This window comes from Melospiza melodia, chromosome 3, assembly GCF_035770615.1.
Source record: "Melospiza melodia melodia isolate bMelMel2 chromosome 3, bMelMel2.pri, whole genome shotgun sequence".
Taxonomy (NCBI): Eukaryota; Metazoa; Chordata; class Aves; order Passeriformes; family Passerellidae; genus Melospiza; species Melospiza melodia.
Window position 1 is genome coordinate 747,609 of NC_086196.1, and position 104,749 is coordinate 852,357.

Here is a 104,749-nt window from a genome sequence, read left to right on the forward strand (position 1 = left end):
ATTTCCAGGATTCTAAAATTGCAGGGAAATCAATCCTAGACAGAAAGTACTATAATTTGGGTGGACAGAACAGTGTAACCCTTCTAAAAATTACATTTTTCTTCACTGAATGTATATGTGCAAGACATATCTATCAAGACATAATATTGCCTCTTAGTAATCATCAAGAATGTAATCTGTCAAGTTATGTTTTAGAACAGAAAACAACTCCCTTGGGAGCCACAAGATGCACTTTTTTGAGATAACTGAAAATCCTGGAGAAACCAGGTAGGCTTAAGTGTACATGGACACAAGTATTACCTGTCCTCCAGCAACATGGGTAAAGAGTTGCTCACGAGAAATAGGTTTTCTTGGTATGTCAGACTAAAGAGCGTGCAGAGTGTTAGAGAATTATACACACACACACATTAGTTTTGCAATTGCTACTTACAATCCTAAAAAATAGCTGAGCATTTAAATAGAAAAATCTGTTTACTGTCACTATGTAATCTTCGTATGTTATTTTGAAAAAAAACAGTATTTTTTTGTATGGTCTCTGTTAATCAATGGGAATCAACTCTCTTGTCTGTACAAGGACTATGGTAACAAGGTGTTTTCATCTGCATGTTTTAGATTTTAAAATATAAAGTTCAAAAGAGAAAAAAAATTATCCAAATAAGTAGCTTCACATAATTTCACGTAAGTTTAGGAATAATGCTTAAAAACTGTCCATGCACGAGCCCAGATGCACTGCTGGGTGATGTGTGTACAAGTGGAATTGATGGACCTTTTGTGTCAATTCAGAAATAGGTTGAGTGTGTTGAATGCTGCCTTGCCTCTCTCCCTGCCTGGGCCTCGACCGTGCCTTAGAGAATAAAACATTTCAGCCGTCCTGCAGGGGTCACAGGCAGTCAAACGTTTTGAGAGAGAAGCACATTTCAGTACAATTTGCCTTGGAGCCAGAGGTTCTTTAGGCAAATTCTACCACTCAAACCTTGAAGTAAACTAAAAGAGGCAAGCAGCTGGATTGCCATCAAGACCATTTCTGAAATGAGAGTGATGGTAAAATAATTCAGGCACAACAGCGCAAACTTTCACAAAGAGATCTGCAATACCTGGGACCCAGGCAGCAAGGAAGAGTCACCAGCTACCTGCAATCTGAAACGTATTTAAGTATCTATACTTATTTGTATATTTATATAAATAAATAAATAAATTTATAAATTGTTATATTCAAAATCAGGAGGGCTCACGTGCCACAAAACACAGAGCTGGGAAAGCTCAGTGTGTCTGCTCACCCCCGAGCAGCAGGGATGATAGAAAGGTGCTGTCACGATGGGATGGAGGTGAGCTGGGAAGTGGGGATTTCCATGCACTGCTGGAAACCTCTCTTCTCAAGCACAAAGAGGAAGACGTGCTCCATCTCCCAAAGGCATGTCCACAGAAACAGATCCCAAACCAAAATCTCAAAGTGGCTGTGAACTTTTGTGCAAAGGCAGATTCAAAGACGCTCTATTACCTAAGCCAGAATTTGTAAAGTAAAACAATCTTATTTATGCAGTATGCTGATCTCAGTGTTACTATTGCCCCCCTTCCCCTTCTTCCTTTGTTAAAAACTTAGGTTTTCCATGTTTCAAAGAGAATGTATCTATTTTCTGTCTTGATGCTTTTCAAAACAAGTTCAATCCTTCTCTTTTAGTTGGCTGGAGAAAGCGTGGGATTACTATAGAAAGGAAGAATCACTAAAAACCCCCTTGACTGATCAACTCAGACTGGCAGGGTGTAATTACAGACACATTGTAGACACATAAGGCATAATCTTAAAATTAACTTCAGAATTTAACCTGTCCTACGCTTGCATCTCAGTAACATTTTAAAAAACCCTTTTTATTTATATGCTGACACACTCAGAGTATGAAAGTTGCCTTTCAAAGCTTGGAGCCATGTATTGTTCTTGCATACAAAATCTATTTGCTGACATTTAGCACCCACACTGCAGGCCCGCAGCAGCTTACAAGGCCGAGGGCACAGAGCTGCCCCCTCCCCGGGATCCCTCCATACCCACAATATTTCAGTGCCCACCCCCTTCCTTAGAGACAGCCTGCAGCCCCGAGAGCGAGAACACACCATTCATCCCCCAGACCGTTCCCTGATGCATCCATCTTCTCCTTCCCCTCCTCAGGGCAATACTGTCCCTCTCCCACACAGCCTCTCTCCAGACTTGGAAAGGCAAAAGCACAGACAAGGACCATGGCAAGGGGATGTTCTTGGGAGGGCAGGGGAGGATCCTGCCCTACGTCACCAGATCCCACCAGTCCCTGTACTTTCCTGGAAAACAACTTACCTGTCTCCAGCTACCACTTTAACTCTGAAAGATGGGCTCAGATTGCGCAGGATGTGCCCCCATGGGTGCACTTGGTGGTAGGAAATCTCTGCTTCCAACAGAGTGGGACAGTGCTCTGGCAGGACCTGCAGGACCTCTTAAAAAGGATGATTACTTTATAATTTTATTATATTGAGGTAAATGGAGAAATCTCTTCTGTCGTTGCAATGGGCCACAACTGGGTAATAATTGACATAGACTCTCAAGACATTTACAGAAGGCTGATCATTTTCATTAAGAAACCCATACTTTTATACCCTAGTTTGCTACAGGTGGACCTAACTGGTCCTCCAATCAAAACACCATCACCATTGGCTAATTAAGAAACCAAACCACCTTTGGTAAACAAATCTCCATAACACATTCCACATGTTCCCAATACCAGGTGCAGCAAGTTAAGAATTGTTTCTCATTCTTTTCTCTGATCTTCTCACAGCCTTTCCCAGAATGATGCCTGGGAAAGCTGTCTGTTTCTCTCTGTGGCCAGAGAGCTGCTGCCACACTCTTCCATCATAATAAACTATATTATGAAAATATGGCTCAAACTTGGCCACGTTTCCACCATGAGCATTTTAATGCAGGTGCTTTACAGTGCAGAGTGGGCATTCACCAACCCTTCCAGGTTCTCCAACACCATCAGACTACAGGTTTGCTCTCTTTAGTCCTTGCAGTGGATAGCACTTTTCTTCACTTGTTTCTGTTTCTGGTCTACTGCCTTTGCTAAGCCTCAAAGGCTATTCTTACAGCTCTAATTGCATGTCTTGGGCAATGAAGCAAGCATTGGAATTCTGCTGCCCATATCACTTGCAGAGTTTAATTAAGGGAAGAGGTGGTGAAGCTTTAGAATCCAAGATCTGGAGCAGAAAAAACAGCAGTGCTGTCTGCTTTTAAGTATGTATAGCCTCTCTCCTTCTGTAGTCCCATCTCTGAAATTCTTATTTCAGCCCTTCATTACCACTCCAGTGTCTGCCACTTCCCACACTGCTCACAGCGCTAGCAGTATATAACACATGGAAAAAAGATTTTCTATTTTAATAAAATTTCTGATATATTTCAGGTCCTGGAAGGTCTGAATCACTAACTCAGTGTATTATCTTTATGTTACTGACACTACTCCTACCAAAACAAGTTTCAAGGCATTAAGAATTATTGGGATGTTTTTCCTTCCCCATGCAGAGGAGGTTATCTGAGCATGCAGCTCTTATTCTGGGATGAGAGATGGGGAAGGAGGGGCAGGAGCAGATGTTCGTGTCACAAAGACAAAACAATGTCAGCCATGGCCACCAGACATTTCATGAGCCAGGTGCTGTCTGCCCCCAGCAAGTAGTACCCCCTAATATCAAAGCAAATCGGGAGCAAATCTTCCTTTCCCTCTCTTTTACCCCCAGCCCAGAACAGCTTTTGCTCTTGACTTTCCTGCTTGTTTTTAGGGCAAGTCACTAGCCTTTGCAGCTGCCTTACTAAATCTTAAGAATGGAAGTTCAGGTAGCAGGCTGACTGTGCAACCAGCGTGAAAGGCTAAGGTGGCCCCCAGGATCTTAGAAGACAACTTGGAGGTTTAGTTCTCACCATCCAAGCTTTCATCCGTGGAAACACCAGCATCAATCCAGAAGCCATCAACTCAAGCTAGAGTATATTTACAGCTAAAATTTTCAAATAAAGACAATTAAAATTAATGAACAAATGAACAAAGGAGTGGAGTAGGAGGCAATGCTAACTCCAAACATTAAAAAAAAAAAAAAAAAAAAGTCCATTCTCCAGAATGAGTTGGATTTTTTTCAAACCTCTGCAATAAGCTGAATTCAGGTTCTCCAGGTGTTTACCACTCCTTAAGGCACTCACAGCTTAAGGAGGAGCTACAAAAGCCACATGTGGCCAGAGGTGCCAGCTTTTCAAGAAGTCAGCACACAGGTCAATAAGAACTTGGATAAGGGACATATCAGCTGTCTGAAATCTGTCCTCCTCTCATGAAAAATGCAGGGGAAGGAGACAGTTTCTTCTTTCTGCAGATGGGAGCACTCCTTTCCACCCACTCTTCCCTACAGCTTGTATTGAAAAGTGGTTAGTCATAGCAGGACACAGACACGTTCGTGCCTGGATGAGGAAACTCAGATGATAACAAGAACATATTCTTGTCTGCAGGCCAGGAGACAACCACGTGGTTGCCTTGCAAGCCAGATTTTATAATTCCTTTGTGCTAGGGAGAGCAAGTCACTTGTTTAGCCTTAGTCAGCACCTGGGGAAATACACTGGTTTTACTTCCCAGAGTGAACAAACTTGCGCATGCTTTTCCCCCAAGCTTCCTTTTTGTCCAGACTTCTATTTACTCACACGATAACAAATCACACACACATACAGAGCTGTTGGCCATGACATCTACAGAAAACTAATCAAAATCAGGACAAGGGGTGTGGGCATGGATGAAGCTAATGCAGAAAGCCAATTATTCTCTGGTAGGAGCATGTACCTGGCAAGGAGAAAACCCTCACCCCGAGGTCTGGCCCCTTGAAACATGGGATGTTGTAAACATTCATTTGCAATTCAGTGAGTAGCAGCTCATCATCTCAATTTCAGTAAGACACTAATGAGCTGATCTAAATATATTTACTTGTTTGGTTATGATTCTCCTCTGAAAATGCTGTCCTTGAGAAGACATGCAAAACACAGTGGTAAGAAGTCAAGCATTCTCTGCATTTGGCAAGACACAGCACGCAGGCAGGGTAGGAAAAACCATGGTGAGCCTTTCTGGGGGTGCAGTTACTGACCCTGTCCAGGTCCTCATGCTCAAATAGTGAGGAAACACAGCAATTTGCTGAGAATTACCCATTTTTAATCCAGAAATCTGGGATGCAACTGAGAGCTCATCATAAGGGTGAGATATAAAACTGATGCCCCCTTTGTCCTGCCCTGGGGCATTGCAAATCCTGCAGTGCCAGGTGATGGCACCGTGACAAGAGGTTTCTGGGCTGCCCCAAGTGCAGCCCTGTCCCCCACCCAAAACCCTTCCAAGGAAGGCCTTTGTGGTCCTGGGCAGTCTCTGAGCCCAGGAGGCTCGGGGGGCTGCTCCTACCCATGGCTGCCATACGCTGGGCACAGCTGAAAACAGCTGGGAATGGTAAAGAGATGAAATCACTGATGGGGTCTATTCAGATACATAAAAGAAACTATTAAAAAAATCCTCTAGCACACCCTTGGTATTTAATTGGTTACAAAACTGGCACAACAAGGGCAGAAAGCTGTGAATGTGGCACTTAGGGACATGGATGGGCAGTGGGGGTGGCAGTGTTAGGTCAAGAGTTGGACTCTATGATCTTAGATGTCTTTTCCAATCTAAATCATTCTATGATTCTATAAAAATCATTCCCATAAGCAGCAGACTCATCAGTCAGTGTCAGGACCTGAACACATTTTTCCCCTCTCAGACAATATTATTGTGCTCAACATCTTAATGAGTATGAAACTGGCAACAAGATATTTACTTTGATCAAGGTGTTTATTGCATCTCAGAGGGCACACATGCACTGGGGTTTTTTGTTTTTGGGTTTTTTTTTTGTTTGGGATTTTTTTTAAACTGAAATACAAAGAAAAGCCATTTTGAAATTAACTTTTTATAGAACTTTCCCATTACAGTGTATGTTATCCCCACAGCAAATTCAGATACAACCACTTTTAATGGTACCATACATTGATTAAATAGTTCATTTGAAAGACTTTAGGTGAATATCTTTCCAACCCAATATGCTTTTACAGAGAACTGCCAAGCCACTTGTAACACTGATCAACAGTGACCTCATTGAAGAGTCAAGATCTTACACCAAGCCATCAGCAGAAACAGTATGAGAACAAATAAAAATCAAAGGAACACAGTATGTACAGTAAAGGGCATGGATCTCCGGATCAGAATTAAATCTAATCACCAATAGTACAAAAGCTACTCACAGCGCATTCGGGGCAATGAGAAAACACTATCCTAAGGCATACACAGGTAAGCACTAAATTAAGAGATGTACAGAAGAACTGAACAGAGATGAGTAACATCACTTGCAATGTTTTGACTACAGATATACCAAAAAAGTGCTCTCGTATTTGAAATCCCTTACTGCCAGCACAACTAGGGTTTTTCCCAACTACGTGGAGAGAAACTGACCCTTTACTTATTTTCAGTAGGTTTAGCAAGAACTGATAAATATGCCAATTATAAATGCAAAAACTTAAAGAATTAAAATAGATTTAAAATTAAAAACAGCAATAAATATGGTATTCTTTCAGATATGGTTTTTTCATTCTTGGTAAATCATTGAAAAAGTATTTTTTATGGAAGTTTTCCTTTATATTACTTTAAATTATTTTAACATATACAGTGCCACAAAAATAAAACATTTTTTTCACGACAATTGAGATTCCTGTGACTGGAAAAAAAAGGTATTTTGCACAATTTTGTAATTATTTTCTTTAATATCTGATATTATCACACTATGTTTTTTAACAGATATAGGAGAAATTGAGTCCTAGGGAAACTTTGGGTGTCCTCAAAAAGTTATATACATTGAAACCTTCAAAAACCACAGACATTGCTCCAAATGGCTCACCAAACAACAGCTGCATAATCTGCCCCTGTGGGATAGGTTCAGAAAAGCACTAGAAGGCATCAGAAACATACATCCATTGTTTAAATTGTAAAACACAAATAACCCAAGTACACAAATTTCGAGAGAGTAGGGATAACAGCTAAGGTAGTACACATTCCTAATGTTCACTTTCACAGCTGTGCTACACGTTTCAGGAGGAAGAGAAAGTCTGAGTAAGCACTGGGTTTGGTACTGGTGGCTCACTGACAAACTCTGAGCGTCCATTTGTAGTCTCCAAACTCAGTTTTTAGCATCCAGTCAGAAAAAACGCAGCTGTGAATACAGAAAAGCATTAGATGAAAACTGATATAATGAGTTAGTGAAGCATGTTCTACAAAGAGCATGAAATCTGCTCATCTCTCCACATCTCAAAGGGTTTACCATCAGAAGCAGAAGTCTTCCCACAGCCAGTTATGGATCTCCCTATTATAAATACAAGCTGAGAGCATGAGTCCCAGCAGTGGTGCATCTCCACGCCTGGCTGTCTCTGCCAAGGGCCAGGTACACCTCTCTGGGGCTGGAATTTGGAGAAGGGTGAAGTGGAACTGGGAGATGCCTGCCAAGGCAGAATCACTGCTGCCAGCTCCAGTGCAGAGTGGGCTCAGAACAAATTTTAGAATTAAGCTCTAGGAAGGGAGAGAAGTGACTCATGAAGAAGGCTTTAAAGTTATGTAATGATTGTCCTCTCCTCACCTTATTCTAGACACATTTTTCTAGACTTAATTAGAAAATGCATACCTTATTTCTACATTATTATTTTTTAATTGGCTTAAGCCTTAATTCGATTTTATATTCCTACCTGGCCCTCCAGAACCATCAGAATAATGTTTTGGCCTTTATTTCATTCCATTATGCAGTACTGTTTTTTGCTTCTCTTCCATTTTTCTTTGCATTTACTCTGTTCCTCCCCATTACTGCTCAGGACCTCAGAGCCTTACCATTCAGAAAAGCCTTGAAAAATTGTATGGCAGGATAGGACATTAGCTGGCAGCAGTGAAGAGCTGCAAACAACTTCCCTTGGTGACAAGAATATGTAAGTTTTTCCCCTTTTGACACCTTCACACCTATGATACCAAATCTGTTGCAAAACCCACAAGAGTGGAAAAAGCCTCTTCCACACCATCTGCCCCTCAGTAGTATTTGTACATTGCTATCATTCTGTGTGTTTCAGTAATAACTTCAAGAAAATACCTAAACGTGAATGCTCAGACTGAATGGAAACAAGGAAAAAATGGAAATTATGCATTGAAGATACTTTTTTTTTTTTTGCCAAAAGCAACCGTCAGAAAAAGTTTATCTGTGAGTCAAGATTTCAGGCTAAAGTTAAGAGTGTGGACAGAGAATTTGGTTTTCCATACAGTGCATGTTTCTAGCTCTGCAGCTGCGATTTTATCTGTCACATTCAACCTAAGCATCATCTGTGTGCCAGACATGTACCGGAGAGTGACATGCTGGAGCAGGCAGCCACAGAATACCTTATCGTTTACAAGAAATCCTTGATGTTAAGATCCGCTAATGGGTCCTTTGTTGGAGGTTTCTTGGGGCTCTGAGTAGCAGGAGTTGGGCTTGGAGAAAGCTGACAGACGCCAGCCAGGAAGGCAGGAGAAAAACAAAGCAGACAAGAATACACAAGCGTTAGATAGACACAGGCAGTTCTCACACAAGCACACTGCAAGCATAAAAAGTTCTCATTTGTCTGCAAGTCCAGCCGTTTTGCTCAAGCATTGCTTGGATTCCATCCTCACTACAGGGTTAACGATGTTTGGCAGGTTTAGTGGCTAGGGCTATAAATACTGCAGATTCTAATTAGCATAGCTTGAGATCTCTCCCTCCCTGTAAAACAGGGAGGCGTTAGAACCTTCAACCCAGACAGAAGAGACAATTGTTAGATGTTAAAAACCAAGGTTCAGAGCAAGCAGAGTGCACCCTTCAGGGTACTGAAATTCCCTGTTACTGGCAGTTAAGTACAAATTATTTGACATTGGTAATGTAAATAAGAGTCCAAAACAAACTGGAAATATGACTAGATCATACTGGGTTCCTCGTTTGGCAGGTATAAAAATGGTCATTCAATAGAAAACATCAGTTTTGAATTTCCATGCAAAACTTCTGATCATGGTGGTCAAATGATTCTCCCACTCTGTCCTTACTCCTCCCCACTCCTACCTCAGCTCAGGGCACAAGAGGTATTTTGTATGTAGCCCTGGCACCTTGATGACCCCTTTTTCAGAAAAAAAATTCTGTTTCCCATCATGGTATTCTTGGTAAGCACAGAGATAGTTTAAAGTGGGAGGAAAAGCAAGACTAACTATATTCTTACTTACAGCAGTTTCAAGTTCTGTTTTTTCTATTTTTACATAGAAAACCTTGACAAGCTTCATTGGGAATGTAGTTCCCTACATAAAAATGGTGGTTTGCTATATGTTGATTGCTTAGTATTTGCAAAACAAGGGCAGCCTGGTTTCCAGGGTTACCAATGAGATTTTACAGCTGCAGCATCAACTTCCATCTCCCTCCTTACTTGAAAGGCAAGATGGACTTCTGACTCACAAAAAGAAAAATACTACAGCTAAATAATTTCCTGCATCGACTATGGAAAGGTTTTTTCTTTTCAGTATTATTACAAACCAAACTCTATTTGAAGTAATAGTCTGGGACAGGTGTTACAGCTTATGCTGCATCACCTGCTGAGTGTAGCTCTAGTAAATTTTGGTAGGCTGTGAACAGAATAGCAGTGCCTGAGAGTTCCACTTGCAGCTTTATTCAAATATCCTCCAAAACCACATCTTGGATGCAGTTATCTGTAGGAGACTTTTCAAACCCGTTCCACTGGTCTCACACAAGGCAACTGCAAAAGCCTTCCAGGCGGTTCATGTGACTTGCTGCAAGGCAGGCAGCTGATCCTCGGCGCAGCGCCGGGCTGGGCTGAGCTAACGCACACACACACGAGCTGCTCTCCAGGGGCACGGGGAGCACGGAGCGCTGCGGCAGAGCGATGCTCACCTGTACGCCAGGGCCGGCGGCGGCTCCAAACGGGGGCCTCATCATGGGCTGCCCGTACATCACCGGCTGCTGCGGCATCATGGGCACCCCTGCACCTGCCGGGGGCTGCAAACCAACACCGAGTCAGCAGGGGCTGGGCGAGGGAGGGACAGCGGGGGAGCAGGGGACACTCACCATCCCAAAGGCTGCTCCTGGCTGCGGCACAGGCGGAGTACCTCCTGCTGCAGGAACAGCACTCGCTGGAGGCACAGCTCCCGCCTAAAAAATAAAAAAAAAGGGCAAAAAAGCACAAAAACCTAACAGCAACCATCTGGAAATCACACAGAGTCTCCAGCATTCTCAAAGCTGCTCTGGAAAGTAGGACTGTTATGCAGCACATATGCAGCCTCAAAACCACAATGCTTCAAGGAATGAGAGAGCTGAATGAGTCCTTATGCTCAGCTTCTTCCTTCATGAGAAAGCAATGGTGACACACTCCATTCTCTTCATGAACAGAGCCCATTTACTGACTACAACTCAAAACAGGCCCAAGAAAACACAGTTTCCTTCTCCTTATAGTGTAAGAAAGCACCCCAATTTCATAACAGGTAACACACTATGACACTTACTGTAGCAGTATATTTTAGTAAAAGCTTAAGCAGACTATAAAGCTAAAGGAAATAGCTGCTATAATTAGTTTACAGTGAAGAAAAAATAATTATGCACCAAGATTCATTGAAGTTAAAGCATATGTTCACACACTTAAACCACAATCAGAACCATTACTAAGGACAGTTTAGTTTGTCTTGCTATGATTTTCATTCAAATAATAAAAGGCAAAAACAAAAGTTATCTTCCACTACAATTCAGGGAGAACTGTTAGTTTAGTAGTCTGACTGGATATACAGCACAAGAGCACCTTTAAAGAGGCCACCCCACCTCACTTATTTAGCACAGCCTACACATCATCCCTTTTGGCTGCCTTCTGTGTAACTCCCATGCAGTGTCTCCTTATAGCCTTGAAGGCATCTAAACCTTTCCTTTTCACAGATATATACAATCCAAATTATCAACAGCTCTGAGGAGAGGCAGAAAGTACTCAAGGAAGGGACGAAAAAAGGGCAGTAGGATTTCATTACTGCTCTTGTATGGCCTAAGCACACTGACACCATTTCTGGGGCTGTTACAGGAGCTGTGTGGTCGTGTCTGTGCCTCCACATCCTTACCACCCACCTCGAGTCAGTAACATCCCACAGCACTTGGAGAGCAGCTAGCACACTTACAGTTCAAAGGAGAGTGTGTCTCTGGAGATATGCTGGCACTGTCCAGTCCACTTCTGAGAATGCTGCATTTTAGTGCCTTGGTTGATCCTTGCCTCCAGACTAAAACATGCCAGTTTCTTAAGAAGCTGGAGACAAGTCAAGATAACCTGTCCCAGACTTATTTATCCAAACTACTACATTTTCTGGCTAAGAATTTATGAACTCTATTCTAGTCTGAAAGTTTCAGGGGAGCATTTCAGTTAAAAATTGTACTGTGCTAGCAGAGTCTCCAAACTAAAACCAATATCTGGACAGTCAGGTATGTAAAGCAAGACACTAAACCACACAGGTTAATGATATCAGATGCAGTTGGATCACTTTTACAGGAACACACTGTAGCTCAACAGCCAGTCAGGCAGATGCCAAGAAAATGGCCATACAAACTGAATCTGCTCCTGCCTCTAAGCACAAGGTCACTTGAGGGGATGGGGTTTGATGTAATTCTGCTGATTTTAATCCTGGAATTGAAAGTTCACAAGAAAGGGAAGAAGTGACCAAAACTTAAGTGGTTCAATAGTGACACGAATAAAAGCTTCATTTTTTTCGTTCATATTTATTTTGCCTGCAGACCCAGGTTTCTTTGCTTTCAAAAAGCACCTAAGTGCATGATTCTGAAGAAATATATACAACACAAATGTTTCATGAAATGCTACCAAAACTACCCAGCTTCCCAGAAAGACCAATTACTTCTCAGATGGTAAAATCATTACAAGTTCAGACTGATGCTGCAGAAGCTCGAAATTTCAGGCAGTACAAGTCATCATCAGGTAGTTCACATCAAAGTAAAGCAGTAAAGAGATCATTTTCAAGCTTACAGCACAGAAATGGTTAATCACTACTGCCGTAATCATCCCACTGGCTGAGAATTGTCTCTTGGACAGACAGCCCAAGAGGAGCCGTGTTAGAAGCTTCTAGCTAGTTTTAAGCCAGCAGTAGTAACTGCAGTGCAGGTGAGTGCTGTTAGTATCTTCATGTTTAGTAAGTGCAGTAAGAGGTCAAAAAGAATTCACTTACACTGTACAGTATTGCCCAGCCTTTCTATCAAGAAAAAAAGTTGGTGTTACAACTAACACATTAAGTGAAGTACAGAGAATTCTTGTGTCTTCCATAACATTATGGAATGTGCTCAGAGTCATGTCAACACCTGGCTTTGGCAGCAAGGAACTGAACTGGTCATGGTCCCCATTCAGAGTTCTTCTTTCCTTTGCCAACCCAACCTTGTTCAAATGGAGGCTGTTTTAAGCCTTGTGAGACATTTGATGAGGTTGATGAGATATTATTCCTCTTCAGAATACTTTTGTAGCTCACTCATTATCAAGTTGCTCTTGTTCCAAGTTTAGATTTTTAGCTCAATTTGACCCTCTTCTCTCAAAATTAGTGCCTTCTGATACTTTTTACAGGGTAATCTTACCTTTTCCAACTGTTTTACTCTGCTAAATAAGCTACCCACTCCTGATCTAACATCAGGTACTTGATCAGTATGAATACTGTATAGTCTTTTGATCTACTTCATCCAGTAAAACTCGAGGAAAACTTAGGTACTTTCTCTCCTTATAGTACATCAGCTTTGGATCAATAGTGTTTTATTTTGGGCACTTGACCTGGGCCTGATCCTGGCCAGATCTACATGGCTAATCACACACTTGGAAATGCCCACAGGTATTAAATGTACAGGTAGAGCAATACCTTGATACACAAGCTAGTGTATTTTTCATTTACTACTCAATGGTTTATTTATACCCACTGTAAATGGGTTCTTAAAAATGTGACTTGAAATACTCACATAATTTACACAAACTGTTTAGCCTCAGTAAGTGGAGCAGTCCCTACAGGTATGCTTGCACAGCCTCATCAAATATTGGAAGCCCAAAACCAGTGCTGTCTATGGATTAACCACCTACCAAAGGACCACCTGGGACACCACCAGTTGCCCATGTTGCAGGTGCTACTTTTGGCTGCCAGTTGGCTCCTCCTGTTAACTTTTTCTCTCCAGCATTCCACTGCAGGTCTCCCCTAACAGAGAGGGAGAGAGGCAGGCTATTATTTGCACACTTCCACAGTGAAAATGAAAAGCAGTTACAGCATACATTAGCATTAGACGTGCAGCTACATTAGCTTATGGTGTATGCAGTTATTAACAGAAAGATTTACTTTTAGTGACACTCAGTTTCAAGGGTTGTTAGCAGTAGACACCAGAACACTCTAAGCTGAAGTCAGTTACATGGTTATGGCCTTTGTGGTGAGAATTAAAGAGAAGTTTTACTTAGTATTGACTGAAGGTAACATATCACATATACCCTTGCAAAGTAGGAAGAGGGACTGCTACTGCCTATTCTACTGGGGCCAGGCAGGAGAGCTGCCTGCTAGATGTCTTTGAAAGGCCATTTCAGTGCTGGAAATCTTGCTCAGACAGCTGAAGAAGGAAAGCATTCAGTTCTGCAAAAAGTTGATAGATACAAGAGAAACAAATCATTCATAGAATAAAAGGGCTGTCGAAAAAACAGGTTTTGTTACAGACTGCCCTACCAGAATAAAATACACCATTTGAACAAAGTAGATTGAAGGAAGCTGCATTTTGAGGCTAAACCTCATGATAAGTTTGTGCACATCGCTCCTGTCATCTCCACAGAGACACAAAACATTTTGAAGTCTTGCATACAGAGGAAGGCTCAAGCAAGCAGTTAGATTAGGAAGATAAAAACATAAACACAATGCTGTAAGTATTTCCTTTTGCAAAAAAAAAGTTATCACTGCATGGAATGAACCTCTCTTCTATTCTGGAAGTATTTCAATGCCTACACAATAAGTACATCCAGCATCTGTAAAAATATAACACAACTATTTCATATTAGCATAGATTACTGAGGGGAGCTATAAAAATATATATTATCTGGACTATTTGTTCATTATAAGCTGTTTGGAAATCAGCTATCCAACATGAAAGCAGTAATTTACAGGAAAAAATATTTCTAACACTCAGATTCAAGACAGCGGTTTTATAAGCTATATCACGAACACTGAGTACCTTAATTATTCAGTGAACCTGCACAGAATAGAATACTTTCTTCAGAATTTCTCTGGAGTGGGAGGTCAGAGCATATAACCAATTCACTGCTACTTAATAAACACTGAAATAGATGTAGTGCTTTACACCAGAGTAGAAATCTTCCTTTTATCTTTAAGCAAAGTTGAACTTACTTTTTAGAAGTAGAACCAGAAATTCCAAGATCTGAAAATTGTAAGGAAAAAAGGAAATAAAAAAGAAACCACACATTTAGAAAATTGGAGCCTGTCAAAGCAACAGCTTACATTTCATTGCACTGGGGCCTACCAAGAGCAAAAAAGTTTTGGCTGTCTTCATTTAGACAGCATCAGAGGACTGGCCACATCTACCTATTCTTCAGGACAAACATCTGAGAAACCCTGCAGTTGTCTTGCACTTGAGAAAGTAATTTTTGCTTCAACAGCAAATAAAAGTAACTATATTTAGGCCCACAAAATGCCAAGTTATTTGAGAGCACCGAACTATTTACCACAAATGGTAACACTAGTTTCTGTTCCTCATCACACATTCAGAAAAAAAAAGCTGTATTCTACATACACTAAATGTGGACATTGCCTATAAGTTTTCCCCTGCTTTATCTGCTTGTTCACACATGGGAACTCCAAATAGTTTCTTTAATTACCCTTTGGAAGAAGTCTTAAGATAAATTTTAAAGAGTTCTCTTCTAGCCGGACCATTATAACTCCTGTAATTCATAAACTGCTGTTTGATTTTCTCCTCCAAATTTGGATATAGCAGGTGATTTGCAGAAGACATTTCAAGGGATTAAGACTCTTGCTGACTTCCAAGCACAGTATTTTCCTCCACACCTAATAGCCATGTCTGCACCATAAGATCAGTTATACCTTTGCAGTGGTGTGTTTACATATACTAAGGGAGTATTAATTTTATACAACTTCAGCAGGATTACACCTCAGCCTAGGTGGGCTTCTGATAGGTTTTTTGGAGGGATTGCAGCTACTGATCTCTAATTACAAAGGGTCTAGCCCTTTTTCCTACTACAGGAAAGTACATATTTAAGTTCAGCATTTTAAGAACATATTTGTAAGTTCTCTGCCCCTGCCTTCTCGAGGGCACTCATCACCCCACTGCTACTCTTTGTCTCATTTAACATGAAGTCAGCTATTTGTTTCCACCAGCTTTGCTGCTTAAACTGCCATCAGACACTTTGGACAATTTTCACCTTTCCATCTATTACAGAGGGGCACATCCATTAAGAGTCTGATGGGCCTCTGAAATGTAGCTGGGATGATCAGACATTACAAATCACACCCACCAAACAAATGCCAGTATTTGACTCAGATCCTGGGCTCCAAGAAGGATAAACCCAGACTAAGTGAGTCAGCTATCTGAACCAAGCCTTATTCCTGCTGATAGCTTCCCCAGTTTCCACAGCAGAACAGGAGGATACTGAAGCAAGCTAAAATGGACATTTTCCATTTGCTCCATGGAAAAGCAGCATGCATGCCACACCACTCAAAACTAAAATTTGTACTTACTGCCGACTAAGTTTGCGAGAGACGAATCAAGATCGCTGCCGAGGCCTTTGCTTGCTGCTGCAGCAGGGACTGTTGCTGTAGCTGCAGGTGCTACAGGCTGACCAGAAGGAACCATAGTTGGCATAAGAAGATCACCTAAGCCATCAAACACTGGAAGTGAAAGGAAAGTGAGTTAGAACAGCAGCTGTGATCAAAAATGCACTGCCTGCCACTCTGCTGTTGCTCAACGAACACAGCACAGACGACCACACCACAGATCTTACCCAAACACCATTTGACATTGAAAGTAATGCCAACAAGGGCATGCATGTCATTTTACCAGACACTGAATGTACAGTAATCCTCAAAAAACTATACCAATGAAAACTAACATGAGAAGACATGCCTAAAAAAGGGATTTAATTGGAGCATTGAATCTACATAGATACAGCACTTCCACATGACACTGTTTTTCTTACAACCATCCTTACAGAGATGTCAGATGCACACACATTTGTCAGGAGATATTCATTTAAAGGTTTTTAAAATGAACATCGTGCTGCAAACACCAGTCAGAATTACTGTGGCAAAGGCAGTCTTATACCTTGACATCTCACAGCAACAGGATTGGCAGTCTCAAGATGTTACTATTCACTTGCAAGCAGCAGGGAATCGGGAAAACCCACTAACATCTTATGAGATCAGAAGGAACCAGAACCATCCACACAGACAGTGCTATTCTCCTTAGTCCAGTCATCTAACTCAGAAGTTCATTTTTTTAGATCCCTTGAAGTCAAACTGCTTGGTACATCTCTTGGTACATGCCTGAGTTCTATCTTCTGATCTGTATTTGAGGTACATGCTAATGTTAAGTCAACAGGGAGGGGTAGCATGTGCACTGGCAAGCAACCAAATAACCAAGCAGCAGTATTATTTCCATCGTTTTTTCTTGTACGGTTGTAGAACTCACCAATTTTAAGTTTGTAGCAAGGACCCAGCATGAAAAATATAGAATGGAAGAGATGCAAACAAAATGATAGCAGTGATAAAAGTTTAAGCTTATAGTCAGGCAAAGAACTCTAGGGCAGTTTCTGTTGTGTGTACCCTTGTGTGTGCCATGCAGGCTCCTGAGCACCATCAGAAGCTGTGGCAACAGGACTTGCCTCTACACTTGATTTACAGAGTAGAGTTTTCCTTGTTTGTGTAATTCCTGATTCATGCTATCAAGCACATGCAAGGATGACGTATACACTAGTTTGTCTTTTACTGACATGGCAGAATAAAAAATGAGTTCAGAGAGCTCTTGGGCACACACCAGCCTTATCACCACCCTGAGTTTCTTCCAGTAAGAAAGAAAAAGGAGGTCACTGATATTGCTTGTACTCAGAGCCTAAATATGGTGTCATTAACTCATCTACAACACAAAATGTATTAGAAAATTCACAGGAAGAAACCCTGTAGCTCACCTGATGCATCAAATGAACTGCCAGCTGTTGGAGCTGCTGTCCCAAAAGCTGCATCAAAGTTGGGCTGTAGTAATCCAGTTTGAGCTGGAGTGACTGGGGATGGTGATGGAGAGGGAGCAATAAAGGAACCTCCAAAGCCTTTAAAAAACACATAAGAGAGGTGAGGACGTTAGAGCCAGCCTTGTTAGACTGTTTACCAACTCCTCAGTCTATAAAGGGTGGAAAGACAAAGACAATTCTTACTAGGCCATTTTAAAATAAAGAACATTTCAGCAGCCTATGCGAGTTTCCCTATGTTTATTAGGCTTACTTCAGTATAATGGAACCAAGAGGCCCTCATAACCCAAATCCTAGCCCACAGCAAGTCTCATGCTCACAGTAGCTAACCCTGAATATGGAAGAACGCACTGGCATCAGAGATCTGCCCTCATCTCTTCACAGTCTGTTCTAGACATGAGTTTGTCATGGAATAATGTAGCTTGGAAGGGATCTCTGGAAGTCAGCCAGCCACACATCTTGTTTAAAGTCAGTCTAACCAAATCAAGTTGCCCACACATTTGCCTTAGCACCTTCAAGAGGAGCTCTTACTGACTCTCTGGGTGGCCTGTTGTCATATCAGACCATTACAGTATTTAATGAGTTTCCCACACACATTTCCTTTTTTTACTGTCTTTGTGCACCTCCAAGAAGAACCTCCTCTGCATGCTCCTGTGAGTTTTGACATCTATAAGCATCTTTTTAAGGCTGAATGAGCCTAGGTCAGTCTCTCTGCATATGTCACAAGCACAAGTCACCCTCTCTGTGGCTCTCCCCTGAACTCACTCTGGTATGCTCCACATTAAGGGATTCTCCAATGCATTCCACACTACCCATGCCCAGCTGCATTCCCCATCTCCCTTCCAGCACGTGCTATGGTGGTTCCAGCTGCCCTAGTGCCAAAGCTTGTATCAGTGATGCTTTCTCAGGCTGCCTAAAAGAGGCTTCCTCTATGAGCCTCTTCTTGAGGAGGGGGTCTGCAGCAGATCCCAGCTAAAACACTAGATCATCACCTGCCCACCTGCCCAAGGCAAAGCTCAGTGCTTTAAAATATCTGCACAAAAGCACAGATCTCCACAGAACCAGACCAGAAGCAGGCTGACCAAATCCAGGGATGACAAAGGCAGTTCACTGCAGCGATTCCTAAAGCACAGGAGCCACCTAAAGAGCCTGTCTTTCCACTTCCTGAGGGAGAACAAGGAACCTGGCAGAAAGTTATGAGCCAATATCCATTAATAAGGTTCTGTTTAGAAAGTTCTGTAAGCTTCTGCAAAGTCCAGAAAGTGTCTATTTTTCCAGCTACAGAACAGAGGACTCCCCAGCTTCTGGTGATGACTTGTATGATGACTGGTCTTAATCTGATGGCTTTTCACCTTACACAGTTAAAGAGGAATACCAGGCCCAGAAGCCATAAAATTCTTTAATGAATCAATTTCCTAGCTGTCAAGAAATTGCGCAAGACCCCAGGAAAGGCTGCAGAAACAGCACCAACTGAGTTAGATGTGTTGTGTGGACACTCCCAACTGCCTGATTTGGAGGTTGCTTTTACACAGTCAACTAAGATTTCATATAAGAACATGTTCTTTGTATACATACTAGGAAATAGAAGCACATAGTTTAATTGGATAGAAAGATCTAGAAGGGAAAATGGCTAGACTGTTTTATTTATCAGCAAAGCTCTGGTTTTGTCTGCTGAAAGGCTTAGAGTAGGAAAACATTTCTTCCAAAATTCCTAAGCAAGCCAAGAAGGGGCAGGAACTCATCTGACAGCAGAACACATAAAGCAATTATGAACAGTAAGCATACTCATAACATTATGCATATAAACACTTAGTACAACCAAACACTCATAAACCATGAAGGACATGCCTTCAGCCATGATATGAACTCCAGACACTCTTAAATTTAAAACTGGATTACACTGCAGGCTATACATCTGCCATTATCTAGAGTGAACAAATGCTTAGCAATATGCTGCAATGTTTATAGACTCCCTCTGTCTGCCAAAAAAATAAAATCAAATCTACTTGGAGCCCTTTGGAATGTATATTCAAAACATAAATAAAATAAATTTTAAAAAATCATCAATTCATCCCAACTGTTTCAGGTCTGCTTGAGTATTTAGACTTAGAACATCCCTTTTATAATTTAGGTTTTGATTTATTGCAACTCATCAGATTCAGAGTGCACATTGCTGAAGTTTTAAGCCATCTGGAGCACAATTCCTACTTGCATTTAAGGTTAGCTATGGATAATGACATAAAATATTTTGTACTGTAATGTTTGCATAAGCGGAATTAGAATTCTGTCCAACAACCTTGTTGCACCCAGTCTCTTGATAGCACATGTAACTGCAAAAGATTTTTCATGTTCCAGAATCTATTAGTTAAAATTTGATCTATGGCCTTAAGCCATCTATAAACTACTACAAAAATCTATCAAAGAAATATGAAAAAAAAAGTAGTCTTCCACCCTAAAATCTGAAGCAGTCTGTCCTAAAGATTTAGCATGCATTTACACATTATGTCCCAATTTAAGAATCTGGCTTGCTGATTGAGAATGGATGTATGCCTTATTATTATCTAGACAACTTCCTTCATTCCTGTAGCACAACTAGACAATGTCCACACTTTGAGAAGATACTTGAAAATGTAGTGATAACCTACACATCAATTCTACAAAATTGTGCTGGTTTTGGCTGGGGTAGCAATTATTTAAATCATGACACAAATTCCCCTTTCAGAAACATGGGAGAATTTAAGACAAGTCTTCAAACCAGAAGTGCATGTGTTGGGATTTTGCTCTTTACAAACTTCAAATTGGGATGGGGAGGAGTCACAGCTGTTTAGCTCAGCCACTACAATACATGGTATAGCACGAATTTTGGAGAGTAGTACACAAAGAACTCAGCTGAAGCTGCTTATCTGTAGGTTGCAGACTATAATAATACAGTTATCCAAACTCTGATATAGGGTGTGACAGTGGTGAGAGACCTCATCTGACCCAGTGTAAGGAGAGGGTCTCTGTCACTTCTCTGTCCTTGTGCTCAGAAAACCATCCTCACATCAACCCACTCACCTTGGCTAAATGCAAGACTGCTACCAAGTCAGTCATTCAAGCTACTAACATTTAAGTGCTCAACCAAATTAAAGAAAACCAAATTGAATGAACTCAAAGTTTAATTAGCAGTAAGGAACAAGAAGCATAGCCTGAAATCTTGCTTAACTTTAGTACTGCTACAGACTGCCAAATAAACTTCATGGAGACACTCATACTCAGTGAACAGAACAGAAAAATAAGGCTGTGTGGGAGGTAGGAAAACAAAGAACATGGAAAGAAGATAATCTAGGAAGTTAGCTTGTACTTCAGTATACTGCCTCCATTATAAGTCACTCTAGTTTTAATTAAAATATCTGAAGTACTAAGAAATCTTGTGCATAAGTATTTTATTTCACTATCTACACCCAAAGAACATAAAAGATTTCAAACACCATTTCTTAGTATTGCTCTAAAGTAAGAAGTTTTTAGAAGTTCTTTATTACCAGCAAGTAGGTCTGCAGAAGCTGAGGAACTAGAAGCAGCCTGGGTAGTGGGCTGGGGTTCAGAAGCACTACTTCCAAAAGCATCTAAAGGGAATTCCAGAAAGCATCGAGAAAATGTGAGACATTCAATATTAAATACATCAATTCATCATTTATCAAAAGATGACAAAAGAAAGTCACTTCATACATCAGAAGAAGAAAATTAAACTGCTTGGCCATCCTTATTGCAGAGCAGTACCATGGATGCAAAGTTCAGGTGGAAAAAGGGATGTACAACAAACCAGCACCTGAAAGAAATCTCTTCTTTATTTGGACCTCTTCTCAGATACAAATCACAGCATTCAGGACAACAGGACTTTGGAGATTAGTGCACTGGCTGAAAGTTTGGAGTCATTGCAGCCAGAAGCCACTAGCTCACATGAAATCTTCTTAGAGGAATGTTTGGAATTCACTGCTTCTAAGCACCACTTCTGGTCTTCAACATGCCTAGAGTTGGTTGTGTCCATCCGAATTTCCACCTTGTCAAAACCCATGATTCAGATATACCCAGTTTGAGACAAAAGTTCAGCTGCTTTGAGAAACGGAACTGAGAGGAAACGGCATGACCATGGAGATTAACAAAGAAGAAAAAGGACAGAGCAGAATTTCACTGGACATCTGAGGAAGAGCCACACATGCACTGACTGGGGACAGAATGGCAAGTGTCTTGACAACAGGAAAACCAGACAGCTTATTTGCAGTTCGTTATGGTGCAAGTTTAAGAACCAGACGTGCCAGACTCAGCCCTAAGGCCACACAGAAAAGTTGAGAAGGGAAAACTCGCAGCTTTAGCAAAGCGCAAAGGTAATCGAAATGAAGTGATTCAACTCTGAAGTGGTGAGGAAACAAAAATACCCACCACCAAATAGGTCAATCACACCTGAAGAATCCACCTTTGCTGGAGAGGCAGCGGGTAGAGGAGAGGGGGCTGCAAATGCATCCACTGCAGTAAGCATAGGATAAATCATATTTAGTATCAGCAAGGCAACAGTGATAGCTAAATATTTCAAAGCCACATGGGCTCCAACAGTTAGTACCAGAGGTTTGGTAAATTCGGGTAATAGTCTCCAGAACTGCAAACAGAAAGTGTTACATTTCTCACACAGCAACTGAAAAACCACAGTACTTTAAAGAAAACATTGTTTATTTAGCATTTTCTTATGCTTAGAGGAGGATTTGCTCTCCCAACAACCATATCACTTACTTACTGAACTTCAGTGTCAGCCACTTCATCATTTGCATCTTCAGCAAGTGCACATCTTGAGACCAAAGCAGCAAACCCAAAACTTAATGTGTCTTGATACTTCAGTTTAAAGATGTAAATTGGCAGTAAGTTGATTTTTTTTTTTTAAACTTTTGGAAAAAAAATCCAAACCCAGGAAGTCTGTGGAATGGCCTGTGAAAACAAGCACTCACCAGATAAGAGATCACCAGTGAGAGAACTCTCAGGCACAGGAGAAGCTCCAGGTTGTGGAGATGAAAATGTATCTTCCAGGAAGGAAAGAAAGAACAAGAAGTAAGTATCACTCAAATCAAGTTTACACCATTACACAGGCTCAAAGCAGCAGAGTATCAGAAGAATTCTCTCTTTACCTGTACCAAAGAGATCTATGCTAGGAGTAGCATCAGGTTTAGGTGCTGCAGGTGCATCAGGAGCAGACTCAAATAAATCTAAGGCCAAGAACACAACACATCTTTAACTCATTTTTGAAAGGCAGGACTGAAAACAGAAGTTTCCAATTTTGCACATCATATTTGAAATTAACAGGCTCTCTGCTTTGAAAGCCTAGCACACAACACGCATGCAACAACGAATCGTTCATTTGGTACTCCTGACAGATCAATCCACCAGAATCAAAGAGTTAAAAACAAAATTACCACCAAATATATCTAGAGCAGGAGGAGCGGAGGTGGTGGCGGTAGCAGAAGTGGTGGCAGTAGTGGTGGTAGTGGCAGTAGCTGTAGTAGCAGTAGCAGCAGCAGCAACAGCAGCAGCTGGAGAAGGAGTTGTTGCAGGAACTGGAGTGGCTGCACTAGTTGTAGGGGTAACTACAGGAACAGCAGTCTCTGTTGGCTTCATAGCAAAGAGGTCCAGCTCAGGAGCAGCCTCTGCACTACCTTCGGATGGGGCAAAGGGGTCTTGTAAAAAGGAGAGGGGAAATATATGTGTATGCATACTTAGGATCAGTGAGGGAGGAAGTCAAGAACAAAGCAACTACAGGCAATGCACATACTGCAAATACACGCACGCACACAGAGGAGGCTGCTCTAACATCTAGCTTACTTATCCAGACATGTTACTTAAGTTTTTCTAAAATAAAGACTGTCTAAAAGGCTGAGCAGCCTAGTTACTAGAGGAGAGAAGTTTCAAAGGTTCTTTGACGAGGCCAAAAAACCAAATATGACAAAGGACTATCCAGGCTACTGCTAAAACTCAGCACTGACAGAACTGTTCATTAGCACTACCAAATAAATACAAAGTCACTGGGACTTGGAAATAGGCAAATTTGTTAAGCATGCTCTTCAGTCTAAGGTTTGTTTTTACCAATTGCAAACAGTATGAAATTTTCAGAAAAACACACTGCCATGTAGTTTAAACCAAAAAAAACAAACAAACCAAAAACCAGCAAAACAAGAGACTATCTAATAACATAAAACCCACCATTTCCTGAACATGCATCAAGAGCTGCTGCTACAGGGGTTGGGGTAGCTGGTGCTGCTGCCCCTTCAGCTGCTGCAGGGGCTTCCCCAGGAGAAGCTGCAAAGGCATCTTGGGTGCAGTTTAAAAACAGAAATTGAAAAAACAAAAAGGAATAAAGAGAAGAAAAATATAGTAAAAGAACCAAGTTAAATTGCACAGGTAGATCCCCTTATACAACACGAATGCAATTACTCCAACAGCAAGACAACTCATGCAGCGCAAAACGCTTTGTCTCTCCCCCAACCCCACACAAGCAGGTTCTAGACAGGGTTTGCAGATGGAGCTTCTTGGGTTGCCCACAATAAGCACAGTGAGTGCAAAAGAAGGCATTATTCTCATTGTATAAGGGTTCAGAGCAGCATGCTCATGTACTACCCAAAATCAGCTAATTAACAAAATTAACTAAAGAGGCTATTAACAACTTGCATGCTCAAAGCCTGTATTACATGTGATTAATCTGCAACTGTGAGTTTACTAGCATAGTGCCTTGCACTGTTACAAATAACAATCCAATTACTCTGGTAGATATCTGCAACTACCATTTCTAGTCTTTGAGCCAAGTCAGTCATGCAACATCTAAAAAATTGAACTTACTTGTTTCTTAACAGTATTCCAACTGTATCTTTCTGAAGCCATAACGTGATGCATAGGTTATATTTACTCAGCTTGCTTCAAACAGATCAAGATTGTTCATCTTAACCAATGGCTGGCCAGCCATAACCTGTCTGTCCTTTTAGGATCACTTCTAGGCCAACCAGCCAAGTTAGAGAAAGTGACTAGTTTGGGGTTTTGGAATGACTTGCTCATTAGGATTTTGAAGGTTTTTTTGGTTTGCCACTTGCTCTTTGACTCTTTTATTTTTTCTTTTTGTTTGCCAGTTCCTAAATGGCATGCTTAAATTTCAAGCTATGAACAGCATTATTTCTAGGCTTAAACCAGCATTTGTGGCCTTAATTCTATGAAATAGTCCTAATGGACAGTGCCATTTGGACTATCCTCATAGGCAAGCATTTTCTCCACAAAAAAGGACTGCACAATGAGGATTAAAGACTTCAAGATGCTTGTAAAGGATATTTTTCTACTGCTACAAAAATTAGCAAGTTAAAATAATCTTTTGGGGAATACTACAAGTGCACTGTCAAATTAGCACAGGAAAAAGCTTAACATGCTTTAACTTGAATGTCAATTTTAAAATGAAAACAACCATTTTAAAAACAAATTCGTGCCAGGTAATCTAAAAAGCTCAAAAGAACATGCATCGAAACTTCAACAGAAGAGAAGAAAGCCCACTAGTCTTGTACAATAGAATTAAAATGAATTAGTAGCAAAAAATGCCTGCTAATAAGCCATTTCAAATATAATTCTATTTTTCAAGTAACAGGGTTGTTCAACAACAAAACTGGATGGCAGTTGTCCAAGTAAAAACATCAGAACGAGTCAAGCATCTCAGTGCTGTGTGTGTACCAGACACTGGCATGCTCTGTGTGGAAGGAATTCAGCACAGAGCTGAACTGAAGGGTTTTGCATCATCCTGCTTGAGAAGGTGTTCTGTGTAACATCATGTGTGATCAGTTTTGCACTACAGGGCCAGCTTTCAGATGAAGGGGCACCCTGGGCTCTTGCAAGGAAATGTTATTTGTGCCCACACAAGCTTGTAGGCCAGCACAGACATTGGTCAACCCTACTTACAATTACCTCCCAGAATGAAAGGGTAGACTCAAGATAACATTTAAGGCACAAATTCAGAATGTATAGAGCTAGCCACTAGTTCTATGTTGGGATCATTTCGGCCTCAGAGAGATACCTGTTCCTGTCCAGATTTTAGGCTATTGAAGTTCCACATATAACAGATAATAATATAATAGATATTAAGGTGGGCACAAGTTCCTTCCAGCCCACAGATGCAAGGAAACAGTTTGGCACCAGCTTTATTTTTTTATTTTTTATTGACACTTCTGTTTAAGGTTCTTGTCAAGCGCTGTAATTTTTTTAGCATCAGACTTGGGTTAAATGGCAGGTGGGATAAAAACTTCAGTTCGTACTGGAATCTAAATGAAAAATATCATTGTAAAATCTCCTAATATTAGTTACTCTGATTAGTTCAAACCTATACAAATATAGAGACACACCAACCTGAACAGGTGACCCTACAACTCACAGCCTAAACCAAGGGTTTGCCATTGGGTTTAAGGTAGTGCTTAAGTTCTTATCAAAAGGCTCTGCTGCTCCTGCACAATTTCTCTCTGCTAAAATCTAGCCTAACATGCAAAAATGGATACAATTACATCTGCATATTTTATTACTAATAAAGACAGTTTATTTTCTTTTTTGTTCCTTCATATTGTTGTAGTAACGCTACATTTGCACATTCAGCAGCGCAAGAGATTTTATCCCTTTAAAGCAGTCACTGTATTCTTTATATTTTTGCAACTCCTGTCTAAAAAATGAATTTAGCTTTTGACTTCTAGAATCAAGTAACATATGGTCCTCACTTGATTTTCTTGACATCCTGAAAACTTAACAAGATGTTGCTGAAACCTCTTTAAGTTCACACTGCATGGAACACCTGCCAGGAGTGACAGGTATGTATTATGTACTGCATTACACTTGAATTCATAAATATAGTTCTTACTGAAATAACATGCAACAAGGGGCTTTCAAAGTTGTTAAACACTGAAGCAGTGCTTCAATACATCTTGTCTGCAGAAAAATAAGTGTTCCTGCTGAGTGATCTCTTTCGTCTCATAAATTCAGGCTTTCTTTGATGCCATAGCATCAATACATGACAAATTTAATCACGCAAATGATACAACTGACTTATAATCATTAATGTATTATGAAACATGTGAAACAATCCTGTGGAAGTCACAAGTAGAGGAAAGATTATAGAACTGAAGCGTACACAGGAAACTGTTTCCAGAGTTTTTTCCCTCTTCAGTCACCCTTCATTACTATCTGACATAGAACACCTGACCTGAGTTATAAAGAAATATTTCACTATGCTCAGAGATAGGAAATAATAATAATTATGCAAAGTATTTGTTGTCTGTTTGGTATTTATTAACTAAGTGCTAACTTGCTATACCAGCATGTACCAGCATAAGGGACATTCCTTAGCCCTTAACTGCCAAAAGTCTTCAGTACTTTGCCTGCAGTTTCTTTGCAGGAAGACCATAGTTGTGCCTATTTACAATTCAATTACCTTAATCCCTAATAACTGACATTTGCACAGTGTTTGCCATGACTTGTTACTTGCACTGATTACAGAGTAATCCCACAACAAATTGTAACTCAAGTGCACAATACACATATCCAAAAATACTGTTCTCAAATTTTATTACTGAATGGCATATCAAGGTATTTTGCCTTTCTTCTACCTTTGCATTTCTCTTTCACAGGAAGGATTCCAGCTGCTCTTTGAAAACAGCCTCCCCTCTTTTGTTTGTCTGTGAAACACGATTAGGACTTTCTCAAGTTGGCCCAGGTCACTGGAAGTTGGCCTCTTAATGAGGTGGAGTTCTTTAAAAAAGCTATGCTGGATCAATCCTGCATTTCTCATCTGCTTTCCAGTGCCACGCTGGCAATGAACACATAACGCAGATCTTATCTCTCAAAGACAAAGCCCGGCCCGAGGCAGCATGCAGACTCCTATCAGCCATACAGTGCAGTCAACAGTTATTCCAAAGCCTCCTCTGCTGCTCCTTCCTTCAGCCTGGCTACCTTCCCCCAGCAGCTTTCAGCTTCTTTCCCTACACAGACACGCCCTGAAGACTCTTTACATTCTTTCTCCTGAGATCACTGCTCCTGTACCTTCTGCTACCACACCTGGCCACGAGAAATTGTGTGAAGCAACAAAGCCCTGGCAAGCTGCAAGAAGTTAAGGTGACCTTGAGGACCCTATCTCCAGTAGACCTCAAAGGTGAAATACCTACTTAATAGGATTAAGTGAAGCATGTCTAGCAACACAAACACTAGAGAGTAGCAGTGTCTGCCCAAAAACGACCACTTCTAGCACTGGACACAGTCTTAAATTAACAAGGAATGTTAGCATATGATGCTAGAATATACTTAAGAGCACAGCCTTCAGGAAAAAAAAAAAAAAACCAAAAAATTCAAACCACGGACAGAGAGATGGAAGTTCAACACAGACTCACAGATCTTAAAAGGGTCTGTCCACTGGATGTCTTGAAGGCACTGCAAAAGTATCTTTACTGCTGAGTGTGTTTAGAGATTTTTCTTATTGCGAACAAGAGGTTTTCCACTATCATAAATAATAGAACCTCGCTTCATTCTGAAGCGTTCCAGGGGAAAAAAAATCAGTATGCATCTAATATATAATCCACTGGAGATTTATTGCATTTGAGTGACAAAATACATTCTCTTTAAAGAAAGAGATCAAGTCACACAAGTCTGCATACCGCAAGAGTGAAATTCTTTCCGCACTGAAAGGTGAAGCTCCACTTCTTAACACGCGTCACTAAGTTATCTAATGATCAGTTAAATCTCTAGAAACTAAACACATCCTGGTCTTTGCCTGACAAGCCTGGAAGCAGGCACATGATCTGGCAGTAGCTGTTTTTCCAGGCACTGAGTAGTGGAAAAGGTAGGAAAAAAACCTGCATCTTGTTGCTGTAGTACTGGAAGAACAAGCACAGGTAGTTGTTTTTCTAATCCTGTTTCAAGTTTTCCGTGATTTCTATCAATTTAACTATCCTTCCATTTTTTTCAAAAAGTCATATATCTATTACTAAATTAATTAATTACTAAATAAATTACTAAATTACCAAGTTAATAAATTAATAATGTAATTTGAAGTTGTAATGTAATTTCTGACATGCTCTTGGGAAGCCTCCTGCTCCACAGGAGTACCAAGAGAAATGACAACATACAGTGGGAAATGCATTCTTACTCAAGTGGATAGCAGATAACATTAGAAACTGAATGAGCACAAGTAAACTCTAAGATTATTTTTCCTTTTTTTCCTTTACATATTATCGTTTGCATAGTTGACATTTAGTTCAAGTTCATAACCCCTTCAATTTTCTGCAAATACTTGTGAAATAAAACCCAAATTCCAGATTGCTGAAATGCAGTAATTTCAGCTGGCTCCATACTCTATTTGCAGGAAATACCCAAAACAAACACAACACAGCACAAGCGTGACACGTAACAAAGGGGAGGACACTGCCACATCCATCCCTTCAACTACAAAAGCACAGCTGGTTTTCTCAGAAATTGTAGTAGAGTGCATAGTTATTGAATAATGTGGAAACAATTCCTGCTTACCCCCATGTGGACCTGAGACATAAGGTTACCCAGTGTTAAGGTTTACAGTTTTCCATGTATTTTTCCATATATCTGCAGCTGGTTAAACAAGAGGCCGTATTATGCAGCTGAGCTCAGTATTGCTTGCCTGCATCACGAACTGGTGTGGAGCACTACAGCAAGCAAACTAACCTCCAAAGAGATCCACCTCAGCAGGGGCAGCAGGGACAGGGGCGGCTGTCGTGGCAGCAGCTGCAGTGGTCGCAGTGTCAGTAGCTGGAGCAGCAGCTGCAGAAGGCTCTGGGGCAAACGGATCCGAAATCTGTGGCTCCGAGGTCACACCAGAAAGTGCAGCCAGATTATCTATATGCAACCATGTAATGAAGAGCAAACAGGAAAGGTAAGGGGAAAGGCAAAGACCACACTGCTCAGCTCCAGAAAGATGGAGCTTTTAGTGAGGAGTCTTAACATACAGAGGTCTTAGAAATCGAAAATACTACTCACCCTCTCCCAAGAGGTCTAGTGATTGTCCATTAAAATGACAGCAGAATAAAAAAACAGAGTAATTAGTAGAACTGCCAAATTGAAGATGTTCATTAGCCAAATGTTCATGCTAAATCACATATCTAGGTTATGCCTAGAAACATAATTTCTACACTTGCTTTTCTAATATTCAGGAAGTTATTCTGACAGGACAAAGCTCATTCTGTTTAATTACTCTTCAAAGCAGGACCAGTACGTCCCCAGAACTCTTCACAGATCAGGCACTAAAGCAAGGATACTTTAGAAGTGAGCAGCTTGCAAATAGTGTTGTTACTTCAGGATGTGATACATGGCATCCCTAGTCCCCAAATACATTCTGAGAGACAAACAGGTGGTGGTTCTTGGACTTGGGACAACTGCCAAGTGCTAAATAAATAAATAAATCAATAGAGCAGGTCCTCTTCAAAAGCCTTTTCTGCATCTATGATAGAGCAAACATGCTCTGCAGGAACAACTAACTCTGTTAACACTTGCTATGAGGAGTATGAATGTTGACAGCACAAGCATAAGCAGACTGGCGCTGCTCCAAGTTTGGCTCCTTAGTCAACTGCTTCTGAAAGCCAATGAAGCATCTTTAATGACAGACTTTCCTACACTTTTATGTCCTCTAAGATCACTCAGATTGAGCTCAAACACAGAGTTCTGTTTTGCCTACATAAAAATCAGCTACGAGATATAAAAACATGCAATAACTAATGAGTCTGTCCTACTAAATTTTTATTCTGTAGTTAGGATAGCCTGAGCTCAGCAGCTCCCTGTTTACTAACCAGTATCTCAGTGCTGCTCCTAGATTCTTTGTACCCTTAACAGGGTTATGGGTTCATCTTACCCACACTGAACAGCAAGCAGAGTCCTGATGCTCTACTGTGGATCAGCATTTGGAAGCAAAATTATTTGAGCAGGAGCCGCCCTGCCTTCACAAATTTGTCTTTATTTTAAACCACTTATAAAAAAGGCAGCAAAACCCTACATTTTAGGTTGTTTACAATTTTCATAATTGGTTCCTTGGGTGAGCTCTACTTGAGACTGACGGCACAAGCTGAACTAAACCAAAATACCATTCTAAAAGAGCAGAACGGTACATTAAAAATGCAGCACTCTGGTATCCCATTACTGCACTCCAGGTGAATGTCAACAGCTAGACTTGAAATAAACAACTGTTGGCAAACTTTTAAGTTCTATTAGCTCAGTCTTCAATGCCTTTTTATTATTATGTTATAGAACTCAATATAGTGAAGTGACAATTATCCAGCACAGCAATCTATGCTTAGTCTTAATATGGGAATTATTAAAAACAATGGGTTTTTGTACAGTAATATTAAAGTAATAATACTGTTAGCAAATCCATGTTCTAAGGCACACTGTAAGGTAGTTCAGAGCAGAAATTCAAGTCAGTCTGCTTTTATATCCAAGAGTAAAAGCTCACAAAGAGGCAGACTTTGACCTACTGTATGTTTTGTAATACTATAGTCTACTCTACCTGCTAAATGGCTATCTATTCTCCTTGCAGTATGCTGCAAGGCACCAAATTATCCTATCTTGGTGGTCTCCTGATACCATAGAAGTGTATATTTTCAGAAGTTATAGTTCACTTGGTAGATGACATATTATGTATTCAGAAATACAGTAGTATACAACAAAATATACAGTGTACTGTACGTAACCCCAAATATAATCCAAATATACTGAATATGCCATAATACATAGAATCTACACTGCCAGCAAGACTGAGAAAAGCAGGACTGTTTATTGTTGATATGTCTTAATGCTGCAACGTGAAGTATTTGATATTCACCTTTGCCTAGCTATTCTGAACCTGTAATAACTTCAGCGCTTCTTCCAGCTTCCTCCCTCTAGTACTATTTTCTCATGAGTTCCCACATTCACTTGCTGTAGCCCAGAAGAGTAAGCAGCTCAAGTGGCAGGGATGCATGGTTACACAGCCTCCCAAAATTCCTGGGTGGAAGGAAGGTCATTTTGTCCACCCTTCTGCTCAGAACAACAGTGCTCCCAACACCAGAACAGGTCACTCATGGCTCAGACCACTCAGGTCTTGAAAAATCTCCAGGAATGGAGAGCTCACTAGCTCACATCAGGGATCTGCCTCAGTACTGCCCTATCTTCCAGGTGAAACATTTTTATTCTGTCAGAGAGTTCAAACAAAACCAAATGAAACAAAACAAAAGCCCAACAAAACCAAAACAAAACAAAACCAACAATAACAAAAAGCAAGATTCCAGTGCAGTAACAGGTCATCATACCTGGACTGCAGCCAGCAGTAAAGCAGACAAAGCTAAGCTTACTAAGTTACCAAAATGCTATTCTGAAAGACAAGACTGAAGTGTACTTAATGAGAGTTGCAACAACTCCAGCTATAGGAAAATAATTAGCTGTCCTTTTCTGTCATGGAGTAAGACTAAGGACATTACCAGACAATTTAAAAGTTTTTAAACTTTAATTCAGAAAAATAAAAACACCTAAGTTTCAAACTATGGATGTTTTGTCCAAAAAGAAAAAATTTAACCAAATCAGCTTTCAATTTCTATGCAAATCAATACTTAACAATATTACTGGCTATTTATTTGTATTTCTATTATTGCAGGAATGAGCAACTGCTTAAAAAAGTTAGCTCTTTCAAACATCTCGAAGTTTGTATTTCAGTGCTTGGCAATGACAAAGTAAGACAAATAGGACACAATCAAAATACTGCAGAATAATTAGTCCCAGGCATCCTAGAATAGACAACTCTCTGGTCTTGCTGTCTGGATAAGATTATCTTACTGTTAATAAAATTGACATTTGCAAGGATAAAAAAAGAAATTAATTCAACAGATTAAACTGGAATATGCAATACAGTGTCTACATGACAGCCCTAGCTATCCTCTCTTAATGAAGTGGCTGAAATACAATGTCATCTTTAATGAACTACAACTAAGAACAGAAACAGGGACTGCAGAAGGCACCAGTGGCAGTATGAGCCCTGACAGCAGTCAGCATGACTCAGTGTTGCATTCCTGCTGGGAGCAGGCTGGTGAGTTCATTAAGCTGCCACACAGGATCCCTTAAGATTACACCACAATTGGTTTACAACTGTATAAATTAAATCACATTTACTGGCCTAATTCCTTGTTTTAACAGAACAAGAGTGAGCACTGCCTACATTTACTGTGGTCCTCCAGATCACCAGCTGTGCTGCCTGGAACAACAGGGTCAGATTTCAGAGAGCTGGTTAGTTATTCCATTTTGAAAGCAGCTAGCCCTCTACTTCTATTTCCATATTAGTATTTTAAGCACACACAGCAGACACTTTAATAAAATATGTCAAGCCTTGTCAGAGGTAATCACACTTGCAGCAGAACTAAGTTGCCGCCATTTGCTTTACACGCATTTTTTGTTTTAAAAGCTATTTTTGTTTCTCCTCCTATTGATCTGTGGCCTTTGCCCCATGAACAGAAGAGCCGGTTTCTGCCCCCACCATGCCAATAAACACACAAGCAGTTCTGGTTCTTCTGTTTTGAAGTGCCTACCCTACCTGCTCAACTTCATCCATCCCCCTCCTGCTCACTTTTAGTCACATAATCCTGGCTCCCTCAGCTTTGCAGTCGGGCCCTTATAAGCAGCTTATACTATTATGCATATCCCTGGAAAGAAGCAGCAGCCTTGAGCTGCAGAGGGATGCCTGACTGTCAGGTCAGCAGAAGCCTGGGAGTGGGCTGGGAACATCCTGTGCTAGCAGAGAAAGAGGCAGGTTGCAGTTCAGCCAGGCAAGGAGACGGAGACTGCAAGGAGGGATGCTGGCAGTGAGGTTTCTCTACCTCCCCACGAGGTGCCTCCAGCAGCAGCAGCAGCAGCAGCAGCAGCAGCAGCGCCCGCAGCAGCAGGCGCTGGAGCTGCCTGCGCAGCACCGGCAAAATCTGGCTGCAGATCCAAAAGATCACTGGATGGCTTGGAAGAGCTGCCAAGAGAAGGAAGAGAGACATTAAATACTGGAGGAATTTGTCCATTTCAATCTTTTTTTTTTTTTTTTTTTAATGTCATGACTGGATTAAGGAATCAACCGTAGTTTGGATGAAATAGAGACTTTTTTTTCAGGCTTTAGGATTAGAGCAGTGGCCATAAGCACCTCTAGTGTAGTGAGTCCCAAGAATATGCTACAACACAGGATGGGAACCTTAACTTACTTCCATTTCCTGATAATGGCATTGCAACAGATTTATGAGACTTAAAATTCTTTAAAAAACCCCCAAATAACCAACCAACCAACCAAAAAAACCCAAAAAAAACCCCAAACCCCAACCCAAATCCAACTAACCAAACCAAAAGAAATCCCACCACAACACCGAAAACAGAAAATGAAAAATTCCAGGCAGTGCCTGAAAACAGAGAAAATAACTGTTGTGACTGAAACCAGCACCATTCTACTTCCATATTTCATCACGCCATGTATGAAAGCAACAACCCTGCATTTCCAGGCAATGAACTGGCTTTAGGTGGAAGAGGATTGGCAGAATTTCTATGGGTTAAGCCAGTCAGTTATTTATTTAGGAAATCAGATCTTGTTAATCTAGAACATTTAAATACCAAACAATTGACTTTGGTACCTACATCAAGCTCAGTAACTCAAATACACTTTTTAACATACCTGACTGGAGCAGCTGTAGATGAAGTTGCAAAAAGATCAACTGGAGGAGATGTGTCAATAGTTTTGGCTGGAGTAGAACTAGGAGATGTAACAGTTGTGGCTGGAGAAGACTGGAGAAACATTTTAAATACACATTCAATATACCAGCATTTCTCCCCAACCAACTCATGCACAGCCCTAGTTTTAGTTTAAGAACTAAATTTTGACATAATGTCTTTTTATCGTGAGGTATTTTCTCCTCTCAAATAATTTAAGGAAGACTGGACTAAAATTTCAGATGGTAGCAGAGCTGAGAAACCCCAAGGTGACTTCAAAGAAGCAAAAAGTTTCTACAAGGTTTATTTTAAAGGAGTCGTTTCTGTAACTGTCAAACTCTTCATTTTGTCTATGGAATTAAATAGTTGTTTGTCCACAACAGCACCTCAGTACTCTAACCACAGAAATGGTGAGAGAAGAGAAATAGTTAAAAGTTTAGTTAAAAGTGTGTCTGTAAACCTTCAGAAGAGAGTTTAAAGAGCCATCAACAGTGTTCAGGGTTAAGTCCTTGGGAAGATACAAAAGACAGCTCATCCTATGACTTTTCTCCATTAGCTGCTCCAATTCTGGGTAAAGATACTTCAAGTATGGCAAGGACAGACACCCAGGAGAGTATATTGCAACTCCTCTGTGAACTTGAAGACTCAAGTTACCTTGTAGAGTATCAATTTAATTCCAAAAGACACTGTAAGCTTTGGTACAGCATCTCACATGCTAGAGATCCTTTACCTAACAACTGAAAACAAGTCCTAATTTTAGTACTGTTTGCCATTCTGACCACTTGCAAGAAGGAAAAAGAATGGCAAATTTGAAGAGATTTTCTCCTGAATGCTTCTACTGTCATCCCATCATCGTAACTCTAGCAGATGGGTGTAAGCTTTCTGGACTCTTCAAAGCTTTAGGAAGGTTTGAGACTGCAGTGGTCCCAATCCCTCATGTGCATCAAGGAAGAGGTGGTTAAAGCTGCAAGAACACTGTCTGGGCCATCATCCTCACCAAACTGCTCTCGTAAACAGCACTTGTGGGGGTTATTTTTTTGTTTTGTTTTCTTTTGGTTTTGTTGAGGCTTTTTTTAGTAAAGGGCTTTTCAGAAAAAAAATTTAAGAGCTTTCTCTAGAATCAAGCATTGAACCCCCTGCATTATCTTCAGAAGATTTAATTGAGCTTTTCCCCCACAGCACCCATTATGAGACACAGCGATGGCACCTGGCAATGCTCCAGGGATACCAGGAGCTACTATTACTAACACCATAAAGCTCATTAGTTTATCTGACACTCAAACCAAGGCATTTTCACTGGCTACTCTTGCTTTAAAATAAGGTCAGCAATCTCACTACTGAAGGTCATTTCTGAAACTAAGTATATTGGATGAAAATTTTCTTCCTTTCTTCCTAGCTTTTCACATGAACGTGGGTTTAGAAGAGCCAGAACTCCTTCCTAGAAAGCTATGGAAGGAGTGAAGGACTTGGAGGAGACAAGTTTCTTGGTGACATGAGAATTAAGGTGGAATGAAAGCAAAAAAAAAAAAAAAAAAAGAAGTTGAGATAAAAATGTATGTATCTTTTATGCTTTCACAAGGAGAAGTCACCACATCCAGGTGTAATTCCTTAGCATCCTGACTGGCACAACCACTGCAGCCCTTCAGAACAGTGATATGATCTTATGGGGCCACTGTTTATAAAGACATTAAAAGATCTAATTTTGTCAATTAGGTGGCAAAGTCTAAAAAGCAGAATAAGAGATGGACATTTAACTCCTTACAATGTTCTAAACCATATCTAAACCATCACCTGAACAAGAATTATCTAGTATAGCAACTGGCAGTATTTACCTTGCTCAGAGGAGAAGGAGCCCCAGATCTAGAAAAAAAAGGGGGTTTTCAGATAAGTACAGCTTTAAAACTACGCTTCTGATCATCAAAACTCCTGCAAAGAGACCAAAACCTAAGCATGAAAGCTTTCTGAAGATCTCTTCAGTTGCATGCCCTCTACATTTCTCAAACTTCCATGTGCCACTTTAGACAAGAAATGCAAATTTTACTTAAAATCTTAAAAAAATCTTTTAAGCTAACTGGCATCAAAGGATTATTCTGCCTTTTAAATAAGCTCTACTAAATGGAGGAAATGCAGAGATGCATGCAAATATCTTGCTTTTGGGCCTATAGGAGCCAGCAGGAAAGAGTTACTGGGGCAAGATGTCACCATATTAGAAAACCATGCAACACCAGCAGAACACCACCAATACTGAAGCAATTCTCTAACATAAATCTTCTGAGGATGTGTCAGAAAATTTTCAAAGTCTACTTTCTTTTAAAGAAAGTCAGAATTACTTGAAAATAACTACATTAAAAAGTATGAAAACTGTGAGTTGGAAAGTTCAAGCTGAAAGTTCTCCCACACGCACAAAAATCACACTAACAGTAACTGACAGAGCCTTAATCATAACTTAAAATGCACGTCAGTGCATTTGTTTGCTTTCATTATGAGTTATGAAAATATTGCTACATATTTTTAGAGCTGCTTTGATCTAAGAGATGAAAGGAGGAGCTGAAGATAAGGCTGCACCAGGATTGAACTAGCATCCATCCCATAAGTTACTTGAATTGGGTAAGTCCTAGGAGCTGCAGAATAGATTAGAAGATTTCCGGATCTTCTAATCACAGAAATGACAAAGAAATAACTTAAAGACTATATACAAAAGCAAAGAGCAGTTTAGCTCAACTCAAAGAAAATATCTATTTCTAAATGTTCAAGAAAATCTTTTAAAAATACATATAATCATGCCTGCAAGCGATGTGTAAAGGTATGTACTTACCCTTCACTAAATTGCAAGGATAGCAACAGTAAAAGAGAAAACAGAGGTTTAGCTTAATCCTTCCTAGACTTAGCCATAGCAAGTATCTAGTATGAAGAGGCAAAATCATTAGAAAAGAAATAGATTTTGACGATAAAAGCTTTAGCAGCACACAAATCCCCAGTTTCTTCTAGTTTTCCTCAAGTAATTTCAGCTCATTTTGGAAAAGTGTCTGGTTGTTCTGTGTGTTTCCCCCACCCCCATTAATCAAAGAAAAGGTTGCCATTAAGATGACTTTGTAAAGGAAAGCAAAAGCCTTGTCTTATTTTCTAGGTAAGTGACAAAAGGAGGTTGGGGGAGGCAAACCTAAACATCAAGTAATCTCACACTGTCTCCATTAAGCCTAGGTACATGGCAGAACATATATACCTACTTGTTGCCAGGTTTTTTTCCTTCCAGTGAGTTTAGATGTTGCTCAAGGGTCTCCATGAGACTGCTGGGAGCCTTGAAAGTGAAAACAAAGACACACATCTCAATGCATTGCAGCAATCTAACCACAGCTTGAAATCCAGCAGCAACTTCCCTGAAGTCCATGATGTGCATGCTCATGCAGTTACTTTATTTACATCAGTGTGGAAACAGTGAATTTTCATGCTAGAAGTATTCAGGCAAAGCCAGTTTTTAAAAAAGTATTACCGCATCCAAATTTGCAGAGAGAAAATGTTTACCTCCACTATGCAGCACCTGAAGCCTAAATCCAGGATGTGCTGCTCATCATGTTTAAATCAGCGTTAAACATGCACAGCATCCACAGGGTTGATTTTAAGATTCATGGGTTCAAGGACACACTTGGTTTTCATGATCAGAGGGTTAGAAAGCACTCGCAGCCTAAACAAAAATTCCTTTCCAATGCCCCCAGAAGGAGCTACCTTTGGCTCAAGACTCCCAACATCACAAAACCTTACAGCTGTTCTCAAAATGGTACCCTGGCAGAGGTTACTGTGCAGCTAGCTTGAAGTGCAGAAAGATTTCTATTTTAGACTTCTTTAAAAAACCAGGCTTTTTCAGGCATCCCTGATCTTGCGTTTTATTTTAAGCAACCTTTTTGTGGTCAGCAGCCAATACCCACAGGCACTTGCTGTTACAATGGCAGATAGAAAAAGTAGCTGTAAATGCACACTGGGCTTAGCTATTCCAGTATAAAAATAGAGCCTGGATAAGAAGACTTGAAGATCAACAAGCAGGGAAGAAACCCTCGAGAGACACAGTAGCATATAATAATTGAATATTTCATCAGGGTCAAAAGTTCATCAGTTCATCAGTCTCCAAACAGGGAATTCTCTTTACCAGTCTCTTTCAGATCAACCACAATTCCTGACAGCAATACCTATGATGCTTTTCATAAATAACATCTTTAATTTCAGGGCAGACATAATTATCAAACAAGTCAGTTTGTGAGGCTTGGAAACAGGCAATCCTCTGCTCCTACACTGAAAAACCAGCTGGCTGGCTGAATCAGATCTCTCAGGATGCATAGCACCTGCTAGTACCAATGCACAGCTGTACAATGCACACTGCCTGCATATTGATTTCAGCATTAAATCCAGTAACTTAACATATCCAGAAATTTGAAATGCTCAAAATAATCTTAAATGACAGATTGAGTTTAAATACATCCTACATATATAAGCAATGAAGAGACATCTTGACCTTGCTGCTTTTACAGGCATATTTATTAACTTTTAATTCATTTGGGCATAATAAGAATTGGTTAAACACAAGTGACCTAGCTGTAAGAATTCTCCAGCAAAAAGTAAAAAGTAAAAGGTAAAACAAAAAATTGCAGAGAGATTCAGACTTCTACATATTCAAAAAGGCTCTACTGTAAGATACAGTTGCGAACACGTAAGTAAAAGCTATGTTTAAAAAGAAATGTTAAAAAAAAAGATTGCATACTGTTACCAGTTATGTCTAGACATTTTAGACAGCTTTCCAGTATATTCAAAAGCTATATTTAATATATATATTAAATTAAGCTATATTCCAGTATCTTCAAAGCTATATTTATTTAACTTTCCAGTATATTAGCCAAATGTTTCTTAAAAGCCAGCAAGGTAATGTAAAACTTATCTATCAAACAGAACTCAGAGAAGAAGCTTCAGAAAATTTCTACTCAGATGCAACAACTTGGACAGGAAATTCTATCTGGTACCCAATTTTCAACAGTAAACATCACTTAATTTCTTCTAGATACTGCTTTAACACTAGACAATCTATCAGCATTGTGCTGGAACCTTAGATATGGGTTCCCTAATAGCTACTAGGGACAAAACTGTCATACTTTAGGAAATGCCAATAAATAAAAATGAGCCAGGATTTTTAGCTGCTAAGATGCTTTCTCAGCCTCCAAAATTTTGCAGGCAAACTATAAAGTCCAAAGATGAAAACTATCAACTCAAAATACACTATTGGCATCACTTGTCTAGCTTTACAGAGTATGTACACATGGAGTGCCAACACAACCAACTTCTTGCAGAACACTACCAATTATTGCCATGGCTTGCTATAGGAGTATAGGTGTACCATTGATACTACATAGAATTATGTACCAATTGTCAGCTGAAATTCAGTTTTACTATTCACCTTTTATTTATTTCTCTCTGAAATACTCTGTCAAGGTCTCATCCATAGGCTGTACAGCAGGCTAGCCTTAGCAAGTGAGTCCCCAGCCGCCTTTGGGAGAGTACAGCTGTGAGGGACCACCTGAGCAGAGACTGAAGGGGTCAGAAGTTGGATGAGATGATCACTGGAGACCCCCTTCCTTCCAAAAGAGCAGTTCTATTCCAAAGTGCTGGCTCATGGGGTGGAAGGTAGCAGTAACCAAGGTGCTGCTGAGCAAGTGCAGCACTGACTGATGACACAGAACACGCTGAAGCAGATAGAAGTGCCACAGAAATTTATAAAGTATATTTCATTAACTGGTTTCCAAGTGATTTCTCCTGGTTTAAGGACTGAGTTCATCACAGACTGCACTGTCTGTGAGAAAGAAGAGCCCCTGAGGTACAGAGTCAGGGGAAAACACTGCATCAGCTATTTCAAGATTAGGTCTGATACCGCACACACTGCTTTTGTCTGCTGAAAGGGTGGCCAGACTTTATAGTATCTGAAATCCACAAAGATTAACAATCCCCATCTTCTCATGATGCCTCACTTTCAGAATTTTTAAGTGGTGTTTAACTGAGAGAGGCACTATTCTGATATTGACTTAAACCAGGCTTTCAAGAGCCTATCAAAAACTGCATGAACAATAACTATGAGAACAGTTGGGGTGTGCAGCTGCTAAGCTGTCTGGGTTGCTCTTATGTTCCAGCTTTACTGGCATCAAATCTGCCACAGGTGAACTCTTCAGCATGGATCTCCTGTAAGTAAATATCCTCTTCACATTAAACACAAAGCCAGGCACCCAGGCCAATTTGTAAATGATCCTTAAAATGGACCAGCTGCTACAGAATGTTAGGTGGCAGGACTTCACCAACATTTGCATTCCTGCTGTGCTTTCCTAATTACAGAACTTTTATTTATTTCACAAATGCAAAAAGACTACAAGAGAAGCTTACCTGTGTAAGATCAGGGATATCACCTTTGTCAATTCCAACTTGCTGTGGAGATAAAAGAGTAAAGGTAAAATCTAAGTGCATTATTCCACTGCAGCAGGCATTAATTTTGAGTAGAACTGCTCTTCAACTATGAGGCACCCTGTCTTTGTAAAAATACTACAAAGTTAGAAAGGACATGTCCATCTTTCCAGTGGCTACCTTCAACAACCTGCAGCACTTTTCTTCCCCCCACAAATTAAATATCCATTTAAAATAAAAGGATAAGAAATTGGAGCTTGATTTCACACACATGGACCTCATACTCTATACTGAAATACACTGGTCATACACTGTTGTCTCAGAGGAGAGCAAATTAAGGTCTCAGTCTGCCATCTTCTATTAATAGCCCTGTTGCTTCATGCTTGTTTCTTCAGAGGCACTGCTAGTTCAGCTGTTGGAGAGGAAGAGCAAGCCCCACTTCACCTCTTAATCCTGAAGGAGAGTCACTGTAAACCCCTGTCCAAAAAGCTGACATGTGTCCCTAAAGTACTTTACTCCCTCAAGTTCAATATTCATATCTGAAATTACAAGCCATTAAGGAGTCTATCAGGCTTCTCCGTAGATAAGTGAATTAGCAAAGAAACAAACTTTTTATTCAGCTCATTACTACTGTCCATTATAATGAAGTATGAAACATGGAAAATGTGCACCCTGTGCCAAAGAGCCAACTACCACAAATGAGACTCCAGCAAAGGAGTTAATTAACCATGTAATATCCCTATTATCCACATAAGAGGATGATAACAAGGAGCAAAACCAGGACCATCTCACATTACAGTTAACTTAATGCTGGCTGCAAAGACTAAAAGAACAGACTTAAAAAATCTGCATGCTTCTATTTCCAATTGCTGTATTTTCCTCTAATGTTCAACCCTGTCCTAGAAGTATGCATTTACGACAGCATTTCTCAAAAATATTGGAACATTTGAAGTTATGTCATCTGTTAATTTAACCAGGAAAGCTGAGTTTGGCTGCACCATAGAGACATGTAGAAGTCCTAAGCAGGCCTAACTATGAGACCTGAAGAAGCAGATCCAAGATCCAGATCCAATGGATCCAAGATCCTTTGAGACAGATGCTTAACAAGTGCAATTAATATTTTACATTGGTGCTAACAAACAAACAAACAAAAAATAATCACAAAATACTTAAGTGCTGGCCTCCAGAAGACTCAAAGCCACTTACCTCTGCAACTTTAAGAAACTCTGATACTCTGGTCATTCGAGTTAGAAATCGTTTGTAGATTTCAAGAGCATCTTTACATTGTCCCTTTTTCATTTCAAAAAATTTCTCTAAAGAAATAATGTGGTAAATTTCAGTTAAGATGTCTAACATTAGGTCCTATATCAGCAAGTCTTGTTTTCACAAAAATCATGTGTCAAGAATATGACACTACATTAACATTTACATTTACTACTTGGACATTAATCTAGTGGCATCTCTTGCCTAGTATAAGTTTAGAAGTTGGGCTTGCTGAGCTGCTGAAGAATTACATAGGCCATAAAATTGAACCTCAGCTAGCCACAGCACTGCCTGTGATGTCACTTTTTTAAACACTGAAAAGTAAGCAGGCAAAGCAGCTACTAACTTAAAATTCAAAATAATTAAGGATACATAAACACATACTAATATTTGTACTTTTCAAATTGTCTTCACTCCAAAGAACTGTATTTTTTTTACTTAAGTAGTCCATTTATGTCCATTACTAAACACAGCTGCCACATATTTCAACCCAAGCTTACACTTCAAGTAGCAGTAGACAGTGAAATTCCAACTGAATTTTTTTGCCTAACCCATTGTGTCATGCTGGTGATCACACCAGGCTGCCTGAGCTTCAGAACATGCTCACAGCCTCCTTTAGACTACGTAGGCTGATGGTAGGTAGGATTGTGGAGGGGATCCAGCTTTGGCAGTCATGCTTTCAGGCAGATCAGAAATGTTATTCAGCAGTATATAACTTCATACAAGGCTATCACATAATGTTATCACTCTCTACAACTACCCAAAGGGAGGTTATAGCCAGGCGAGGGTTGGTCCCTTCTCCCAGGCAACCAGCAAGAAGACACAGCCAGGAAGGCTTGGGCTGGACATTAGGAGGAATTTCTTCACAGAAGGGGTGAGCAGACATTGGAACTGGCTGCCCAGGGAGGTGGTGGAGTCTCCAACCCTGGAGGTGTTTAAGGAGAAACTGGACGTGGCACTCAGTGCCACGGTCTGGGTGATAACGCGGTGTACAGTCACAGGCTGGACTCAATGATCCCAGGGGTCTTTTCAACCTCATTGATTCTGTGATATATAACAAAAGAATGTGGGCATCTTAAAAATGCAAAAGCTTCTAACTTTGCAGGGCATATTACACATGCTCACACAGCACTGTACATTTCTTTAAGCACAGATATGGTCACTGTCTTTAAAGTATCTTTTTTAAGGACATGTGATGATCCAGCCTCAGATAAATACTAATGTAAGAGGGTACAGCTTAAATTTTTCTCTCATTTCAGACTAGAAGAGTCAAGAAAAATGTAGCTTTAACGAAAGTAAAAAACTGAAGCAGATCTGAAACTCATTCTTTACTCACGTATAGTATGTGAGATAAAAGCCAGGTTACTTACCTAGTAAGTTAATAACCCCATCATTGTAGCAAGCAAAAAGTTTGATGAGATCTTTAAACAGAAGCATGAATGCAGCATTTATGACACCATTTGTCAGTTCATTTGGATGAACCTGCAAATAAAATATCAGTTATTTACAAAACAGGTGTCAAATGCAAACATTTTGGCTTACATCAGGTACTTGGTGCTGTTATAGACAGAATCGAGCACTGAAGTTTTCATGCTAAGACACTGAAGAGAATTTTGATTAGCAGATCAAGGATTGCTTTCCCCACCACTCCAAATCAATCCACTATAGCAGAGGAGTACCCACATCAACAGTAAGCATCCTAGCTCTGTCTCCTTCACTTATCATAGAGAACAGGAAGGCAGAGATGCTGTTTACAGTTTTAATTAAATGGACAAAAGATGTCAGTTTATAGCAGAGCTCAACAAAAACTTAATAGTCTATGAGATAATGTATTTGGATTAATGATGTCAAGATCCTTTCTCACATTAACTTGGGAAGAAAATATGTGCTTATTTATTAAAAGGTCTTTCTTTTCTTAAAAATATCTCCTCTTCTGAGAGCACTATCACAATTCCTAAGCCATTTAAGGAATGGAAAGCACAATGAGACATGTACTTCAAAGCCTTTCCTCTGAGAGCTGTAGTGGGCTTTTCCACCCCAAAAATGTATCTTGCTGCCCACCAAAAAGAGAAGAACTAATCCCTTCAAAAACCTCTTTGAAATGTTACACTGTGGCTTCTACAACAACTGATTCCTGTTTTTATCCTTAGGTCAGATAAACAATCCCACCAGCATTCATAGCATGATAAATGTATTGTACACACTTGTTTCTATGAACAGTCTAGATTACACCAATTAGCCAATTTAGTCCACAGCTGAAAACCAGATGATGATTTTGAGGAAGCCAAACAATGTACATATGGTATTTTAATGGGGTTTTTCCTCCCCTCAAAAGAAGTTGGTTGCCAAGAGACAGAAAATAGTGTTCAGTCCTGCTTTGTCTATTTCTTCCCCCTGACTGATGCAGAAGATGAAAATCCAAGTTCTCTCTACAAAACCAAAAGTGCAAGCTTTACATTTCATGCATATGGGCAAGGGTCATCCTTGGCCACGATACCTCAGTGGGACACTGAAAAGGGGATTTTTTGGCCCTCACTAAGGGATGAGGAGTAAAGCATTACCTACAAGGTGAAAGGTGTTCATTATAATGGATCATTTATAAGTCACTGCCCAGTGTTAATACTGCGTCAACTTCAATACATACATCAAATTCAAGTAGTGCATCAATTTGTTCCTGTAATATTGGCATACTCTTCAGCAGCTTTTCAGGAGCCATTGTTCTCATTACACCTTCAGCTCTGCAAGAGGGAATACAGATTAGAATCCATGCTGTTTCCTCTCTCCCTTCCCCCAAACTCATCTGTTGTCTAAAATTTATGCTTGAAACACCTATACCTCATTTCAAACCATTTCAAAACCACAGTCTCATTCTCCTGCTTCTCATGTCATCGTGAGAGCTGGCATGAAAAATCCTTTGCCCAGCCACCCTTCCTGACAGCAAATGAGGAAAGGTTTTGTGTTAGAGTGATGAATGCAAGAGATTGATCTCATTATGGAAAGATGACACTGGGAGCTTAAATGACTAACTAGAAATACTGTCACAGAAGTACCTAGAGAACTGATATACTTTGTGCACCAAGTTTATTATGAATAACTAATGACAGCTCATTGCTGACATGTCCATGGATGAGCAGCATTCCTTAAGTGTCATTCCTAGTCTTATAGCAGTCATCAAGCATTGTCATTTTTATCTCTGATTATGACAAATCTGCACAAACATCATTATGTATTGCCCTGTTCTGGCTGCAGACAGGTGTATATATATGCAGACTGGAAATGCATACCACTATTCTTACTTATTTTATGCTATATTCTGAAGCAGCACCTTGTTCTAAGCACCAGAAATAACAGGCATAGAAAGCCTTTCCAGGAATTTAGATCAAGGCAGGAACAGTATGATCCCCAGCAGCCCAAACTTAACTTCATTTAACACAAATGTTCAAGAGTGAACTTGTATGGTCCCCACTCAGGGAATGGTTTCCAGCTAACAGCAAAGCTGCTGTGGTGGACCCCAGACTTCCTGGCTGTTTGAGAAGCAGGAGAGAACAGCCTGGTGGTGATGCCTGCATTAACAGGTCAGAATCCCAAGCTGCAGAACACACCAGAACTGTCAGAAGGATCCTGTGTGCAATTCATGATTAGCAGGAGCATCTTTAGTATGCCCTCCATCAAGCTGCACCTTCAGGGGGTGTTAAGCCACTTGCTGTGCCAACAGTGCTTCAAGAGAGCATCTAGAGCTTTTAATGTCCCAGTTAGAGCAGTCAGAGACCAGAAAAATGTCCTCATAAATACCAATACACAACTCTGTGCTGGATAAATTTAATTTTTTTTTAACACAGTTCTTGTGGGAAATAAAGCCAGCAGTTTACAGGCTTATTCTGTTCAGTTTATAAATGCTTGCTCTGTTGCCTGCTAATAACTTCAGGTGTTCACTTCAGGCTTTGTTTGCAATCAGCCATCTCTCTTAGGGAAAGTGTCTGGAGAGTAATGAAACAGCCTAAACGTAGTTTCACAGTGTCTCCTTCTCCAAATCCTAAACTCAGTCTCACTGCAGCAAAGTTTAATTAGGGTAAGATTTAAACCTAGCATTAAATGCTCCCAGTTTTACAAGGCATCTTATTTTGGTCTTCAATATTTGTCTTACTACCCAGAGTAAACAAATACCCTCTCCTCTTTGGGCAATTTTTAACCAATTCCAAGTACTTTAAAAATAAGGTTTTTCATTGTAGCTACACAAACCATATAACAACAAAGTCACCGAGAAACTAAAACTAAGTGTAATGCCACAATAAGGAATTTCATGGGTCAGAGAACCTTATTTATTTACATATCTAAACTTTGCTTACCCCTTCTTCACTCTTGCAAAGTCAAATGCCATTTGTCTGTAGGAAAATGCTTTTTCATTCAAGTATCTACTATAACGCCTTATAAAGGTGGACATGTCATAACCTGCAAAAAAAAAAGTTTCACATTTTATTATTAATTTTCATGCTTGTCAGAAATTCTTTAGTAAATGATAAGATACAGCCAACAGATCCCAAGATTCTATGATTTCTGTTACACTGTGCAATTTCACATACAGAACAGTCATTACAAGACATCTTTCAGCTTCTGAAGCAAAACAATCTACCACTGTCCTCTGTTTCCAACAGATTCATACAATTCACCAGTAGCATGGTTCCAGGGGAAACCTGCTACAGGCCCCCACATAGTTATGGGGTAACATTACTTGGTGGCCAAAAAGTTACCCTTCTATTAACAGGGGGAAAATATCAGTTTAACAAAAAGGTTTTACTGAACTGGTACATGACTTCCAGGACAAAGCTCAAGTTCAACTTAAACACTCTTGATGTTTCATGTATGTTAGCCACTTTGACTCTTATATGGACCTTCAAAATCCTCCTGACTTGGTTTGCCAGAACAAAGAAATCATGATGGCATCCCCAGAGATTCCTGCCTTCCTTGAACTGTTACACCAGAAACACTCAAGGCACATAATACTGTACAAGGCATCTCAAACTTCAGTGACTTTCAAGCCTATGACACCTGAGCAGTTAGTATTGCAGCCTCGGTTTCTTTCTCTGAGGCACAGAAATGTGTGCAGAAGGCAACTCATCTTCCTCTTCAATTCAGGCCCCTTTTTGCTGCCTTCTAACAATCCACACCCCTCAATTTAGTCACTGACTATATTTTCCCTTAATATCTTTCATCATTAAGTATCCCTGCCAATTCAAGCATAACACTACAAAATGTGATGCCTCATTATCTATGATACACTGTGCATTATCTATGAAATGGCAATCTAAGTTTAAAGAAAGTAGTGAAGAATACAAATGTATTTAACAAAATAATTGTTGGCAAACACCAGTGTCCTTCAGCATATATATAGACACATATATCGTGTTTAGCTTAGAGGAACACACTCAGTATTTGTTTAGCTTTGTTCCTTCTGTTACCACATCTAAAAGATGTTAAAGTTTTTTTTGTGCCCCATGTCTACATCAAGAGATGAAATAATGTGGCATTGCTTTGAATTTGCCCATTATTGTAGCATGTCTGTAGTCTGCATACAATTTACAAGTATTCTCTGACAGCTGAAGAATTCTATTTTTCCTCTTTTCTACCATGAAACAAGCTTTTCTTCTGTTAATTGGGGGCACAGGAAAATTCTCTAATAATTCCAGAGGGAAAAGTAGAAAAGCAGGCTTTATAATATTCAGAGGGGAAAAGTCTTTAATTTCTGCCTAGACTTTCTAAATTTATTACTCAAATCAAATTAAAACCAACCAGTTCTTTTGGTGCCAACAGCCCTACCACTAAGAAGTTATAGTTCATGCCTAAAAAGCAGTGTCCCCAGGCAACCAAATTACTATTTAAGACTGAGTAAAATCCAAAAAACTAAATGAAAAGTTATCAATTTCAACTTTTAACACCCATAAGAGTTAAGAAGACAGCTGACCCAGCCCAGATTTCAACCAGCACTTAAAGGATTTGCACAGTTTCACCTTTTGAGTAAAAATATTGCAGGAAATGAGAAAAATTGTTCTGAAGTTGTTCAGCAGTTCATTTGTGCCCCTGTATTTATTAAGTACTTACAAAATGGCTTCAGTAGTGCATTTTTACCTTATTTATATCTTATGAATTTAGGAGCAAATTAACAATAGTATCTTATTTAAAATCTTGTTAAGATTATATGCATAAGTTGGCTTACCATGAGATCCACTTTTGTCCAGAAAATTGCTGAGATTGAACAATGTGTTTCTAGATGCCAGGTACTGAATAAATCTCTGAAACACAAAGTAATTTTTCTTATCAAAGGCTAGAAGGCTTTGTACCTTCTAGCACAAGATTACCAAGTCTACTTTCAGCATACAACATGAAACCACTGATTTTTGTCTTAGCCTGCAACACCTTCCCCAAAATGTTTTGTCCATTCAGACTAATGACTTTTACTCAGAATCTCTAGTAAATATTCTACAGTATATATAAAAAATAGCTTATGTGCAAAAAAAAATAAAATATATTGTGAAAGGAGCAATAAAAAATGTTAAATTCTCAGGGATTTGAGGGAGCTCAAGATTTATCTGCTAACAAAGCACAAACCCAGGCTAGTCCCAGACTTTTCAATCCAGAAGCCCTCAGTTTCAGCCAAGCTGAGGGCCTGTTTTAATAACAAGCAAAGCCCCTCATCAAACACAGGGACTAACAGCCTGAAACAGTTAGAGAAATCAGACGAGAACATTGACCAAAACTTGGAATGGAAAAATAGAGGTAAGAATTTACACTGTGAGAAGTTCATTGCATGAAAACTCTGTATATACAGCCAGGGAGGAATTGTTTCACAGTCATACTGAAGTTCTTTAAATGTGCTGTCTCTTTTTATGCAGACATACCTGTCTATACAGGTCAATAAAAAGCAAGGATAAGGATAACTTCATCTAAAAGGCTATCAAGCTAAATTTACAGCTCTAGGAAGATTTTAACACTCATGCAAAGAAGGCTATTTGGATGGCAGTTTACACATGCCAAAACATCAAATTTGACCTTAGTCAAAAAATCTCAGGTAGTATTTAATCCTGTGTAGCTGTTTTCAGATTCAATGCATAAATTGTCAGCATCCTGGCACAGGCTGTATCTTGGTCTTTTGTTATGGTTTTGTAAATGGAAAGACAGATACACAGTCCAACTCTGCTGCTAGCAGTAAGTTTTCCCTTCATCAAGAATCATTCCTGCCCTTTATTCTCAGGTCCCTTCTGGTTCAGACAAGATGCCTCTGCACTACTAACACTTTTGGCTTGGAGTGTGTTCAGTGCCAGCATGGCCTTGAGAGAGCTGCTCACACTCACCTCATTGCCATGGACCATGAGATGATGTGTGGTGACTAAGGCTTTGAACACGACCACCCAGCTGCTATTCGTCGCTCGCTCAAAAAGCGTATCAGCCATCTGAGGGATATTCACGTTTGTTTCATTAGTTGCTTGGATCAAGTCTGTAGGAGAGACAAAAGGAAGGTGTTAGGTGCTACAAGTATGATAAAAGGTTCTCAGACCACCAGGCTGCAGGCCGTGGCTGTGGCAAACAGGAAGTTCAGGGCTTAAATTCCACATTCAAAAAAAAAAAGAAGCTAAAACAATAACAACAACAAAAACTCCAAACTGAGATTATACTAGTACATGCTGATAGCAGCAGTGGTTTAACTCTTTCATCCAAACACAACAGTTTTCCAACAATTCTGTCCTGAGCTATGACCAAACATTGCTCCATCTTTACCCCAGATGAAGTTAGGGTGCACAATATCATGTGACTCTACTGCCTGCAGGTTTTTAAGTTAATTGTCATTGTTCATTACCTCTGAGTTAGAGAAGTAAGTACTACTGAATTCTTCAACTACAGGTAACATGTGCAGCACACTGAACCCAGTCAGCAAAAAGAGGCATCACCAGAAACAGATACTGTCATCCCAGAGGTTGTTTTAATCAGCAAACTCCAGCACACCTCCTAGAGCTTCTACAGACCCACGAAGCAGAAGAGTGCATTCAGGCACTCATTAAGACCTCCTCAACAGCAAGAAAGAACACAAGGAATGACATTAGTTTCTACTGAAGCAACTGCACCTCACATTAAGAATAAGTAAACTTGCACGGAAGAGTGCAAGAAATTGTGTTGAGCAGTTAAATCATAAACAATGGGGCAGCGAGCTTTCCACTATCCTCTATATCCCTCAGGATCTGTGTTTCACTACATCCCCTGTTACCTACTGACTCCAGTTTGGCAGCCAGCAATTACCTTCTACAAGCTATCACCTATTTTTGAGACACAGCTGGAAGCTGCACACTGCAACTGCATGCCCAAAAGCTCCGTGATGCCAGACACAGCCCTAGCAAAACTCATGGATACAACTTCATGCAAGACAAAGAGTACAAAACAGATCTAACTGTAGGGCTGAGGCTTAAAATTGGAAGACCTAAGCAAAAAAAATTTACAAGTTTAACTACCAGACTAAGCATTATCTGGAATTAAAATACACATCTTTTACTTTCCCTCAGAGGAATCACTGTTAATGATTTCTTCCTTATCTCCAGAGTAGAAATTTTCCTCCAGTTGTTGAAGTCATTCAGTCACGACAGATATTCTACCTCAAAAGCATACAGGATATTTTGTGACTGCTCCTTGCACACCTAAACTATGTGAGTCTACAGGATTCCAATTCACTTGGGCAGTAGGGTCACCACTTGGCAAACTTCCTTTCTCTCCCCTACATAATCCCAAGCAATGGAGAGCATAAATGTTGCTAAGAGTGGGAAGTCAAAACTCAGAATTCAACTAGTGATTCTGCCTTCACAGGATAGGAAAATTCCAGAGGACAAATCTGTCTAAATAGATCAATGAGTCACATCAGGGATGGAGACCCACCTGATGTGTACAGAAATCCACACTGCTGTACCAGAAGCATTCAAAAGTTCAGGTTTTGGTTGGTTGGTTGGTTTGTGTATTTTTAAAATTCCTGGCGTGTAATCTTTATGGGTTTTTTACCTTCTATTACAAAGACTTCATTTATTCAAGATCCAAGAGATCTCTAGCCCAGAGTCACAAGCTTGGGAAAACCATAGTGCTTGCCTGCATACAAAATTGTCTATTGTATGGGCATAAAAGCTGCAAGTTGTCCTCAGCTTCAGGCCAGGGGAATGATTTTCTGGGATGATACAGGAGACAAAAATTATGTGATCCATTTGCCAAGTTTGAATTGAAAATGTATGTTGTCATGGCATTTTGTTGTCTTGGTAATAGAAGATGGAAGTTTCTCGCAGAACACCTTCTGAAATGTGTTTACTTGTAATACCTCAGTAATACTACCCTTGAAGAAGGCAGTTCTGCAGACAAGGTATTATAATGGCAAAGCCACGCTATTGAATGACAGCAGTTCAGGATCACAGAGCTCCAAGAATTCTCCTTGATCTTGTGGTACAAACAGACCAATGATGTTTTATTCTGTACTGCTGATTATTGCATTATAGAAGAGAGTGGTTTGTAAAAGCCTAGAAGCAAGTCACAAGTGGCTTACTCACTGTTTACCCCGCTCCAAGATTTTACTGCAGGTGACAGCATTTGTCTTATTCATACAATGAAATGCATCAAATTTGTCAGCTTTCAGTCTTGGGCTTCAGGATGTAGATTTCTGTGAAAGAGCAATGCTATAAATTGTGTACTGGTGCACTTTGGATAATGAAACCCCAGAGCAGTCCATCCACAGAGATGCTGGCAATGGAGACAACAAGGCACTGCTACACGATGCCACAGCACTGCTTCTGAAGTCACTCAGGCATTTCTGTCTCCTCTCCAAACTGCTGGAGGGTACAGCATCTCAGTCTGAAGCTCTGAATGTTTTAGGACACGAGTAATTATAGTGTGCAAAATAGAGAGGCATGATTAAAATTAAGTCTACTACTTTCAGTGCACAGAAAAGAATTAAACCGTGCATGAAGATGTCACTTGTCATCTGAGGCCAGAAAAAGGAGATTGGGGGTGGGGGGATAATTCTTGCAGAGCTGTTTCCTATTTAGTCACACCACAAAGATAAGGTATTCAAATTTCCTGGGTTTCTTTTCCCAGTATCACAGAGTCTCAGCTTAACCAGCAACCATCAGCATCTGGAATGAAGCACCAGCACAGCTAACTTTACAAAACTGAGCAGCGGGGTTTGGTGGCTAAGCTAAATTTTAAAATAAGAGTTGGAAAAAATACTTTTACTTTAATGTGGTAAGGAAGAACAGATACAAGGAAAAATAAATCATATGAAGGAAAAAAATCTAGATACCACATTTTCAAAATATACAAATTCAGACAGTTGCTGGGTGGACAAGAGACAATAAAGATTAGTCTTCCAAGGAAATCACAGGTACATTTGCTAATACAAAATAGCTAATTTTAAGAAGAAACAGATGAAGAACAACCCAACAGAAACCATATGAGCAATCTTGCAAAGTTGATTCCATTTGGGGCACACACAAGTAGGGCAAACAAGAATTAAAGGTGCCTTCCTGAAGAAGTTTCTGCTACTGCAGGCATCCAGTACACTGACAGCTAATCCCCAAACCCACTGAGCTCAAATACAAATTACAAGCACAGTCAGAGATCAGAACTGTACTGCAGCAGCAGCAAGTACTTCTACCACAGATTTCACAGAAGTGAAGTAACTGGAGAATGAAGTTCTATATGTGCTTTATTTGAATCCATTTGTTTACTGTGGGACTAAATCACAATTGTCAAATCACAATATGTGCTTTCTCCTACTTCCTCTCTCCCCATTTTCGTAGCTGTTATTTTAAAGACTTCTCCAATTAAAGATACTTTTAAAAATTTTAATTTTATTTCAATATATTTTTTTAGTTAAGCTTTGAGATGGAAAATTGATGGAAAATCAATGCAGTAGAAGAAATAAATGGTTATCAATTCTCTGACACCCTAACTTAAATCTAAACTGCAGTCTTTAAGCTCTTGGACAGACCAATTTTTTCACCCTGACTTAAGACAACTGCAACTTAATAATACTCTAGGTTTGCTTCTCTTCCCTAATTCACACCTCCATTAACAAAAAGAAAAACCTGCCAAAGAGAGGAGGAATGGTGGAGGGTTCAGAGCCCATTAAAGGATGGGACTAGCTTTAGTGTTTGTTAAGCTCATAAGGCAAAAAAGGGGAACAGTAAGAACGTTTCAAAGGTTTCAGAATTTCAGATTCTTTCAATTTCATTAAAAACTAGTTTCTAGCTCTTTTTCTTAATGAGAGGGATTATACCATACTTTAAAGAAACTCCTAGTCCTTTATCTTTCCAGATGATATTCTGGATCTGGGCAGGGCTTTTTTCCTGTTTTGTTTTGGCCCCCCTGCCCTGTCCTCTCCCCCCCAAATTCTCGAATAGGCAGACCTGGGATTTCCCAGTTCATGATTAATTATTCACAATTTACATTTCAGTATGCAGAGAAACAGCAGCAGAGCACAAGACCTCTCTGTTCAGAGAAATATCAGTGCCAACTTAAGAGCAGCTGTCATTCCAGACTGAATTAACACACAAGCTGCCTCAGCATCTGAGCTGTGTCAAACATCCAGTTCCTAAACTTTGCCAAATCTCTCCAGCAGTAACCCCTTTACAGACCTTCCTCACTATTACTCAAATGCTACAATAGACTTCAGGAGTTTTTTTCTCACTTATAAGTATTTAAATAATGCCTTGAACCTACTGAAAAGGAAATGCACGATTGTTCCAAATCCAAGCTAGTCAAGAACAGAAAGAAGCAGCTGAGAATAAGAGTTTACAAGCATGAACTAAGAAAGTTAAGTAGGCAAGTAGGAGTAGAGTCCCTCCCCTGCAAGACAGAACTGTATTAGGAAGCTGCTGGAGCACTGTGCTAAGCAAGGCAAGAGCTAAACTTCCCGGTCTGCAGAAACCTGACCACAAAACCGTATCAGAAAGCAGAACAAAGTTACCAGTTTCTGCTTCTACAACAATTGCTCATAAGAACATCAGCTGATTTGAATGTTGTTGTCTTCGACTATCAGGCAATTCCATGGAAAAGAGTTTGAATTTGTTTCTGAGGTTATCATTTATCATTTATTCTTTTCACTTCCAGCATGCCCTGTCTACACAAACGCACATCTTGGTCTGGCTTGTAACAATGACCCCAACAGCAGCGCATGCTGTCTTCCTCCTTCCTCCACAGAAGTCTGCCTCAAGTTTTGCTGTGTCTCACATTGATGCCAGCAAGTCAACCTTTTACCAAAGTCCAGCATCTTGCAGATATTGCCTTGGAACTTGCATGCCTGTGCCAACTCAACACGCCTAAACACAATCTCCCACCGACCATGCGCTCTCCAGGTATTTTACACTCCCAACAATGCAGCTGTAGCTCTCAGGGGTGCTACCTTCCTCTCTCCAGCCAGACTTCAAATATATCCTACTTCCAAAATAAACCTCAGACTCTCGTGAGGACAAATACTTGCAGCAGATCCTGAAGTTTGAGAGGTCACAACAATCAGTCTTCGAACCACACAACAGCACCCCACACCAAGACAAGCTTTTATATACTGTTTCTTCCTCTCTGCCTACTCACAGGCATATTGTACTACCCAAAATATTAAGTGTTTTGCAGAACTTATCAATCACATGAAGGGTCTGCAGAGAGACAGGGTGAATGACTGAGTACTAGCAAATTTCTCTTGAAGTATCCTCCAATTTCATAACCTGAGATTTTAATTAACCTTAGAATCATCTTATTACCTCACTGCTCCTTTTTAAATACAACAGTGCATCACCTCCTATGTTATCAAATACCTCTTTTGAAACAAAATCTACTGCCCATACACACTGCTGGATTTTATTCCAACATACTTCCATATGGTTTGCACCCCTCTTTCACCAACATATCATTCAAGATATTTGGCTTTAAGTCATCTGCAAAAATCACCCTAGCTCATAAGCAGCGTTACATCAGTTATGCTGCACTTAATTATTTACATGTATGGATTTTCCTCCTGAGAGGTTCAGGTTCAGCTCTCTTGGAAACAGGAAATAAAAGCCAACCATCAGATGGTCTTCTACTGGATCTAAAAGGGTGCAACTACAGCAGCTCTCTCTCTAATAAAGGGGGAATAAGCTGTCTCTCTAATAATGGGGGAAAGTGTGATTACACTGTGTTAAAAACAAAGCAATCTTGCTTTAAGCAATTCCTTCAAGTTTCATGAACTATGAATATTTTTTACATAAAAGTTCCCAGAACTTAGAGCTCCACTGCTTCTGTGTACTGGGCAGAACAGTGTGCACTACCTTTAATGTTTACATTGGAGTTCTCTCAAGGAGAGCAGCAGAACTGACATTCGGGTCAGCTGAGCTGCAGAAGCTCAGACTCTTGCGAGGACAAATACTTAGCACACAACTTCAACACAAAGGACAAATACTTCAACACAAAGAAGTGTTAAGGAGCACTCATTGAGGTTTTAAGTATAGTCTTTAGGACTGCAAATTAATTAGTGATTAATATAGGTTATAGATATTAATATATCTGTTAATGTAAAACAGATATTTGTTTTATGAACAAAGTCTGAGACCTTGCTGACACCTGTGATGCAACCAGTCAGAAGAATAAAAGTTTCATCTTTACTCAGGAATCGCATACCTGGAATAACAGAAGATAGGCTACACAAACATTCCAGTAGAAACATACTATGGAAAGCACATTTTTAGCCCCACCACCACCACCACCAAGCCAGAACACCAAGCAAAGGGGGAAAGGCCTCTTGGTCCAAGAATTCTGCCTGCTTTCTTCCCCAGTACAGCTACCACAGCTTTTTAACGCATCTTCACTACAGGAAAAGTATTAGTTATCAAGCATGGCATCTTCTCCCCGTCCAAAGTCATAAGAAGCTCAGTCTTGAACCTCATTTGTACAGAATTCACTCACTTTGAATATCAAAGAATCTGTCTCAGGCAATAACACAAGTTCAGCAAAGTAGAGGAAAGATGAGGAATCACAGCTTTAATGATCTTTTCCTCTCACCCACAGAACCCACTTCCAACCCTCTTTCCACACAAATTCTGCTCCAAAACTAGCTCAACATTTTTCTGCTCAAATACAAGAATTAAGCATTTCTGCTTAAGTTGGTATGAAACACCAAGTAATTCTGGAGCTAAATGTGCCACTTCTCTCTTTTATTGATTTACTGGAAGGAAGAGCTGAGTCACAAATCATTACTGCAGTGCCTTTTTTGCATAGTTCTTAACAGTTTAAGATATGAAAAAATTCATTTGCATTTGGTGGACACCAACCAATGGTTCTAAGATTAAAATATAACAGCAGCTGTCTTGAAGAAATGCTATTTCCCATCCTATTGTAACATGGCTAGGGGAAGAACAGAGATGGAAAAAACCCTGACAACATTATAAATAGGTTTTGACCAATAACTTTGCATGAAAAGGAACTTTTATCCTGCATGGTAAATCTCAGACCTCATTCTACAAGACATTTCCTTCAGCACTTCCAACCTGGAAGCCTTAACCAAAATACACAATAATTTAGAGACAAAACTGGAACCACCAGCCAATCTTCTGCCTAGCCTTCAAAGCATTTATTCTATTTCCTCTAAGGGAATTGTGCTCTCCATCCATACAAGCATTAAAGTGACAGTTCTCTTGCATCTTGGCTCTTGCTGCAAACAACAAAGCAGTTTTAAAGGGATTATAGACTTGCAAGATTATTGCTTAGAAGGGTAACAGTCAATAAAGTCTACTTAAATTACTACTGTCAATTGCCTATTGACATTAGGCCCATTCACAGCCTGATGCCAGGATTCCAGCTGTGGCCTGTGATTATCTCTTCAATGAAAGTGACCAACCCCTAACATTACCTGTTGGCTGTATCAATTCATAACTCTTATCGCTTGGGAGCTCACTGGAATATCAGCAACAGGATCAACTGCAGCTTTTAGGTAGAGACTACAACTACACTGGAAACACAAGGATTTCACATTTGCCACAATAGGACTGGGCCATTTACTGTAATCTCTGCACTACAGCAATTTCTAATCCTAATCAGCCTTTACATGCTGGGCTGATCTTACACTCCAAACACATCTGGCAGAAAATGGTAATCAGCTGAGGCATGGTACCTGAGCTCTTTCAGCTGCCATGCTGCCGTCTGAGAAGAATTCTATCCCCAAATTATCTCCTTTCCACAGAAAACCATCTGTTTTTAATAAACTGCTAGAAGTGAAACTATCACTACACTATCAACTCTGCCCAGAACAGCAATTTGTAATCCACTAAAAAGCCGAACGAGACTGAAAACATATTGCAAGAAGCCTGATGTTCCAGCTCCAGAACTTAGCTCTGACATTTTGGGAATACATTAACAAAACAAAACAAAAAAATATTGGGTGGGGATGAGACAATGTGCGAACAACTTCAGTGACATGGTAATTAGCTACAGCCTTTGTGCTGGAAAGGGATCAGTTGACTAGGCAGCCTCAGCAGCTGACACATCTGACTCAATATCCAGACCATGGTCCATGCTTTCACTACTCTCTCAGCAAGATTATTCTGAGTCCAGTTTTCTCATCAGTGGATGCCTGAAAATGACACAACCAGAAATTTTTAACTAGGAATGATATGCCCGCAACCATGCAGGCAGCCCTGTTGAAAACATGAACATACCTGTAGGAAAAAGAAATCAAACGTAATACAAACCTCTGCAGAGCCAGTGCAACAGTATGACCTCCTGGAAGCACAATGAAGCAGCTCCAACCAAGCAGCAAGTGCTTTCTGACATGGCGGCTATAATTTCAATCCACTGTCTTGTATCTCTGTATCTACCATAAAGCAGAAGAGTTCATAAAACCAGATGGCAGTCTCGTATGGGAATGCCATGCCTTGTCTTTTTAACAAAATGACACAGTTAGACACAGCTTTACCCTCTCCTTGCTAAGAAAAACAAAAAATAAAAAGTAAAATATGAGCCTGCTCAATTCCTTTACGTCCATTCCCTCATACTACATCAGTTAAACAATATTCCTTTTCTTCTGCCACACTGTCAGGCGAGTTAAAATCTCAAAAATCTTGAAAACACTGAGGTCTACTTCCAATAGACTCGACTCTTCAACATGATCTGGTAGCCTTTAACATACTGCAGATTTATTGATGTTGCAAAAAACCCCAAAATGTTAAATTCAATGGAGCATCCACCTGAGAGATAGAAGATGCAGTAAGGACTATTAACATTAAAAAAAAAAAAAAACCTGACAGTACTTAATTGCTATCAACAGTTTGAATTCACTAATGCCTCTGGATGATGCCTTTGCCACTGGCAGTAGAAGTCTCCTATCAAGCTACTGATGAGTGAGAAACTTGGAATCCATCACACAGGCTCACATCCAGGCAGAGAAGCTTTGTGCAGAGTCAGATCTCTAGCCTGGAACACCCAGAAGTGTCAATTTAACTCTTTAGCATGATATGGGGCATGATATTTGAAAGTTAGTTTCTCATAATACTGTCTAAGCAATTTCCAGCTTTCTGATGAACAAGAAGCAGCTCTTTAAACTCACCTATTACAAACATAGCAAACCCTGCCTGTTAACACTCTTGCCATTCACCACCAACAAAGCAATTTGAAGTTCAAATCAACTTTGCAAAACCAGAAAAACTCTAATGTAGAGACTTTCACAGTCGTTTCGTAGAATGAAAGATCAGCTCAGAAAGTTGCAGGTAAAGCTCACATATGAAAATACCATTGTTGCACTTGCCAGCAAGAGAACATCACTCCTAATAAAACGTACATGTTTTCAAAACACTGGCACACTCACACAATATGGTGAGTTGCTTCTGGCTTGCTGTCCCTTAGCAGAATGTACATTCTCCTATAAATACATTTAGATTAAGCTATAAAACTTAAGATTAGGAGCTATAAGCACAAAAAACATACTCTGGATTCCAGTCATGCAACAGGATCCAAACCCAAGTCTCCATTTGAAAAGGTTGGATTTGAAAACTCCAGGGCTGCTAAAGGACTGATGCAATGATAAGATGAAGTTTTAATCTATATTTGACCTTTATATATATATCATGAGAAACAGCACCTTCAGAGACAGGAAACAGGCCAGCTGGCTTGCCCCCTTCATACAAGCCCTACATTCCCTGAAGCAAGAAGTGAAAGGAAGAGTCCTGTGAAAAGCAGTTTGAACTCCCCCTGAAGTGCATCCAGGTCATCTCTTGAATCATGTAAGATGTGCCCCTCACAGTGCTGTCCTGCACCGTGGCAGGATCACCCACCATCACCCTACTCTGAGCACCTTCCCCATCACCGGTATCCATTTAAACAGTGGGGGCAACAAGTCAGCGTCTTTTATTCACGCTTCCAGCAGTCCTGTCTTTCTCTGACTTCTTAGAAGACCATTTTAGAACATTCTGTAAAGTACCAGAGTGATTTAAGATACATAACAAAACTATGCCAGGGGCACCAGGAGCCTGCCAGGCTCTGCAGGCTAACCCCTGACCATCTGCTATGGAAGCACCTGCTGCCACCATGTCACCTGCTCTCGTGCAAAGCCAAGAGTCACTGTGAGGAGATGCACTGCACTGTCAGCAGTCAAGCCACAGCCTTGTTTCACTTCTTGGGACAAAAGAAAGTTTAAGACACTTTCTTGAAAAGACGTGTCCTTTAGTCCCTTAAGTGCACGGTAGAACAATCTTAGCTCAAGTGGACACCAAACTCTCCAATTTATCTTTACCAGTGTTTTCATCTCAGTCTCCTAAACACTTAAAAACAATGAGCAAAGAACACTGTTTTCTTTTTTATTCCTTCTTTGAGTCAGTAAAGAAACATTGTCAAAGCATATGGCTCAACTGTTTTGTCAGAACTCTGAGGCCCAATTGCAACACAGGAGTTCGTGCCAATTTGTTTTTCACCTGTCGTAATTCTGTATATTGGCTTACAACCAAAAGGAATTGATTGCCACAAGTCAGACCCAAGCTGCAGACACGTCCTGTCAGCAACCTGCAGTTCTCAGTACCTGGGAGAGGAAGGGTTTGGTGGTCTTCAAGCATGATCATGTCTATCTACTCACAAAATCCCCTCTACAAAAAACATCCTAACACATTTGAGTTTTATCAATAGCTAGGAAAAAACCAGACTCTGGGAAAGGCAACTGACTGACATGCTGCCTCTGCTCAGATGGCCAGAGTAAAAATTACATAAACACACAACATTAGCATAACATCAGGGCCTTTTGGCACCCAATCCCTTTCATTAAACTAAGTTAAGATACAGATATAATTACAACAAAGCACGAGATTACACTATCCTGGGCAGAAAAGAGACACACAAAGGTATTTAGACTTGGCTGGTCCAGAAGTCAGTTGTAATATTGTGCACTGTCATTTCCTGTGCCTACAACCAAGCCCTGATGCCCAGTGAATGCCCCATTTGCCAGAAAATACTGTTCTAGTATTCCACCTACATTCATTTCAAGGTTGATGTCCAACATCACTTGTGATGCTAGTGCAGATGGATAGTATACTATATTCCCTCCCTCAGTGAACTTCAACTCTCAACTGCTTTAGTAAATGTGTTTCACAATCTAAAGAGAAGACTTTATGAGCACAAACAAAACATGTTTTGTATTGATTTTCAGTATTTTCAGCCAGCTCTGAAGAAAACAGGAACAAAATAGCAAGATAAAAAGCATTAAAAACAGTTTAAGGGTCGAGCATATGGTTTGCAAGATTCCAGAAAAAGCAGACCTTACCATACTCTGCAAGGCGACAGGCTAGCCTCTGCCAAGTATTCCAACTGCCTTCCAGCAATTGCCAACACCTGGTTTATTCAGCTTAATTTACACCACCACCTCTCATCCAAGCAAAATTTTGGACAGAAGGAAAATCAAGGAAAATCAGCCTTGCTCAATCTGTGGGGTGGGATACTCCAATATCAGCTCAGCAGTGAGGCTGCACACTGCAATCCTGCTGATAGTGCTGACTCAGAGGAACCGAAGCACTGCTGCAAACCCTGCGCCACAGATCACTGCCTGCAAGGCTACTGGGAAGATTTCTTCTATCCTCTCATTCAGTGTGAGTTCAGGGTTCAGTCCTGTGCCAGATGACCCATCCTTTTCTTTATCTCTCCTGCAATGACATCCAGACCCTGATTTCCTGCTTGCTTTACTCCTTGCTTTTTCGTTTTCACGGTTTTTGAAAGCCCTCTCTCCAAACCATCCAGATTATTTCTGATCTGCATGCCATGTGTTGAAGCTTGGAGGTGCAAGGTTTGTCACTCATTGGTGAGGCTCTTGTAATTACCCAAGGCACACAGCAGAACTTCTGCTTTTTCCACTCTTACTATCATCCTGATCTGTGCTCCAAAAAAGGAACAGGGCATGGTAACTTAAGGCCATTGTTTGATACTGTTTGGACTCACCTTTAGGCTAAGGTAAGGCAAAGGGAAGGGATATAACAGTATCACTCCAACCCCAATTTTTCCCCATCCTCAGAAATACTGCAGCCAGCTCCTTCAGCAATACTGTATACCCACAGCTGACTGAGGAAGGTCTATCCCTTTGTTTTCCTCAGTGCCAGGGAGCGAACTCTGTGCACATGGCAATGTTTTAGTAGCGCTGGGAAATGCTGCAGCTGTGACTTCTGAGAACAGGGGGCTCTTCCAGATGTTGCAGAGCATATCTGCTCCAGCACCATGGAGTGCATCCTGTACCTCCTGCTCCACCTCCAACCTCGGTGTTCTCTCTGCCATTTCTTTTTCCCACTTCCTCTGTCTGTTCAGTATTTTCTGCTTTTTCTTTGGTTTGTTTTCCTTGAGGTGCCACAGACGTTGTGGATGGGCTCAGCTGTGTGTTGCAGCAGATGCACCATGGAGCTGGCTGTGTCTGGCACAGAGCACACCCTGGTCTCCTATGGAAGCCAGCCCTGCAGCCAACAACTTGTCATGCACACCCAGCACTAGGGCAAGGAAGCAGGGCAGGAAGAGCAAAGTAGTCTCAAGAACCCTGAGCAGCAGTAGGAAAATGCTAAAAGCAGTGTGCCTCTACTGCACTACTATTTCTTCAAAAATGGAAGCTGTGAGAGCTGGAAATTTTCTTTGGCTACCAATTTCTCAGTCCAGCAAGAAGAAGGGAAAATAAATAGTCTTTGAAATGCTTCAGGCCCTTCAAAGTTATGCCATCATCTACTTTTAAGCACTTCAGAGGATCCTTCACATGGCAGAGACACAGAAGCATGGACTGACCATACCTACAGAGCATTTTCTTGGAGACTTCAAAGAATTCCTCACTAGTGCAAAAGGCCTGCATAAAGCATGCACAGAAGATAAAGGGTTTAAGAGTGAGGCTGGGAAATCAGACATAGACGAAATCAAACACATAGAAAATCAATCAAACCTGCAGATTTTTGTTGTTGTCATTTAGAAGACGTTCAATTGCTGCCAAAATCTAAAGGCAGCAACACTGTGAGACTATTATGAAATATACTCAACTACTAAATAGAAGTGATTAAAACCATTCTCTGGTCACTGCCATTCTGACCATCTCATAAAAAGCTACTCCATTATCAAGGTCTACAATGGAAGTCAGTACAACAGAAAGCCCTGACTTGTCCCAGAATTTGTCATCCATGACCTTGAAAAAACATGTTTAACAGAAGAATCTTGCTTCCTCTTGAAAAAGACTAAGAATACCTGCCCTCAGGACTAGTCAATCTTTATCAAGTTACACTGGTTACATGATAAAAAGTTTAATGTTACAGTGCCTATTCATTTTCCTGTTCTCTCATCTTCCCTCTTCTTTTCCTTAGGCATTGCACCGTAAGACAACTTACACACAGAACAGCTGAAATGCACAGAATCAAGTGATCCTGCCCGTATTTCAACATTTGGATCTTATCATGATTTCAAACTTCTACCCTGATTCAAACATATTTTGAAGAATTGGCCAAGTGTCTTGGCTTGATTAGGGCAGCCTTCTCTTGGTATTACACATGCCTCAAAAACAGTATGGGGCTGGGGGGGAATAAAAAGTTAATGCCACTTAAATAGTCAAGAACAACTAATCTAAAAAAGTGTTCTTATCATCTCACCTTATCCATGACAGACATTTATTTCTACTCCTCTTCAAAGATCTGCATGCCTACAAATAAAGTGTGTCCTCGACACCCTTTTGGGAAAGGACATGGTAGAAGCCCAGAGAAACAGCCATTCAACACAAAAACTGATGATGAGTCCTTACACACAATAAAAGTGCTAATCCAACATCCAATAAAGAATTAAAGAAAATAACTGCTTGCTTGGATGTTTTTCTTTTCAGGTGTGAGAGCAATTCATTGGGATAACAGAGGAGTTCACACTGTAAAATCCACACCAGCTATGACAACAAAAACTGAGACACAGTATTCCAGCTGATCTTCAGCAGTCACATTTAAACACAGTTCTCTGACACACAGAATTACTGCAATACGAGATCCAGTGAGACATAAAAGCAGTTTCATTAGTAAAATGTGAAGGATTCAGCCCAGTGTGTACAGGGACTCGGCAGCTCTCTTGAAGATGCCCCCACAGCTGAGGAGCCCAAGTGCCACCTGGACTGCAGAGCAATGCAGTACATCTGCACTACTCCCACTAAGAGAGGGCACAAGTGCCAACAGGCTTGGAACACTCCCCAGACCACTTCAGCAACAAACTCCTTCTGAAAGATGCACGTCCTAGTTAACCTTGTCCTTTAACCACTGAGCCAACACACACTGAACTCTAGGGACTCAAGGCAGCTCCACTGACCCCCAACTTTTCCCAAAAAGCAGAGACAGACATATTCCCCAGGAGTAAGACAGAGGTTTCTAAAGCTAACCTGTGGGACCCAGGAACATCATCTTTACTGAGCCTAGGCAAAAAAGTTTAACACATTGCTTTTGGTCAACGCACACTTCTATTTCAACACTAAAGACCAAAGTGAATCAAACTTATTAGGTCAACACCAGAGACTGCAGAAGAAAGGTAGAACACAGCAGGAAATAAGTGTCTGTTCAAGCAAAATTCTGACACCAGCCCTGCAGTTCAGTTACCACCATGAATTAAACTATAAACTTCTTTCTTAGAGCCTCTGCTTGCCAGGTGCATGCAAATATGCAAAATTAGGCTTGGGATGAAAATAAGTTCCAGCAGATAAACAAGTCATCTTTGCAGCCACAGAAAATCAAATCCTGCTATTCATCTGCTTTGTTTTGACTTTTCACAAACATCTCCCAGCTCTTGATCAGGCTTCTGAGAAGGTCCTCTACCTTATGAGAATTGTTTTGAAGGAGACACATGTGGTCTTTTCAGAATACACACTGAAGAACTTCCTCCTGCTGCAAAGCAATTCACTCAGCAAAATAAGTCAACGAAAATCCCAGACATTTCTCTCATTTTCACAAACAGGAACTTGTTACAACCACCTGCAGATGCAACAACTTCACTAGTTTCCCATCCACTTCCCTAAATGAAAGCTTGAAGGTCTGTTTCTGAGTGAGATCCTATAAAAAGAGCTGAATTGAGATCTACCCACTTTTCCCTTGTATATCATGTGGTTTCACATTTGGAAGTCATATATTTCCCTTCTCCCAAAGCATCTCCCTGTTGATACCGTCAGAGTCATTCCCATTTGAGGCTTGAGGCAGCCTTTTACTTGGCCCACACAATTAAATCTTCAGTGAAGCCTTAACACATCTTTCAGAACAGTTCTAAGAATCAAGCTCCTATGCTGTGCACGAGCATTGCCTTCCCACTTGAATGATCAGCTTATATATCCTTAATGCAGCCCATTATATATCCTTAATGTAGCCCATATGCCTCATTCACCCACGGCAATGGCCCTTCCCGCTGCATCAAAATAAAGTTGCTAACTCCCCACTTCTTCACAGGAATAATAATCTAGCTAACAAACACTGGTTAGCTGAAGGATAGGAATCCTTATAATTGTGGTGATTTTTACACAACTTTTGGATGACAACAGTTTTGTAATACGAAAATGATCAGAGCTCAACTGTCCCACACCATCAGAGCATCCCAGATTTACATTCCTTTTCCCACCACAGGGAAAGCTCATTTAATGCCATCTGGCACTACTTCCAGCAGTTGTTGAAAATTCACTAGTAGGAGATCTAGAGTTCAAGAAAATGGTAAATCCTGTTAACAAGCATAAGATAGCAACCAAATGATACCTTAGTGCTCCTTCTCATGACCAGCCTGTCCAGCACTGAGAGCCCATGCCAAATATATAGCAGCACCTATATTACAATCTGGATTTGAAAGCTATAGCAAGTACAGACAACCACACAAAAGTAAACATTTAGCAGCTCAGCTTTTCTACATTGAAGACATTAATTCTGTTCTTTTCCCCCTTACTTACACACCACCTGTTATCTTGCCACCTATGATCTCCCTATAACCCTCTGTAATTATTATCTTCTGCAGCAAACATATGAGAACAGGCATTATTGTATCCTATCCTTACAGGACTACTTAACCCATGTTAAATAGTCGATCTCTCAATTTCATTTACAAAACCCAGTTGCTAAGTAGGGCAGTGGAAGAGAGGTTGTGTGACCTGACACCTGGCCTCTAAGAGACTAAATGAAATTATGGAGTTCCCTAAGGACACAGAAGCCCAATGCCAATATCAGAATTACAGCTCTTCCTAAGGCATCATTCCAACCATCACTCTGGAATCTCAATTTTTAATTGTCTAAACCCCTCATACATAAAACTTATTGTAAGGCACTGGGAAGTTTTACCTTTCATTCTTCACATCTTCAAATGCTACTTATCCGACCTGAAATGCACCCAGACAATTAAACTCTGAACTGTTATTTACAGCTTGTAAAATAGAAAAAAAAAAAAAAAAGAGCAGACATATGTCTTCCCAGGAAATGATAACTTCTTTTCCTCTTTTATGTCTGACATGCAGGTAGGTAAGAAATTCTGTGGAATTCTACTTGCTTCTGTCTTCTGTACACCCACTTTCTTGAATAGTACTATTAGCACCAATATCCAAACACAAATCCTTTACAGTCCTTACTATAACACTGGTAGATTACTCCTACCTCACTTTAATCCTGACTATTCCAGATAGTATTTTTATTTATATATGTATATACACACAGAAACACAGAGACATATAGACACAGCATGCTTTCAAATGCATGAACTATGCTTTTTCTAAGCTAAAGCTTCTAGTAAGAGTTATCGTCTGTATAGGACAGTCCAGACACAGCCTAAAGTGTTTAAAAAGATTAAAAAGTGTTGACAGCTACCAAAAAACAACATAGAAGAAACATCAATAACCAAGATGATTTTTTAAAATATACAGTAAAACATGACAGAATATATGATATCAAGACCAATTATCTACTTAAACAGTTTAGACTCCAGTGAGTCTTCAATCAATGCTGCTTACATCAGCATTTCTTGGACACATTGCAAGAGCACCTAGATATACTGAAAGACCAGTCTACTGTTTGCTACTTGGAGGGTAAGCTACAAAGTCATTAGAAGGGAAATCTGGAATTACTTTCCAGAAGTAATGCTACCCCCTTTTAACAAATACTGCATCATCAGAACTGTACTTACAAACACCTGCACCAGCATTACTCAGTAATGGCCAGCAGCCAAGAGACTGCCTGGTATAAAACCTGCTGATCTTTACTTGAATGTACTTCTTACCATGTCCAAAAAGACCACGGGAAGCCCACTTAGTTTTAGATATTCACACCTGCTGTTGATCTGCCAAGTTCAATGCTGGACAGAGATACTACTGGTAAATAAGGCCAATTAACACCCCACAACCAAATTCTTTCACCATTCTACTACTTGGTGTCTCCAAGCAGGGGCAGACAGTTGAAGTGAAATTGTCAGGATGAAACATGACTAGCTCATTGTTTTCCAATAAAGGTTTTTTGCCTCACCCTTGCTTCATGCCTTAAATAGCTAACGTCAGTCCAGAATACATAAAAAGTCTGAGATAAAGCCAACATCCATCTTCAATAAAACATTGACGCACACTACTGGACAGCTCACAAAGTTGCTGTCCGATATCTGGGACCTCAGCAACAGCCCTTAAACTCTCCGAAGGCTGTCCCAGTCTGCAGCACGGCGTTATCCCACTGCCTTGCCATTTAAGCACGCCATCATCGGAACCTCTTCAGAAGTGGGGATGCAGTGCTGTGGAGATGGCCCCGCTCATGCTGGTGCTTGGCCAGCTCTGGGAATATCATTTATGTATATCTCATCCTAGTTTAATCCTGACCAAAGCAGGCAGTGGCAAACGTGTGTCCATTTTGCCCTGTGATTCTCTCCCCCCGACCCCCTGCTCCATAAGGCGCTCTTTCCACTGTCTTCCTGGATAAAAGGCAAGAGGTCATGAGGAGAAAAAATGGCCGAAAGAGCAGTATTATGCAATAAGAGAAGAAATGCAATAATAACTCATCCTCTCCTGGAGATTTCCCATCACCCTCACGCTTTGCAAGCTGGATTAGAGCAAGCGTGACAGGCAGCCGGCTCAAAGGCCGCTGAAGTGCCCGCGGGCAGGCTCCTCAGCCCCGGGCCTCGGCTGGGGAAACAAAAAGGGATGCTCACAGTCCAGGTGCTTTTTCTTGGGCCCCATCACTTCATGCGTGGTGGCTTTGCAGACGGCTCTGGCTACGGCCGATCCCGTAACGCTGTACTGAGCAGCTGCGATGCGATCTGTCAGCGTCTGACCCGACATCTTCGAACGGCGTGCGGGCCGCTGCCGGCTCTGCAAGGGCGAAAGACACGGGAGGGGAGGGGGAGATGCCGGGTCTGCGGCCGGGGGCGGGCACGGAGGGACGGGCAGGGGCAGCCGGGGCGTGCGGGCACAGCCCCGCCACACGCACAACGGCCCCCGGGGCAGCCCGGCCCCTCCCGAGGCGCAGCCCCCCCGCCCCGTTGTGTAAGCCTCTGCCTCGCTGCAAGCCGCCCGGGGCAGGAAGAAGGGTATTTCAGGCGTTGCGAGGAACAGATGAAGGGGAAATAATGACGGCAGCTGAAGGAGGCTGCACACGCACACGGTGCGAGCCCCGGGATGGGGGATGCAGCCCTCCCGCACCTGCCTCCACCGCGCCCCGGCCCCGCTGCAGCGCCCGCGCCGCCGCCTCCCCGGTGCGAGATCATGGCACCGTTGCGCCATGTTCTGCCCTCCCGGTGCCTCCCCCACCGCCACCCCCGGCCCCGACAGGGACTCCCCCCCCCTCCCCGCGCCGGGAAGCGGGGCGCCGCTGGATGCGGCGGCGGCGGCGCCCAGCGCCATGCAGCATCCCGGCGCGGGGCGACAGCGGCACGGACCGAGCGCCGGCGGCCGACCTGTCAGCGCGTCCTTCGCTGCCGTCCTCCTGCCGCCGCTCCGGGGAGGGCACTGCCGGCCCCCGCCGCGACCGCTGCCCGGCCCGGCCCGCTGGCGAGGCGCCCCGCGGCGCAGCCGCCCCCCCCGGCCCCCCGGCCCCGGTAGCCCCAGGTGCCGGGCGGGCTGCCCCTCCCGCCGCCGCCGCCGCCGCCGGGGATGCGCTGGGCGTCCACGCCCGGGAGCCGACGCTGCTATTTCCAGCCGGCGGCTTAATCCTCCCGCAGCCTAATCCCCGCGCTACTGCCGCAGCAGCGCCGCCCCCCAGCCCGGTGCAGAGGGCGGGACGGAGCGGAGCCGCCGCCGCCGCCGCCGCAGCTCGGTGCCCGGCGCAGTCAGGTGACCGCGGGCCCCCACCCGCACCCGCTGCCCGGGGCTGTCCCGGGGGTGCCGCGGCCCGGGGGCGCCGAAGCCGCCGATGCTTCCCCGGTCTGCATCACGGTCCTGTCGTGAGCGCCTAAAATAGTGCCTTGAGAGATCCCAAAAGCGCGCACAGACCGCATTTGTCCAGGCTGTTGTTGTGGTGCTATTGTTACCAAAAACATCTGAAATATGTCCTCAGAAGGGTTTTTTCTCTGTTATCTAAGGTACCCTACGGGTTTTGGTTACAACCCCGCCACACTCGGGAGGATACATTGCTACAATTTTATTGTGTAATTGAAGCCTACCGGAGTGATCCGTGGAGTATTGGGAAGTGTAGCGTACATATATTACCATAAATTGGCTGAACTTAGTTTTGGAGTAAAGTGATTTAAGTGGGTGGGGTCTAAACGAAATGGCACTGGTAGCAATTATTCGAGCTGCCGGTAGAACAAATTTCAGAAGGCGATGTCAGCACATGTTATTAATTAGCTGGAGAAAACACTACGTACAGTCAGTATTGAAGAGTTGTGCACACCAAGTGATAATTGGGTTGTGTTGCATGCAAAGACACACAGCACCATTTTCGTTTGTTATATCAGGAACTGACAAGGGATTGTGGTCTGTGACAGTATGAAACAGCAAATTTCTTACTACTTCATTCTTTCTTTTTTTTTCTTTTTTTTTTTTTTTTTTTACCTAACAACAGAGATTTTAAATTTCAAGGTATTCTGAAAGCTTGAGAATGCTGTTAAAATAATGATTAAAAGTTCAAGGTATCTTTTCTGTGGGAAATCTCGTCCAAAACAGCTGTAAAATGGTGCCTTGGACCACTGAAAATAGGTGTTCAGATTTGGACATTTTCAATATTGGTTAAATCCGCTTCGTTTTTGCAGAGCAGATAGAGGTTTTTGGATTTCAAGATTTAAAGGTTTTCTCAAATACAGTGTTTGACTATGGAGAGGAATTTAATTTCAAAAAAAGATGTAAAGTGTATATCACTGTTAGCAATCAGCATTAGGAGCCTGCAAGCTTAGAATATTTCTGTAGAGAGACTCTCATATTCCAATAGTGAGAATGTATCCATGCTTCTCAGCTCTGTTCCATATTGAGTAGCAAATAAATAAACCATGGAGTTGCACGGAAAGATAATACTGTGCTCTTTAGCATTTCTATAGTCCACTGTTCAAGTATGGACAAATTTTAGTAATACTTAGAAATTGTTTGTTACCACAGAAATGTTAACTTCAATATCTAGGAATTTGTCATTAATGACATGGTTTATGGCAGCTAGGAGCATGTCTTAGCAGAGGCACACAAACAATTTTTCCTCTGTACTTCACCATCAGTTATTGGGGTCGTACTCCCAATTGATTTCAGAGGAAAGAAACAATTGGGATCTAACAATACTTCATGTTCCATTACTGGTGTTAAGAGTGACTCTGAACTTTTCTTGGTAACGTTGACAGGAGTTTAGAACGACTTGACTTTAAAAGAGAAACTTCCTTTTGAACTGGTACATTACAGAAGAGAAAAAAGCTACGCGAATTATTTTATTGTTTTGGAATTTATTGACTCCACACAGCAGAAATTTAGAATGGTTTTATTTCCTGCAAGCAGGATAGTTTTCAACTTTATGTTAGCTGAAGTATTTAATTAGTGATACTGCTTTTATTAACATCTAGCGTACATCTTCAGTGTGCAGTTCTGGATACTTTCTGAACTAGTCCATATTGTTATCAACAGTCACTGTCACTGAGATTCTCATCTGTGTCACCAAAAATTATGATTGTTAATACTCAGCTAATTTTTTATCTTCATATTGTCAAAATATTGAAGCAAAAGATAAGTCAGATAATCTGTACTATTGCCTTAAAATTTATGCAATTTCTTAATGAAAACCTAAGGTGCTTTAAGAAGGTAAGACAAGAAGATATTAATACTCTTTAAATTCAGAGTGAAGGGATGTGATCTACTGATGCTGTATTACTTTTGGATTTAAAACCAACCACCACTCGCCCAAAATAACCCAATCCCCCAAAGCAGGAGTTCGTGTTTGTAGGGAAAGCCACACAGGAGACAGGAACCGCCTTGAGTAAGGATGCACCACAGAGGGAGCTGTCCAGGACCAAATAGATGGGGAGCTGGGGTCGCCATTTCACTGGGTGGCTTTAGATGACGTCCCAAGAAGTTGCCTGGTGTGCTGGCTTTGTGAAACCCGGGCTCTCAGCTTGGCTGCGGGGGGTCTAGATGAGGGCCACATAAGCGGCTGGAAAGGGTTCTTGCTGTTAAAAATAACACAGAATTGATGATGTCTTTCTTGACTCTTCGTAAATGTGCTTTCAGCTTAATAATGAAAGCCTTAAAGAAGAGGAGATATATTAATGACAAACTGAATAGCCATTTTGAAGCAGGAAGATAATTCTTAACTGAATTTGAAGTGAGAAAAACAGAGTTGGTCTGTGTTAACCTCACATTCAAGCACACGTGGAGGGAAGGAGGCGTGTGTAAGGGCTGATTCATCACACCTCACCCCTGAATTCTGCCCCAGAGATGCCCATCTCTTGGCCGATGTAAGGCATGTAGACTCTATTTTCATGCACTAAGGTGCGCTGAAAATCTGAGGGTTTCTCACCATAATTCTGCTTTTTTCCATTTTTTTTTCCCAGTTTCTCTTGTCAAGTCTTCCAGTTCTTCAGCCAGCTTCGATGCCCTTTCCTCCTGCCTTCACGGGCCAGGCAGAGACTGAGACCCCAGCCTGTCTGTGCCTGAGCCCGCATCTGACCCAGCGCTGTTGTTCTGCTTCTCCCTCTTGCTCTTAGGGCCAGTGGTGCAAACAGAGCTCCTGGAGAGGCTGGCTGTAACCACAGTGATAGCAACAGTCCTGAACAGATCTGTTTAGCTCTGGGGAGGGGGGGGAAAGACTTTTCAAAGGACAAGCATCCTCCAGACTTTGTATCAGGTTGATGGAACCAGGTAGTTCGCATTATGCTTTCTCTACAATGCAACAGAAGTTGCAAAACAGCGGTAGGTACTCAAATCATGCAATACTCAGGGGTTTCTGCACTTCTGCTGTCAAATATAACCTCATTGCTTGGTCTTGTGTAGGTTCTGTCCACAGCTGTTTGTTCAGCCTCTGTTCTCACCCTCCTTAATGGCATTTGTTTCAGTATTTCCTTTGGTTGCTGTGATATAAAGCAGCAATGACAAATTAAAGATGTTTGTCAATTTTCCAGTCAGAATGATGATCTGAGAAGGATGCAGCCTGAATGTGTTTGCACATCCCAGGCAGAAGATTCATCTCATTTTGGAGAACTACCTGAGCTACTGAATCTAGGAGAACAGCCATACACAGTGGTAAGGGTACAGGCTTAGTGGCATGAGTATATACTCTACATCCCATAGGAAATGCCTTTTTTGTGTCTTTGAAGAACTTTGAAAATGAAAAAGTTAATTTAGATAAGAGAGAGAATTAATAGAAGAGACAAGTTACACAAAGCATAGCTAATGAGCTCTTTTACTGCTGGTCAAGCCATGTCAGAGTGAGGTCACGTTCTGCAGAATATGGAGTGTCTGCACATTACAGAGCTGATGGTTACAGAGAGATGGTAATTGGCATGTTCTGTTCAGATGATAAAGGTGTGTTCCTTTCCCTTACCCGGCACCCTGGTTCCCACAAGGACCACCTTAAAATCTGTATTTCCTTTGAGACCTCTGTTGACCGATGCATTAATGGACACCATCATCCACATCACAAGGACAGCTTTTGATGCTGGAGTAGTTTTTTGGGTTATGTCTGGCAATAACACTGAGGTTAATAGACCAGAAAGGGGACAGATGGACATATGTACCAGAAATGGAGCAAAAGTCCTGTACTTGTGAAAGTCAGTACCTGTGAAATTCCTCACTATTTAGTATTTTGTAGTCTTGATAGAGATTCTAATGCAAAAGTCTGGAGGTATGAAGTGTATTGCACTTCCACACAACAGATTCAGACTAGGCCTAAATTTGTCTTTTTCTTTTTTTTTTAACCTTTTCTTTTACACAGAGCACTAATCTTTTCCAGATTTATTTTAAAAAGTCTGTGTACCAAAAGCTACCTAACTTCCTGCTTCTATAGGTAATATGTATTCTAATATAGTCAAAGTGGAAATATCAGCTTTCTTTTGATGTTAGACAGAGGGGAGAATTAATTTAAGAAAGTTGCAAGTCAGCTTCAATACAAGTGTTTTGTATTCCATTGAAGCTGTTGATATTGGAAAGGAGAACATTTATCAAAAAAATTAGATGAGGACATACTGAGCTTCACAGACATCATAAAACAGATTTGCAGGAGTGTAGAGAAACAGATAATTGAGTACTAATTGACGTTTAAAATTTGTTACTCATTGACTAATTGACAGTCATGTCTTTGAATACAAAGTAACTCTGAAGGCATTGATCACAACTGCATAACTTCCACAAAGAGGGCAGGATGCTGCCAGAAACAAAATCCAAATTTCATGTACTATAGAAATTTTGATCTATGGAAAGACTATAGGCTTTTAAGCTACCTTGGCTTTGTGGATATTCAATTTTCCTTTTCAAGAAGAAACAACTTTTTTGGCAAAGATGTATTATTTTGGTATTCATATTTTGGTATTCATTCATGGCAGCATTTTGCTATAAATGGTGAATTGTTGTATTGATAATAGTAATTATTGTACAATTGTATTTTATATATATATAACAATTGTATTTTAATAATTGTATTTTAATATATAACAATTATATTTTAACAATTGTATTTTAATATATAGCAATTGCATTTTAATATATAACAATTGTATTTTAATATATAACAAATGTATTTCAATGCAATAGTGGCTGTATCCTGGCTATGACCATAATGTATAGAACCAGGGATGCTTCACTGACTTCTGTCTGCTCTGCCAGTGGAAGCATTAAATGCTGTATCATACATTGAGCACAACTGGTACAAACTGGGCCTGAGAAGCAGCTAGCAATGATTTTCAAGGGAAAAAGCCTCTCTATGTTCTTCCAAAAAAGATAAGGTTTTCAAGAGAAGGAAATTCCATTTCTTTGCTCTGCTAAATCAGTGAAGGCTGCCATCCTGAAGCCTCAGCCTGGTCTCCCACCTGCTTCTCTGGCTCTTGGCAAATCCCCAATTTCTGCAAAAGCAGGGCTGCTTTCTTGATGTGCATTTACAGCATTTTTTTATTTTACATGTTGTCCAGTGTCTGCAGGAGCTCCTGGACAGAGAGTGTGAGGCAAAAGCTGCGAAGACAGTGGGCCTGCAGCCAGGTCCAGGAAGGGTGACCCACCTTCCCTTTAGGAGCTCTGCCAGGTGATGTAAACTGATTACTTGAGCTTTTTGACATCCCAGAAGCAGGTTTGAACCAGAGAAGAACTTGGTGTGTCTTAGAATGAAGCTGACCCACAAGAAGGAGGCTGCAGGGATTTGATAATAATTTTCCTGATGGTCCATGGAAGTGTGGTACCATCTGAACTTCAGGACTGAGCTTTCAAGCACGTACTGCCTGCCCTGTCTGCTGCTGCTCTAGGCTCAGAAACCCTCAGCTGTATAATCAAGTGACAGTCAAAGTCTTCTAGGAAATTTCTGAAGTTATAATTTCAGTGACAGATTTGTTCAGCAGAAGTTCAATAGATGCCAGATATATGTCAAATAGGAGTACAACTTTCAACCCTGAGGGTAAAATAAATTTTAAGCAAAAAAAGATAAGGATGTATTTATAGGAAAGGGAGATTATGAATTGTGATACCTTATGACCAAATATGACCTCTGCTCACTTGAAAAAAAAAAGCTGATTTATGCAATTAGATATATGAACGTGTGCTAAGATTTACATTTGCAAATAGGTATATTATCATTATCATATATTTAGCAATACTTACTACCTAATCTTCTAATAGTTTTGGTATTTTCAGTGCACATCATAATTTTGCTAAGAGCTGTGAGCCTAAAGCTCAGTCTGCTAATGTAAGATCAAATTCTTCAGCTATTATGCTTTTGAAGTGGTAGTGTGACTGGTAGAGCTTAGTGAGTTCTCACTTCCTACTCTTCCAGGCTCGAAGTTGCTCTTTAACTGAATCTCTTTAACACCCACAGGAGGACATTTTTGATTGTACTGGCCTCCAGTGGCAACCCAAGAACCATTTTGGTTATGAGATGTAGTCAATCAACTCCTTCACGCCTTCTTCTTGACTTTATGACTCTCACATTTAATTGGTCTTCCTTGCACAATACCGACTGTGCCACAACTAGGTAAAAGACTAAACCCTTCTGAATTTGGATTGCTTGATAAACTAGGATCGTTAACAACACTTTAATGCAGTCAAGTGCATATATCTAGAAGCAAATCCTATAAGATTACTTGCTGGAAAGCTTTTACTCTGAAAAAGGATTAGGGGTCATTGCAGGCAAACAACATATTTGAACTTTCAGTGTGATGCTGTGGAAAGACTTTGTGAGGCTTAAGACTTTGTAATCAGATACTCCCAACAGGATTGGGGTGTCATTTCCATTTCTATATATGACTGGAATGACACTGGCACTACAAAACTGCCTAAATTCCTGTTTTCTTGTCCTCTTTATGGAATTTTCAGAAAATGCATTAGAGTTTTAGAAGTCTCTATCTATCCTCCTTATAGAGAGGTCCATGCATACTCTCTCAGATAGCTGCATACCATGACTGAGGGCTGCTTTCCCTAAAGGGGAAGAATTCTTCTCTAAATTGGCTAAACCATTTGATGAAGTGGAAGAAGAAGAGGACAAATAATCTTTGTCAGGAGCACCTGTAAGAGTTGCTTTATTTTTGACATTTTTTTCTGTCCAGATGTAGATTTCCTGTGGAGAGAGAGAGATTCATCCTTTTGCAGAGAATGGTTAGTCAAACTACACCCAAGCCAAAAGATTTTCCACTGGCTCTCACAGGGTCGGGACTGTACTCAGGGTTTTTACAATTTCCAAACATAGACTGTAGTGAACAGTGTTAAATGTTAAGTTCCCCTGCCCATTCTTTAGCTCACTGTGCAGTCTGATAATGACCACCTATTTGGGAAAAAACATATTCCAGCACAGGAAGAAAGTTGGCTACTCCTATGTGTGCACACACTCCGTGCCAGTAGGTATTTGGCATTGGTTATACCAGTGATACAACCCTGGTGCTCATAGCTGCTCTTCCTTCTGCACTTCTGTCTAGAGCACAAAATGAGACCCTTCTTTCTTGCCCATGGGGTATTCCTCATTTCTTTCCATGTGTCTTCTTGTTGTGAGATGATTTTCTAGTTTAATCAAAACTGGTTATACTTGAAGAGAGATCCAGAAAAGCCATCCTCAATCCTTCTTGAAAATTTGGGCTATAAAGGAACAGTGCCGTAGATGAGGAGATGAGCTCATTTTATTCCTAAGACTGTGGTAGGACTGTTTCCTCACACATTACCTCACAGTTAGGTTATCACAAAAATGCATAATTTCTACAAGAGGTGCAGCACCTGACATTAGTGGATTAAATTACTACTTAAAGAATATGCATCAAGGTTGATTTCTTCTCAAGCTTAGTGTAATTGGGTAAGCACATTGTGGAAAAATACTAATTACCATAAGAAGTGCTTAAGCATTGTCCTTAAAAAAGCCAAACTTCGTTTATCCTGCTGCTGTGGAATACTCAGTGTAGGAGGAAAACAAATTACCTGTTAATTGCTTTGAGTACAGAAAAAGGGACAAGTATTTCCCGATGCTACATTTAGTTAATCCTGTGCAAAGAATAAGCACAACATTATTGATATTTTCCAATCTTTATTTCGCTATCTCATGAGACAGTTTTATAGAAGTGCTGAGTGCTAGCACTCTCCTTGAAAGTGATGGTACTGAGAGTATCTTGCACCTCTAGAAAGTGTTGTTTTTTTAAGATGCAAAGATTGACAGGAGCAATTTATTGACCCTACCTCAGATTAGAAATTACATGTGTGAGAGCTAATACTGTGCTAAATTTGGGGTGACTTAGAGAATTCAAGGCTATTATTACAAAAATGCAATGCTCATTTAGCATGCACACTTGTATATGTAGCCTGCATGGTTTGATCAAGAAACTCTGCTTCCAGGGTTTAGAATGGTGAAAATGATCTCCAGGAAGTGTGATAAAGGGAGTGATAATCCAGTACTCCCAGAGAGGAGCCACATAAAAGGAAGAATAGCAGAGCTTGCAGGAGCAGAAGGTTAAAGATAGCTACAAATTTTTATGCTTGAAAGAGAGGAGCAGCCTCTAGAAGCAAACAGGGATTGAGATCGATATGTAGACAGACATTGCCTAACAGATTATGTCTACCAGGCTCCTTATTTATATCCCTGTGTATGCAATCAAGTACCTATCTGAAAATTGCAATCTAAAATAATAACAGATCCACGTCTACTGGGAGCCTCATTTCTATGTGCTGTTAATAGAAAAATTGTAGCCATTACTGAATAATATTGATTGTTGGCACTTTTCCTCCACTTGCTTTTGCCTTCATTTCTATGGTGTCTTGAATTCAAGGAGCTCCAAGTACTTCACAAATGCAAATTTAACCTCCCAGCTTCTCTGTGTGGAACGTGAGTGTTATTACCCCCAGGGACTGCCTTCTCTTTGTGCCAAGGAAGTGCTCACCACGTTGCTGGTGTTGCTGGAGACCTTCCATAATAAGCTCTTTGCAGCACGGGACACCTAAGGAGCAGAACCAGTGAAAGACTATCTTTGTTCAACATGAAACAATTCTGATAATAAATCTCTAGGCACTAAGTCTAAAAATGGCCAGGAAAACACAGCTGAATGAAAAACAATTTTAGAAGATGCAGCAAGGGTGGTATGTAGAAAATATGTATATTGTGTTATGCTCCATTTGTATTTTGGTATCCAAACAGCATTGATAAGCACATCAGTGGCTTTCAGGTGTAAATTAAAGTCAGTAAGTCTTACTGCTGTACTTAGCAATTGAGAGTGTGGAAGTTCATCCTTTGCATCTTTTTTGGTTTTGCATTTACAGTGTCAGACTTGGCAGATCAGGGCAGAACACTCAGTATTTGTGGGTGTTTCATCTTGATGAGTTTGAGTGGGACTGCTGTAGAGGGAGGCTAGCTCACTGCCTAATGCTAACATATTTACATGTCTTTTCAAATAATTGATCATTTATGTCCCTTTAGTAAGCATTCATAGAATAAACAGATTTTTCTCTATGACATGAAGACATTGCTTTTTACTTACACAGAATTTCACCTGGATTATGAAGCTATTTGATAACTACTCATGAAAAGACAGAATGTGCATACCTTTCATTTAGACCAGTAAGGTGTGCATTTTATGTACATTAATAGTAGAGTCATCATTAAATAAATTAATTTCTCACTAAGGGTGGTCTTCTTCTCTCAAGACTGACATTGGAGAGTTCAGCAAATCCATTATGAATGTTTAATAACCAAAATGCTTGACAATCATTCTAATTACCAATATTGACCTTGGAATAGGTGTAATGAAGTGGAATAACTCATTTACATTGCATCTTGTCTACATTATTATTAATTTAAACCACCCATTTTTGAAGATTGAAGGTAGTTTTTGAGGATCTGGGTTGGCAAACAAATAATTGAGCAGAATAATTGAGCTGCCAGTGCCCCACTCCTGCCCTATAAATGAACTGGAAACCTACCAGGTTCATCCCACAAGTATTTTTAGTGGAATAAAAACAACATATGGATAGCATGCTGTCTCTTTCCAGCCCCTCAGCAGAAAAGATGGCTGATCTTAACCAGAAATAACAGTAATGGGGATGCTACATCACTTTATAATGGGTTTTTCCAGCCAGAGAGAACCTCAGTGGTGACTGAAATGCATCAAATAGACCCCAGCTCAACTGCACTGTTGAGGTTAAGCCTAAATTAAGTGTTGAGCCTTTATTTAAAATGCTAGAGCAGTTTGTAGAGTTAATTCAAACTTTAGAGATCATCTCTGTGTTTAGATGGTTTGGATGATATGAGGCAGTGCAGGAATGTCCCTGCATATTCTGATTTTTAGTGTGTTGATTCTTCACTACACTCAGAAATCCTTGAAATGTTATTGAACTTCCTCAAAAAAGAATCTGAAGGGGAAAAAAAAAGAAGTGTTTATTCTGTATATCACTGCTCACAAACTGGGAAAAACAAAATCAGAACTCTTTAAAGTTTCTTTTTCCATTGTGCAGTGGCAGAAAAGGATAATGATGTAACACCTTTTTGCCCAAATAAACCAGGTACAGGCAGCCTTGCCCATGCATCCCTCACACACTTACATTCTCTGCACTAGTTACCTTGGAGGTTTAATAGCTGATTATATTGTTTTACAAATCAGTTCTAGTCCACTATTCAGGTAGAAAGTTTTCCTATAGTTGCTTTGTGAGAGCATTGAATATAACAGAAGAGTTTATAAAAGTACAGAATATAAATTGTTAACTTTTGACAGGTTTTCCTTATGTGTTTGATGCAGACGTGAAAGAAGAACCTGGGTCTTACAGGCTTCATTACAGTAAGTGTAAAACCTTGCACAAAGGCTCTGTAAGAATGATGGGATTCTTCTGAGACAGAGTGAGGTTAAGAGAGACAGAAATTTCCAGGAAAATCAAGCGTAAGTGCAGGAATCCAAATAAACCAGATACAGTCATTTTGGGAGCAGGGAGGGTTTTACCATTTTGTGATTTGCATTGCTTAGGGGTTTATGGAAATTTTCAGAAATATCTCCCTTCACAGGTCTGGAAGTCAGGTTTAATATAACTTTGGTTGTCAATCCTGACACACAAATCTGTAAATAAATAAGAATTCCCTCTGAAAATCACCAAGCCATCCTGAAGCTTGCACTGGATTTGCTGATTCTAAACAGTTGGATGAGTGGATTCTTCATGATCTCTCAGCACCGTGAGTCTGTAACGTTGCATCTGGCTCATGTCCAATTCAAGGCAACAATAAATTGTTTTAGTCTTTTACAGGAAAATTGTACAGCCAATGTGTCTGTTCAAGTGCATATGCGTCTTCAGATTGTGGTTTTTTTGGGGTTTTAAGCAAGGATAATTAAACTTTTTTTTCTCCATGTAACATACATAGTAAATAAAGAATCAGATAATATTTCTGAGTGGATTTACATACGTTTCAGCTTGGGTCATTATATTTCTGTTTTCGCGGAAGGACAAGACTAAATAACATAAGGTTCATAGCAAAGGAGATAAAATAAGATTTTCTTAAAACAATAACAAAAACTGCAGTCAATCTGCTTCAAGCACCCACTTAAAACAATAATGAAAACTGCAGTGAACCTGCTTTAAGCACCCACTCAAGAAACAAGTGAAAAGCAAATCACTTAACATTTGATGGTCTAAAAATGATGTGTTGGCATATACTCAGCTTGAAATCAGCTGAAGATGCTTTGGGGATAGTATTTTAAGAGGAGGTTTCCTAAATAGATAATATTGTGATGCTTTTTACAGTACCTAACATGTAAGTATTGTCTTAAAATAGTAAAAAAATGTGACATTTTCCTAGAAAAATAATCACTGGAGGAAAAAAAAAAAGGGAAAAAAAATGTTCCACTGCAAGTGGTGAAACACAAGATCATTGCAGAAGCATTACTCTCCAGTTCTTACTGAGAAGGGTGAAGTCCTTGTCTCTGGCTGCATTTCCTGTACTCTATAATCTTCTTCAAAGCTACATGTGGTTTTAGCTCTCATTCACATACTGGTCACTTTTATGACAGAGTGCATTGTGATTGCAATGCCAAAAGTGGGAAGAGATGGAGATTTACCTCTAGGAATGCAATTCCTTTGTTGAAATTTGGACACTGAGCTAAGCTATTTATCTGCTTTCCAGCCAAGAAGTAGCAATTCTGAGCTACACTCCATCTTACCATAAAATAGATGTTTTCATGAAGATCAGATGAATTCTGCAGGTGTTTCTCCCTTGACAATGAAGGAAATACAGGTAATGAGTTCACAAACAAATATCCATGATGTGGGCACCTAAAATGACCTAAGATGAGTGCTAGTCCTAGCTTCACCAATTTTATTTAAATTCTGTGGCCTTTACTTCCCCATTAATACTGTTACTTTTCTTGAATGAGTTCTGCAGAGCAAAGACAATGGGATAGGACCCTTGAAAAGTATTAGCTCTACAAAACACATAACATACAGGAATCTGTCCAGTGTCTTTGCACAGTGTTTTTGTACACAACCATATAGTGATTTCAAGAGAGTCACTAGTTCCTTACAGCTGAAAGTTTCAAAGGCTTCTCAAGTGCCGAGTGAACACCTGGTCTTCAGCAATAATAAAAGCTCCAGGCTATATCAATGGTCAATATATCGGAGATGGTGAGCTGCTGAAAATACTCCAGAACATCCTCCTTTGCAGCCCTCTTTTATGGGGAAAAAAAGATTTTAGAAGGGTGAATTTAGAGCTCCCCACAAATCCCGAGTAAATAGGCTTTAATATTCTTCCTTGAAACTGAGTGGGAGAGATGGGGAAAGACAAGGGAAAGGAAATTCCTTCTGTTTTGCAGGCGCAGATGGAGAAGGAACAGGACATCTGCACCTCCAGCGGGCTGCAGTAGTTGCTGCTTCCATGGAAGAGACCACCAGGAGGGTTTCTGACCTATTTGTGCCAAGTGCTTTTATCTCATTACTTACATGACCCAGTAATACCAGAGCAGAGAAAGTTCTGATGTGCTGTCTGCACACCTGCTTCAGGGATTTCCCACTCACACAGCCCTGTGGCACACAGGTAATGCCTCCCCTGTAAGCACAGCTCTTTAGGATGGGTGGAAGACATTTAGCTTAACATCACCATCCCATTCCCTCAAGTGGACTCGAACACGGTCTTGCTAGAAATACAACACTAAGGTCTTCATCCAACATAAATCAGGGTTGTTCTACTGCAAAATTTAGGGAAGACTGTCTGTGCTGTTGCACCCAGTTTGGTGACATTTAGACCCACTGGCAGCCCTGTCCCTGTCAGCTGGCAAGGCTGGCAGAGGAGACACGGCGGGCGACTCTGTGTGTGCATGTGCATCAATGCACAGACAAGCACACGTAACGTGGTGGAAATTTGAGAGGTCACAATTGCACAAACCATGAAGGCACCACAAAACCTGGAAGTATATGTTCTCACACAAAGCCCTCGGTGCGTTTCCTTAGCTTAGATTAATGGAGGGCGGGCGGGAAATCTTCCCTTGATGTAAAATAGAATCGATTTTCTTATCTGTAGGCACCAGGAAAGCAACTGGTAGGAAAGATGCTGGTCATTGTTTGTATCTACTGACAAGTCCCTCCTTGTGGAATGTGAGCACTGACTACAGGGCTAAAAAGGTAATAAGCTATTATTTGATGTGAAAAAATGTTTTAGAACTTGAATCTAAGAGAGCATCCTGAATATGTTTAGATTTCCCATCCCCAGTTTTTGAACTTGTCTAGAAGTGCCAGACATAGATCATCACCATATAGATTGTTCCAACCCTCTCAAGAGCCAATACAAAATCCTTCAGAACTGAAAACAGTTGTCATTTCATTTAATGTTTCTCTCTGTGGTTCAGTACCTTCTGTGGCTTCAAGATGCAGAAAATAGACTTATATTTCTTGCATTTAGTTCTTTAATTTAAAAAAACACAATGTTTTCACTGTCAGGGCATAAACTTTAATAAGTATTTTACCTTCTGGATTTTTTTTTTAAGTTTGAATCATTGACTAGTAAGGCACATATTTCAGTCCATGTTTCTATAATAAAACTGACTCGTATTTGATCACCAGCTAGCCAACATTCTTGCCACAGATTTTGAAGCCACGTCTAGACATAATACTAATTCTACTATCAAAACCAATTATGGAACAATTTACCACTCTAAACCTTTAACTCAGTCCCATCTGTGCACGAGTGAGAGAGGCTAATTTTTTTCCTTTTTTTTTTCCTTTTTTCCTTTTTTTTTTTTTTTTAATTAAAAATTTGTAAGGTCAAGGAACACAGTTAAATATGACATTTATTTTTTGTTCTTGTTCTCTTGCTCACTTGGTATGGCAGTGTTCAGAGCATGCCAGGCAATACTTGTTTAACATTACTCACATGCTGCTATTTTTTTCTGTAAAATCCAACTCATTCTGTCATTGGTAGGACTGAATATCAAAAATATAAATCAGTGCAGTAGTTAAGGGTATAATATATTTAAAGGGTTTTAAAATAAGCTATAATTTAATTCAGCAATCTAACAATCAGTAAAGGCTAAGTCTTATTTTCCTACTTATACGAGTTACTACATTGCAATGAGATTAGTCACCTAACATGAGTAGGAGTTGGTTCTGTAATAAATCTGCAAACACACAAAAAATTTGAGTTAATCCTGAAATACCATTTTTAGCTTGCTCTCATTGTGTCTCTTTAATATTATAGAGGTCTCCTAGTGGTGACAGTTTTAACCTTGGCTCTCCTGCTTTTTGAGAGATGAAGCCAGCCCTTCATCTGAAAGGTTTTTTCATAGTTTAATATCCTCATCTGTTTAACTTGAAAGCTAGGCTAAAAAAATGAATAATAAATTTGATGAGAGCTGGTTAAAGAAAACATTGCATTGAATCTGGATTGCTCCCAGCCATCTTAATTGAACAAAGGGAAATTTTCCAAATACACCTTCTATATTGGCTGACTGCCTTAGAAATTCTCTGAAGCTAGAAGAAAAAGTCCTTCCTCTCAAAATTAAAACACATATTGTAAAAAAAATCCCAATCTATTAAAATCTGCAGTATGAAGTTACACCAGAAGTAATATAAACCAGACTCTTTCATTACAAGCTGACACTAGAATTAAGCTGTCTGGTTTGGTGCTGGAACAGATAACAGTTTTCTAGTTTTTAAGATTGTGTAATTTTGTATATTGATAAAAAAACTGGGTTTTGAAAGAAAAATTTCTCATTATATTTGTATAGGTGAAAATTCTTAAAAGTACCATCACTATTCCCTAGCAATGTGGAAATTGCTCTGCAAGGTCTGACCCCAAACTGAAGCTGGGGAGCCAATACCCGAAGGCAGTTAAGGAGGGACAGCTGGTGGCGTCAGAAGGCTCAACTGGAGGATGGGTTATTTGAAGACTAACCCAAAATGCAGCATTTCCTCAAGGCACATCACCCCTTTGGTGCATTAGTCTGCTGTGGCCGGAGGTCTGCACGGGCTGGTTTTCCAGCAGCAGTTGGAGGGCAGCGCAATGGGTGAGCTGATGACTGCCAGTGAAAAAGTTCCAGCTTTGTTATACAGGATGGGGTTTCTTCAACGCGAAGCTGCCAAGAAATTCCTCCTAGTGGTGGGAGGGGACTCTAGGAGAGGCAAAGCCAGGCTGGTGGCGGCAAAGCCTCCCAAGGGCTTTTCCTGGGGTGGAGGAGCAGCAGCACTGGGGTTGTGAGCTTTGGCAGCATCCCTCGGCCGTGAGCGCTTTGAAATGCAACATCCATGCATCCTTTTGCAAAAATCCCTTTTAAATTAGCAGGTTCTGGTTTTTGCCTGTTATGGCACTCCCAGGATGGGGTCTACCAAACCCCCTGTTGGTGGCATGCCCAGGACCTTACGCCTTGCTCTGCAATGCAGTGTGACAAGGCAGCACATGTGGAATTGAAGGCAGTGCTTTGTATGTCGTGTCTAACAACAGCCTGTGCTCCCACCATGGCACCAAAGGCTTTTCACACATGGAAAGTGTACCTGCTTCTCCTGCTTCTCAGGAGCAGCAGCAATATGTGATTTTCATAGCCTGAGCAGAGAAGGAGAGCAAAAATATATATATTTAAAATGAAGGGGAGTTATTGATTATTAGCTGTACGTGGTATTTCTGTCTGCTCACAACAGCAATCTGCCTTGTCTTCTCTAGACATAATTCCCTGTACTTGTCACATAAATTGCAAGTTCATGGAAGCTGCAATTTACCATCGGGTGTATGGCAATCACAGCCACATTATACTGAAAAATTAGTATACATAGAATTTAGCTTGCAGAGGCATGTAATAAAAGAATGCTTTAAAGAGCTATTCAGGGTCTTAAGAGTTAGGGAGTGCCAAATTTCAAAGACAAACTGGAATTCAGCTCAATTTTTAGTAATATCATACCAAATGGCACAGTCACATCCATTTCCCTCAGTGTTCCTGCCTTGTTTGTCTGAAGGATGGATAGACCTCACTGAAGGACAAGCAATCAAATGTTCCACTTTCAGTAAGCTCAGGCATTACTTACACATTTTTTAACAAAATTATTCACATCCTCTTTTGAATTATTAATCTCCTCATGAGATTTACTATGATGATCTCTTTGCAATATTATCACAGTTTACCAACATTATTTAATGCGTTCTTACAGCTCTGCTTTGAAGTTACTCTTCCCATAGTTTTATGTCCAGGGACCTGAGACAGAGAGACCAGAAGAACAGATGTGAAACCCAGAATTATCAAGTATTATCTAAATTTGAGAATGCCCAATTTTAGAAACTCAGAGCCTGACTTTTTTTGGTTTTTTTTAATCTGTTCAAGTTGCAGCTAGCAATTTTAAGTGCAGCTGTGAATGTTGAGCCTTTTTCTAATTTAGACCCAGATGTCTCCAATTGGGCCACAAGAAAATGAAAAATGACAGAAGCGGGGATAGCATCAATCTCTCCAGGGCAGCATTCAATTGCCTGCAGTCCCCTGCCTCATTTTCTGCACATTTTATAACTTCTGGAGCTTGTGAAGCAGGAGTCATGCTGAAAACAATGAGACCAGATATATGACCCTGAAACCCTCTTTAATTATTTGATTGCAGATAATTTTTTCCCAGCTTATTCAGTGCAGAGAAAGAATGAACTCCAGAAAAACACTTTAATGAAAACAGAGCAGGTTGCGTATGAGCCTCACATTTCAAACTCTGCCTTCTCTAACAAATCAATGGGGATATATTCATGCAAAATATTGAAATAGTTTCTTAATAAAATGACCTTTTATCTTTTATTTTTTTTTCTTATCACTGCTCTGTTCTGGAGAGAAATGGCCGTGTGGTGAAAGCCTAAGGCAAGAAAATAGGAAATTTATTTCCAGAATAAGTTCTGCCATAGACTTTCTCAGTGACCTTGGGCACTCCTTATCCTTGCTGTCATTCCCTTTCATCATCTTGAGGCTTGGACTAGCACAAGGGCTGCTTCAGGGTAGTTTTGTGGTGCTTGACTCATTATTCTTGGTAGAGGATCAGATTCTTAGGTGCTATGAAATTGTGAAGTGTTGTGCAACAGCATGCTGCAACAGAAGTGTCCAACACAAACTGTTGTTGTGAAATACTAATAATGGCATAATTGCATTAGGAAATAAGCCCTTAAAATTGTTTGTACAAGGTATCTTTATTAATATCACTATTTTGTCTTGGCTTGAGCATGATGGTTAGGTACCAAGGTCCATATGACAAATATAAAATGTGCAGCATCACTGCCTGGCTTCGGAGCTGTCCTACACAGAAATACAAGTAAATACACACTGTAGGATGTACTGGGCTGTCCTACTCATTGATCTGAAGTACTTGGTTACCTGCACCAAAATATATTTTGATATAGTCCAAAACAATCCTATACAAGGAGCAAAAGTACTCAAGCTTGAGTACCTCGCTCAAGCTGTGTCTTTATGAGGGCCATGTGTTTGGGACAAGCAGCTCTCCAGGAGAGCCCAGCACCACAGGATGTGCTTGAATGGCGTTGCAGGCAGCACAGGTGTGGGAAGATAATGCTGTAGGTGGAACTGATGAGATGGATATTGAAATACCACAGAGCTCTTTGATCATTTTAGAACGTAGGGGAGAATGCAGGCAAAAAGCATTCTTCACAGAAGCAAAATTTCTGGCAAAGGGTCAGAACTAATTAACAATTGTTAATTTGGGTGGATGTTAAGATTTTACAAAGGGATTCAATTCCTCTAAAGTGGTATCTTTCTGGGGAAAATATGATAGGTGGGATAAGTCTCTTCAATTTGAGAAGGAAAGCTATAAGAAAAGTCAGTGCCTGGAATTTTAAACTGGGTAAGCTTAATAGGATAAAATTCAGGGGGTTTTTAGTGAGCTGGTAACTAATAATGGGAATACATCCCCACCAAGGAGAGTGGTGGATTTTCTGTCCTTTAGGAGTCACAGTTTGGATGCCATCTGGAGGATAGGCAGTAGTCCAAGACAAAAACATCAATATCAATGATATGCAGGACAATCTAATGATCCCTTTTGGCCTGACACTCCAGGAACTGAAGTTCACAGTTCTGCCACTGACTTGAACGAAGGCAGGATTTCATCTTCTGTTCCCAAGGCTTTAATAATAGAAAAGGTATTAATTACCTCTGCTCGAATGAAAGCAGTCAGAGTGATGTGCAGTACCAAGAAGAAAAGCTGCCAACAGAAGCAGCAATGATGTAAATTGAAACCAACTTTTTTTTTCCTTTTTTTTAAGTGAGCATTTTCTGCATTTCAGCTGCATGGTCTCTTGAAGCACATCTGTGTGGTCAGTTCTAATTATAGAGCTCTTCTGGGACATAACCCTGCACACAGTGGGAACCAGGGCTGCATCGGCGACTTTGAAAAGCAGCAGACGAGAGGGGAGATCCCAGTGATCCAGATTTTGCAAAAAGAATGGATGCAATTTTGGTAATTGAAGGCAAGGGAGGTTGTCAAAGATAGGTCAAATTGAAGGTCAACTACATTCTCAGCGACGAGAAGCAGGATTAACAGCAAAGGATAATTCTGGACTCTGGAGATGACTGCATCTCTGTCAAAGAGCCAAGAGAAAAGATAGATTCTTCTGCTTCAGTGGGGTTGACTATGGCTTCAACTTCAGAAACTGGCTTATTTGTGTAGCTGCATTCAGGTGCCTTGCCAGAAGTGAGGCTGCTGGCTGTGTACTAGTTTCTGTTAATAAGACATATTTGAATGTTACAAATCTTCACATTTTCTATTTCTTTCTGTCTCTGTTGAGGGCGTGGGGGTGATGCACCATGGCAGCAGCATACTCTGCTCATTAATGACTGATGAGTTATTTACCTTCTCCCATGGAAAGAAGAGATAGAAAACTTTCTATAATAAAAAAATATGTCTGGTCTAAAAAAAGATTTGTTAAAGGTCAAATACAGGAAATACTCTGATGATACTGAAGATATTGAAGGAACACTTGTGATTTTCCTGTTTTCATTTAGATTTGTGTTTTGATGCACTGGTTAATGAAATGCAAGAGATCCCTCTAAGGTAACAGAATCCAGTAAAGCATGGATGTATATCCAGAGTGAGTGCACACCTACAAACAAAATCACAAACATGTAATTGATCAAAATGTCTGTGAAGTGTCCTGTAAAAGAATTTCAACATCAACTGTTTGACAGTGAGTATATACAGTGAAGCCATCAGCACACTCAAAGAGTAATGGTTAATGCTACGCTTTAGATCTTTGAAAATGGAGAGAAAAGAAAAGCATAAATAAATGGGTTCCAGTTTATCAGCTCTGCCTGGTATATGCCTTTCTCAGAAAACCCTGAAATTCCAAGCTGAGTTTGTAACAACCTCCTTCTGGAACAAAGATTATGTGCCTGCTCCACTGAATCAGTGCTTCACTGAATCAGTGATTCACTATCACATTTTATTTGCATGAAGTTGCACTGTTTTTTTCATGATAGTTAGAACTAGGACATATGGATTTTGCCCTGCTCTTTTCTGACATGACCTATGATCTAAATAATTCACGTAGTCTCAGTGCTTTTCGATCTCCTTATCCAAAATACAATGCCAGTTAAGCCATACCAAGAATCACTTCAATGGAAATAGTTGTATTTTTAAAGTTCCTTGCACCTTGCTTTTCCCTTTTCTGCTTTTTTTCCTTTCTCTCAGGTGGTAGGAAAATGACAGCATGTCAAAGAAATCTGGCTGTCCAGCTGTACTTCTGCCTCTGGGCTAGATTGGAAAATAAGAAGATAATTGAGTAAAAGTCTTCTTAGGAAATATCTATGATTACTAGATTATTACGGGATAGTTTTACCATCACTGACCAAATTCAGACATGACAGTGCCATATCCAATCCTATTTTCTGTACTTTTGATATTACAAAAACCATCAAAGTCTTTATAGGTACTGCTGAAATGTTATATCAATTCACCATGAGAAGAAAAGGTCCCAGTACTGCAATGGTTTTTGTCATTTGACAGCTTCATCACATTAAACTTTCTCTTTCAGTGTCCCTGCACCCATTTTTGCTATATTCTCAGTTGGCTTTTGTTTCTCTTTAATAGTCTATATATTTTTCTTTTATGGTATGTTTTGGATACACATCCCTTTTCTTTTCCTCTTTTGTTTTTTTAATTCCTACTCCCCAGCTACACTTATTGCTTTCTATTACACGTATATCTCTTACACAGTTTGGGCAACTAGCATTATTTCATTGCATTTGGTTCCTTCTGATCCTGGAATACTTGGAAGCCATAATTTTTGCTAAATATCATCATTTTCTAAAATCCAGAAAAGTAATTTAGGGCTTATTTGCAAAGCAAATGTCACAAATAGTGGGGAGCTTTCAAATTCTGAACTTTGAATCCCCTAGCTAGTGTTTTTCTGGCTCTTGTGCAGTCTAAAGCAGTGTAACTATCAATGTGACACAGCTGATCCTACTCAAAACACAGGAATGCATCTTCCATGCCCCTTCTCTGGTTCACACACAATATGTGCAGATGTACAGCACCTTCACTTGAGTATTACCTCAGAAACCTCACTGATGTTGTCAGGAGACGTGCTGCATGGGTAAACATCGGATGGCTGAAGCTATAGATGCAGATCTGTAGACAATTTTTGAATAATTAGGCCATTTAAATAACCAGTTAAAATATCCCTCTTTTAAATTCAGTAGCAGTTCCCACAACCTAAACTGACTAACCATCATTGCAGCCATTAGTCATATCAGTAGAAATTATTGGCGCAATATTATGAGTAACTGGAGGAAATTCTGAAATCTGTTTAGCGCAGACTGCACCGGCTGTTTGTGGTAGCTCAGAGAAGACGGCAACGCAGGCAGTGGGGCCCAGCTCGGGACAATACATCTGAATTCAAGCACCTGTTTTTGCCCACACACAGGCATCGAGAGCCTTTGGAGCATCCCTTGGGCATCCTGCTGGGCCCCCAGCTCCAGCTGCAGAAGGGTTTGGATCCCCCGCGGGTCTCGCTGTTGCGCGCGGCAGCGCTGCGGGCATGAGTGCCATGCACGGGGGCCCCTTGAGCAGCAGCAGCAGCAGCAGCTGGTGGGTGTGCGGGTGCTGCATGCCACTCCTGCCCTCTCCCAGGGCTGTGGGAGCTTGGACAATTGTCTCACATGTGGACTTTGATATGCAGACACCTGTGTGCAGGTGTTTGCCTCCTTCCCTCTGTGCCATTGAGGGAGAGAGATTCATTTCAAGAGGTTGTTTAGGCATACCTAGGGTTAGTCCTAGCTCTGATGTGCTCTGCAGAGCACATTTCTCCACAGATACTTTAGGAGGTTTCACAAATTCACAAGCTGTTCACAAATTCAGAGTCAGACCCTGGACTAAGAGGGAGAAGAGAGAAGACACAGACTGTGGTGGTGTTCGCAGGGGTCCCAGGATGAGGGAAGAGATGAGAATCTTGACTCCATGTTTCCGAAGGCTGATTTATTATTTTATGATATATAATATAGTTAAAGAAAATTATATGTTAAAACTATACTAAAAGAATAGAGAAAGAATTCATCAGAAGGCTAGCAAGGAATAGAATAAATGGAATGATAATAAAATCTTGTGACTGACCAGAGAGTCTGAGACAGCTGGGCTGTGATTGGCCATTAATTAAAAGCAACCACACCAGACCAATCAAAGATGCACCTGTTGCATTCCACAGCAGCAGATAATCATTGTTTACATTTTGTTTCTGAGGCCCCTCGGCTTCTCAGGAGAAAAGATCCTAGCAAAAGGATTTTTCATAAAATGTGTCTGTGACAACAGACCCGTGCCTTGGGCTGGGCATCTCTCCCGGCAGTGCTGGGTGCGCACAGGCCCTGCCAGCGCCGCTGAGTGCTGCCCTCAGAGCTGCTGCCGGGGCACGGCTGCGAGGGGAGCGGCGCTGGCCGCGGATGGATGTGCAAAGCACAGGCACGCTGCAGCGCAGCTGGGGATGGGCTGCTCACCCCGTGGTTTCTGCGTCTGGGAGCCGTCTTTGCAAAGCCAAGGGCATGGCCAGACAGCAGCCCTAAAACTGCACAGGGGTCTCTGGCTGTGGCACTGAGGGCTGGCTCTCCTTGAGGATGCAGGGGAGGAAAAGGGGGATGTCACGGCAGCTGCCATCTATAATGAACGCATCATTTGTGCCAGAGAACAAATGCTGTACTTTCTCTAGCACTCTGCTTCCTCTTTTCAGTAAAGAAGAAACTAACTTCCCAACTTCCGTGAAGTTTCCTAACTCCATACCCCAAATTCATGTTCCGTGCTTTGTATGCAAAGGCCAATCTGAAATAATTTAGCCACTCCAGAAGGTACTGACAGCCTTTAGGAGCTCACGTGTGGCATCAAACAGCTGGCAGAAAAGTGCCACGTTAATATCCACGGACAGATATAAAGGTGCATTGTACATCGGTGTCATTGCCGGTCTCATTGAACTCATCCGTATGCACGCTTCCCTTCCCGAAATGACGCTGGGTGCGGGAGCCAGGCTCCGGCCATAGGTGGCGCCAAAGAACCGCGAGCGGAGCCATCCCCGCTCCCAGAGGGCGCCGCGGCCGAGGCTGAGGCTGCGGCCGGGACGGGCCGGGCCGGGCCGGGAGCGCCTCATCTTCCCCCAGACACGGCTCCGTACGGCGCCCCGCATCAAATAACCTCCCCGAGGGTCACAGTTACTGTCACCTGTTCCATTCTCCTCCCTACCCCCGGGTTATTTCTTTTTAAATGCAGCGGCACATAGTAACTCCTACTACAGTCACAGATAGAGAATATTGACACTTGGAAAAAGTGTGGAACAGGACCAGTGCTACCTTGAAGATCGAGCAGTCTGAATAGGTTTTTGCAAAGGGTTGAGTGCCATGAAGCCTAATTTTTCTATTTTTGTGCAATCTGGTAAAGTAATCTGTCGTGGAAGGAGACCCTGACACCAGCTGGTTCATCACAGGTCCAGTTTATTGAAGAAAGCATCAAACACTTATACAGCAAATAATAAGCTTATGAATATTCTGTAAGCCAAGCAATCTATTGGTTAAACTATACCATGAACTCTTCCTCATTCCTTAGGGGTTACATCTCTCTTTTCTCATGTCTCTTTCACCACTTGTTATCATACTACAGCTAGGCCCAAGGACACACTATCTAGCAGGTGCAGGACTTGGAATTAGCCACGGCTTTGTACTTTTCCATTCTCTAGTCACCTAAATTTCCCAACAGTAATCCTATTAATGAAATGATGAAGCTGTATTTTAAAAGCTAATCACTGTTTTTTATTCCAACAATAATTACTTGGATGTGTTACTTGTGTTTCTCCTGTGCCTCTCTGAAAATTAGAGAGTTTATAAATTCCAGCTCAAAATAATTTGTAATTATGCTCTTCTTTTTCATTTCTGCACCAATTTAGTCTTTTGGTTTAAAATGTTCTTCTCCCTACTCAGTATTTCCTCCTCAACAGAGCTTCCCACCATTAGACAGTGTAACTTGCAGCCACGTAGCCACAGGCTTAGGAGGAAGACCTTTGCTCTTCTAGCCTTCTCTTCCATACCCTGAAGATATTTCCAAAGCTTTTCCCTCCTTGTCTCCCAACAAAATATCCGTCTGCCATTGGGGCTAGAGCATCACGGGCAAAGGGCTTATAAAGACACCATCATGATGAGGCCATCTGGAGGGCAGGAGTCAGCTCAGGTCAGGGGAGGGATGAGTGAGGAATAATCAGGAAAGGGAAGGAGTGAGGGCATGGGATCTCCAAAGAAGAGGTGATGAGGTTGAACAGTGCTGCAGATAGCTTGGGCCAGACTCTCTTGACTGGCTTTGGAGGCTTCTGTCATTGCCTGCTGCAGGCATCCCAGGGAGACTAGAAAACAGACATTTTGGGCCGCATGTGAGGCCTTTCTCAGCTCACTATTATCTGTTGTCTGGAGTCTTGCCTTAGGCTCATCAGCCTCCCGCAGCTCACGGGCCTGCTGGTGCCCTGTTCTGCTGGTGTCTCACAGCTCTGTGCACCTTGGAGTCCACCCGTTCCCCAAACCCGGCCAGCAAATGGATCCCAGCCTGATCCTCCATTACTTCTCAGAATACACTCCCTAATCATTGCCTTCAAGCACGGTGTGCCATTATTCTCCAGCCCTTCTCCTTCCCTCAGTTACGGCCACTTCCCTCACAGTGCCCTCCTTGCACAGCTGTGCTGACAGCTTTTTCCATTTGGGAGGCTTGTTACAAACATTGCAAGGGTAGAGTCAGGCTTCTCTCCTCTCTGAAATAGGTCATTTATTTTGAAATTAGAAAAGTTGGATGAAAATTAAACAACAATCTGATGAGCAGGCAAAACTGGGGACTCATTTACAATACTTACCCAGAGCTGGGCAATTTGTGCAGAGCTGCTGTATTTTGGTTAGCTCTCTTTGCAAACTTAATTGCATATATTGAGTGAAGCTTTGTGTATCCTTAGTTAAGAATGGAGGCTAGAAAGACTGCATATTGCTAAGTCTGAATGTCTGCTTTCATAATCCTCAACTTTGATGCCCAATATTATATTTGGGAAGACTCCTTTCCTTTCATTTTAGTCCATTTCATTTTAGTCAATTAGTATTGACTGATACTGAATTATTGCTACTGGGACTAAAAAGGGGAAAGTACTACATCAATATGGAAACAGGATAAGCAAATTTTTTTTGCAAACACAAATTTGGATTTTTAAGACTTTGTTCAGGTATATCATTAAACAATAATAACAATAAGTTCCAGAGGTCAGGGGGTTTGTGTGTATTCTGTAGAACACCTTAGCTATGGAATCAATTATAGTGTCATTGTGAGTTTTGCCTTGGTACATGTGCAACACAAAGTGCAGAAGTAGAATATTAAAAAGGTCCAATTGGCTTAGCCCAAACATTTTGTATTAACAGTGACTCCCTCTGAATTAAGACAATATTTTCAGCTTCAGGTTGGAATTTATTTTCCATAAATTCCTTCACAGGAATTATGTCCATATCAGAGTACAAGATAAATTCCCCTGCAGATCCCAGGAAACCTAGGATCAAACTTCTGTATGTTAGATAGGCTGAATATTACCTGGTTTCCAACACCTAGGAGCAGGTTTTGTATGGCCTCAGGCAGCAAAACCACCCCCACATGCACAGGCAGGTAGAGGGTTCCCAATGTCCTCAACATGCCCAAGCTCATAGAAGATGAAAAGAGCCCCCTGTCAGGCCCCAGAGGTATTTGGAGCATGTACTGATGGTGGCATGGAGGGTGTTATTTTTTCCTGACCCTGAAGCTTTCAAGCATGAGATTTGATTATAATCATTGTCCCATTGCAGAGCTGCAGAGAATTTATGAGTATGAAGAACATGGCAGGAAGTTTCCTTTTCTCTGTAGAAGACCATGGTGGGTACGTAGGGTGACCCTCACATTTCCAGTGCCCACACACAGAGCTTTCCCCACCACACCCACAGGCAGGAGGGGACAGCTAATTCACCTGAAAGCATGTAAGCAGCATCTCTTTCTCTCCTGGGTGAAGCATTCAGGCATTCACTCCCCTCTCTGTTCAGCCAAACCCAGAGGGAAATTCCCAAATAATATTTCTATTTCCAAGAGTGGAACCGCTGTGTCTTCTGCATATGAGACACGGCTTTCCAAACACCTCCCACCTTTCTTTTGTGAAAGGTCTTTCCTAATCCCTGGATTACTTGTGGATCTCTTCCCAAGGCTGGTGCAGTGTGGGGCACTCTCCCAGCTGGGCTGAGTGGGGCACAGGTTTGCCCCCTCCCTTGCAGGCCACCTTCATCCTGACATGGCCTCTCCTTCCTTACACCACCATGTCTTTCTCATTTCCTCATTTCTTCTCATTGGAGCTGCTAATTTCCAGCATATTCTCTTACACTGAAAATGTGTAGAAATATGCTTTTCCCCCCAATAACTGGATCTTTCTTTTGTAGATGTTAGAGCAAACCCTGCTGCATTGGCACCGTGTACACCGCAGATCCAGAGTGCTAAGCTGCTCATTCCTGGCACACATTACCAATGCAATCTTCTGAGATCCAAAATCTTGCCAGCAAAGTCTTTGTGACTCGTCCTGTGAACCATCAACATAAATGCTAAATAGCCTTGGACCAGAAACTGACTATTGGGAGACGTATCAAAACCTGCCCAATTCATTACAGATTTCCATTCTCATCTACCTTCTGTCTGTAAATTTCTGGATTTCTTGTCTTCTTTCACCAGATAAAAGCTTTTAGATCTAAACATATAAATAAATAATATAAATTAAATATGTTAATCTATATTAGATACATATCAATATACTAAATATATATAAATACTTTGCCAAAACCCAAGCAGATGCTATTGACATATTGTCACTATTGTCCAAACTGTAGTTAAGTCAAAGACGGTGAAATTTGATTTAAGATCTATCTTCCATGAAACTGTGACATTGATTACCTGCATTTTTCATGAAATCATAGAATCATTGAGATTGGAAGACACTTTCAAGATCACCCAGTCCAACTGTTCACCCAGCAATGCCAATGTAACCCCTAAACCACTAAATCACATCACCCAGCACATACAGACACATCTTGAACACATTTCTAGCCTCACCTCTTTGATACTACATCCTTAGAGAAACCATTCCATTTGCCTATCAGGTTCCAAATATTTTTCCATCTTTTTGATGTTGCAAATGAATATAATTAAATAGTTCAATATACTGAAATATTAGTGCTAATAATGAAAAAATCTCTTTGTTTATTTCCTTTAAAATCCTAGGTGTGACATTTCTAGGACGGCATATTTGAAAGGGTGTAAATTTGATAGGCACTGCTTTGAATTTTCCCATGTTAATTTTATAAAAATGGAAAAGAGAACTTCTGAGGCAGTTGAAAATTCGTTGCTGTGGTTTATATTTTTCTTTTTGTGAAAAGAGGACTGAGTAGAGAACTGGTCCTTTTATAGCACCAAAGTATGCAAAGGAAATCTTTGCTTCATGCGAGAGCTTCACTCACAGGCTTTTAGGAAGTGGATTTGGGGACCCTCTCTGCCACTGTGGTGATGAGTGTTTGGGGCTGCCCTCAGTTCCTCAGTGCCTGCCAATGCCCAGAGCATCCCCCTGGCTGTTTCATCTTCAGCTTCCTCTCGAGAAGCCAACACAAGCTAAATGCATTTCAGCTACATGGCTGGCAGGGTTTGTGTTTGCATCCTGATCGCATGTGGTTCAACAGATGATTTTTCTAAGCATTTAAAGAGCTGCAAAGAAAGCAACATTTCTGGGTTTAGTACTTTAATCACAGTTTAATGATGTACTGTGCTTTTACTGCTCCCTTGCTCTACAGTTTTTCTTCCCCAACACTTATTTCTGATCTTCAGGGTGTATTTAAGCACCACAAAATGTAGCAGATTGCAAAGCACTTACTGTGTATCTTGGCACTAATTGCATTTTTCTCTCCACAGTTATTACTTATGATACTTATATGAGGCCTTCCCCCAGATATCTGAATTGATATTGATGTTATTGATGACTGTTGTTTGAGAACTCTTGCCTCTGTTGCTGTAGGGCATTTTGCTCTCAGATTGCACCAAATACTAGTTATCATTTTTACCGTATAGTATTTTAAACCACATAGACGTTAGTGGATTATTTAAATAACTTCTCCTTCAGTGTGGAAATATGCTTCCTACAGCTAGTTTGAACTCATGACTCCAGGGAAGTCTGAGAAGATATCACAGCATGGCCACAGGAGCCCTGGGAAGGCGACTGGTGGGGAGGTTCAGGATCGCTCTGTGCACTCCAACATTTACCACAGCAGCCACAACCATCTTTGTTGTTTCTTGTCACATTGCACAATGACAATCAGCAGCTTTTTTTCTCTCAGCTGTCACGACTAATGAAAAAAATCCCAAGAAAAACCTTGCTGCTTCATAGAATCACGTAACAATTGGCATTGAAAGGGACTTTAAGACGTAGTCTAGTCCAACCCCCCTTCAATGGGCAGGAAAAGCTCCTATTAGATCGGGTTTCTCAGAACCCAGTCCAGCTCAGCCTTGAATGTTTCCAGGGATGGAGTACACACAACTCCCTGGGTAACCTGATCCAGAAGTTTGAGACAGCCTTACTTAACCTGATTAACAAAATTCATGGCATGATATAAAAGTTCCCAGAATTGCTTTGGTTTTGTTCTAGCCTAAGCACCAGCTGCTTCTACTGAAGTATTAAAATAAATTGTAGAGGATTTCTACAGTCAGTTGATTTTGTAAAACTTCTGATGCTTTACCAAAATTGTCCACAAGAGCTGAACATGTTGGAAAATTCATCTCCAGCTGAGATAAATTCAGATATGCTTAAATATTACATTATATTATTTTGGACTTTAGTTGCTTGACAATATCTTTCTAAGATAACAGAGCTTTGGAGGTATTTGTATGTGAGTTTAACTCATTCTTGCTATGTTTGAACTTTTTGTGTACAATCTCTTACTGCTGTTAATTGAGACAATCAATTCTCAGGGAACTTACATGATACTAAGTAGAAAAACTGAAATAAATTAAAATGCGTCCTTGGTACGCATCAGAAATGCTAAAATATGTTGATTAAATGTGTGAGCCAAGCATGTGAATCAGGTGAAGAGCAATATAAGTGTAAGCATGTAATTAAAGGTGAATTCTTTTTCCTAAAGGAGCCAAGTCAGCCCTTCAAGAAACAGGAAAACCTGAGAAGTTTCCCAAACACTGGAGCCAGGCACGAGTTGAGAGAAGTTACAAATCCCCCATGAGAGACCAGACTTGGGAATTACTCCTCAGTGGCAGTTGAGGAATTAACCTGAATTAATGATTTGGTTTTAGTAACTTTAAAAAAAGATGTTCACTTCTAACATGTCTAAGCCAGTTGAGCAGGAAAATAGAATAAACATTAAAATACAGGACATGCTCAAATGAACCATTATCACTAAAAATCTTTGTATATCAAGTGCCCAATGTAACTAAATCTGCAGTAGAACAAGCTGAATGGGCATTTCTGAGACTTTCTGTGTGGCTGAGAAGGTAAAAAATAAGGTTCCTGATTTGTGCCATTACAGACCTTCAGCCTCAGTTTTTGTTGCCTTAGATGCTCCAATATCCCTGTGAGTACTGGTCTCCACTGAAGTTAAGTAGAGGAGATTTATAAAGGAGATTTAGTTACACATCTAAGACTTGTATTTTTTTACTTCTATCTTAGATTCAGTTACTACGTTTCTGTTTTTCAGATTTCTTATTTCTACTTATTGATATAATAAAAATATTAAAATGTAAAAAGAAATTATAAAAATATAACACATATAGTTGCGTTTGCACAGCCTGCGAACCACAACTTTGATGCTTTAGTGATTGTAACAAATGTGAAATAAAAAAAATCTAGGATAAAATGTCTGTCAGGTACGCCTCAAATTGAAATTCTCAAGACTTTGCTTTATTTTTTGGCTGTTAAAAGTAGCTGGAAGAAAACAGGACCTTTGTTTCCTAAGACTTTGTTTCCTTCCACTATTTCTTTGCTATCCTAAGCCACAGATTGTAATCCTGTTGTCACCACAGTCTGTCGTGGGAATATGATATGATGCTGTTCTCACTGCTGGCAAAATGTGCCTCAACTCAGAAACACAGGGAACCACATTGTATAATCCCTTTCCTCAGTTTATATGACATAGAGTCTAGTCAGCCCTAACGTATCAAATGGGTAATGAGTAAAGTGTTGAGATAAGAAAAAGAATTAGAAAGAAGAATGTTCTGGGTGTATGAGAAATAATCTCAAATTAATTTCTTCAAAAGTGTCGGTACCTCTTAGTTACTGAAAACTAGCTTGTGCACCAGACTCAATGGGTTCAAATACCTTACGTAAGTCTCCTCGGGCTTGAGACACAAGGTCAGATATTATGAACAAAAATTTCATCCTGAGCTCTACGCTTTCTGCACAAAACTGTGCAGGTTGTCTTGCAGAAGCAGATGAAGGGCAGTGGCAGGATCCCCCAGTCAGAGGGGCACCAGCACTGCTCAGCACAGCAGGGTTCATGCCAATGCAAAGGGATGCTCTGCAAAAGGAATGAATCCTCAGGACCTGCCTTATGGCATTTGTTCTCTTGCCAGGGTGTGGCCCCAGGTTTTGTATTATTTCATCACCGAAGAAGTCGTGACCTCTTTCAATCCCAGCTGCTGTTTTCCTCCACTTCCCTCTTGTTAAATCAATACTAGCACAGGAAGTGAAATTTGACTCGTGAATGCTCACATCTAATCTTAATCTGTTAAAATTTGGAAAGAAGAAAAAAAATCAATAACTGTACAGATAATTTTTTTATTAGACACGAGGATCTTTATCAGAAAAGGAAGGTTATATGAGAAACAACATATAAGATATTGGATGCACCACAATGATCTGCAGATTTCCCACTCAGCTTTTTGTGCACCTGGAACAAGGAATGTACTTAGAATCTATTTTTATTTTTCATTATGGAAATGTGAAAATTATGAAGAATGTTACACAAAATCTCCATGGGTTAGGACAGAAGATAAAGCTCATCCTCTAAAGAACTGCTCACCTTGAATCTCTCCATAGGTTCTGGCCAACAGGAAGACAAGAAGTCTCAATACTTACAAGTAATCATAGCTGCAAACTCTGTATTTTACTTGCCTCATTTTGTGCACTGAGTTGATTGAAGGTAGAGCAAGATCTGCTCAGAGGATTGTCAAGGTTTTCAAAATACACTCCCAAGGTTTACGGCAAGGAACGAAAATAATGAAAGATTTCATACTACCAGCACAGTTAATGAGGGAAGAGATGCAGACAGCACACATCAGTTTCTTTTCTCTGCTGATCTCTGAAGAAAAGCCAGGCCATTCTCATCTTGATGAAATGCCAACAGGTGGAGTTAAAATTGGAACTCCAGGAAGAAGCAAGACATTGTTGGAAATAGATCTGCACAAGGAAGTCTTGAAAGCAAAGGAAAAATAGGTATACATATTTGAGTTACAAATTGCGTTTTAACTACCTAATCTGTGAATGAGGATCTTGAGCATAGTGTGACTTTCCTACTCCTAGGATAACCCTTCCCCATCTGCATGGCCTGGTGTTTCTTGAGAGGCCATTTTCTGGGGAAGCTGAAAACCTGAGCTTTAGTCCTTTCAGTCTGAGATAAGTCAAACAGACACATTCAGGTGCAAAACTGAGACCTCCCATATGGTTTATAAGGATCAATAATCCCTTTTCAACTGATAACTGTGGCAGATGAAATGGACATATCCCAGAGCAGATCACAGTCCACCCTGCCTTGTCCCTGAATATAGCACTCCAAAGGCAGTGGCTTGTTTGCCTACTCAGTTCAAAATACACAACTCTGTGAACGAATAGGAAGTTCCTGTGCACGTTATGTCTAGAGCATTTCTAATTGTGATATGATTCTGAGTTTCAGGAAGGCTGGTCAGATGTGAAAATATAAAGGGAACTGATCCTGATGATAACGATAAGGACAAAGGGGCGTTTGGTGTTTAGCTCATGTTTTCTTAGAACAAGGCCTGATAATAAAAAGGAACAAAAGAAATGTGATGAATGAGAGTGGGGCTCCTAAGAGGAAACAAAACACAGTTGCAAACAAAGATAGTGAAATAATAGGGATCCTTTAAAACAGTTGGTGCTTTCCCGCAGAACCTAAAGACACAAAATTCACATAGGCCAAAAAGGCTGATTGCTAAATATTTATGTGTTTGTAAAAGGTGTATTTTGGAGTCAGAAGGAGTCAGGGCTGGATGATGTGCTGACTGAATGGGACATTGATTTGGTCAATTGAAACTTCAGTGCTCCTAAAACTTCAAAGGCTTGTTTAAATAATATAGCTATCCTGTATTTCAAATGAAAAATAACCTTAGACATGAGCATTTCCCTGTTTTCAGATTTTGCAAAATGAAATTTGGCACTTAGCAGTAGAACACAAAATGGCAAGCATAAAAACTCATCAAGTGTATCTGCATTTTTTGGCATCCAGTTTAGATGAAATGGAAATAATAAAAAGTATTGAGGCAAGTAACCAGGTCAAGACCTGATGCCTTCCAGTGCAAACAAATGCAGGTGTTTTGGTTTCCTTTTACGGAAATACTGACAATATATAAACCCCTTCAGCTTTCTTTGTCTCCATTGTAGTCAAAGACATAAGAAGCAACAATAGAAATCACATTACCATATGTGCACTGCCAAGTTTAAACATGGATTAATTCAAAAGCAAAAATTCTTGCATTTCTGATGCATCACTGGGCCAGTGCGCAATTCATTCATGCCCACAGTGCCAAAGATGCCTGGCCTAAAATCCCTCGGGAAGAGCCTCAGATACTCCAGCAGCCCCCAGGACCTCAGCCGTGCTGCCACTGGTCAGGCAACACTTCACCACACTGTAGTAGCTCCCAAATACTCCTCTCGTGGATGAGTTCATGGCTGTGATGCTTTCCTCTCTGAGTCTGGCCTAAGCAGAGCCATTCTTTCACAGGAGATCCAGGATCCATCTCCAAACATGCGGGGTCATGGGGCGCTTGCACAGAATGAGGATGGATAATTCCTGTACAGCTCCTCTGCTCCCCCACCTCAAACACCAGCCAGCAGATAAAAGAACAACTCAAATGAAGGGAATTCTGGAGAGTGGAGTGTTACACAGCCCCTCAGATGGAGAGGAAGGTCTGCTGGGGCACACAGAGCAAGTGGCTGGCCTGGCACGGGGATGCAGTCAATGCCCATGTGCCAATGTTGGCCCCCATTGACCAATACACAGACTCACATCTAACCATGCACATCTGCATATATGTGCCTTTTACTTCTCTGTGTAAGATGTAGATTGGGCTGATGCACACTTGGACAAAAGTAACTTCACTTTTCTAGACTTTGGTGGTGAAGCTGTGAAAATCTGACCTTCTTCTTGCAGTGGGGAATAACTGCAGATATAATTCTAGTAACTTGAGGTTTTGGGATTTGTTATAACTATTTTTTTTAGCTATGGGAGGACTACCTAGAGCCCTCTTAGCACAGATTCCCCCCCTCCTGATCCCAAATAAATAGTTTCACTTATTGACAAGAAAGATTCTGCTCATAAGATACAGAATAACTTCTCCTAAGTGAGAAGTGTGATCAACACATGCTTGAAAGCATTTCAGGACCATTTGTAGAAATAGCTGTAGTTGTGTTGTTTGCATTAGCACTCTGAACTGTTCCCAAGCTGAGACCAGATCTTGGTGTTTGCTCAGGCATAAGGGGAAGTGCTAATGTTTACTGAGACAGAATGCTGTTGCTTAAGGAGCTTAATTAAATTTATCTTTCTTGGCCTGTGGTGTCTCACACACAGAGCACCAGAGAAAGGCAGATAAGGACAACCCCATTTTCTGTGTTTTTCAAGTAACTGTGAGAAGTGGAAACATCAGTCTGAAAACAATCCTATGCTATTAACAGTTTTTCTTACCAAATCTTCATTATGGAAGAAGAATGTGGAAATGGAAATCACCAAATTATGCATTGAAATAGATATATTTCCTATGAATTAAAGATACTTATCTTCATTAAAATAACCTGACAGAAAGCTGCTGTGCTTCATTCAGTTAGAAAGACTTGGTATTCATGTTTATTTTCTATTTACAAAAGAGAACCCCTGGGATATGATAACTTAGCTGGAGCTGTTCATCTTGAAATTTTTATTTGGAATCCAGCCTGGTTTGCAATAATCAAAAGTTATTATCTGATGGGTAGAAGTGGGGAAAAGAATATCTTAGAGTTTTTTTCTTGCAATTTTAAAATTACTTTGGTTAGAATGTGAGAACAGCAACCTGCAGATAGGCAGGGCACTGGTCCAGCTCAGCCTCTGACACTGGATGGTGAGAAGGATGTGATGGATCTGCCTTATCTATGTCTGGTACTTTTAAGCTTCTCCATGCTTTTGGTCTCTGTGAAACCGTCTAGCAATAAGTTTGTAATTTTAATCACATGTTATATGAAAAAGCATCTTCTGATAATTTTAAGCCTGGGATGCCCCCCAGCTACGTAAAAATAGCTATTTACATTCTGTATCATTAATGCTTTATGGATATCCAATAAAATTCTTTTGGCCACCTATTTTCTCTATGCTGAAGAGTAACATAAGAGAAAATAGTCAGTATTATTTTCTCCCCTTTCCTAAGTGTGGTTCCCATCCTCTGATCCTAATAGCTACCTATCTGTACCTTCTTTAGTTACTGCATCAGTGGAGCCAAAGTCCATGCAATACTCAAGATACAGTTTCACCAGTGGCTCAAAGGGTGGTATAATCATGGTTTCTGTTTCATTTTGATATCTGCACCTAATGAGCTTTGATAAACAATGTTCAGTTCATTGGTGAAGAGTGACTTCAATCTCTACAACTCATGCTTACACCCTCACTTATAAAGCCATATAAATTCACCTTTAATTTATTTTTTTGATTCTTGTCATTTATTTTTTACTAATTTCACCATTTGCAAGAAGCTCCCTTCTTGAACTTGAGATGTTGGTGCCTTTTCCATTTTTTGCAGGGATACTGTATTTGAACACCTTAGACTGCTCCAGTGCTATCCTTCCACAGTCATATGTAGAAATACTTCCTTTAAACTGCTTAGGATTAAATCTAGAATGGCTTTTCTTCTTGTGGATCATCTGACTAGTTGGGCCAAGAGCTGAAACTATCTACACCGGTTGTCTCTGAATAATAGCGTGCTCTGAGCTCTTCCTAATCCCCCTGCAGACAGCTGCAGTCCCCCCTTGCGCCTATGTGACCCCTGAAGCCTTTAATCTGAGGGTGCTTTGCAGCTGTTGTCACTCTCTGTGTGAGTCACCAGAAGCACAGCCTTGACTGTCAGCTGCATTTATCATGCTGAACTTTACCCACTGGACAGGTAAATATTTTGTCAGGCAGACTCCCACGCTTGTCGTGGACAGGGAGGGACAGGCACGCACAGAGCGTTGCTGGTTCCACCAGCTTTGGGATGGAGGGGCTGTCCTCTGGATTGTCCAGGCTGACTTCCCAGTATCTAAACAGAATAATTACTTTGTTTCTGAAGAAAAATCAGATGATTATAACTGGTTTTTAACTATGGTTCCTTTCTGGGTAGGGAATTCCAGCCTGAATTGATTTTACAGCACATATTCTTTCTGTTACCAATGTGAAGCTGAGCTTTCTTTTAACAAACACTACTGCTCCTCTAATGGTGTAGGCTTCTCTGTTATTCAGATGCATTTGAACTCCACTGTAGTACAGTATCACCCTGATTATTTTCAATCAGATTCTTAGTACTATGAACATTTAAAATGAAATGTTCCTGTTCACTAATCTCCATCCCAGCAGTCACACAGAGCACTTCCACGTGGAGTGCTGATCTAACCCATTTATATGTCTGACTCCTTTTGAGTGTTTGCACCAGTCTTTGTTGTCTGCTGTTTGGATTTTGTCATCTTCTCTCAGGCTTGCAGAGTGTTTTCAGATTTGCCCTTCAATAATGAGTCACTCCAACTGGCGTGCTCTCCTGCATCTGTCACCTTGTCTTCAATCCTCCATTTTAAAGCACTTCTACATTCTCTTTTTTCTTTAAATCCTGAATGCTAGGAGACCCTTTCCCTTCTCCACTGAAAGCTGGGGTTTTCACACATTCTGCATTTGCCTTTATTATATTTACTGGAAAGATAATATAATATCTTATATCTTATATAATATAATATAATATATAATATGGAAAGATGGGTTATGGAAATAAAGACTGTTAAACACAATACTTGAGATGTTCAGGGAATAGAAATCTTAAATTATAAATATGAATCTGTGTAGTGTCCTCGTGGGATACTCAATCATAGCAGCCCAGTTCAACAAGAGAGCAGAGAGATGGGGTGAGTCTGTTGATCTTGCTGACAGAGTTCCTTGGTACACATCAGTTTGGTTAGA

The 104,749-nt window shown here is 40.7% G+C and overlaps 2 protein-coding genes across 14 annotated transcripts; one reads left to right on the forward strand and one right to left on the reverse strand.

Annotated features, from left to right (window-relative positions):
- Positions 1-5,836: 5,836 nt before the first annotated feature.
- On the reverse strand, positions 5,837-68,282 carry SNAP91 (synaptosome associated protein 91). Of its 13 annotated transcripts, none has more exons than XM_063150580.1 (30): positions 68,192-68,282; positions 67,448-67,607; positions 49,144-49,286; positions 48,009-48,084; positions 46,144-46,246; positions 44,442-44,535; positions 43,168-43,279; positions 41,741-41,847; positions 40,517-40,558; positions 37,333-37,403; positions 35,938-35,965; positions 34,071-34,180; positions 33,244-33,383; positions 29,390-29,404; positions 29,078-29,248; positions 23,582-23,689; positions 22,798-23,037; positions 22,513-22,590; positions 22,336-22,407; positions 21,779-21,862; positions 20,881-20,964; positions 17,303-17,440; positions 15,858-16,007; positions 14,493-14,523; positions 13,196-13,307; positions 12,309-12,332; positions 10,168-10,251; positions 9,994-10,098; positions 8,466-8,566; positions 5,837-7,263 (listed from the first exon to the last, which is right to left on the reverse strand). In XM_063150580.1, the coding sequence occupies exons 2-29, from the start codon at positions 67,575-67,577 to the stop codon at positions 8,474-8,476; spliced, it is 2,745 nt and encodes a 914-aa protein (XP_063006650.1). In that variant the 5' UTR covers positions 67,578-67,607; positions 68,192-68,282; the 3' UTR covers positions 5,837-7,263; positions 8,466-8,473. The 13 variants fall into 13 exon arrangements, with proteins under 13 accessions (XP_063006650.1, XP_063006649.1, XP_063006647.1 ...); XM_063150579.1 differs by having other exon boundaries at positions 15,858-15,992; positions 22,798-23,058; XM_063150577.1 differs by having other exon boundaries at positions 22,798-23,058.
- LOC134416881 (collagen alpha-1(I) chain-like) lies at positions 67,643-68,689 on the forward strand. Its single transcript, XM_063153554.1, has one exon. The coding sequence runs from the start codon at positions 67,643-67,645 to the stop codon at positions 68,687-68,689; it is 1,047 nt and encodes a 348-aa protein (XP_063009624.1).
- Positions 68,690-104,749: the final 36,060 nt, after the last annotated feature.

What these genes read in the sequence shown, in the direction of transcription:
- LOC134416881 (XM_063153554.1), top strand. Translation starts at nt 67,643, where the DNA reads ATGCCGGGTCTGCGGCCGGGGGCGGGCACGGAGGGACGGGCAGGGGCA.
- SNAP91 (XM_063150577.1), bottom strand. Translation starts at nt 67,577, where the DNA reads ATGTCGGGTCAGACGCTGACAGATCGCATCGCAGCTGCTCAGTACAGC. An exon ending in TGGGGTTATTAACTTACTAG is followed by an intron (nt 41,848 to 43,167) that starts GTAAGTAACCTG and finishes TTATTTCTTTAG; the next exon opens with AGAAATTTTTTGAAATGAAA. An exon ending in GGAAAAAAACCTGGCAACAA is followed by an intron (nt 35,966 to 37,332) that starts GTAGGTATATAT and finishes TTTTTTTTCTAG; the next exon opens with ATCTGGGGCTCCTTCTCCTC.